This window comes from Hetaerina americana, unplaced genomic scaffold (genome assembly GCF_022747635.1).
Source record: "Hetaerina americana unplaced genomic scaffold, ioHetAmer1.1.p SCAF_4, whole genome shotgun sequence".
Classification (NCBI taxonomy): Eukaryota; Metazoa; Arthropoda; class Insecta; order Odonata; family Calopterygidae; genus Hetaerina; species Hetaerina americana.
In genome coordinates this window covers 40,285,985-40,430,163 of record NW_027286985.1, presented here as the reverse complement: position 1 = coordinate 40,430,163, position 144,179 = coordinate 40,285,985, and the positions used below count along the sequence as shown (strand labels likewise).

At 37.3% G+C, this 144,179-nt stretch overlaps 4 protein-coding genes across 6 annotated transcripts in view; 2 read left to right on the top strand and 2 right to left on the bottom strand.

Moving 5' to 3' along the window:
• The window catches only part of LOC139692169 (putative serine protease K12H4.7), a 21,125-nt gene extending 20,170 nt beyond the window's left edge, over window positions 1–955 (bottom strand). Inside the window, exon 1 of the mRNA XM_071590233.1 lies at window positions 868–955. Coding sequence (XP_071446334.1) covers window positions 868–955 — 88 coding nt within the window. The remainder of the gene's footprint in view (window positions 1–867) is intronic.
• A 565-nt stretch (window positions 956–1,520) lies between these two features.
• On the bottom strand, window positions 1,521–20,659 carry LOC139692424 (putative serine protease K12H4.7). The gene is made up of 10 exons (XM_071590605.1): window positions 20,617–20,659; window positions 20,272–20,407; window positions 19,913–20,137; window positions 19,654–19,835; window positions 15,603–15,835; window positions 12,110–12,245; window positions 11,703–12,019; window positions 2,292–2,424; window positions 2,052–2,221; window positions 1,521–1,969 (listed from the first exon to the last, which is right to left on the bottom strand). The coding sequence occupies exons 3-10, from the start codon at window positions 20,120–20,122 to the stop codon at window positions 1,863–1,865; spliced, it is 1,488 nt and encodes a 495-aa protein (XP_071446706.1). The 5' UTR covers window positions 20,123–20,137; window positions 20,272–20,407; window positions 20,617–20,659; the 3' UTR covers window positions 1,521–1,862.
• Window positions 20,660–20,741: 82 nt separating this feature from the next.
• LOC139692423 (DDB1- and CUL4-associated factor 11) lies at window positions 20,742–45,453 on the top strand. Of its 3 annotated transcripts, none has more exons than XM_071590602.1 (11): window positions 20,742–20,854; window positions 29,136–29,247; window positions 31,038–31,139; window positions 31,233–31,392; window positions 33,842–33,988; window positions 35,044–35,225; window positions 35,924–36,016; window positions 38,091–38,337; window positions 40,035–40,190; window positions 41,621–41,727; window positions 42,304–45,453. In XM_071590602.1, the coding sequence occupies exons 1-11, from the start codon at window positions 20,742–20,744 to the stop codon at window positions 42,499–42,501; spliced, it is 1,617 nt and encodes a 538-aa protein (XP_071446703.1). In that variant the 3' UTR covers window positions 42,502–45,453. The 3 variants fall into 3 exon arrangements, with proteins under 3 accessions (XP_071446703.1, XP_071446705.1, XP_071446704.1); XM_071590604.1 differs by having other exon boundaries at window positions 20,745–20,854; window positions 29,143–29,247; XM_071590603.1 differs by lacking the exon at window positions 20,742–20,854 and adding an exon at window positions 20,865–21,000.
• Window positions 45,454–62,430: 16,977 nt separating this feature from the next.
• t (C45 family peptidase tan) lies at window positions 62,431–127,390 on the top strand. Its single transcript, XM_071590816.1, has 7 exons — window positions 62,431–63,031; window positions 87,343–87,540; window positions 97,114–97,218; window positions 104,440–104,674; window positions 124,765–125,011; window positions 126,491–126,690; window positions 127,105–127,390. Exons 1-7 carry the CDS (start codon window positions 62,945–62,947, stop codon window positions 127,209–127,211), a joined length of 1,179 nt encoding a protein of 392 aa, XP_071446917.1. The 5' UTR covers window positions 62,431–62,944; the 3' UTR covers window positions 127,212–127,390.
• Window positions 127,391–144,179: the final 16,789 nt, after the last annotated feature.

The following is a 144,179-nucleotide window of genomic DNA, read 5'->3' as shown; positions in this document are numbered from 1 at the left end:
ATCATCGATTCCTCCTGCCCTACCTGAGGACGTTTTACACCCAAATAAATCAAAACACTTCCTTTGTAGGCAATGGTTTTGCATGGGGGACCAGGACCAGAAGACAGAATGGAACCGCTCCAACACTATCATCCATAGAAGGGTGATAGCTTTCAGGGAGAAATCCTGAGCAACCCCATACTCTATGCTTGAGAGAGAAGGAGGGGGCATTTTTGAAGAGGTTCTATGTCCTCTCAGGACAACCTAAAACTTCCTCTCATTCTCCGTTAGATCCACAGAGGAACCAGACCACAGGCACCAGAGAGACTGTGGAGGTCTTCCCACCACATCCTTGCTGACATCTACCACCCTAAGGAGGACCCAGCTTTTGATGAGTGAAATGTAGCTGCCTGCACACTCTAACTCCTCCCTTTACAGGAACCAACCAATCAAATCCCCCATTGATGACACTGATCTACCTACTTCTTCCGAGGATATGGCATATTGTTATGGAAGAACTCCTAACCAGGCAAAGATGGCATCACGGCAAAGTTCCTGTCCATAGTGCCAGCAACATACCCTTTACTCACAATATTCAACTTTCTCCTCTCCCTAGGATACTACGCCACCTGGAAGACCATGACTACTGTCATGCTTCCCAAACCTGGGAAGGACAAGTTCAAAGTCAGTAACTACCTACCTACCTATCTCACTAACCAGTGTCTTCAGGAAATGGTTCAAGAGGACCATTACCCAAACTTTTTACTTTTCTTTTTGCTGGCAATGGGGTTCTGCAACCCATCAATTTTGCTTCCTTCTGTACATATGCACTGCGGACACACGTCGCTGACCAACAATGCAGCAGAGACCATCAACAATAGGCACTACGTGCCTGCTGTTCCTTGATGTTGGCTGTGCCTTTGACAGGCTGTGGTAAGCTGGGCTGATTGGGAAACTCCCTCAACCCAGGAGTCATCCCCACTCTATAAGAATAATTTTCTCCTTTCTCTTTGGCAGAACTGCCAAGGTTAAATCGGTGAGCGCTTCTCTCTTTTTCCTCCCCGAGCAGGCATTCCCCAAGGAGCTTCTCTCTCCCTTCTCCTCCTCAAACTGCATTGTTAGGACATACCAACCAGCAAAAATTCCAGCACATGAGTAACTCTCGCTCAATATGCTGACGACACTACGATATGGATTTCAGTTCAACATGAGGAGATGGCCATTAAAACATCAATGACTGACAACTGACACTTAGCAGGGGCGGTACACCAAAGGTAGCACCTGCATCCTTATCCCCTTAAACCTTCATTCAAAGTGTTCACTAGCTCAAAACAATTGACTGGCTGGTTTAACTCCCCCATTCTCCACTTATGGGGCCTTCTCCACCCCTATGCCACCGTTTACCTTGGGGAAAAAATGACCTCTTAAATATTAAACAATATATCATCTTCACATACTATTAATAGGAATAACAGTCAATGTACTTACCCTAACTGTATTATGCAACTCAATCATGTCACAACACTCAAATATATAACAAGTAGGGCATACTCTTTATTTCTTCATTTACACAAGACATTGATGATTTCTCATAATGGTCACTCAGGAAAGGTGAACACTTGAAAATAAATGCTAAGATTTACAACAATGAAAATCAAGTTTCTCAACATTTTTACTCCTTCCTGGCAGCATCTTTCATGAGGGTAGCCTCAACACACACACGGCCAACTTTATGTCTTGTAAACCTTTGATAATTCAGAAAACCTGTTGCTCATATGCAACAGTTTTCTCATTCATATTATACCAAAAAAATAGTATCACAGGTGCTTCAAGCACTAAAATATGTGCTTTGAAGAATATCAAATTTAAAACAGAGAGCATTATTATTCCAGCCACTTGCCAATGAGGTTCTTGATTTTTTCACGTGCTTCAATGAGTTGAGGCATATCACGATCTGATCCAGGATACATGTCGGCACAGTGTGCTGTACCTAATGGAAAGAATTTAATTTATAATTCACTCTTCTTTAAAGAATGCAAAATATTGACACACTTCACCACAAACAACGTTACCATTAATGAGAATTGCTTGTGCATCCTCAGACAGAGACTGTGTAATCCCCAGGACATGCCAAGGATCAATAGACCCATGAACAAACACCACACGGCTTATCTCAATATCATATCCTCCATAAAACATATTTGTTCTCTGGATGGCTGCTTTCAAGAAACCAGCATCAAACCTAAGGATTGACTCACATTAGTAAAGACATGAATTTATAGACAACTTTTTTACCAAGAGTAACTTCTTACTTGGAGCCAAAAACATCAACACACTGCTGCTGAAAAAATTCTTCTGGAAAGTCATCTCCAAAAGGCTGATCAGGGGCAGTGGAGGTTTGGAAAAATCCAAACTCAGTGCAAGTTTGGTAAGTCCATAAGCGAGCTGAAATATAAGGCAAGAAAATTAGTTAGTGATACATAAAACACTAAAAGGAAAAGAGAATCTCAAGGTAGCAATTTCACGATCATGGGTATCTACTGTTATACAAGCCCACAGTGAAATGGTATGAATGCAATACATTATAGTTTGACCTTCCCTCACAGGTCACTGTCAATCAATTGGCTACTCAGGAGATGTCACCACTTTTCCATTACAAATGACATAAAACAATTTGTTATTGTTGTATTCTAAATGTACACAGGAATTTATTAGATTAAGAAATGAAAAAGAAACTGATGAACTAGTTTAGGAAATAGGCAAATCTTGTAATCACAAGTAAATAATTTTATTAAATTATTTTAATTCTGTAAAAATGAGAAATTAAGAGTTGATGAAGCTCTATGACTAATTTAAGATATGTGAACTATCTGAGACAGGACAGGAGAGCAAGACTCAAAAATCCCAAAACATGCATGACTATATAGATAAAGTTATGATTGTTCATGATTTTAACATCATTGGTAGATTTAAAGGTCAATGACCCCAAGTAAAAACATTTTACAAAGGTAGCATGGGCAGATATTTTAACAGTTTTATTCTGAAGTAGAAATGATCTACGTTGAGAGACGAACAGCTATGATGTGAACATCATTGGGTACAGTTATTAGTAAAATGACAACTAATAATACACCAATCTATCCTGCATATTCTAGCCTCTGTATAATAAGCACTTGTCAAACCGTTACTTTCAATTATGCACTCCTTTGTGAATATAATGTTTGTAATGAGTATATATTATTTTTTTCACATTTTAAGCCAGAGTACTACTTTTACCTGCCTTAATCATTCAGCAATACCAAGATTTGTAGATATGATTCACTGAACACCCCCTTAAAGATAGTGTTTCAAATTAATTTCAACCAAGTCTCCTTAAATTGATGGTGGTGGAAACAGAAAAAGGGACCACATTGTTTCAAAAAAGTTCAGTAGATGAAGGTATTAACATTATAAGAGTTACATGGTTTTCAGATTATTCAGAAATTTTCAGGAAGAATCAACCAAATAAGTCAGGGGTTTACATTAGTGCGGTTCCTTCAAGCATCCACTGGAGATATTAGTTCAAATTACAAACCCAATAATCCTAGAACACTAAAAAGTGTGCTGCTGAAAGTAATATATTTTTGCTATCCTTTACGTTATTTGCACTCTCCAAATAAAGTTAAGAACATAACAAAAACATCAAGAGACATGTGGAAAGAGGAGGAATAGATGTTTACCTTAGGTGAGATAGGGAGACACTGGAGATTACGAATATAATTTTTATTGTTGAAGGTTAACTGTGGAGTATACACAATACAGAATTGAAAATGAGTTATTGGATGCTGTTTACAGCACAATACTCCATTTCAAACATTTCAAGAAATCATTCTCATTCAGTGCCTGTAAAATGTGGAATTCAACACGGACATTATAAAAAATGCTAAAAATTTGAAAGTTTTTGACATCTCCATGATAAACAATATTGGTAAATGCTGATAAACCTTATGAAAAGTTTACACTTGAGGCCAAAAAATAACACTCTGTACTGAAAAATGTTTAAAATTAATTTAATTAAATACTTTATGGACTAGATTAGGGCCCCAGAGCAAGAATAAATATGTATTAAATTTCAAAATGCATTCCTTACAATCATTTACACTCTTAACTCATTTATTCCTCGCCATATCTCTCCAATTACATACACAAAAGACACTAAAAGTACCCTGTACCCACAGCTTTATCTTAACCTTTATGTTTCTCCTGCCATATCCACCTGCCAGTTTTACTTCTAAGCAATAATTTCAGCAGTAGTACACCTTTATTTCTGTTACTGTAGATGAATATTTATTTTTTATACACACTATAAACTTTCAACAACCTTGCTCTCAGCATTTACAAGCATTTAAATCCTTCATCTATCCAGCCTTCATTCAGACACACATGGTCAATCAATAATGACATTTCATGCTAAATAAATTAAATATACCCAAGCAACAAGCAGAAATTCCAAAATCTTTAGTGAAGCAACTACACTTGAAAAACCACCAATTATCTGAAGTAGCCCAGGCATGCCTGATTGAATATGGAATAAGGTTTTGAGATTATCAAATTTCATCACTACCAAGGTTTTGATTCATCTGATAGAGAATCCAGCTATATATAGTTCACTATGTCACCACTGGACATAGAACTGAGATAAGCCCCAAAAACCAAGACAAACAGGTAAAAAGGAAATCAAAAGATAAGTAAAAGATGTATCACGAATGAAAACACTTCTTGTGACATGAATTGATTTTATAAATACATGCACCTCATCACAATCTTCACTTTGCAATTCAATAATATTGTTTTTGTACACAAATTAGTACATTCCTACAAGTGAGGACAAGAATTTCCACTATGGGCTAATCTTATCTTGAAGCCTGCTTATTTTGAAACTGAAAAAGATTTGCATTATGTATATTTCAACAGTGTGATAAAACTAAAAAAATAAGTGCAGCAGAAATTTAATTAATAATAATACACACCACTGAATTGATGCAAAATATTAGAGTAGTGAATGCATTACTGAAATAAATTGAAAAACTGTGATGGCGATGAGTTAGCACAATTATTTTAAACCGAGAAGAGATACATTAGCAAACTTGCTGATTTATGGAATGATGCCATTTAGTTATCACATAGTTAAAATCCTCAATACTGCCAATTTATTATACTTAGAATGTACCTTTCCTCGCATATAACAAGGATAAAATAAAGCTTTACTATAAATCTGCTTCTTATAGAAACATTTAAAGTACTCAGCTAGTATTGCATACAGGGTCTGCCCCAAAAATACGAGGGTCATCCGGAAAGTAGTACCCGTTCGTGAAATGAAGACACAAAAGTAAATTTAAAACAAACATAAAAAATTTTATTTGAAAGAGGATACTTTAAACTACTTCTCAACATAATCTCCAAGCAAATTAAGGCATTTGTCATAACGTGTGACAAGTTTCTGTATTCCTGCTGCATAGTCCTTCGCCGCCAGCTCATTGAGATACGCGAGGGACCCATCTTGCACAAATTTTTGCATAATGCAGATGGTGTTTAACAATTTCATGAACAATTGTTCGAGAAACATTGGGAAAATGCTCACAGATGTCATCAATTGTGACGCGCCGATCGTTCCTCACGAATTCGTCAACTGAGCTCACCAGTTGGTCTGTAATGACAGACGGTCTCTCCGAACGCTCATCGTCGTGTGTGTTCCCCCTCCCCATGTTGAAGTTGCGACACCACCGCCGAACAGACGACTCGTCCATTACATTGTCTCCATACACCTCCTTTAATTGGCGATGAATATCACATGGGCGAACGTTTCTTGCATTGAGGAATTTAATCACTGCCCTCACTTCACAACTGGCGGCGTTCTCAATTTTTTTAAACATTGTAAACAATCACAGAAACAACACAGGCAATGCTAGCGTCACGCAACTTGGCTCAGAGAAGGCAGACAAGCCACTGAAGCTATCTGACCTCGTCCAGCGGCTACTCGCGTCGTCAGCACTTCATGCGGCACGAACGGGTACTACTTTCCGGATGACCCTCGAAAGTAGAATGACATTTTCCCGCCAACAAGGATGGCTGGCGTGGGGTGATTTGTGGCGGTACAGGTGGTGGGAGGTCTTGGGAATGTAATTCAATCTACATCAATTGTCTGAGAGCTGCTAGAGTGCCCAAATCACTGCTAAACTGGATTCCTGTTTGATGGTCATGCTACAAATTCATGATTCTACATTCCATTGAGCAATGATATGCAATAAAATTTATCCATAGGCTCAGAAAAGGTTCAGATATGTGTACCTGCAGAGATAGTCCCAAGGAATGGTTTTCTGCTGGCACGAGATCTTCCAGGAGAGAAGAGAAGAGATTGATGATGAGAATTGCCCAGGACATCCATCAATGACATAGTGCAACAAAAATGTGCAAAAAGTGAGTGAAACGCTTAATCACAATCGAGGCCCAAGTGTCAGCAGGTTAGCAAAAGAGTGCAATATTTCAAAAATCACAGAGCATCACATTCTTACAGAAGATTTAGCCACGAGAAAGGAGTATGCCAAGATGATTCCCAAGTTGCTGTCAAAATATCAGAAGGCTGCTCATGTGACAACTCTGCATGTTCTCTTGGATGCTGCCCCAGCCACCCTCCAGGACCCATATACCCCCATCAGACTTCTTTTTGTTCTCAAGAATAGAAAGGAGATTTAAAGGCAACCATTTTGGAATGCTGGATAAAGCCTATTGACTTGACTCAACAAGGATCCCATCAATGCCTTCCAGGAAGCATAACGTGACTGGCAAAGATGCAGGTATTAGTGTGTCAATGCACACGATAAATTTCAATAATTTCTACTGTAGTCAGCAATAACCTTTTATTCTGGTATATATTCTATTTGCATGATCGATTAGCATGGTTTCCCAGGAGTTGAAGGGGACTCTGACCACAAGTTAGTACTCATGAAGTGTAGCATCCGATTCAAAAAGATAAGGCAGGGCAGTAGGAAAGGAAATGGAATATAGAAGCATTAACTAAAATACCAAAGAAGGAGAATCAGTAGGCTGTATAGAAAATCATGAGTGAGGGAAAGGAGCTCAATACTATCGAGGAAAAATGGAAATATATCAAAAAAGAGATACTGAAAGGTGGGGATGAGATTATTAGATAGAGAGATGAGAGAAGGAAATGGAAGAATGCAAATACAAAGACAGAGCAAAAGAGGCATGGCGGAAAATGCAGTGCGAGTATATCGAAAGTTTGTAGAGGAAGAGTGAAATTGATGCACACACCAAGAAGGTTAAAACACAACCAGTAAGTGTAAGAAGGGAAAATCTGTGTTAACAGAGATGAGTTGGGAAGTAAAGAACTTAGGCCTGCCAGCTTACATATAGAAAGAGAAAATGACATACATATCTTAGGTCTAGGCATACTCTACGATGAGATGGAGAGGGCATTAAGGGAGATGAAATCAAATCTGGTCATGGGGGTAAAGGACATTCCTGCAGATCTACTTTTAAGTTTTTGAAAACATGGGAGGAAGAGTTTATCTGGATGTGTGCCATAAGGTTCATCATTATTATTATAATTATTACTGCTTTCCTACCAGTTAAGGTATCCCAAGAAACTGCGGGAGATGAGGGCTTTAAAGGAGCAAGATGATGTGATGAAATACCATACATACAATGTCACAGGCATTCGTAGTCGTGTACGATGCGCAACAGTCCAAAATTTTGGAGTGTACGAGGATGCCTCGATAGCTTACCTGGCTAAAGCATTCGGCCGGACATTGAGGGATCCAGGTTCGAATCACAGACAAGGCAAATGAATTTTATGCTCTGAAATTGCTGCAGCTTAAGTATGCTTGACTGAGCACAACAGTAAAAGAATACACTCCCCTGTGTCTCCAAAGAAAACACAACCTGATATCTGAAACTACATTAATCCCCTCTTCAATTCAACATACTTCCTTCCTCCTTTCATTCCGCACAAAATACCCATTCTTTTCCCACCCCTTACTAATATGCGTGACATTCTCTCCTTTATCACAATTTTCAACACCCCATTGCCACAGAAAATGCATAGCATCCATCTTTCCTTCCTCCTTTGGATTTCTCTCAACAATCTCTCTAGCTTTCTTAGGAATCTCTCCGTAGCTTTTCCCACAAACCGCATTCTTTCCTTAGACTTTTTCTAATTTATTGTTTTCTTTCTCCACCGTAATTAACTTTGTGTTTGTTTGCACAAGCAGGTGCATATTAATTTATTCATGTACTATATGTATGTACATATGGGCGTACATATTTGTTTATATGTGCAATTCAGTGCATAATGTATGTCCGTCTGTCTGTATGTATTTAAGTGTATACACGTGTATAGATATTGTGTATGTATACACTTTAGGGCCACTACTATATGTAAATGATGATGGGTTAAACAAAACAAGGGACCATTTGATCCCAATTTTGCCCAAATAAAGACCTATCTAACTAACAATGCTCTTGCCTCTCATACTTCCTCATTTGTTTTCCTTTCTGTTCATCTAAGTTTTCCATCCTTCTCCAAACCAACATTTAATATCCTCCAAACTACGCCTATCATCTTGCTTCAATTACCATTTTTCCATAGCATACAAAACCACATTCCAAACCAAAGTTTGTAAGAGGCATTTCTTAAAATCCTTGCCCAATTTCCCTCTCATCAATTCCCATCTCCTTGTGAAAACTTCTTTCCCTAACGCATTATTTTTCTTAAATAAAAGATCCACCTTTCACAGTTTCTGAACCCCTATTTTAATATTCCACTTAGCTTTTCTCTCCCTTAAAACCATGTAAACCTTTGCCTCATTCCATTCCTATTGCAATGAATTTCAAATGCACTCAGCAATGCTTGTATCCCCTAGGCTGCCTGATTACCTGAAGTTTGATCATCAGCCAACCTAACTGATTTAATGACTTGCCAACCAGCATTCATTCTAATATATGGTTTTTTCCATACCTCTTTTACAATTTCCTCAACTTATACAATGAAAATCAAGAATGATAATGATATCTCTGCCTTAATCTTCTTCCTAACATGTTCCATCCTAAATCTCCATCCGCCACTCAAACCCGAGCATTTTTCGACATGTTCAGATTGCAGATAAGTCACCTATCCCTCCATTTTACTCCTATTCTCTTCAGTACCTTTATTAATTCTAGCCACTAATCGAACACCTCAAATTTACAAAACAAGCAAATGTATCCTGATTGCATTCTATGTTCCTCACCAATAAAGGCCTCATTCCTGCTAGAGCATCGCATGTGCCCCTCCCCTTGGTGAAAGTAGTCACCAACCCTGCTATCTATCCTCTTATCGATGATCCTGAGAACCACTTCAGCTGTGCCCGAAATCAAACTTATTGTTCTATAGCTCTCGCATATGGCTGCCTTGCCCTTTTCTGAAACAGAAACTGACATTGATCTGACAAAATCTTCTTGCCAAATTCCTCCCTCATTAATACTAATAATTAATCCATAAAAACTCTTCCTCACCCATTTTCCCAAAACTGCAAATGATTCTGCAAGAATATTTCCTAATCCTACAACCTTATTGGACTGCAATTCCCTTAATGCCCTTTCTATCTCACCATCAAGTATTCCTGGACTGAAGCGCTTTCTTCTTTCTATGCCTCACCTCGCTGGTCTAATGCCGTTGCCATACATATAGTTAATCTAGGTACTCTTTCCATCTCTTTTGAATCTTCCATGGTTCAATTGATAAATTTCCTAACTTAACTTTGATTTTTTGCACATATTTTCTCTTCTTACTTCCTGATATATTATTCACCATTCTATATAACACACAGATTTCACCCTTCCTTAGTAAACATTCCATATCCTTGCACTGCACCTTCCACCAAGCTTCTTTAGCTAAATCCCTTTAATCATATCTTACTTTGATAAAGATTCAAATAATTGATGATAAAACGAAAATTAAGTACAAGTACATGATTTTCTTCTGGTCAAAATAATAATGTAGTGATTTTCTGTTGCCTTCCAAGTCCCAGTGTAGTGATGTTTTGAGACAATGCTCCCATGCATGCAGTGACATGCCCATTTCCATACTATCCTCTATGGTCTCCAACTTTGCTCATTCATTGAAAAACTCCCATCTTCTCCTTCGGGCATTGGTGACATTTTTATTGGCTACTACCAACTGCCAAGTCACTATATCTTTATAGGTTGCTTCCACCTTGGATACATCCAGGGTGTCAGGTACCATAGTCAAAGTGAAATACCCAACATTTTCCAGTTTTTACTTCCTAGTGTGCTTGAGCCCAGTTTTTCTGGGATGAGGTCAAGCCTTCTCCCCAAGAATGAAATGCATTATCGTGATTAATCATTTCACGATGCTTCAAAATTTCACAATGACCACCTAATACTAAGTGGAATGAGTGGCTCTAGTCACGAACTACTATTGCCTTCCAAGAGGGGAGAGCAACTATAACAGCACACAGTAAAGATGCACTTTCTTCAGTGGGGTAAGCATCTTGAACTGCAAATTGTGCGTTCTATAATATCTTGTATGCCAGACATCTACTAAAAACTTTGTGCTGAAGATTCTTGTAGTGAACCTATAGGATTGCCCGCTCAAAATATTTTTGTACACAATGTTGCATTTTTCTAATCCATACTTTGGTTCCCCATTTGCTAAAAGCCTGGAAACAATCTAGCCCCAACCAAGAGTCGCCATGGAATATTCTACACTTTTTTCTTTGACCTTAAATAAAAGTATACATAAAATACAAATTTCTTCAGATTTATAGATCAATTTCACACAAAATGTCTTGAATACATTGATTTTCAGCAACATAGTCAGCTCAAGATCAATGAAAAGGGGTCTCTTAGTGGAGTCTTTTCCCTCTCCTCCCCCAATAAGCAAACATTTATGCTATCCAAAACCAAAATAAAACCTTTTTTGAGTAAGTTCTATAAAACCTATTATTCCATAAAAGGTCATTAGTTTTACATTATTTAAAAGAACACAGGGCGAAGTGCTTAAATCCGGACAAAATTCAATTTGAATTTCCTGACATATCATAGTTCCACTGGAGGTCGCGATTGGCATTCTTGAAAGCTATAGGCATCTAGTAAAGTCATAGCCTCAAAATGGTCGAGACATGCAACTGCGGAGTTCAATCAAAGAGCCACTATTATCGAAAGTGTTTACGCTGAGAGTTATTTTCCAAAATAGTTTGATTTTTCTGGTATCCCAGATCAACTGTTTACTATATTGTGGCTAGGTATAATACTTCGGAGAAGTCTGGGGAAGGTTTTGCTGACCCAGCGAGGAAATCTCACTCGAGGAAACGCATGCGTGTCCGTATTTAAGTGCCAAACCCTGTACACTCTGTTTTTCCACAAAAATTATATATTTAGAAGACCTAGGTTTCAACTCGTATGGTCATCATCTGATTCACATACAAGAAATTCATTTTATATACCCTTGACAGAAAGGTAGGAAACTGTGGACAGTGATGGTTATTGGTGGGTGTCAGGAAGGGAGGGGGATGGACAATGGGATTCGGGTAGAAATACAGACTAATTATTGTGGAAATACAAAGTGTATTCTTTTGAATTATGGACAGTTCTCACAATGTAAATCTGGAAACTACGCCATAATTAAGTTTTATATGTAAAAAGGTTCTGTTAGTGATACTAACCTGCAGCTGAATCCTCATCTTTCCATGTTATATCCTTAAGGTTCTTCACCATTTTGCTATATTTGTAGTCTAAACACTTTTCCCCATAAGCATTCAGAAGCATTGCATTTAACTCTGCATATCTATGTATGGGATGTTTGCCACTTCCAGCAGTCATTAAGTCACATGCAACATCAATCGTTATGTTTGTAGCTTTTGCTCCTTCAAAATCACGGTTGTCTTTGTTGTACTGGACTATACCAGCCCAGTTACTAGCCAAACTTTCAAAAAAGTTTGAGATATCATTAGTATCGTTCGGCTCCAGTGGATCACATAGCCTAAAAATAATGCGGAAAAATATGAATTATTAAAGTCAAGAAAAATAATCTAAGAGTAATAATATCACATGAAAAGAAAATAAATTTTACTTAAAGATTTTGTTGAGATCTGCTTCCACTTCATCTTGCTCAATAACTGTCGTAATTTGTTTGATTGCCCTGTCTACTTGGCTAACACATTTTGCACTATGAGTTGCAAGTGAAGCTTGAACCACCTCCATGTATTCTGTTTTAATATAAGACATATAGACATATAATACATTCAGTCAAACCTTAAATTTCTAAGTCTATAAAAACTCGACTAAATGACATTACATGCATGGCAAAAGTGTTGCAGTTTAAAACAGTTGTATCCTGCCATTATTTGGTAAAATTTGGTAAGCATAAACTAAGTTTGTCATGCATAGTGCCAAAACAAGATGGTTTCTCTGAGTATTTATCAATTTATTGCATGCAATAACAATGTTTAAATTTAGAAAACTTGTACAGGAGAAACTCAACCAAATAAAATTAAAATAATACCATCTCAATTGCGTATTATGATTCAGATATGACAATACATACACAATTCAAGATAGAGAGAATCCAGTTTAAGGATGTTTTACCTAAGGTATGCAGACAATATGGCTGCATTTTTTTCTGAATTTTCTGATATTATGTTGTAGTTTTTAAAGAGCTTTCCAACAACTCATCAAAAGGTTCACTCTCATTTGCAAAACTTAATCATAGAATCTCCTAATGACTGAAGCTCGGTTTGACGAAATAATTCAAATTTGTTTTCATCACACGATTTACCATGAGAAAAAATAAAAGATTAATGCTATGCCATATGCAAAACTTAATTAAGCAGTGAAAAAGATAGCTTTTAACTTTTTTTAAAGATAAACTTGTAGGAATTTTAACTAAATTATTGATGATGTAGTGAATTTCAAGCATACTACCTTGATCAAAAAGTTCCCGGAATAACCACCGTGTGGCGCTCCCATCGTTCCGATTTGAGTTCTGTTTTTTTTGTTAAATTAGTACATCTGTTGTTGATATTCCCTTTAAATCTTAGTGTCATAACTTGACATTTGCAAAAGTTACGTAGCCAAGAGTACATCTATCTCTGTGTGTGTTGGCGATTTTTTACAATTGCAGAAATGGATTTAAATTTGCAACAACGAACTTGTATTAAATTTTGCGTAAAAAACGGATTTAGTGGCGCACGGACGTTGGAAATGTTGGAAAAGTGTTTCGGTACCGATTCTCTAAAAAAAACGGTCGTTTACCAGTGGCACGAGCGGTTCAGAAGTGGTCGTGAGTCAATCGAAGATGATGAACGCAGTGGCAGACCATCGACATCGAAAGTCGGTGAAAAAATTGATAAAGTAAAAGAAATGTTGGTCAATAACCGCAAATTAACCATCAGAGAAATAGCGGAGGACTTGAACATTGCCTATGGATCCGCCCAAGACATTGTGATTAATGATTTGGGTTTCCGTCGTGTAGCAGCAAAGTTGGTGCCAAAAGACCTCAATTTCATGCAAAAAAGAGACCGTGTTGACGTCGCAAAAGACATGATTTGCGAGGCTGAATCCGATCCCACATTCATCAAAAGGATCATTACTGGAGACGAGACGTGGGTTTATGAGTACGACACGCAATCCAGACATCAGGCAAGTGAATGGCGTTCACCAAATGAGCCGAGACCAAAAAAACCACGTCGTTTTCAGTCAAAAAAGAAGGCAATGCTGACGGTTTTCATGGATTACAACGGTGTAGTGCATCATGAATTTTTGCCAGAAGGCCAGACAGTAAACAAAGAGTATTATTTGGGCGTTATGAGACGTTTGCATGAAGCAATTCGCCGAAAGAGACCAGAAATGTGGGCAGAAAACTCGTGGATTTTGCACCATGATAACGCACCGTCGCACAGTGCTATCATTATTCGTAATTTTTTGACGAAAAATGCAACAAATACCATCCAACAGCCACCGAATTCACCTGATTTGGCTCCCTGTGACTTCTTTCTGTTCAATCGAGTTAAAAAACCATTACGGGGAACGCGTTTTAGCAGCCGAGAGGAAGTAATGGAAAAATCGCAGGAAGCACTGATGGACATACCGAAAACCGAATATAAAAAATGTTTCGAGGATTGGATCAAGCGCTGGCATAAGTGTGTTGCAGTCGATGGGGATTACTTTGAAGGGGACAATATAGATTTAGATGAATAAACTTGTATTTTTAATTTTCTGAATAAATTCCGGGAAATTTTTGATCAAGGTAGTATTTAAAGACTCACTTGATGTTCTCCCTATATTAAAAAGTCTATAAACTAATTAAATACTGAATACGAAAGTCCTCTCTCAATTTTTTGGAGTATCCACTCTCTGTGAATTGAGATGATCATTACCCATGCACATGTCAAAATATGAACCTGATTATTTTACAAAAGAACAGCTAATTTAAATGCAATTATTAAGTATCAGCCTAAATGCAAGCTCAAGTCTCCCAAATGAATTCAATTCTATCACTTATACTGCTAACATAGGAAATTAAAAAAATAACTTTTCAGCACTAAGTAAACTCTCAATTACTCATGGGCGGGTTATCCATTTTGTGTATTATGCGAGGTATTACCTTCCCAGAACCCCAAAACTTTAATTAAATTACAACAGTAAAGATAGTTATTTGCTTTGAAACTTCAATATATTGTAAGAAAAAAACAAATTTAAAAAAAAAGCTTTTTAATAGCTTTTAATTCCACAAAATAAAAATTTGTCAATAGTTATTAACTTTTAATCACCAATTTTTGTTATATCCATTCTTTTCCATTTTTCTCTCACTTTCATTAGCAGTGAGAATTCCATTCTCCTTATAAGCAAGCAAATACATGGTTTAAATAAACTAAAACTAGTCATTAACTATCTACAACACATTATTTTAATTGGTATCATAATATGTATCCACATTAGCAATTCCTTTCAAAATCCATCCTATCCATTGTTTTTTTTTCTTTTCCTGGCTTGTGATTGGTTCAACTTTCGGAGTTAAATACATTCTCCTATTCACTTTATGGTAGCTCTGTGATTTCGTGAAACTAAAATTCCACCTTTATTAAATGGCCGAAAAATGAAAAAATGTTCTTTCCATTGCTAAAAATCTGGAATTAATAACACAAAGATTTTCCATTTATATCAAACCCACATACTCCATGTATTTTGTTTATACATGTCTTTTGAACATCTGTGCGTCATCATGCATCCATTATCACGGATAATCAAGAGTTTACTGTATATTAAACTGATAATCACATGCAGAAAAAAATATTCACACAATTAAAAGTAAATCAATAATAAAAATGATCAAACATTAACTTTTCAGAATTTCTTAAAAGATTCATGTTTTCTGCAGTTTGATTCATAAAGTCAATCTTCCTGCAGCATATGCTAAATCACTGAAAATTGAGGAGAGAGACAAATAGAAAAAGTTTCCAACTTTTACAAAACTATAAATTACACTGGGTGGCAAACAAAACTGTAAAATTATTTAGGAAAAATTTTGCAATTGGTACACAAAAAAGAATGGAAAGTGTAAAAACCTTGAAAATCTGCCTTGGCAAGGAGTGGTCCACTACTTGATACTGCTCCATGAACAAGATGAGGATATTTGATCCTCATCCACGCCGCCAGAGATCCGGGATAAGATCCTCCAAATAATATCCACTTACTCCCAGTGAGATTCTTTGCCATATTCATAGAATCAATAAAATTAGCCAAATCTGCAAGGGCCTGCTCACTGCTCAGATAGATCAAATTCTTCACACTTGAGTCCCTGGAAATAAGTTAATATCATTTCACATTCAGTTGGTTCTAAAATGAATACAAATTCAAAAGCAGAAAATTAAGCATTTTCCAGAGCGAGTTATTACCACCCCACAAAGCATTTTAATGGTGCTACACAAATATCCCCAATGGTGTTCGCAAAAGTAGGGGAGTATCAAAGTGACAGTGGAAAATATTCCTATTCATCCAAGGAATTCAGCCATATTATACACCATTCAACTAAAAAAAGGACTTTCATTTCATGATGTTTTGTATATTGTACACATTGTGCTAACTTTATAATATTTGGGTACACTTTGAAATGGAGTAAAGTCTTACATGGCTAAGAAAATTGGTAGAGTCAAGAAGATAAGGATGTATTGGAGGCCTTTGATATGTGGGCGTAAAAAAGGATGGGGAAGATAAGAAGGACAGAGAGGAAAACAAATGGCCAAACTCTAGGCATGATGGAAGAGGAATGACTGTTGGGAGGAATAGATGTAGGAGATATGTCAAGGCTGGTGGAGGACATAAACAGCTATTTTGGATGGAATCAAGGAAGGTAGAAATTATGCAGAGTGAAAGAATGAGTAGTAGCTTTAGGGGAGGCAACTGACAGCTGAGGTCATTTGTACCATTAGGGATGGATGGGAAAGGAGGAAGGGTGGAGAGAAATGGTTTAGAACCACATTTTTTTATATATACACATAATGGTCTCTGTTAGCTGGCAAAGTTACTTTTGATGTGATTATGGAGAGACAAACATTTTAAAAAAATGTCAAGAGTTGATTATTAATGATTCATTTATGCTGTTAACAAAGAATTCAAACGACAAAGTCCAGAAAAATGATAAAACGACTGTGACCTCATGCACATGTCTATTCAATGAGGGAAAAAATTAGATTCTTCCAAATCAATTTGCTACCTCCTAGACTGCTTGGACTACCTAAACTACAGAAGGAAGTTGCTACCGTGCGGCCAGTGATTTCAGGTATTTGGTCACCTTCTCATATGTTAGCGGCTAAAGGAAACAACTTTCTCCTCCACTGTACCAATCTCTGTAAAATGTATTCATGGAAATTCGATCAAAATGACTCACAAACTTAGTGAATTTTCTCTACCTGGGAAGATAAAAATTGTTTCTTTTGAATGCCATTTTTTTTATTTAAGTCTACAACTTATCTAAGTCAAAGTATTATTTACCAACATCCATTCCCACTGAAAAACTCTTAAAGCACTGAGAAAATGCTTGCTGGAAGACTCCTCTGCAAACCCAGTGATAGCTGATGAATTACTGTTTCTCGTTGATTTATGCATGCAACAAATTATTTTTAATTTCATGGGTAGAACTAAAATCAGAAAGAAGGCTCGGCAATGGGATCTAGTCTTTCCCCAATATTCCTCAAAATCTTTATGAATCAATTAGAATTCCAATTATTCAAATCCTAACACTTACTTCTAAAAATTGTAACCTACTGTAAGAGGCACGTGGATGCCATTCTTTGCTGTTGTATGAGAAGCATGAGACAACTTATATCTTTTCTCAAGATCCTAGCAGTCATTTTAAGATGGAATAGAAGTTGATGGTGACCTTAATTTCCTGGACCTGTCTATATCAATATTGGACAACCAGCATTGTTTTGGTGTACAGGAAACCCTGGTACACTGATGCAGTCATTCCCTAAGACTCATACCATCTTACTGCACATAAATTAGCCACTTTGCATTCTATGCTTCATAAACTAGAGAATTTACCCTTGGAGACCACTAAGTTCACTAAAGCTCAACACTATTTCATGTAATGCATTATCCAATGGTTATAAAGCTGAGCTCATTTCTAAACTCACACATAAAAAACTAATTAACTCAGAGATTTCTAATACTTGTACTTCATCCCTGCCCCGACCATCCCAACTAAAATTGGGTAAATTATTATTTTTAGGACCTTTGTCCTATAGGTTAGCTAAGTATAAATAAGGACAAATATAGGATCTACTTTAATAACCGTGATTTCTCAGACAAAGTATTTTACAAAAATAAGGACAAGAGTGACCCAGTGTATCATTCAGGAGTTTATAAAATGCAGTGTGTGATTCTTGTGCTAAATGTTACATCGGTCAGATGAGAAGGAAATTCAGTACAAGAATCAAAAAACATTTTAAGCACCCAGAAACCAAAGACCCCTCTTCCCTTTTAGCAAAACACCACCTTGAGACTTCACATTGGTGCAACTTTCAAGCAGAGATTTTTCATTTTGAATGAAAAAGTCCCAGATTGGACAGTCTTGAACAATTTGCAATTGAACAGCATAGCTCACAACCTATATGTATAATGACCAAGTTTTTCTGAACCATTCTCTCCTTCTTGCCTTTCCTTTGCCGAAGGTCCAACTTCCCCCCTTTCTTTTCCTTCCCAGTCTGCCTCCTCTCTCCTTCCCACCTAGCTGCCCTTCCATTAACCCCCAGCAGTGGCACTTCTACCTGCAGTATCGTCCTCTCACCCCTCATACAGGCCTCTTTTGCTACGAACTTCCTCCTCCTCCCTCTCCTTATCTTTCAACACTTCCTTCCCTTTTTCTGCCCCAGCTTCTCACTTTGTGCTAAATATTCAGTAATTTTCTTGGATCTATGTCCTATACCTGAGAATGGCTCTGTGAGTCAAAATGCTAATTGCGCAATTGTGTTTTTATTTTGTGGAAAAGTGCCTCCTTTAGAATATATCCATACTTTATTACAAATCCAAAGAGTTTCAGCAAGTATCATTTCATGCAGTTAAAATTTCAAATGTTACTTAGCAGTAACAGCAGTGTAGCAGTCAAGTATTTATGTATTAAACAAATTTCCAAAAATAACCATGAAACTTTCTGGTTATACCAATACATTTATACCTTCAGTGTGATGATAGGTTAGAATAATATAAAGTCTGAAATTGCAGAGTTAGGCAAACCTACATGTAAGAGGTTGTTGATCATGAATTGGTACATCGGAGAGAGAATGAAAAAGCAAAAAGATAACAAGGGTTGTTCACTAGGAGAAAAGACAGCAGGAATAAATGGTTGGAATATAAAGCAAGGTGCAACATAGAACCTTTATGCATGCTAACACACGAGAGTAGTGAAGCTATTATGATGGTGCAATGGCCAAATTCCTTTCTGTCGACAAGATAAGTAATAAATCTGCTAACTCCAGATGCAGTAAAAATAACTTGCATATTAGCATTTTCTTTCTATTAACGCACAAAATGTTTTTGAAGTGTGTAATGAATCACGCATATGTATATTTACTTCTACATATGTTTTGCAAGAAAAAGAAGTCTTTCCCCTCCCTCGAGAGCAACAATGAAATAAGAAGTTTCTGAATTAAAGGAAACTACAAGGAATCCTATATCAGTAATATTAATTGGTGAGCACACAAATACAAGAATTTTACAGAGCAAAAATTATCGCAGCCAAGACGATTTATCTTTACATTGTAACATTCTCAATTCAGAGGTTTGTGGCATTTTATTTTATGGCTCAAGTAACACACATTTTTTTAAATAATAACTAAACGATTTGTAACAATGTCACCGGCATTGGCACATTCCGGCGATTTGGATACACGAAAAAAAGGTTACTGTAGACATGAAGCGCGGTTGTCACGCGTCTCCAAAGAGGATGCTTACGTGAAACATCATGGCAATTCACGACAAAGAGGACATTTTAAGGCTATCATAAACCACAAGCACTTGGGCGACTACGCCGGATATCCGCGCTGGGAAAACGAAAAAGAAGACTGCAAAATGACTTATTACGTCTACTGCATAAAATAGGTTGTTAACATGACTTACACAGTCGGATGACTTTTTCCATAGTACCGATGCTCCAGTTGAAAACACATAGCTCCGTAAATCATTGCTAATTCAATCCATTGGCCCGCCACCATCCATTTTGGGCTTGCTGTGCCTTCCCCACCAATCATTAAAAATATTGGCCCACCAGGATAGTAAAACGTATCATTGGTGAAATACCGCTTGAAAATAAATACAATTCCGTTATACAATTAGTTTTTAATGAACAGAACATTTTTATTTTCATTCTTGAAAGTACCTGAGACCAAGTCCTAACATCAGAAGGACTGAAGTGATCCAACTTTTGTTTAAACCACTGGTCAGGTGGAAATGAAAAATTCTGAGCCAAATGTGGCTCACCTAGTAATCCACCGTGGGATCTTACTTTCCTAGCAATTTTCCACCCATAGACGCTACATGAGATACACAAAAACGATATGAAAATACAGCAAATATGCCTCATCGTCATCGAAAATAGTATTTCCTGTGAAAACAAAGTCTACGTCAATTGAAATACATTCGATGATGACTTAATAAACTCAAACACAGGTTCACACAGCCATATCTGTAGTGTGTATTTAAGAATTAGAAGTATCGTAAGGAATGTCAAATACTCACAACGAAAAATAAGCCCAGCGACCGTTTCGTTTCGCTGATCTGATTAGAGTCCTCGTATATGAACTGCGAACACTAGGGCATGAGTATGACTGTTGATCTCAATGTTGCCGTCTCATCGGCCTCATGTCCATGACGTCTATACCATGGAATAAAATACAACCAACATACTAACCATCGAAACGCAATCCCACCGGCCTCTCCGATTGGGATATTTCTTTACGAGACGTGGTGGGGGGGACTCTGTTGATATGGGGGAGAAAGGGCTGGGAGACGAATGATCTTTCGCGATTGGGATCCAGATGCATTTCCTACTTCATTTGTTATTTGTATGATCATTTGGCTTACCACTACGCAGTGTTTTGGGATACAGATGGAGATGAGCTTCTCGTATGTGTGATCGTTTGCGAGTGAATGACTACAGCAACTAGTCTGAGTAATCTATTTTCGTGTTGTTACATAATTTCGGTTGTATGGGATCCTCTACGTCTACAAGAATGGACAGTAGTGACTCTCGGTCACGGTCGGAGGATAGTTTTGATGAAGGAACTGACTTGGCTACCATCTTGCAGATTCTAATTAGAAGGTCTGTTTACAACTCGAAGAAAATAAAGAAATAGGATTTAATTTAGTATTTGCCTGATATGTGGCTACTATGGCTAACATTTGAGCATCTCGTCGGTAGAAAGCAACACCTTGAGCAATGAAGATAAAGATCACCATTACTGCGAGGTAACTTGAAGCATTGATAGTGTCGAAGATAGGCGAACCCGGTTTTGAAACTAATCTGCTGCTTGCGCGTAACTTTCGAAGAAATACTTAAAGTTTCAATTGTTCTAGTAAAGAGTGTATTGATTGCATTCTGCAGAGGTTGAAAATTTGTACAACGACGACACCGTGTAAAATTAAACGTCTGGCGTTCTTATAGTCAAATAATTTTGTCCTCAGTCGTTGTAGTACCTTTATTAAACGAGCATTCCATTCTCTAGAGAGGATAATTCTAAACAATGCAGTGTTGTAGCTCTCCATTTATGTTTTTGGACTTCACATTATACCGAGTGCCTTCTAAACGTTATTTTTGCGACGCAAAATGTTCATCGAAGTGACAGTCCTGTATTTTATCTTTGTTAATGAGCAAGCGTACTACCGTTTTATATAAGCTAAGATATTGAAGAGAGTAACGTTTAAAAAGTTTATTCTGTGGTAGTTACTGACTTAACTATTGTCATATTTTACCGTTGTGCTAAAGAAAAAAGCTTTTTTTCAAATTTGGCTAATATTCTAAAGTTTCTGTTGAAAAATCCCCAAGTCGGGGACTAACAAATTAGAGGCCCGATATGAGTAATAGTCATTTACGGTTTCTTTATATTTCATATAAATAGCATTTGGTACTCACAAGATTAGCAGAACCACGTGTGTTGATGTTTGAATGGGTTCTTATTTTCACCCTGTGTAATCTTAATGGTAGTCTGGAATTCAATGCCGATTTCAAGTGGACCCGTGATTTAACTTGACTAATCAGTGGAAATTATGCGCGAGATATAGTCATATACACAGTATAGTCTTGATATCCCTATTACTTATTAGTCGGTGTGAAATTCCATATGTAAAGCCTTATATTACTTAAGAATGTACACGTATTATATCTTTTTGGCTTTTGAATTGCTGAAATGTTGAAAACGTTACACTTGATGCATCGTCTGCATTTGTTAATTACAGGTATTACCTGTTTTTCATGACTTTTATGCATACAAATATATTAAAAACCTGTTGTCGTAATATATACTGTTCAAATTTTTAACCATTCTCACCCTACATTTACCTCCAAAAAAGCTTCTAGAAAGCCATCACGATCCTACACAATTATACAGAAATTAGTATCAACAATATGAAATCGGTACCTACATTCACTCCAGAATGGAATGGGAATCAGCTGAAAAGTACATTACTACTAAGTCAGCCACAAGGTACTATGTAAATACCAAGTTTGGTAATAGACACGTATGACTATAGATTCTTCATGATTCATTGTATTTGTACCAATCTAATCAATGCACATTTCTTTTTTTAGTGAGTGTTTTTGTTACTTAAAGCGTGCTTCTTTAGTAAAATATGTGAACTAAAATTTCCTTGGTTTTGCTAGTAACAAGATTCACCTTGCATAAATTTTGTTCATTTTGATTCCTGTGGTGACTTCCTTCCATTAAATTAAGATGAATACGTGGATGCATCTTGAAAAATTTGATATCTTTAAATAGGTGGTTAATGAATTTAATGAAAATTCAAAACTTAATTCGGTAGGCCACACTGTTGAAACTATTTCAAGTATTCGGTATTGATTTGAGTGGTTTAATTAAGGATAATTGATTATATTTCAGTGAGTAAGTGCCAATATTTCTTATTGTGCCTTACAGTGAAATATTCATGATGATTCTCCTTACATTCCATCCAGCTGTCTTTTCTTTCCATTCCTTTAAAATAATTACCCAACATGCTTCCCTCTACCACAGTCTTCAACATTCCAGCCACTTAATATGCTATGGATCCATTTCCCTTTATTTCTCTTGGGAGGAATTCAAAGAAGGCAGTAGAAATGGATGCACAACATATAGACTGGTAATTGAATGTTGAATACGTTGATAGAGAAGAGAATGTTAGGTAAGTGAAGTTGAGGTAGGAAAAGAGTGGGCATTTAGGATGGAATTGAAAGAAGGAAGAATTATACATGTGGAGTTAAATAAATATTATCGCAATGCAGGGTTTTAAGAGTATTCAGTTCCAAGTTGGCTGGGTTTATAGGCAAGTAAAGCAGTGCTTATTTGTATGATCCATAAAAGTTTATATCTTGACCAATGTAGTACTCTTAATAATGATATTAAAGCAAAATTGTAAAAAATAGGATGGGAAACCCTGCAGTCTAAAACAAGGCAATCCCCTAGAATAGGAAAGCTAGGAGGTACTTATCTTTGCTAGGAGTGTTGAGCAATCTGACATTTTTAACAGTAGATTACACAGGTAAAACAATATACTGAAACTGATAGATTTAAGTGCTAACTTTTCCATTCATCCAAATCACTGCCATGACAAAGCAAGGCTAAAGGACCAACATTAAATAAATAGACTTCAATGTCATTTGCCTCTTCCTTTCACTGTTAAAATTAATTCATGACCACTGCACACAATTATTGTAGTCAATGCCAGGTGCATGTTCATGTGTTAGGAATTATTTAGGTTAAACAATGGATAGAAATGTAGTAATGTGCATCAAAGCTAAGTTTAAATATGTGTATTTTACATTAAGTTAATTTTTTAAGACCATGCATTAAGATAAAGTGTAAGGTCTGCAGAAGCGGGTGATATGAAAACAATTTGTAATCACTAGTGCTTAAAGCTACAATTTCCTTTTTCATGCCTTTATTTACTTTATTTTGATTACTAATAAATTGCTTGAAATTAGCAGAGCTAATTAATCATTTTATCTCTTAAATTTAAGTTAATTTTTAAAACCCTTCTATTTTTGATTCTACGCATGAGAAGGTTATTATGTAATAGAACTATAAGCACAAATCCTTTTTATAATGAGTTCCATGATTTCTAATTTTTTACCATCCAAATTCAAGTGTAATTCATCAAGTGTATTGTTCAATGTCCTCAGAGTTAAATTTAAAGCCTTTGTGCTGAATTTCATTCACTATTTCTAACTTTCCAACCAATGTAATTGATTTTTTCAGTAATTAACCAGTGCAGCAAAATTTTATTTTTTAATGAGAGATAAATATGTTTAGCAAAGCTAATTAAAGAAGCCCAAGGAATTAGAATGGAAGGAGTGATGGTGAATGAGGAAGAAGCTATGCTTCATTTCACTTTAAAGCAGAGAATTAACAAAACTTGCAAGTATTGTTGAATAATATCAACCAAGCACTCAAAGAATGAAAATCATTTGGAGGCATATTAATTCTATCAATGCATCAGAATGAATTTTAAGGCAGGTTTTGTACTTTGAGGATGTAACTTGGATCATGTGGTGTCTTTCAGCTACCCTTAAATTGGTGTAATATGAAATGAACAAAGTTTGACCGCATCAATTATAGATTGTCACAAACTAATGGGACATTCATGACAAACAGGCAGCAATTAGATGTGTTAAGTGTTCCTGAGAAGGGCTCTAAATATGAATAAGAGATGGTAATGAGTTGATAATAGTCATATAGACCCTGCCTGAACATTCCCTCTCCCCTGCCTGCCTTGTGTATATATACTGCTGTACCTTCTTGTAATATCCCTTGAAGATGTTGCTTTGACACAAAACCATGGTCGTAAACAATTAAGTTATGCATAGAATTTGATATTCCATCCAAAGTTCTCAATATGACAGATTTACAGCTGAGACTGTTTCTTGTATAGTTCACTTTGATTTGCAGAAGATCAATCAATAGTCGTACAGCTAAGGAATTACTATTGTGTTTTACGGGGCCACTGTAAAAAGTATGGAATGAATATTAACCTGAAAAAATTCAAGGTAATGAGATTCTCAAGAAGTAGGAAGCCTAAGTTAACATTGAAGTTGGAGGAAAATGGACGTAGTAGTAGGGAAATGAGAATAATAGCATAGGCAACAGAAGCATTTGCTAAAAGAGAATTGATGACTGATATGCTGAGTGAACACTTAAAAAAATTGGAAAATACTTAATAAGGAGCCTGGTATTTTATGAATCCAAAATTTGGTGTTTGAGGCAAAAGGATATGTGTAAATTATAAACTTTTGGTATTTGGTTGTAGGTAAAATAATTTGGGTGGAGAAGAATATGAACAATGAAAATAACAGTTTCATTGTTCATATTTATGGAATTCCTTCATTAACAGGTTAAAAAGAAACGGAAAGATGCTGTGCATCATCAAAACCATGGTCGTGAAATATTAAATCTTTATGGTGGAAATGTTAAGTTTCTTTTTAGCCTCGTAACGAATAATGAAGTTTTAAAATTTTTGGGAAAAGAAATTCCTTGTTGAAATTTGAAGAATTTAGAAACAGTCCAAGAGAGAGATATTGAGAGAGAGAGCAAGATGTTAAAGGCCACAAAAGAAAGGAGAATTTTAGGTAAATGGGAGGGAAGATGGAAGAGAATAGATATTTTGGACGACATGAAGGCAGGTCTAAGGGTCGAAGAATTGAAGGGAGTAAATAATGTATGGCAAGCAAGAGAAAACACCATGTACATTACTCTGTGCATAATAGCTTTTGGTGACCATATGTAATCTGCCTTTAATAGGTCAATTACTTTTGGATAAACTGCACTCAAAGAAGATATGATTTGAAATGAAGAATCTGCGAATCAAAACATTTTTGTTTGGTGTGAAAATCTCTGGAACAGAGACATGGAGCAATGGGTAGTCAAACCAAATAGAATTACTATCCTTGGAAATGTGGTGCTTAAAACAGATACTGAAGGTTCAAAGCCTATAAAGTGGGATACAAGAAACTGTAAAATTACATTCTATCTCAGGATACTTCTTGGGAAGTGATATACAGTATTTTTTATGAATAGTAGAAAGAAGGGTTTTATGAGGAAGGTCAAGAAGTAAAAATGGTGATCAAATGGCAAGGAATGTATAATGGAAAAACTATAATGATATAAGGGTATTGAATGGGAGAGAATGGAGGGAAGCAGTTAACTGCTATATAAATAAGAAGTATGCAATGATTATGTATATAATTAACATCATCTTCCCTCAATTTTTAATGATAATAGTTATGGTGCTGGCGTAGACTGTTGTCCAGAGTAAAGGAACCCAAGGCTTGATAAGCAAATTATGTATTGTAATATGCAATGGTGCATTGTATACATGAAATGCCAGTATTTTTATTGCCATAAATGGCAATCTCTTATTCCATTACCGTTATAATAATTGAATTTGTAACTTGGTAATGCTTCCATTTCTTTAGAAGAGAACAAAATGACCCTCAAAAATTTATTTAAGGCAATTGTGTCGCCATCATGAGGCTACAAATAATTTCCATGCTGTAACTATTTATCTTATCTTATCAAGCATTCCTCTTTTGAATGTTACAGAAACAAAGACTTTTGTGAGAAATTTGATGCATGTTGTGAAATGTTGTCATGGGGTCCAGAGAAAACACTTTCCTTGTAATGGAGAACCTGTGGAGGATATTCAAAAGCAACGCTAATGACAATAAGAGGGCTGTAATAATTTCATTGATATCACAAATAAATTTTGGTGTTCTCCACCTTCATAGAAGGTTTTATATTGCTGCTTTCTTCATAACTCAGACTATTGAAACTAATAACTTTGGTAAAGCTCCATTTTTTCCTTCAGTGTATAAAATAATTGACTTATGAGATTGTATGGAAAAATAATTAAATATTCTTATTCTGTTCACCATTTATCATATCACTCCTGAAATATTTACGAAGTATAATTCAAATGTGGATTTTAGTTAATAATTAGTTAAATAATAATAATGAGTTTAGTTAGTAATAATTAAATGTGGATTCTTCCTTTGGTTTATATGAACCATGGAAACTCCCCATGTCTGCAGTGGCTCATTCTCTGTAATCGCTTAACCCTAGGAGTGATAAGGGTAACAAAAGCGCAGAATTTCCAAAAAATAATTTTTTTGATACACAACACATCATGTGCAATAGGGTACATTTCAATGATTACCTTATATGTATGTTGACTGAGGGAGGGGAGGTAGGATGGCAACAATCTGCTGATGGGCTGGGATTTGTTTTGTGACCCACAATGGGCTAGGCAACATAATGAAGGGGTTCTCTCTACTCTTCTCCATCTGGAGTTAAACTAGGGTTACAGTAGGAGAAGAAGAATCTCTTGAAAAATTTGAGAGCAGGGAACAGGAAAGGTACACAACTTGATTTATGACCTCACATCTGCCAGGTTCCAAAAATTGCCAGATGTCTAACCCATCCAAAGCATTTAGCTTAATTTTCCAGGGGTAAATTATTTGGTGTGAAGTTTTAGCTATGTTTGTTGTTAAAGATGAGTCTAGGAAATTTATGTATATTTCTCTTTTTATTGAAACATAATTGATTGGTGTTCTGTTGTCCATATTTCTTGTATTTTCTGTGTCCTTCGTACAACAGTCTGCAAGCAGCAGCATTATTACTCCTGTAATTGAAATACATTAACATCAATTTGTAATGTCCTTATCTTTGATCATCAATAAGAAAGTTGTGTGGAAGAAGTTGTGCACATCATCTTTTTAAAATAAAATAAATAATTTTATTGACTGGCATAGCATGAATCTAGTACAATGCAAAAATAAATTTTAAAATATTTTTTAATAGAATCAACCTGCTTCTGAATTTTCCACCAAGTGGTGAAATTGCTTTGTAGAGAGTTTTGAAATGTGTCCCAGAGAATTTCTAATGTCATTTGAAAATCTGATGTAGTTGAACTGTGAATTGCAATTCTAGATCTTAATTTTGTCCCAGTCAGGTTTGTCCACCAATTGGGAAAATTCAGGGGATTTCACTCTTTGGAATAGCTTTGGAGATTAAGCTGATAACCTGGGAAAATTTTTCTATTGGGCACATTTTCTGTGGGAATGTTTCCCACTTTGAGATGTGTTCAAGAGAAGCTACTGATTCACGCTTCTGTATCACCATAGATTTTTGCAGCTTTCCTTTTACTTGTCCCTCCATTAAGAGGCTATGCATTGAGTTTGTATAAATCGAGGTATTAGTTCACGCTTTACATGAAAAAAGACCTTAACTCATTGGTATCTGGACATAGGTTTTGTTTAATTGTTATTGCAGTCCCTTAATGTTTGTGATTTTTGTTCTTATTATTGTTAAGGTAATTACTTAAGGTAGTTTTCGGATGGATGCATAGACTAATGACACACTTCATTTCTAAGCCTTGTCTAACACAACACAACCTGACGCCTCATTCTATAATAAACACTGCTTCAATTTCATATGCTCTCTGCCTCTCTTCATTCCATCCAACATGCCCATCATTTTTCTCCCCTTACTTTGCCTACCTAACATTCTTGCTTCTATATGACTTGTATTACTTGGGAATTTTCAATTTGTTCCTTAATCATGTAGTTGTCCCAAATTTATCTACTTATACATGTGACTAATTTTCTGACTTCCCATGATCAATGAGAATGGTACAGTTTTGGGACTGAAATGTTAATGATCATGAATGACACTATTGATGTTTTGTGCAGATGAGCCCATTTAGTGAAATAGTGCATCATTATTTTGTCAGAATTTTAGTGTCAATTCCCAGGATTCATGATCCTCTAAGGGACCTTCCAATTGGCTTAATTACAAATTCTCTTGTTATTGGAAGTTACTGACAATTACTAGTGAATTTGTAATCAGGATCGCATACCTATTCAATACTCTTCATGATTTTATTATAATCTGGCTTAAATCAGGATATTTTTATGTTATGTACCCAACATTATTATGAGGCTACAAACTGCTCTTTATTTTAACACTTAGTCGCCTCATTGCTAATATTTACCCAAAAATACACTTTTTACTGTTTAACTGAAAATAGCGGGTACAACCTGTGAGTAAAATAAACATCCCTAGTGTTCTGCTTTATTGAATTTTGAGGAAATATGTATTTCTGTGTTATGTTAAACAGAATTTAAGTTGAATGATCCTTTGCTAATTTAAAAATCGAAGGGGAACTAGGATAAGTAATTGGCCACATATCAAATAAAAACCATTTCAAATGAATCTCAAGTATTTTTACCTCTAAAATTTCCTATGCTGTGAATCAGTAGTTTTGGCATGCAACAGTTTAGCCATTTTTGTTAATTTTCCTTTTGTATCTGTATCTCTATTGATGCTCATTTCTATTAGTGGCCAGGTGCAAGTAGCCCCATCTGACCGTGAGGAGAGTGATGATGATGGTGGTGGTGGCCTGGATACTGCATCAAAACCTGAAATGCAGCCCAACACAGAAAGTTTGGATGTATGTACCAGTTAAATATGTCTAAAATCTCTAAAGCCTGTGGTAATGTGGGCCCATTTTTATGATTTTTTGTATCATTAAGGAATCACTCGCAAAATTTTTAGGAATAAGGTAACAATCTTTTCCATTTGATTTCCGAGGTTGACATTTTTTTCTTCTACAGGACTTAAATTAACTTTTCTATGGTTATTTGATTGATGGTGTTCCCCCAAATTTACAACTGATATTTATTCCAGGAATCAAATTAATCTCCCCAAGGTTATTTATTAAATGCATGCAGTCTGTGTGACATAGACTTAAAGGCTGAGAAGCCCAGTTGACCTTCACCCATGCTTGCCTAAATCAACCATGGTGACTGGGGCTACAACTTTGAGGCCCAGTTCTATAATGTCTCTTTAAAATTAAGCCTAACTTTAGACTCTGGTTAACGCTATAAATCAGATTTATAATAATTGCTAGTTAAATCTTTAATTATCCATTAAAGTGATCATTAGCCTGGAGTTGCTGTGGCTAGCATGGTAATCAGAGGATGATTGTCTGAATTGTTTATAAAAGTTGACCTTTTTGTAATCACCTCATTATGAAGTAGATTTCCTTGTGCATTATAAAGCCACCCTTAATGACATAATCACCCTGTCCAATTCATTCCCATTTATAGTTTTCATTTGGAAGCAGCAAAAGAGTTGCCAACAGCAGTTTCTGTTGACAATTATTTAGAATAAAAAATATAAGCTAGAATATTTCCATCCTGTGGAAGAAAAAACGTTGATCATTGCATGAATTGGTCATTTGCCAACAGCAGTTGCTATTGGCAAATGGCCAATCCATGTAATGGTCGATGTTTTTTCTTCCAGAGGATGGAAATATTCTAGCACCATCCCAAGTGATGCAATAAACTTGAGGGAAAGGAAAAATGCTGTTCACTATGGCACTATTTGGCGGAAGTGAGTGTCTGGTTATCCATGTTTTATGGAAAGTGTAATTAATCTTCATAAATCTTTGGTATTTCCTCTTCCCTTAATCTTATCTGAAATTGAAGATATTACGTTCCAACAGGCATAAGAATAGCTCAATGATATAAGTTATTACAATGTTTTATTTTTGTCCCATTTCTCACCTTTTGCTCTTTGAGAGTTTCTTATTTTCTTAAATTCCTGTGAGTAGGTAAAAAATACCAAAAACAGGGAAATGGCAATTTATTGAAAGCTCTTATTGTTATATTGCAATTGATAACTTATTACGAGAGCCAGCAAAGTCCTGCCATATGTCATAAATGCCCCTTTTTGCCAAATTTTGCCATTTTTATTAAGTTGGTTCTGCTATTTCTGCTTTATTCAGTGGATATAATGTTGTCCTATCGACTGTAGGGTCCAGGTTTGATTTCCAGTGATGTCTTTGGGCGCCCATGACTTAACCCTAGCCGAGTGACTTTTTTGCTTGCCAGATCTTCCATGGAAACCACAGGTGGAACTGGGAAAGGAATTGGCCTATGTAACCCGATGTGTGAATTTCACAAACCATTGGCCCTAGCATTTGGTGAACTCCACCCTCACCTATCAACCTAACTTTCGAGTTGATTACAATAGTCTAATTATGTACATTGGGACAGTTTAGAAAGATTATAGCACAGAATGACAATTAAATTTTTACTTTTTTCCGGGTTGAACCATGTCTTTTGGTGTACTCTTGCTGCTGACTTCTTTCCCCAAATTCTATCCATTCAATAGCAATTATAGATTCTTATTATTCCCTAATCAAACAATATTAATTTTCCACCCTTGACTTTCCAGAGAAGCCAGCTTAGTTTTTCTACCAAACAGTCTTGTGGTTTGATACATTCCAGTGGACACGCACGGCCAAATTCTGTTACTGAGATGGTCAAATTAAGAGAGGTAATGTTACTTCATCAGAGAATATGTACTGTGCATTTACAGATTATTATTTTGAATATTTTGAAGAATGTATAAATTTTCTTATTCTTTTAGAGAGGTATTCAAGGAACTAATGGATTTAGCCGAGGTGACTGTTGCAAAATATCCAATTGTTATCTTCCAAACAAGAAAGGAATAGTTGCTTCCTATCGTAGCAAGGCATTCTGTGGCACTTACTCCAAAGATGGCAATGTCTTCCTCAGTGCTTGCCAAGGCAAGTTAAATGTTCATCTTTTAAACACCTTTATTAAATATGAATTTTGTCCGGTTGGCTAATGTATCTAGTCTTTGTGTGTTAATATGTGTACATCATTAAGTTAATAGCAATTTATGTTAAGTTTTTGGTTAATCTAAAGGCAAGCCACATGAAGCAATGATGAAATGACAGAAGGGCTTGGAAATAAAATTGTAATTTGTAGTTAGTTGTATCTGAGAAGGGAAAAAAATTATAGTTACTTTAACCTCAATTCCTGGATTTATCTCAACTCCTGCCATGGTATTTGCTTGCTTGCATGTAATTTTGCTTGCAGTTTGGTATTTTCTTTTCTTTTAAATTTGAATTGAAGTACAGTTCAGAGAAATTTGGTGATTCCTTTACCTTCAGTAGCATGCAATTCATTTCAAAATCAAAGTAATCAGTGAATGTTTGTTGCTGTGATATTCTCTGGGGGGCAAGGATTGTCAGTTCAGTAAAGAGTGATCATAATTTTTTATTTGCATAATATTTTGTGTGAAAACGTCATGTTATATTAGCTTAAGGTGTATTGTTTATGTAGTACAGGTAATTGACTTGACTCCAGTATTGTATCAGCAGCAACCATTGTAGTTGAAACATGTTTAGTTCACCTGCATGTGTTTGAGTTGATGAAAAATACTTTCTATGGAGATGTTTCTTGGCATTTCGGAACAGGCAGAAGTTACATGAGACTAGGTCAGGATTATAGAGAGTATGAGAAGTACACTTAATGCTAATTTTTGAGAGATAATAACAATTTCATTATGGTTTTGTGGAACCCAAAGCCCATAAACAGATCTCATGTGACATTTCTTCAGAAAAATGAGGAAAAAGGCCAAAATGTTGGAAAAGTTTATGAGTTTGATATGTGAATCAAGAATATGATATGGAAATCTGGAATTCCCAAAGATAATTTTTCGATTGGTTAAGAGTTCAATGCAAGTTATCTTTAGATCACATCAAGTATGTAGGCTCTGGTAATACCAAAACTTCATATAGTCAGGCTGACTTCGGTGATACGGGTGGCAAGTGAGACATTAAATGTTGATCCAAACTGAAGTGATGATTTTCCAGAAACTGGGGAGAAAACCTAAGGAAATGGGCACCATGTTCATTGGTAAAATTATGAAAAAGTTAAAATAGGAATCCCTAATATAGATGGGCCAGCTGCATGGACTTTTCCTTAAAAAAGTCATATTCAGCCTCGCTGCTTGGTAGGACAGCACATTGCTGCTCCTTGGTTTACCAGCATATGGCTCTCCCTTATACCAAAATGGTGTAACCAGGTAACTGTTTTATATCCTTCATATTGCCTTCTTGGTAGAAATATGATGAACAATACTCAGGTGCAGAGCTATATCTTTAATGATAATAAATTTCTTTCCAAGTACCCTACTAATTTCATGCTCATTGGAATGACAATGCAAAGCATACAAATTTTATGCATCAATAATAAAATTAATTTGCTAAGGAAATAATGTAATAGGTACATAGAAATGGCCTGATTTAATTCTTTAAATTCACTCATGAAATTTTTGTCATCATGTTATGATTGTTCACATAGATGCCCTCCCATGTGACCATGTTTGGTGGTAAATTTACTAATTGGTGCTGAAGATTTATCTATGACACTTTTTAGACTAGTTACTTGGTTTTGTATACTTGAATTTAAAATATAACCTCTTTGATTAGACAGCCTGAAGAATTACACACCTGCCTGGTGATCAAACAAAAATAGCTTGTGGATAAACTGGGTATGATTTATATGAACGAGAAGAAATGCCATTGCTAACTGTAGCTTGGCTTCTTAATTTTGTCTTTGCTCAAATTTATACTGAGCCAGCCATGTATCTCCTGATTGTCGTATTTTAATGAAATTAATTGGCATGATAACCTTTCTTTTAATATGGTTTTATGAAATATTTTAATTGTGACGAAACCATAATTATTTCCCACCGGCTTGAGCTAATTTCTCATTGCAGTGTTATTCATTGGTCTTTCTGTAATAGCTTTAAAATTGCATTGCATTAGGAAACATTTAATTTGTGAAAAAATATTTGTTTGGCATGTAATTATAGAAGAGTATACTTGTTAACATTATAAGTTAGTGATATAACTAATTTTTATTGTGGCAATAATAAAGTTGGGCAATGTAAATAAATGCTCTACACACGTATAAGTTGTGGTGATTCTTAAAGGCATTAAGCTGACCTAATATAGTATTTTCGGTACCTTAGTTTTCAGTTAAAGGACTGAAGGATGAACTTTGAGTAAAATGTTCATTTGTGTTCTTAAGACAGGCAGTGAAACTATCTCAGCTTTCATACATAAGCCAAGATAAGGTTTTGCAATGTGAGAAAACCAGTTGTAGAAACTGCTGCTGAAGTTGACAAGAAAGACTAATGTACGTATATTTTATTTATTACAGATCGAAATCTACGATTGCACCATACTTGTGATGGAAAATTTGAACTGTTCAAGACTATTCAAGCAAGAGATGTTGGATGGAGTATACTTGATACTGCCTTTAGTCCTGATTGCAACCACATAGCATACTCCAGTTGGTCAGAATGCAGTTAGTTTCAATGTTTTCCTCACAGTTGATATAATTTATTAAGGCCTCCCTCTTGATTAAGGATCCGATTGTTTTTGTCTCTACATTTGTAAAGAACATATTAAACAGTCCTCAATTTGGTGAGGACTGGCACTTTCCCTCAAGATACTGTATGAATTCATTAGGATTTTAGGACTTGCATATTTAATGTAAAACGTGTACGCAATTTCTTTATACTGGCATTATTTCCATGGATATGAAATTGTGCTTTCAGTAGTAAAGATTTCAGGTGTAGGATGTCTAATTTTTTTGAATTTTTCCACTTGCACATCAGTCCCAGCTAAAGATTTTCTGTATATTTATCTATGCATTTTTAGGTATAAACACAGATTTGTCATGATTTCCATTTTACAGTTTAATTTTAACAAATTATGCTGGGTGAGGCTCTTATCGAAGAGAGTTGTAATTGCTTTAAATAGCTGCGGCCAATCCTCAGTCCTCTTGAGCAAATTATTTTATAACATCATTGCTGATCCAATCTACCCACCGATTTTAAATTAGCCACTAGGCTGTACTTACATTTTGGTTCACTATTTTTCATTTTAACAATCAGGTCATATTTTATTAACTTCTACATTGAAAAACAGGGTGAACACTTCTTTAAAAGTCAGTTACATGAAACTATTAGGAGAGTTCAGTATCTTTGATCAATCAATTATTCAAGGTATTCCACCAAATGAGGTTGGTATTTGGATTGTCCCGAACACCTATTATCATCCACAAATTGAGAGAACCTTTGACCATCCAAGGAAAAAATGTTAGCACATTTTGGTGCAAAATTGTGCCCCCCCCCCCCCATTATAACTATATATGTACACATATAGTTGTGAAAAACTGGCATTAAAACTAAAATAATGAATGGTTAATTGTTTTAACATTTTTTAAGAAAGACATTTCCTAGAATGTAAGTCATTTGACATATTTTATTACTACAGGTTGTTATGTATTTCTAAAGTTTCTCATGGAGTACTATACATGATGCAGTAAAAATTAAATCGTCTAATTTTTCCTTTCAGTTCATCTCTGCAGTATATATGGCGACTCGGATAACCAGGAAGCTCTGCCATTGCATCCTGATGAAAGGCGATTTTGCATATTTTCATTAGTGTTCTCATTAGATAATAAAGAAATCCTCGGTGGAGCCAACGATGGGCATCTATATGTATATGACCGTGGTTCTCAACAAAGGTGTCTCAGGGTAAGCATTTAATTGACTATTTTTAAGTGCTTATCAAATCATACAAAAAACAGTTATTCAGGAGTTGAATGAAAAAAAATTATGGACAGTGGGAGAATGTAATGAAATCAAATACCCAGGTAAAGATCATTTTTTGGTTTAGATAGGGAAGGGAAATACATGGTGCCATTGCAGTTTTGATATTATTATAAATAATAAAAAATAATTGGGATATTTTGTATACTTTGTGTATTAAGATAGGGTATTCAACAGACTAAGTTACTGCACTAAGACATGAAGTTACTTTTCCCACGATGATCAAGCTTAAGGAAGCTATCTACTTGGCTAGTGCTTTGAATCTCCCTTGTGTGGTGAGGAGATTTGGCAACAAACTATGTTCACGCTTTTAAGTTTGGTGATAATTTCAGAAAATCAATGAAAATCCGAACAATTAAGCTACCCAGGACTTAATGAAAAATATGAAAATTGAAAAATATTGTTTACGTAACTAAAATCACAATAATGAGAGAATGATAGCCTTAAAAATGTCCTCGGCTATTATTATTGTCTTGTATTTTTCAAACATGATGATTCAGTGAAATTCTTTGATTCAATGCACACCAATTTATTTTAGCATTTTTTTTCTTCGAACATTTTGAAATTAATTGGTAATTGATACTCGATTTGAATAATATGTGATTCTTTTGTTTCAATTGCAGATAAAAGGTCACAGTGACGATGTTAACACCGTGGCTTTTGCAGATGATACATCACAAATTCTTTTTAGTGGTGGTGATGATGGTCTATGTAAGGTATGTCAAAGTTATAAAGAAGTGTTGTGCATAAAATTATCTACAACAGGTAATATTTGGGAGCACTTTGTTTATCATTTGCATGTATTAGAGTGTAGTAATCTTTGGTTCGGAACTTTTGATCATTAGGAGAAAGCTGAACGCAGATTAACGGCTTTTGAGAAGTGATAGGATTTGAAATCCTCTTTAATTTTATGTGAATTAAAACATTTCCAAATACATAATTGATGAATAGATGAAAGCATGAACAGAATTAATAGAGTCATTCTATCCTGTGCAAATGAGTCATTTACCATTATCCTGTTTGTAATATGCGATGCCTGTCAAAATAGTGGAAGGCTGAATAGCATTTTTGGGTTTTTCCTCAAAATTAACTGTGTTCCCTTATGGATTTAGAGGTAAACATCCTCTTTCAGAGAGGTTACCACCCCAATAACTCTTTGAAAGATAAAAACAGAAGAGATAAATCATTAATATAATGTAAAATGTAAAGTTTGGTTTCATTCCTAACAAATAATGATTATGATGTAATATTTCTACTTCGTTGGGAACTTCAAAGTTAAGGTACCGGCAAAATGAATGTAGGTTGATGAGATGTAATAAAATGCCATAAAAATGAAATTTATTAGTTTCTTAGTCAAATTCGGAAGTAAAGGGATGATGGATGCCTAACTCACCATGGAAATTATCACTAACTGAGCTTCAAGAACATTTCTTGTTACAGATAAAATATTTTCAGGTGAGAAACACTAGGATGATCACTAAAATGAGAAAATGGAATTGTGGTATTTTTTCTAACTCAGCATGAATGAAAGATGTAAGATGATGTGAAAAAGCTGTGTAAAGAAATCTGCTGACATATAAAGATGAACAAACCTAGCCGTTCTGAGGTATACTTTGCTTTTTGAAGAGAAATAATGGTTTTGGATATTTTTAACGTTCGTGGATATAGAGTTCAAAGTCACAAGGCAGAAAAGAACATTCAAGATGTCTCAGAACTTAAATAAATTTAGCTCCAGAATGTACGCATAAAAAAAAAGAAATTGGAGGCTTTGTTCCATCTTTCTGACCTGAGTAATGCTAATTTATTGATGTGAAACTTACAACAAATTACATTTAAAAATGCACGTGTCCCAGATGTCAGTGGATTAGTATCATCATCAGGTAAGGCTGAGGAAACAGCAACTCTCTTATACTTAACAATAAGGAGAGGATGAGGAGGTAGGAGGAAAAGAGGAGGGGTTCTGTTATGTAAATACTTCAAGAACAGGAGAAAAGGTGGGGAACAAATTCATGATAGAGAGGTGAGAATCATTTTAGGGTCATCAAGTATTTTTTAAATTTCTTGATTTTCGAGATATTTAAGCTCTTATTATTTGCTTATCAAATGTTAACATTAAAATTAAACATTTCATTTGATTCTTGCGATCCACGGTCTTTACACTTGATCACCAGTCCTTATAGATTTAAGGGAGCCTTAAAGAATGCAAAGAGTTCCTCAATGGGGATTCTTGTGACAGTAAAATTGGTGACATTACCTTAAAAACAAGATTTGAGCACCATTTATGCTTTATTTTAGGCATATGATCGCTAGAATAAATAAGGTTAACTGTAGTTTTCCTTTCATTTATAGTCAGAAGTGAATCTATTAAACTAGCTAGATAGAGTGCCTTTATGGGAGGATACACTGGTCTAATCGGTGCACCTGTCTTGTGTATTTTAATAAGACCAAAGAGATGCAGAGGTATTAGATTAGATGCAAAATTCACATCTCTTATATTGTCCTGAAATCTATTTGATGTGTGTTTTTCTCCCTTCCTTGTTGACTATAAAAGAGTGTTGCTGTTGCCTTTTGTCTCACCACCAGGTGCCTTTGGAATTTAGAGGATAAGATAAAAAGGAGGGGTTATGCATTTAAACTTAATGCGTTAGAATGATTTTTGTGTGTTTTCAAACTGCTTTAGTATTTCGTGGAGCTAAGAACTGTTGACCGCATAAAGTAGTGGTCTTTCATGTGTAACTTGGTGCTCCATTTTCTCTCATATCCTTTATTTGTTCATGCATCGTGTTCCAGGTTTGGGACCGCCGGACACTGAGTGAGTTCAACCCTCGTCCAGTTGGTGTGCATGCCGGTCACATGGATGGAGTGACTTTTGTTGATCCACGTGGTGATGGGCGCCATCTTATCACTAACTCAAAAGACCAGTCGATAAAGCTTTGGGACATGCGTACATTTTCATCAAGCATTGGTGAGGACAACACCAGGAAAGCTGTGACAGATCAAACCTGGGACTACAGGTGGCAAAGAGTTCCTAAAAAATGTAAGTTAAGGTGGTTGATAAAAGTGTTTGGATATTGAATTCCATAGTTAATGTATTTGCCATTGTTAATTATTCACAGATAATATAAATTTTTGGGCCCATATTTATATCCTGTTAATCGAACATAAAAGTTGTCCACATTTTAGTCTTCATCAACCATTATTTCATATCTAGCCTACAAAATATGTGGTCCAGTTCACCAATTATTGTTCACTCCAGTGTTTTCTGTGATGGAATCACTATAAATTAACTTTGGTGAGAAAATTTAATTGTCAATTGTGGTTTATTGTTTTCTCCAGCCACTTCATTTCAGAAATTTTTTACTTGTAAACAACCATGCATGTGATGTAACAACTCCTTTCTCTCATGTCCTGTATAATCTATGACTCCTGGTTTAAAGAAACCATATTATCATCCTGCATATTTAACTTTACCATGTTAATGGTTTGACCTTTAACTACTCAGAGAAAGCAAAATGGCTTAATGACTCTGTGTATGATGTGTACTATTTTCAGAGTCATAACTATTGTATATAAAAATTCTTATTTAAATTACAATGCTCTGATATACTCTCAAAAGTATTGTCTTTCACTGACACTCAAACATAAATTAAAGGCAGCTGAGCTGTGTGTGGAAATCATGCTGAAAATAGTGAGGTGTTTTCACCAGATAAGGTATTGAACCAGCTGACTGCATAAATTGGAGTACCTACTGCTACTATTGCTATAATTCTACTAGGCCAGCAATCCTTGCATCAGGCAGGGCTGCAGGCATAATTGAGGGCGAAAGGGAGGTTCTTAGAAACAGGACATATTGTATGGAAACATATCACGTGGGAGTTTTCAAAAAGAAGTCAACATTATTCTCCACTTTTTCACGATCACTCTCTTCTTATTTCACTCTCCTGAGCTGCACTAATTATTTCTAAATTTGATGGGCCCTACTTTTCAGCAGCCAGTTATTTTGTCACTAATATCTGCATTTTCATAGCAATTTAACACCTACTTTGTATTGGGAAAGATGATGTAAGGCCTTGGATGAAAAGAGATTTAACAGCTTTGTCCCTTCTATCGATATGAAATAAGAAATTTATTCTTGAAATTTGTTCAAATCAATTTATCCTCGTTATTACATTATGTATGAGATCACATTATGAAAGATGAAAATCGTGAAGACTTACTGGTTAGTAATTACTCATAGTGATGATCAACTTTCAGTTGTGATTGAACAGCAAATGTATCTTGATTCAGGGGCAGATATGACCTCTGCTAATCACCTTTATCATGGTAACAACAACTGTGATAAATCAGATGCAGGCTTTGCATTGCTGTACTAAGTAGCTACTTAGCCTGCAGCATGGGAATGCAATAATTTCAGAGTTTTAAAATCATCCACCTTTCAATTATTGCATTGAAATGCATATTAGCGGATGACTCAGTTAAAAGTTGCTGTTGTGGCATCTCCCGCAGTTTCTTTGGAATTTGCAGTATGGGAGTTAAGTGTTATGAAAATGAGTCATCAGTTTTCAGATGTTAATAAATGTTCTCATAGCATTGTAATTGGATTCTTTTGATTAATGACTGGGAAAAATTTGATTGAATATTTTATTATTGATGCTCCATTACAGTTATACTGGCGGCTTCCCATGTTTGTTGTTATTGTAAATAGTAAGTAATATGTTCTATTTTTTATTTAAGTGAGTAATCCTAAAAAGCCCCTGGTCGGAGACACATCAGTGATGACATATCGAGGTCACACAGTTCTTCAAACATTAGTCCGCTGTCATTTCTCCCCTGAGTTCACTACAGGACAGAGGTATATCTACACTGGCTGTGCTGAAGGACGTGTTATTAGTAAGTGGTTTTTACATGTCATTGAATCAAAGAAAATTTGAATTTTGACCTTACAAATCTCTCACTTAAGGTCTTTATTTAATCTAAATGATAATATTTGTTTAGTTTGATAATGAATTACCCTCATACAACTCATGAAGTGTGAATTTATATATCTCATATGTATTCTCTTATTATATGTACATGGTAATGGTTATCATAAGTTTTCATAAATAGCATGACAGATGGTCAAAATGCTATCAGCATTCTTCACATTTTATCCAATGAAACTCAATATAATATAATTCTTGAAGTTAATGCAAATTACTGGAGATGGATCACAATATATAAAATGGCAAGTTGTGTATAGAACCCACTATTCGGTGCTACAGAGGAAAATCTCAAAAGAAGCAGGTGTGATAACTCAGTAAAAGATCTGAAATCAGACTCAAGTATAACAACCCAAGGATAATCTTAATAACTCTTTGTAACAATTCTGAATCAATGATTCCTAAGCTGTAATGCAGGTATCCTGAGAATAATACCCTTCAAGATTAATTATAAGATATACCGCACAAAATGGGTGCTTGCCTTATGCAAACATTTCAATATGCCATGTTTATATTAAAATTAGATAACAATATCTATTCATAATCAATGATCAGTGAACTGGTGCAGTGAACCCATTTTGCAAGTAAGATCCCAAGTTTCTGAAATATATGGAGGAGTAGCTGGTATCCTTGTTTGGATGACTTTCTATATAAAGAAGTTGCTGTAGCCAACTGAAAAGTTTTGCGTGGTTTCATGTGGGATATTTAGAGCTGACTATGTGAAGTTTCTCGCTGGTACCAGAATCCACAATAAGGGAATTAATTGCATTGGAGATACTTTAAGGGTTTCTCTATTCCAGTTCTTTTACAGGTCGCTTACCCATTTTTCCCTTAATATCCTCCCATCGACCACTTCCATGCCCACTTGCCCTACCATCCTTTACATGCCTTTGGTGCATTAGTGCTACAAGCTTTGGTTTCGTCTGACCCATGAAACGCTAAAATGCAGAGATCTTGAAATTTACTTATTTCTAGCCAGGCTAAATTTCTTTTCATTTGACAAATAAAAGTGAGACACGGATAAATAATTTAGCTATCAAGTTCATCTCACTGTTAAAGGTCAATTTCCAAGTGTATTTTCATTCCATTTCATTTCTATATTATGTTGGAAAAATTTTCTATCAATTCCAAATTACTCCAACTGCTACACTGTAGCCATCATTTCCACCCAAAAACAGAGTCACTGTTACAAAAATGTAATGATTGTTTTATGAAGCCTTGAATGAAAGCAGTCCAAGTTTGAAAAGAGGTTTTAGCACTTATTTTGTATTTTCACTTATGATTGATTAGTACTCACCAATCTTACAATCGTAACTAATATTGTATTTTTTTTGTTTCTAGTTTATGATGTGTTAACTGGAGAAATAGCAAGCATTCTACATGGACATGATGAATGTGTCCGTGATGTTTCATGGCATCCTTATAGGCAAGAACTCATTAGTACATCGGTAAGCATATTCCTTTCCCTTTGAAATTTCTTCTTTTTAAATATTTTCTTAATTTTCATTATTTTTATTTATATTATGCTCCCGCATTTTAGAGCCGAAGCAATCTTTTGAATCTACCTCTCATTATGCCCATATAAGCACTGGTCTCCAATGACCTTTGTTCCTACCTTCTCACAATTCAACCCACGGAGCAACATAATATCAAATAAGGTGTTGTAGTGAATAGAATACTGATAGGATTTAAATAAATACGTTGTCATGCAATGATAAATAATTCAACTTCTGAAGGAAAGTAATGATATAAAATTTTGTATATGAAAGTGAACTTTGGGAGGAAACAATGTAAGTAGCACCCAGCACAATCTTCTGAGCTCATTCCACATGCCTGAATTTTCCCCAACTTACGGTACATAATTTTCTTGTCTCCACTAGCCTCATCACTAGCTATAAGGAATTGATTCATTTTTGTAGGATTACTATATTTTGGTGTACTGTTCATGTGAATTATTCTCATAATTATTTTTCTTTCCTGTGCCTCATAACCATAAAAAAAATACATTGTGGTTGTGTGTTCAGTGGGATGGAACAATAGGGCAGTGGACTCATGTGGGGAAAATGATGGATGATGACGATGACAATATGGAGGGAGATGGTTGTGATATGAAATCTTTAGATATTGATGGTTGGGTACATGAGCCTAAAGTATTGAGGAGGAGCAAGAGAATAGCTCAGAAGAAGCAGGATGAGCAACAGAGGCAACAAAGGAATTGTTGACATCTGGATTTGGAAGACTGTTGGCCCTGGTGAAGACTTTTGCCATCATAGTTTCGTGACTCCGTGATAATAGAAGAGAGACTTGTTTTTTAAAATGATACCTATCATTCAGTGGCCCATGAATAGTAGTGTTTGTCAATAGGGGTGTACAGAGCAGGATAATTCCAGAATTCAATCATGAATCAAGTATTAGCATGAACTAGTGAGTAACAAATCGAATCAGGAGCAATATTTCTTTTTCTCTGTGAGTTTTAACAACATGACAGTGGGGGAAATGGTTTTAATAGCCTCAAGTTCAGATCAGTGGAATTAATGGCTTTCATTGCAAAATGTCGCAACACTATAACTGGCAGTCTTCTTATAGCATTTGATTCTAAACTAAAATTTTTACTCAATTGTTTATTTAAATATCCAGAAAATACTGACAGAAACTGTCGACAGCAGAAATTGTATGCTAATTGAAATTACATAAGATTAAAAATGTATGACATTTTAATATGTTATATCTATATATGTGCTTCTGCCAGGATGATATGTATGCAGGAGAATGCTAACTGATAATAGCTGTCGGGGAAAAAATATACAGCTAATTATGCATAGTCTAAAGGGATTCATTCAGTATGGAGTGTATTTTTAATTGGATATTTGCTCACACTGGTGTTTGCTTGTGGGAACCAACCATTAGGGAACTCAACAAAGGTATTATGCCATTAGTCACTAAACTTAATGAATGTCATCTCCATGTGAAAATGTTGATAATTTTGAAATGTGCATTTCCTGCCACCCAAATACAGTGAAAACAGACTGTGTCCTTATTTTTTTTGGTCACTTCATTTGCATGAATGAACAATCCTCACGCAACCACATATATATAATAGTTTCCGAAGAATTAATGCCGTCACTTGTATTTTTTTATCCACCTATCAACAATATGGTCCTAATTAGAACTCAGTCGCATTTTTTGATAATTCTACTCTGTAAATAGAATATACTATAAGTACTAATCATCACTTATCCTCTTTGAAATGTTTTCGGGTAACTGATTCGATTTGTTCAAATTTTGATTGATTCAATTCAAAAATCTTAACAGCAAAGGCTCACAAACACCCCTATTTGTCAATCTCTTGTGCTTTGCTCAAAATCCTGAATGGGAAGGCAAGAGTATTTATAATGAAGTACTCACGCTGGGAAATATACTGCTTGATGGAATCCAGTCCTGTAAATTGAAGCATACTTTTGCTGCTGCCCTTGAAATTGTGGAGAGTTGAATTCAAATTTGTATGGTGATGAAGTTTGTAAGCTGAGTGAGAGACTGTCTCTGGTTGTCAGATGAACGACTTTCACATTTATCTGAATGTACTTTAGTAACACATTTTGCATACACATTATCTTCATGAATGTAGCTTAAATGAAAAATTTCCTTTCCAGACAGCCTTTCAATTACTGTTGAAATAAGTTGATATGATATTATTGAACTGTGTCATGTTTGTACTATGAACAGTGGTGGATCTATTGAAATCCTTTGAGCCAAAAAAATATAACTTTTCCCCTATAAGCTTAAAACTGATGCTGAAAGGTACCTTCTGTTGGATGTTTGTTTCAGAATTTTTGGTGTAAATTTTGCATCCCCAATGTGTGATAGTGAATTGTACTCCTGGGAAAAATCCATGTAATACCAGTTTGTCATGTACTTTACTTCCAAATGTTTTAGTTATTCACAGGGTTTGGAGTTTAAAAGTGAGTACCAACTCATATTTCCATGAAGTAAGCCAAGAAAAATTAGTATGAATTACCGGGAAGTGTTTTAGATCTGCCATTGTTCTTTAAATGTCATTGGCGCGGTACCATAATTGCAGTGATCAGTTTTTATTTGTGATGCAAGGGTCCCATTAATCTTTTGAGTGTCATTAGACTCAAAATTTCCCTAGTTCTCTGTCCTCTTTTCAAAGAATTGTTGAATATGGCTGTGCTTTATACAGTCCAGAGAAGCATAAGCCTTTTGGGTTTCCTTAATTAGCTTCACATGGTACTGATAAGAATCTCATCAACAATAAAGGTGTAGGACTATTTCATGTTACATTCTCTTCAGCCGGAGGCAGACTTGGTTGTGCTCAACAATCATAATTTATTTCCTGTGAATATTTCCACTAGTTTTAAGGTTTTGTTGCATGTTAATAGAGTCTATAGCAGCCATTCTTATGGCAATGGAGATGGAAACTTTCCATTGCTTTTGTTTATTTAGGTTTACTGTTATGCCTATGTTAGCAGTCTATTCTAGATCTCTACTGCCTCTGATATGCATCTGTGAAACTTCTTCACTAGCATTGCATTGAAAAACATTTATAATTAAGAGTTTTAAAAAGGAGATATGTATTTTTTTCAATTCGAGGTAAATCAATTCATTGAAAATTCTGCTAGTATATTTTAATTTGACAAGAGTTTGGATACAATAGGAAACAGTTGTTGTATTACCTCCTGGAGATGTATTCCTTTATCACAATTCCTCCATCTTATAAGTTGTATGTAAATATTTCAGAAGATTGATACCTTTGAAAAGAAGGGATGACATGGAAGGGTATTTATTGTGACACCAAAGCAATTTGTGATTTCCCGCGAGTTTTTGCAATTTAAAGTATGTTTTCATGGTAGATATTTTTTGTGGGAAGTTTTTTTGTATGTACATATGAACCTATGAGATTTTATTTCATGCACATTTTGTATTAATGTGTTGGGCAAAAAATATTTGTGTAGGTGTGAGCATGATTAATTTTTTTCATGAGCATACACTGTTGCCATGTCTAACTGTGGTATTTATCAGTGTGTTTATCTTTTTTGTCATTCAGTATTTACCTCATTAACTTTTGCCATAAAACCAATGAAAAAAATGACCATGCCCTATAGGGCATTATTTTCTCCATTGAAAGTTACTGGAATTATATGGAATTGCAAATATTTGTGTACATTTTTCATTTTACCCTCGCTTGTGAGCATTGTCACACATTCTTTAATGCTGCGGTACAATTAGAGACAAATCTCTTGTCCTGCAAGTATCCTTTTTATGATTCTCCCTAGGTGATGTAATTTCTTACAAAACAGGTTGAATGCTTGTACAGTTCTTGCATTAAAGTGTTTGCATAGCCCAAGATTAATATTTGAAATGTCAAGTATTCAGGAATACTAAAATGTCACTCCCACTTATGAATTAAATCAGAATTAATAATAACTTTTAAAAATTTATAAATGAAAAGCTAAGACTTAATATAATTTTTCTTTAAAGATACTATTGTGCAAACATTTTGGGCATAACTATAAAAGAGTTTGATCAGAATACCTTGGAAATATGTATCTATGTCCTCAGGCATTCAGAAATGTATTTTTTTACTTAGTCCTTAACGTGAAAACACTTCAGATGTGAAGCTAGTGATTTCAACAATTATTTACCTGGTAAATCTACTCAGATTTTTTAATTACTTTGTAAATGAATTCCAATTATTTATTATCCAATGGATGTTTCAGCTTGCCATTAAATTTATAATTGAAATGGTTAACAAATGAGGATTGTTCAAAAAATATAAAAATATCCGTTGTTGTTGTGTTGTGCCTAGCACAATCATTTTGTTGACTGTATGAAATATGTAGAAAACTAATTACGAGCCATTTGTAAATGTAATAATGAATAGCCTTGAAATAAATTTTTGTAATGACTGCAAATCTTACTTTTTGAGCAACCCTCATGTTCTGAATATTTAGTAAATGGATATCCTTCTGCTAACTCTGAATAAATCATTGAACAAATTGCTGAGTGCACAGCAAAGATAGTTCACTCTATTCTAATGCCCTAAGTATTGATATTTTTATTATTTTTAGACTTCAATTTACATTCTTTATCCATTGTCTTGTTTGCACCATAAAGTAATGTATCTGCTACTTTCTTTTACTTATGCTGGAAATATTTTACTTATATTTATTCATTTAAAATATCTCCTTAAGGTTGCATTAATGCTGCATTGAACTATTTTTGAGATTTTAAATATAGTTAATTTTTTCCTATTTTATTGTCATTCCTTTTGAGGAAGACATGATGATAAAATAGGAGGAAATGCACTATATTGCTAAATCTTTACAATGGTTAAGTGCCACACTAATGAGGCCTCTATGAGTAAAAGTCCAGTAACAAGTGAACAGCATTACAATTAGTGCAATCTATACTGTAAAGAAAAATAGAAAATGATGGGAAACGCATCTTTTATCGCCATGCCTTTTAAGTAAGACATGATGATAAGATGTGTATTGCTTTTTTATATACCATCAGCTCCTTAACTCTTTGAGTGCCATTATATTTACTTGTGCAAAAATGTGCTGGCTCAATTAAGAGACATACAGAATTTACGAAAACTGTCTGTAAAAATATTATTATTGATAATAATTTGCTCAACGTTAACTTAAAGAATAAGGCACACAAAAGAGAATAAAGCATAAAAATAATAATTATTAAATTGTTGTTTAAATTTATAGCCATCAAGAAAAAAGTCTCCTAGAGCAACTGGCATTTTTGGGTATATTTATTGGTGTCACTCACGGCAACTTTGGCACTTAAAAGGGTTAGTCTCATTCCACTGTTCATTGTATTTTTGCATATTGTGTCGGTCATAATGTTTTTCATCAGGGGTGTGCTGAGAGCAGCAGTTATTTCATTTTGCATGGAGTAGTCTCTAAATTTTGTGTAAAATTTATTGTTACCCTCCAATTTAAAGAACTGCTGCAGATGCTACGACAGTTACTTTTAATGCACATTCAAACACAGAATATTCAAAGTGTAAAAAAGTAAGTATATGAAAAAAACAAACTGCAACTACGACCATATGAATATTATGGGAAGAATCAACCTCAGCCGTACTCTTACAGGATATGGGGAGGGAAATTAGAGAGGAAAAAATAAATAATTCAAAATAAAATGATATAGGGGGATTAGAATAGAAAAAAGGATTAAGCCAAAATATGATAACTAAAAATACTCTTTAAGGTGTACTAGATAGCATTGACCCTTGCCCTTATCATGCACTCACCCTGACAGGGCTTGCAAGAAAAGTCTCTCTGCGCCAGCGGCCCACCAATTACAAGTAATAAAATAAATGCAAATAAATCAGGTACACACTAGCTTGGATGTACTAAATAGCCTTGATCCTTGCTTGTTGCTGGAACTTACACCAGCAGGGCTTGCGAGAGGTTACCCTCTGCTCCAGTGGCCCATCAATCACTCACTTGGGTATAAGTAAATGCCTTAACCCTTGCAAAACTCACAAGAGTATGGCTGGGGTTGATTCTTCCCATAAGTCAGTGTACGTATTGTTACCCTTGCCATTCTTAAGAATTTCATCTGATTTATCAAGTTATCATTTGGAAAAATGATGCATAACTTGCAGAATTCCACATTAAGTATTCCTAGAAGGCCTTCTTACTCATCACATTTTTTCTTTAGTGTAATAGCTGACTTCATCATAAACATCTTATGTTTTATAGCCTATTTTTCCATGATGTGTATAAAACTTTTCCAATACATTTTTTAATTATTTCCCAGAAAAAATTCACAAGGGTTGAATGACCAGCCGTGCAATTGTGGCATTCTGTCTTCACATTTAGCCATTTTAATTCAGATAAAGTGAATATTATTTTAGGAGGCCTCCCCCATTTTCCTATGATCTTTCCTGATGCCTGTAGGAGGAACATTTGACTGATTCCTTTTAAAGAACTGCCTTTTGTTAATCTATTTTCAATATGTTGAGGATAGTTTTTCCTTAGTCATATGTAAAACAGGATTGGCAGATCCATATAAACAGGAATAATAGTTGATTCAGTCACATCTCTAGTAGAGCCTTATCTCATTGTATTACTTTGAATGTGCCTAATTGGAGCATAGGAGGTATATCCCCAGTATTTTTCTGAGTATTTCTCTGCAGTAGTGCATGAAGTCTCACAAAGGAAGCCAAAGAAATCCTGCTTCAGTACCCATCACATTTAAAAGGTTCTATTTGTATCGAGGTTATTACATTTCGAGACACATGAACAGTAAATATAAAGGTATACACTAAAAATGATTGCAATTTGAACACCTATGGTACTGACCATTTGGCATTCTCTGCTGGAAAGTACTGCTAGTTGAAGGATATCCATGACAGAAAGTGATGGGGTCAAGGAGGTTGCGTAAACATCAATGTTGGGTTAATGGAATACATTTAGTGGGGAAGTAATGGTTTTTTATGTGTGAAAATGCAGTACGCTTGCTGAATTCCAAAGAAACTGTGGGAGATGCCACAACAGTGACTTTTCATAGAGTCATCCGCTAATATGCATTTCAAAGCAACAATTTCAGAGTAAAAATCATTCGCCGTGACCGGGATTCAAACCCAAATACCTCAATGTCCGGTCGAGTGGTGCCTTGATAGCTTAACTGGCTAAAGCACTCGACCGAACATTGATGGATCTGGGTTCAAATCCCAGTCAAGGCAAATGATTTTTACACTCTGAAATTGTTGCATTGAAGTGTGCTTGCTGTGAAAGGAGGGACATAGGTGCAATGAAGCATTTCTTGGATAGCTTCCACTCTCATTTGGCCAAAATTAGAGATAATTTTAAGCATGTAAATTATGTATGCAAAGTCAGCAGATGGGAGGGTGTCATGGAAACTGTGTGAAAGGCTGAGGAAGGGGGAATTAGATTGCATAAAGGGATGTGCTTTGTAAGCAGAAGAGAGATGTGTATGAGGTGAGTGAAAAGATTTAGTATTTACTTTGATTTTTATATTATTCTAGTGTAACTTTTAAAGTAGCTTTTTAATGGGAAAAGACATCTCCTAGCTTCATCTAACAACACAAGCTGACATCCGATACTGCATTAAACTGTTCCTCAGTTTCATCTCCATTCTGTCCAAAATGCCTATCCTTTTGCTTCCTGTAATTATCTTGATAATGTCCTCCCATCTATCACAGTCTTCAGCATTCCATCACCAATTTAAATAATCTATCCATCTTCCCTGCTTTTCTTCTATTTCTCTCTTCAATATCAAACCCTCCCTTACCGACAATTAAAAAGCCCTCAAACTTTGCCTATCATCTTTCTTCATTGATCATGTTTTCTCATCATACCAAACCATGCTCCCTATCAAAATGTTAATAAGTCATTTCTGATAATCCTTACTGAACACCTGTCATCAATTCCCTTCTTCATGTGAAAGCTTCTTTGTTTAACGTAAATCTTCTTATGTTCTTACTATTTTGTTCCAAAACACTTCCGATAGGTTAAATGTTCCACCTGCTGTAGTTTAAGGAGTCCTTTATTTCTCGTGCTTTGCTATATTTCTCGAAAACTGCATAACCTTTGATTTCTTTAAAATTTATTCTTTTCTCACATACATCGCACTGAATTCCCTGTACACCCAGCCATGATTGCTACCCATTGGTTGACTGGCAAACTTAAGCTTGTTCATCTGCAAACGTAACTGAGTTTATGAATTCTCCAGCAACGTTCATCCATTTCTCCAGTTCTGTCCACGCCTTCATAACCAATACATTGAAAAGAGCTGGTGAAAATGGACATCCATGTCTTACTCCTCTACCTAGTTCAGCCCTTCCACCACTTGCATCTGAGCAATCTGAGACATGTACGGATGGTGTATCTGTAATGAATTAATTGTAATGCCTCTCTGGCTATCAGTAATTGCCTCTCTCCATTTCCTTTTTATTTTCTTACTGCCCAGTCCCTATTTTAACTGGTTCAGTCCTTTTCTGTGTCATTATTGTTGCTGTTGCAATAGATTCCTTTTTACAAGGATTTGGTGAGATGACAACTGGGGAAGCCTTGCATCTCCAGCTGCTAGGTATGATGCACTTAGGTAGGTAGGGAACTATGCTTTAGGAACAAGGAATTACCAAGGAAAGTTCCCAAGTAGACAGGGTTTAATGATACACGTGGACAAAGTCCCATCATTGGTAGGACTTATATTCATAATTTTGTCCATCATAAGGTCATGGGCCAAATGATTGAGGTGGTTTCCTGTTATTTTCCTGAAAAGTGTTTTTAACATGACACTATTAGTCAAAGATTTTTTTCAGCAACCTCACTGAGACTAGCTCCTGACATTTAACATGAGTGGCACAGGTGATTGTATCATGAGCAATAATCATTCTTACTGCCAGCACAGCTGCAGAGGTCATCAGAATGCAGAGGCCCTTCCACAAGGCCAAGGTCATAGTCCATTAGAAGGGTGTTTACTATTTTGAAATAAAAAATCATTTTTATTAGTTTCTACTATTGGAATTTTCATTATATTCCATTTTATTTTACTTAAATATCCCTTATGCTGATCCATATTATTAATTTACAATTTTGATTAAATTAGAAATTGTTTATGATTGGCTTTCTCAAAATCTTATATCTATTTCTAGAACTGAGAAATTTAACTGTTCGTAGGTTTACCCTTAGTCCATAAGATAGGCAATATAGCTCCCTTTGCTCCCTGGACTTAAAATAATGGTTGTTAATTCATCACAATTTTGGAAAATTTACATGGTTTTTACAAAAGAAAATGAGTACATGTACAGGAGGTGCTTAAATGCCCAAGCATTGTCATGAGAAGAGATAAAGTTAAGACCAATTTCATTCTCTCACATCCCGTTCATTTTTAGTTATGGATTAAACATCAATATATTAAACAACAAATTTTTCTGGTAACAACTCTTTAGCGTATTGTTTTGTTAACTTTTTAACATTAATTTATTTTTTTGTAAAAACTAAGTTTTATTTCAAAACTAAAGGAGATCCTCCTATGAATGATTTGAGGTCAATACCAACAAGCAAGGTGATGTTACAAGTTTCCAATGAGGTATTTGTTTGCCTCCTTTTGGAGAGGTATGTGATCTTCAACATTGTTTTGATTTTTCTTTCAGAAATGAACATTTTATGAGTTAATGCATGAGTAAAAATATTTTAACTGAATAATGTTTTAAAACTAATGATGATTTAACTCAACTGAAATTAATTGGGCTTTAACTAAACTCACTTAAAATGTATTACATACTTGTACAGTTCACTTTCACACATATGTTTGTTGTGGTACCAAAACAAGTGAAGGCTTGGAAAATAAAGGTGACAATTTATAAGATGGGAGACCTGGTGATGTATGCTGGACAAAATGTAGACAGCAGCGGTCACTGAATGAATGTATTTCTTGTACCCTCGTGTGCTTTTCTAATTTCATCCTCAATCAAAAAATTATTTAAATGGTATTCATAAATATACAGCTTCCAGAAATCAGTTGAATGTATGAAGAATTGTGATATTCTAACAAGGAATATTTTTTCTGGGGTATAGATTCTGGTATGATACTTAGGAAAGGAGGTCAAAATGATAATTTTGCCTTCCTTTGGGAGATAACCATAGGTGATGCTTACCCATATTATAAACCAAGTATCTGGCTTTGTAACCAAAGTATCTAGCTTTGTTTCCCTAAGTACTTCCATCGAAGGTAATCATCGTCTGGTCTACCAGTGTGGTAGCATAGCAGGTATGTTACAATATTTATCACAATGACACCATTATTATGCACCATACCCATGGACTAAGTGCTAATAATGTATCGCACCATAACCTCATGCCTTTGAAATTAAAAATAAACAACTTGGCTTTTCCACATAGAATATTTGTTATTTACGATGAAAAATTTTCTATGTGGAAAAGCCACATTGTTTATTTCCAATTTCAATATGAAGATTTTCCACCAAGTCACGCCAGAAACTTTTATTTTTCTTGCCATTGTTCTCCACCATTTCTTGAGAAACACTTTCTACTTTATTCTTTAGCCTAGGAAAATTAATAAAATGAGATGTCCTCAATTTTGATGCGGACAAGAAATTTTCACATTTTGGAGGAAAATGAAAGGATTTCCACAGTGCTTCTTAATTAACAAGTGACCACCCAGGTCTGGGATGATGGAGGATTCATTCAAGTGGGAGGAACTGAGCTACAATTATAAGTTCGAAGGCCAACTTTTAAATAAAATCAAAGGCATCACTGCCAAAATATTTATTTTGCTGGTAGGAAAAAAAAATGGTTGGAACATAAATGGTATGAAAAATTTCAGAAAACTAAGAATAATGGATCCCTGACATTCATTACCAGGTTTTTTGCCTACCTTGTTGGTTCTTCTGAAACTTAATAGACCTGATGGAGTGCTCCATGCTCTACCAATCAATAATTGTATCAGCCTTTTAACTAGAGCTTTTTTTTCTTTAAAAAATAATACATCTGGATTAAACTTTAAAACCATCTCATATGAATGAGAATGACATGTTTAAGGTTGCTAAAATGGTATTTTCTTAAAATCTTGTTTACAAGTTTCTTGAATAAAAAAGTTTTCATTTAGGCATGTATTTGGGTTGAAATTCATTTCAGACTGGACTAGGTTTGAAATCTGATGGTTTGATTTGGATAATTCCATAATCTGTTTCCCTTGTATAGATAGTTTCAACTGCCACTAACTTAAAGGTGATGCGCTTTCCATTTTCGAATTTAATGGTGTCTGGTTGTTTCTGTAGTATTTTCAACTGCCTACCATATTTTCTTTTCCAAATCAGTGGCGTTTTGAGATAATAGCCATAAAACAGATAGTGACTATCTTATCAAGTCTTTGTGGTGAATAAAAAATGGAGCAGTTGGTTCATGCCGCTTGGGTTTTCCAGTGCCCTAATTCCAGAATAAAAATGTGCACGTACAAGATCTGTCCCACTAGTAGTAGGGCTGAGTCAATTAAAAACGGTATCGCCAGAATTAATACATTCACCCAAAAGTTTTCAAAGTAGCACCCTTGTGTGTCCACATAACGCTGCCACCAGGTTTTTCAGGCCTCGTACACACACTCTGGAAGGCGGCTGATGCCAACCATGCTCCCGGAATGATGCAGGCTCCCTCGTCACGGTCTGTTGTAACGTTTCCACCGAGCCGTGATTACGTTCTTTCGGCACATATTTTAGGTTGGGGAAGAGGAAGAACTGTGGTTAGGCATTGTCAAAAAAAATTGGATCCACACTCACTGGGTCGAGAAGCTCCGCGAGAGATCCGCGTGCGAGTTTCTTCTTCTTCGTCCGAGAGCACTCGCGGCATCAACTTCGCACACACCGTTCTCATGCCCGTGTTTTCGGTCACATGTCGGTGCACTTCACTCACAGTGATGCCAAATTCATCATGAACCATGTGAACACTTAATCTGCGGTCCCTGTTCAACAAAGCCTTCACTCTTACAAGATTTTTGGTTACTTTTTGAGGTCGAAGGGCGTCCTGAACGTTCGCCGTCTTCAATATCGTCTCTACACTTCCGAAACAATTTTTGCCACTCAAAAACACCCGATCGACCCATGGCGTTATTCCCTTGAGCATGTCATGAGTCTTTTTCCCAGTTTTGCCCAGTTTCACCCAAAATTTGATGGTGGAGCGGTGTTACAATAACTGGTTGATGACGGAGCGCAACAAGGTCAAGTTATAGAGATTTCGCGAACGAACGATCCGCACTCCGCAAAGGCTGAGAGCCAACTACCACCGGCCTCCAGCCTTTCCTGAGACTCCCCTTCCTCGAGCCTAGCCAGAGAAACAGCCGCCCGTCCGTCCATCTATCCGGGAAAAAATAAGTCTTACTACTTTTGGGGCAGACCTTGTATACGAGTATAGTAGGCTAGCGTTCCACCCAGGTCTTGAATATACACAGACTACGTGTATATTGCTGAATCGCTAAGCTTCGCCTAACAAGACACGACTTCAAACCTAGACCGAAAACATGGGCATGAGAAAAGTGTGTACGAAGTAGTACTTTGAGTACTCTTCGAGTAACGAAGTAAGTAATAGACTACCTGGCCCGGTGCAATGAGGCAACCCTGCCTCAACCACCCGACAGACCTGGCGTTGCCCCGCCAGACTTCTTCCTCTTCCCCCGCCTCAAATGCATACTGAAAGGACGTCACCGCGGCTCGGTGAGAGCGTTACAACAGGCCGTGACGAGGGAGCTTATCAGCATTCCGGGCTCCGCCTTCCAGAAGGCGTACGAGGAGCGGAAAACCCGCTGGCAGCGGTGTGTGGACGCAGGGCGGTGCTACTTCGAAGAATTTTGAGTAAATATATCAATTCTGGCTATTTCGGCCCGATCCTACTACTTTTGGGGCAAATATGGTAGTGTCGCCCATTTTTCTTTTTCCGCCCCCTCCACTCTCTTTATCTAGCTTTTTCTCGGTAAAATACAAAAAAGGGTATGCAACACTCAAGATTTTGTTTTTGAATATATAGTAGTATTTCGAAGGTACGACCACCTTTTTCACCGGAAGGAAGAGCACACTTCTTCCTTCCGGTGAAAACGGAGACTCTACCACCGAAATATTAAAGAAAACGTGCACACACGTGTGTGAGGTTTTATGCACACACACACATATGTATATGTATATATATATATATATATATATATATATATATATATATATATATATATATATATATAGAGAGAGAGAGAGAGAGAGAGATAAGTGCAAAAAAGTAGTAATATTTGTGATTCAAAACGATATTGGTTGGTTTCGATTTTACGTCCGTCATTAAATAACTACCTATTTACTTACCTCACCAGCACAAAAACAGCCCTTTGGCCGAGTAGTAGGTCATGTAAAACACTTCCAGCCCCTCCTCCGATATGCCCCACTCAAGAAGTTCCCGGGAAAGAAGAGAGTACGTGGTTAATGCCAGTTCGCTTTGTTCAAGCCTTTCAGCACTGGAGATGCCGAACGTCGAAGAGACGGAAAAGGAAGGGTAAGGGAACACTCGAGTGATTCATGGTCAGAAACAAATACACTATTGGACGGCATACGTAAATGACTCACCGGCATATAAGATGCACCCTCATTTCAGGAGGGCAAACACAAGAAAAAAAGTCCGCGCGAAAGTCCGACAACCCACTAACTAAAGTTTAATTTCTTGGCTAGTTCCACGTTGTTTTTTATGAACAGGGGTGATAAATTTCAAGTCCTTTAGATAAATCGCTCGCACTTCTTTCGATATAGCAGAATCAAACAAAACGATATTCACGTCAAATTAAGCAATGAGCTAAATAGTAACAAGCCGGACATTCTCCAATTGAATATAACTATTACATGTAGCTGTGTAAATAAATATAATGGATTCTAAATAGGTAGTACGGACAAGCTGGGGTAGAAATAGCATTCAGTATTGAACACTAACCCATGCAATCCGTACCTTCACATATAAGACGAGGGTAATTTTTTAACCATAACTTGGAAAAACGTGCGCCTTATACGCCGTCAAATATAGACTGATCCTTCGTGGGGCAACGGGAGAGAGACGAAGTGAGGATAGAAGAAGATTTTTTTCTAAATTACGCCTTTATTTTTATACGACGAATATGCCTAAATACGTATTTTATCTCCAACCTTGTACAACATGGGAATGTCTCGATACCTCAAGCCATTTTCATCATTGTTGATCAAGGTCCAACCCTTCGCCAGTAAATGGAAAATAGAATCGGCAATGACGACATCCATTTCGCTCGCAAGATCTTTACATATGACCCCAGCCAACATCCCATTGACAGAATGAGAGGCTCGGGGATACGCCGCACGGCTCTTTGCGTCTTTCATATTTGGTATGAGCATGAGCCCTTTTTAGTTTTTGCCTGTTTCTGCGAGTGTACTCGAGAAAGCGGGTGGCACACCAATTCGTCGCAGCTAAGTAAACAAGAGACTCCGTGGTCAACAGAAGAGAATGTATTATTCACGACGCGTATGCTCTTGTACAGAGAGGCCGTGGTAGCCAAGGTTACCGCTTCAACCCCTTCTTTACGCCTGTTTCCAAACTCTTCAAATACCCTGGATGGAATATATGATGTCAATGCAATGGAAAATAAAGGAGACTAGGGCAGTGTAGTCTAAAAATAACTCCTATTTTCCTTTCCAAGAACAGAAATATATAGTTCCAAGCATTAAATACGTTCGTGCTATTGTGCATGCACCGTGCTTAAATGTATTTTCGCATAATTAATTAAATTCTAAATACGGTCAATTAAATATGGAATCTGTTACAAAATATTTTAAGCGATATTAATTTTACTGCAGGAGTTAAGTGTGCCTCCCTGTCTATTTTTCTGGCTGTGTGTAGATTCGATCCTTTCGAAGATTAATTTTATGTAACAATATTTTCATGGGTAATTTTTCTGACGTTCATTAATATTGCCGTTTGAAGAACGACTAGATCCCTGCGTTTTTCCAGAGTCAATAGAAATTCTCTTATGCTGCGGCAGATCCGCTTTACTCGTTGTATGTATTTTTCCCTTGATCTTTCTCGTGGAACCATCCCCTAAAAAGGAGAACCTCTCAAAAAAATACACTCATAAGGGCATACAAATTGTCCACCACTGAGATTGAAACATATACACATACCCCAAGCTTTTTCTATCAGTGAAAATACAAAGAAAGGCTTTACTTAAACGTTTTCTTTTTGATATTCTTATCGTTAAATTCTAGGGATGATAAATTTTAATTCCATGAGAAAAAATTCCTATATACATAGATGACTTAAACAACCCCATGGGATCGAAACATTTCCTACGGATTCGTATGCATCATTAATTTGAACGAAATGGCAAAATTTTGAAGGAGCATATATTATGTCGGGAACAAGTATATGAATTCCCCTAAAAACGAATAGTAATTAGTCCTAAGCGGTATTTATGTCCGTTATTTAGAGTGTGCGCTATTTCGAGGCCCCTCAGTTCCATAAATTTCCACACATTGCTGCGGTGGGGCTATAAACGGCCCTTTATTGCAAATTGTCAGTTAAAGGAGCTTTCACCGCATTTTGTCCCCAACAATTATATTGTACGCATCTCAAACCGGGTTCAATCCAACTGGATTTTCTCTTCTACAAAATATTCCTTATGTCTTCTCTAATACTAATTACCTTCGCCCTCTTCTTATACCCTTCTGTAGACTCCTAGTCTTCTACTTGCACGCTTCTCGCTCCACCGGTCCGTTTAAACAACAGCATCCGCCCCCGGAACTTTACTTCCGAGGCTTCTTACTCCTCTCTGGTCTGCTTTTCAAGTTAATGTGTCTTTGATGTGTCAAATGCCGTCGCCTTCTGCCTTCATCACGAAGGATTTTTTTTCTTCCCATTGAAGCTCATTTCATATCAGTGAAAAACTTGATTTAATAGGTTCAAGGATGCATGCTTGTCTCGATCTCTATGCATTAAAGACGATATAATTCGCGAACCGCAGAGCACTAACGTATTCCCCAGTCACCTCAATTTTTTTCGTGCTTCTTTTCCTACACAGGTTAAATATATATGCACATATTAAGTAGTGAGGGAGAGTTTTTATTCTTTCCTAATACGTTCATCTATTTCAAGTTTATTTTTCTTTGGTTTTCCATCTGAAGTGCGAAGGTATTTTATTGTTTTCGAGTTAATATACTTCGTATTATTCTTATGCCATCGAAATACATTCCAAGAAACTTGAACATTTCATTCCAGGACAACGATTCAACTCCATTAATATTTCATATGATATCTCAGTGAAGTGTATAATTTCTCTCTGTTCATCTCACTGCTCTTGAGTTCTTCGATAGTGTTATCACTGAACTATTCCTAAAGTTTCCCATAAATTTTCTTCTTTCTTAAACGTCTTTAATAAGCAGCGTATCGTTTGGTTCACCTCGATCTCCCAGAGAGAATTTTTTCGTTTAATTATTTGGATTTGGGATCATTGTTATTCTTAGGGATTTTCGATGCTCTCGTCAAATTCACGTCCTCATAAATATTGGAACCATAAGTCTTTTATCTTTCATGAACCTTCGCCAACATTTTTACCCTTGGATGAAGATCACCGATGTATTCTTTTCATTTACATTCAATGTCTACACTGCCTGATAACCCATATCCCATTCATCTCTTTTACTTCTCAAAAGTGATCCTTCACTGACTTTTCACTGCCTACTTTTCAGTCGGTATAAATGTAGCATTGATAACTCGGATTCTGCATTTAAATATGTGCTCAAAGAGAGGGGACATTTGAGGGTGGCTTGAGATGTTTTCCACGTTAACTTGGCGGGGATAGAATAAAGAATGAAGATAAGGGAAACATAACCTCTTTGCATCATTCTTCTTATTCTTTGCATTATTTGCATAATGTAGGTATTGAAAGTAACTGTCGGAGGCGGGAATCGTTCAGACACTAATCTGACAGCGTGTAAAAGGATATGAATGCAGCGGTGGATATACCTGCACAAAAGCCACAATTACATGTAGCTTTATAGCTTTGCCATGTTGGCGATACCTGTCCCGCCCTTATTTATACGCTCCTTAAGTAGCTCCCGATCCATGCGTTTATAATACTGAGTCAGATTTATGCCACTCATAAGATTTAATTTTTCCGCTTAAGAAATCACATAACTCACTGGTCTTGTTTGAGGGACCTATCAAAAAGTTTTCAATTATAAGAGGCTCGAGCTGAAAAATAATCAGTCAATAAAACACGATCAGTGCGCTGAACGAAAGGAAGATGTCGAAATGATTAGGAAATTATATCTCAAGACATACTTATATTTAATATTTCCACTTTCTTCATTTCTCATTTATCCTTTACTTTTTTTCTTCGCTCATTTCACCGATTGGATGGTATGGAGTACATGAAATGCCAATATAAACTCGTACAAATGAAGAAATACAAGGAACGGTGGGGATGGAGAGGATATTGTTGAGATAAATGTCAGTAAGGTAGGAAACATGGACGCTGAGTACTTTAATTGGCGATAGAATGCTAAAGACTCTGATAGAAGAGAGGACATTAGGCAAAAGAGGTAGGGGTGGGAGGACGAGCACGTTGGACGGAATGAAGGTAGTTAAGTGTGGTTTGGGATATCAGGTTGTGTCTAGTTAGGCAAGGCTAAATGATAAACAAGGTTTGCATAAAAAATATCGGTAACAATTTTTTCCCGACGTGTGCCTGAAGTGCTGAATTTAGATCGTCGGTTAAGCGTGCGCATGATCGCAGATCGTATTGGCATTGATGAGATGGCGGTGTGCATCATTATCCCTGAAAATTTGGCGATGCGAAAGCTCTGCGTCACACTCGTCCCGAAGGTTTTGACGGACGACCAAAAGCATATTCGAGTATCTGATAGCAAAGACCCCTGCAACGCATCACGACGATTCCCCAACCCCCTTATAGTCCCGACTTGGCACCAGCAGACTTTTTCCTATTCCCAAAAGTGAAATCCTCCCTCAAATGACACCAAATGACACACGCGTACCCTTGGAGATCTTCCGGAATCCTCTTAACAGGGAGTCTTCGAGTCGTAAAAAGCCGCTGGCAAAAGTGCGTCGACGGTCAAGGAATGTACTTCGAAGAACTTTGAGCCGTTGTAGCAATATCTAAAATTCATCTATTTTTGCGATACTTTTTATAAAAACTTTTTATCACCTTCTTGTTAGAAATATGCTAAACAATACTTAGGTGCAGAGTTATATCTTTAATGATAATAAATTTCTTTTCAAATACCCTGCTATTTAATTGCATGCACATTGGAATAAAAATTCAAAGCATGCAAAATTCATGGATCAATATCAAAAATAGTTTGCAAAGTACATAATGTTATACAAAATGTAGGTACATAAAAATGGCTTGAGTTAATTCTTTTAGTTCTTTAAGAATGTTTTCCATCCCTTGACAATATTTCACATACGAGAAATCAAAAAGTTAGTACACCGAAAAATATTAACCGTACGCTTGCTTAAAATAATTTTCCCGCAATATTATTCTAATTATCTCGCGTTAGAAATTTTTCTAAGAAGTCACAAAAACGAAATAATTTGAGTTTACACCAACGGAGATATGAGTCTCAGAATATTGCCAAGATTTCCTGACTCATCTAGTGCGAAGGTGCTTAGACACACTGGCACACAAGTAGTATGATGCTGTTGCCGGTTGCACGTGACAACAAGACGAATGTTACAGGCTAAGATTGCCTAAGGCCGGGAAGAAATATTTATGCCCTTCTATACTTTATCTTCCGATCTTGACGGCGTGCAGAAACCCATCGATTAACACAAAAGTCAATCTATAACTATTGAGATTCGAGCTTCACGAGGCGCAACTGCATGTGGAGACACGAATCTGTCTTTTTTCGCAAATCTAAGAGCATAGTTTATGGACAAATTAAACCATGATAATCAGCCCAAGAGTTTGTTTGATATGTGATGTAGTAGTTATAAGCCAAAATCTCTACACGCTGAACGACTGCGCTCAAGTGTTTTGCAAAATAAGCATTCTAATCACGTGTCCCAGCACCGCGTGGAACCCGTGTGGGACCTCAGCCAACCGGAAGACCCAGGAATGCTGTCTCCCCGGGAGGTGAAACAGTTTTATTCGCCTAAATGTCGGTGCAATTCGTCTGCATCTCACTCTGCAAGCCGCCACATGGGCGCGTGGCAAGGGGTGTCAGATAAACCAATTAGTGATCACGAGGTAACCAACAATTTTCAACATTAGTTAACATTTTATTGACAGGATTTCGAATTATCGTCCTTGATGTTATCTTCAGTTATCATCACGAATTATATCGTAGAAAAAATAAGGGTTTGTGAAATTGGAATCCTTAAATTACTACAATATCCCGTACTTAAAAGAGAGGTGTTCGTTAATAGCAGTGTACTGGCATAGATAAGTTTTGGCTCGACACGATGACTAGCCACTGTTACACTACTAGGCTTCACCTATCATGGCACCTTACGCCATAATAAATCCTCCAATTCTGTACACTTTCTGCCTGCCTGCATTCAATCTAGTATGCATGTCCTCTTCCTTCCCCTCGCTCGTTTGCCTAACATTTTCCCCCCCATCAGTCTTTAACTTTCCACCGGCAATTAAAATATCCTGCATTCACTTTTCCTGCCTCCTTTGAACTCTTCCAGACAATCCTCTCTCTTCCCCTACCATCCCTGGTGTGTCCTCGTTTGTTACAAATCTTAGCATCCGGGAATCAATTTAAAAGGAAAAAATAGTTGGCGTATCGAAGAAAATTATTTTCCATGACAAGCCTTATTTGAGGAGATAATCTGAAGATTTTATATTTTTGTGGCTCACTCATGATGATTATATTTTCTTGGAAAATTGGATTTAAAATATATTCAGTAATCCATTCGAGCGACGCAGGGAACACACTTCCCATTTTGCCTGAAATGGCAGAGGTCATCACTACAACAATCAGGATTGGCCACAACCACCTGGATTCCAGAACCCAGGTGGCTGTGGCCAAACCCTTGTCTCTACCATGATTGGCTCTAGGGAAGTAGCACAGGTCACTTTGTTCACATTTCCATTCTCCCACCTTCCCATCTCTCTCTTCCCCACGTCGACCTCAGCACACAATCCATTTTGTGTTTATATCATCGAAATCATTCCGCAAAAGGTCTCGCTTGTCACGGAAAGGGACTCGCGCACATAAATATTAAAAGGCAAAACGGGCGGCGAGGGAAGCCTTGAAAGGTAGATACCCGAAGGAGGGATTGGGGAGAAAGTCCGCGAGGGAGAGGTGGGGCGGAGTTTGGCGGTCGGGTCGGAGAGCGAATGGAGGAGTCCCGACTCGCTGGGAAAGGCACACGGCCTCCACCCCACCCTCACCCCCTCCTCCATCCGCAGCCCCACCCCACTTGTCGCGGCGCCCAAATGGGATTTGCGGAGCGAAGTGTCCCCCGCGACACGAATCCGGCGACGCACTACCGCGGCTTCCACACGAGACGGTCCTCGTGCTTCGGTCCGAGCAACCGCGCACCACTAACCCGCTCGGCTCGCCACCCCTCCACATTCTCTCCTCCTCCTGCACACGGAGAACAGCGCACCGCCATCCCGGACACCCCCTCCTCCTGCCCCCGCGGAACCTTGCCCTCCCTCCTCAATCCTTCCGCCGCTTCCAACACCACCGCACGCGGCGCGAGACTTTTGCCACCCCATACCCGTCCCCTCCACCTTTTTCACCCTCCCCTTCCTCCAATTCCTCCCAAGGCGCTGCCTCGTGCTGTTGACACGCGCCCCTCCGCGGCACCTCGAGGAGGCCTGCCTCATCCGGACGCCACAACCTCCGAAGACTCCGATCCGAATGCCGAACGCAACGAAGTGAGCAAGCGTCTGCCGTGAGGTATATCTTTTTCTCTCTTCCCCCCACGCGGTGGACGCCTCCCGCAGAGCCTAGCGCCCTCCCCGCGCGTCGTCTCCGTCGCCCTCGATCTCCCGTCTCCGGAAACACCGCCGACCCCGCGGTCGCTCCTTCGTCGTATCCCTGCATCTTCCGCCTTTTATTCTCTCTCCCTCCGACGCTCTTCGGGACTTAATCGGACGGACGTAGCGACGATGCCGACCCTCGAGGACATTGGGCGCCGGAACAGCATCCCCGTGCTGTACACCCGAGGGACACACTACGAGGTCGGATATGATGTGGTAAGTTTTGTCGCCTATCTCGTCAAGTGACGTCTCTTTTTTTTGACGAGCGTTATCTCACGAAATTCCTTTACTCCTGGGAGCCACAAGTCCTCTCGTCGTGATAGCGCCCGTTGAACAAACAGGCGTAAGCACTGAAATACATCGACCGGTGCCGAGCCGATACTGCACACTCGAGTAAAAAGAAACATGCGTATAGCCACGCCTGCACGCGACACTTCATCGTCAGATGATAAAATATGAAATGTCTCTGAAGTTGAAATAGTTGGCTGCATGGAGAAGAGAACAATATACATACTTAAGCGAGTGAAATATTCAGGTATCTACAGGAAGGGGATGGACATAAGTCGAGTTAGAACGACGTTTGTCGAGGATGACGTTAAAATCGATAGTGCAAAACTTTTTATTGTATGCATTGACGCGCGAATTTGCATTCCGATGCTTACCGAACCTAGGGATGGTTCCTCTTCAATAATATCCTCTCTTCTGTAGCGTTTTACTTATCCTTCCTCCCACCTAAACAGCCATTGCAGAATTAAATAAATCAGCATCAATTTCGTCTCAAAATGAATTGCAAAGTCTTTTGTATAAAGTGTTCTTAGGTGGGTATACGTGGTTGATGTTACAGTAAAGTGGACATGAAGACGTGACATAAGCTCTAACTAATATACGACATGACCGCTGGCGATGTTGATATGGGGGACGAATTTTTGTTCACTTTTTTACGCTTAAATATTAAGTTAATGCTCTAATATTTGAACAACACTCTTGGGCGCCGTCTCCGTTTACTTGTTTGGCCCAAGTTTCCCTATTTTGTTGGAACTTGACGGCTTTGGAGCTACCTTTTAGTAAACTTCACGTTGGTATGCGTTTCCATGCTGAAACAACTAAGTCGTTTTATGTTCAGAATTAATTTGGTATTTGATTGAATTAGATTGATTGAGGGTGAATTTCCCAGCAATTTGCGTCGATTATAGAACCCCTAGTGTTCCATGCCAATTATTTAGAATGAATGACAACTGCCTCTCTGTCACGAACAAAAGAGTTATGAGGTAAAAAGTTTAACTTTCTATTGATTTGATATTTCTATTATGCGCATCGGAAATCCACGTTAATACTTGTATTTGTTTACAATTTTCGTCCAGGGTATCTTACGTGAGGCATAGTAATGAAATCTATGACTAGAATAGGGAAATCATTTGGCCCAAGGACCACGGGAGCTCGTAGATTAATGCACTATCCGTTTACTTTGAGAAACTGGCAAATTATTTTACGCCAAATCGTCATTTTGTTGGTTACCTCGCCGACACGTAAAAGAACTCGGCGTGTCGCCGATTCCCTGCGCTTGGTTTCTGTGGTAGAGAGGCCTTGCCTCAACCTGTGGTATCATAGTCACCAAAATACGTTTTTTTATATTTTGAAAAACGATACGATAAAAATAGGACAAGAAATAAAAACGCTCTTAATATATGACAATTTTTCCCCTGCATTCCGCATCCTTAATAATCGATTAAATTGCCCTTATCATGAGGAAAAAACTCAATTTCCATATGCTTGAAGTTTTCCACCTTCGTGAAATTGTTTGATAACCGTTAAATTGAAGGTCTTTATTCATTCATTATTGTATTTCCAACTATAATAACACTCAGTGTGGGTCAAAACGGTCAATCCGCACCGAAAACGTATTGATATACTACGTCTTCACAGAATATTTTTCTAAATTAATTATTCTTTTTACATTGAGGCTCATTTAGTAAGGAAAAAGTTAGTATGCAATTTTCTGCAATGATTCCACAACATTGACAAGTATAGTAATTTTATGAATTATTTGCGTGAGGTGTATGATATTCCTTTCCCCCATATCTTCGGAGTTTACGAATGGCAAAAATATGGCGCATTAAATGGCATTCACTGGTTAATTCCTTGGCCATGAATCTCGAAAACTGATTGAAAAAATTAGGGTACCAACTTTAAATCATGCGTCGTCTATGTACGATTAGAGAAGTCGGTAATTTGATTTTATATTCAGGATGTATTATATATATATATATATATATATATATATATATATACACACACATACATATACAATAAATTGGACGGCAACAAACAATATAGAAACACATAAAAAGATCACTCACACGTTATTTCTTGATCATTTCGACAGAATTCTGCTCCGTCTTCATCGGAAGATACAGAAGTAATCCACTAGTAATCTAGTAAAGATTGACGGAGCAGAATTCCGTCGAAATGATCAAGAAATAACATGTGAGTGATCTTTTGATGTGTCTCTATATTGTTTGTTGCCGTCCAATTTATTATTCAACACTTCCGTGTTACGTCGACGAAATCATTTATGTGTGTGTGTGTGTGTGTATATATATATATATATATATATATATATATATATATATATATATATATATATATATATATATATATATATAATATTTACATTGATGGGATGTTATTAAGGTATTTTTTTCAAACTTTATCGTTTTTTCTCTCTTTTATAAGTAATAAGAAAGACGCATTAGAAAGTTTAGTTTAACTTAACTCTTGAGTCGTAGATATTATTTCATGAGCACTTGCAGCAGTTTTTTATTCTTTTTTAAATTTTGCTCTATTCAGCCTACGGATGAGAATATACTCCTGCCTCACCAGGAGGGTATTCATTTAATAAGTAACAGTGCGATAGATGTGAGAAAATATAAATTAGATATTTGTCCGCGTGAGTCAGTTGCTGGTGCATATAATTATTTGCCAGAATATATGCATATTCAAGCAACCCTAAGAAATGCTGGGATTTATTTTACTTAGTCGCAAGCGAAGCAATAAACATCAAAGTGGTGTTTTCATGGTGAAGAGCTCTTCAACGTGGAAAAGTATTTGTCAGTGTTCGTGGCAACACAACCATACGAGAACTGAAACAGTGTGGAAAAAGAAGTCGGGAAATCCGAGTCATTTTTTCATGTCTTTTGACATTCAACGTAATTGTAGGGTAAGAGTAGCTCGATTGATTTTTATTGCTAGAATTGAATATTTATTAAAATTTCTAAAGGCCTCTGAATCAGTTTTTCCTTACTATTCAGCTTACTGGTTTACGATCGACTTCAGAAAACCCTCTTGGCATATTTACGAGAGTAGGTTGAACAACTGCGTGGACTGCGCAAATTTGATGACATCCGTAAGAATAACTCGCATGGATAAATTATTTCGTTTCACCGAATGAAATTCACTCCAACGATTTTCACCACAAAAACATGCAACCAAAGACAGACTGATAAATTCTAGTCTCTCTATATTATCTCCGAGTTTAACTTAACTATAGCGGCTCCTCCCGGTACGTAAGATATACCCATAACTTGGTATATCGAAAAGTTTTTCCCAGGCAACGGGAAACCGGATGACCGGTCGAAGCTGGCTTGCCGAGACCCCATCAACTTCGTGATTCAATTGTGGATGACAAAAAAAGCAGGAAAAAAAATCACTTTTATTAGGCCGCAATGAACGCTTCGAAATTGCGTCATCCCCGCACAGAATCCTTTAATGCAATTTCATTCCGCGTCGTTCGATCAGAAATCCGACCTCGATCGACGTTAGAATCTTATCCCCCTCTCAGCTGTGTGTTAACGAGGCTAATTTTCTAGTTCGACGCTGCAAGGGGAACGCGTGGTGAGGATGGCCGTCGACTGTCCGGGAAGAAGCCGCTAGGGAGGAGAATTAGCGGCGACTCGATTTCACTGCACTCCCAATCTGGCTGGCTGGCAATCGTTCAAAAGAAATCAAATCACCGGTAGCGATTACATAGCGGTTTGCGAATTTCACTTGTGAACACTTACAATTTTCGAAAAATGTATTCATCCCTTGGACTCCACTTGTCGATCGCGATTCGAGATATCGTTCCATTCAAGCATGACGCTAATTTTAGGGAACATGTTCAATTTTTCAGCGTTATCGAGTGACCTCAGTGTATGTACTCTCATCCATTCGTTAATTCTTCCGAAATTGAACTCGTCCCTAACCCTAGAACAGTGAGCTTGTCCCAAACCCGATCTCGACTCGAACCTACGAACTAGAAATTCTGTTGAGAACTACGAAGGTAGTTCACGATTTGACTGAGCATCGACCAGTGCAGACGTTTCTTGACTTGAGTCCCTCTTACCCGCATGGTCAAACTCTTTATCAAATTTTTTCGGGGGAACTTGGATTTTAATAAAGTGACATTTGAGGGCGTGTGTGGATCAAATCGGCTCGACGAATATTGAGTTTCCTTCAAAAACCTCTTTCCCAATATAGCTAGAAAATTTTCCATCGCACAGCGTTTTATCTAAGTTGTGTTAAAGTATTCCTTTCTGAACGTATATTCCTGATAGAAGAAAAAATATAAGGGAATCATCAACTGCTCTTAATAATCCAATTTTTTTAAATCATCAGTTTTAACATAATTCTTTGATTAATACAGAAATGTAATATGATGTTCATTATATGCCATCACATATTAAACTACGTTGATTTTTCTATCATATTTGTAATACATTTTAGACGCTCTCTGGGGAATTTAACATTATAATGTTCATTATAAAATAAATAATAGCTATTGTGAAACAAAAGCAGGTTTCCCTACAAGCCTGCGAGTGGAACTTTCGAATAAGACCCGACCAGAGGGAAATATTAAGTTGTTTAAGTATAAAAAAGGAATTTATGACAAAAACCTAAAGAAACAATGCGCGATCATGTGATTAATGTACTGTCTCATATAATTAATGTAGTAGGACTCATGTAACAGCAAATTAAACTCATTGTAACAATTTCTTGGCAACTCTCCCCTTTCATTGTGTGCATTGTCAATATGGTTTCCAAGTGTTTACCAAGCTGAAATAGCTAATTAATAGTATTTCATTTGTGAATAAAAATATGTAATCAATTAGCAGGGATAGCGTTAGGGGGCCCACAGCATGACTCTCGTTAAACTCAGCAAATTGAGATCAAAGGATAAAAACATGAGTTAGAATGAGAATTAAGTGAGAATATTAAGATCGACCAAATTATTAGAATAAAATGGAAAATTAAATATGGAATCATTCCTAGAAATTTCCCGATATTTCTGTTTCTATCAGAAGGTTGTTTGATTACAGCTATCCATTCAATAAAAATCATTCAGTCCTCATTCTCTGACACCTTCCATCTCACATCCCTTCTCATTTAACCCCTGTTTTTCTGTTTTCATATATTCATGGAATCTTTAATTCCTGAAATTTTAAGAATATCAAATATTTCGGTATTTCATTCTGCAGGCCGTTTCAAAATTTAATAATTACCTAAATACTTCGACTATATTTTTAGAGAGTTCATATCACTTTAAATCGCCGTTAAAATTGACGTAATAGTTTAATTAAGGCCATTATTTGGCATAAATATAAGCATATAAGGTAGATAATGGAATCCATGTATTCAGTACGAAAACAGCTGACGTTTCAATTAAGTGCTTCTATAAAAAAATAAATGAGCAACTCCTTCCAATTAGAATATCCACAAATGGCTCCTCCCATGCCATGTACCAGTTTGTAGGTGGCGCAATGCTAATTCCCATTAACTCTCGTGTATCCCATGACCGCAAAGAATATATTACCTCACAAATGGGCAAGACGTAGAAGGACTCAATGACTGGATGCATGTCTTAACTTTCTGAGGAAAGTATAGAGTCGCAATCAGATATTGTGGTTAATCACTACGAAAGTCTCGAACATATCCTCTTTAAGTACTCCATCCAAATTCACACAAAAACTACAGTTTCTTAGTCAGTTGGTCCCTAATTACTTCCCACTTATTATTATGATTGCTATCCATGAATTTTTTGCGATTCTATCATCAATTTCTTCTTAATTATGGCTCTCGAGACCGAGAATAGTTTGAATTAAAGGTTAAAATTACTAGCTATCTATTGCCGACACAAAATATTTTAAGAGTGTCGGGACAGAGAACTTGAATGTGTGAAAATTATCGAGTTAAATGAACGCTAGGAACGCCTGAATGTTGAATTCTCCCGGAGTAAACAATTAATAGACGTGAATGATTGTCAAGATAATGTAAGAGACATGTGTCTTCTAAAGGAGAACAAACTATGGTGAATTGAAGACAGCTTAACTTGTATGCATGGGCACCATTGATATATTTCTGCTACAAGAAAATTTTCCCATGGATATTCTCTCATAACTACTGTTTATCATGACAATAAATAATAGTAATGTGATTAATAAATACAGCAAACTAAGAGTATCATGAGCGATATTAATTATGTGAGAATACAACTGACGAAAACAGTGAGATGACTATAATGTTTTCGCTCAAGCGTTGTTTCCTTGCTCCAAAGAAATGTCTATGGAGCTATGTTTCGCATTTGAAACTATTTCCGCGATAATGGATTATTAATGGAAGTTATGTGACGAGTTCTAAGAATATTCAATATTCTAGCATGAGAATAAGAGATAATTGACACATAACGACTATTTATTTCGCATAGGGGAGCTCTGGCCTGTTTCTCGACACTTAAAGTCAATTAACATGCGCCGGTATTTTTCACATTCGTGGTCTTTCAATTACAATAAATCAGTTACAACACTTATCACTGTTCTCTTCGAGCTTGATCGAGTTTGGGGTCATTCAATGTCACAATGCAGACGACTTTTGGAGGTGAATAATCTGACAATTTTAGAGAAAGGAAGAGATGGTGATGAGGGGGGGATTACGGTTGGGGTAAATGGAATGACCGCGGGGAGAAAGCAATTGAGTTCTGTAGGAGACAGGGGTAAATCATCACCAAAAGAGGCGTAGGCATACATGGTAAATTCCAAGTGACTCAGAAATATATCAGTTAAATTATATTATTGCTATACACATATTTAGGAACAGCGTGATCATTCCGAAGTTTCCCGGGAGTGAATGCGGACTCTGATTACAATTTAGAACTCATTAAGTGTAGCGTCCGATTCAAAAAGATAAGGGCGGGTTAATAAATAGTATGTAAAAGCATTAACTGGAATGACAAGGAAAGAGTATCAGCTGGCTGTAGTGAAAATCATGAGTGAGGAAAAGGAGCTGAGTCCCATCGAGGAAAAATGGAAATCTATCAAAAAATGGATATCGAAAGCTGCAAAAGAAACTATAGGAACTGTTAATAGGAAATGGGTAAGGAAACGATGGATCACAGATGATGTGACTAGAAATATAGATTAGGGAAGAATAAGGAAGAATTTAAATACAGAGCTAGGTAAAAGGTAGTACAAGGAGTTAAATAATACATTGAGACGGTAAAAAATAGAGCAAAAAAAGCGTGATGGAAGACGCAGAGTGAGGATATGGAAAGTTTACAGAGGAGGAGTGGAATTGGTGCGCTATAGAAAAACGCTTAAAACACTATCAGGAAGTAAGAAGGGAAAATTTGTGTTAACAGTTAAAGATAATTCGGGTAAAATAATAGTTGAAACAGAGAAGATCCTAGAGAGATGAAAGGAATATATAAAGGAACTGTTAAAGAACTTATGTCTGCAAGCTTAAACACAGAAAGAGAAGATTACGTAGATGAAGATAGCATATATAAGGTCCAGCCATACTCGACGATGAGATAGAAAGGGCGTTAAAGGCATAAATCAAACCAGGTCTTGGGGCTAGATAATATTCCTGTGGAACTACTTTACTATTAGATTAAGAAATATTGACTAATTCGTAGCATCTATGAGGAATGTATCAGGTCGGAAGAGATTGTCAAATCAGTGTTAGTTCCTATTCCAAAAAATCTAAAGGCCACCTCATGTGAGAACTAAAGAACAATAAGTTTGATTTCGAATGCAGCTTAAGTGGTTCTCAGGATCATCAATCATAAGGAGAACTAATTTTAGGGAACTTGTTTAATCTTTCAGCGTTATCAAGTGACCCCAAAATGTACTCCTATCTAACTCCTAGTTAATTCTTCCGAAAGTGAACTCGTCCCTAACCCTAGGTCAGTGAACTCCCAATAGGTCAAATCATTACTCGTAGAATGATCAGTTTAGTTTTAGGAAGAGGAGAAAGGCATGCGTGATGCCACTGCAGTAATAGATCACTAATCGATAGGAATATGAAATACAATCAGGACGTAGTTACCTGTTTCTTAGATTTCGAAAAGGCGTTTCATTGGGTGAATTGGATAAACTTATGATTATATTGAAGAAAATTGGAATAGATTGGAGGAATAGAAGGCTAATTCGCAAGCTCAACAAGTCTCAGACTGCTCGGGTGTTAGGGGGGGTTGAAAAGTCCGGATGGGCTGCGTTAGGAAGAGCAGTAAGGCAGGGTTAAGGAAAAATGGGGTATGGGACTGAAATGACGCCACCAAAATATTTCTTGCGTACCATATCTTTTTATTTCTATCTCATTTATAACAAAATTGAAGAGTCGTAATTTGTTAAATTTATTATCACTGGTGCTGTTCAACGTGTACGTGGAGGAAATGATTAAAGAGGCATGGGAAGAACTATAGATAAGAATGAAAGTCGGCAGGGTATACATTAAATCAGGTAGGTTTACTGATGACCAAACTGTATTTTGTCAGTCAGCGAAGGGATTTCAATCATTGCAAGTGTATTGTAAATTCATTGCTATGGATAAAATTAGTTTTCAGTGATTATAAAATCAGGGACAAAGAATTCAGAGCTAAACGTGGAATAATATGTAGATTTAAAATATACTTTCGATTAAGTGCCGCAAAAAATCATACGAAAATTGCCGTCACCAAATTAACACTGCGATAGTTCATCTTGTTTAATGATTTCTATCCGCTACTGGACAAAAAGCTAACTGACGAAGAATTTTCCCCATTGTAAAACTTTTTTAAGTAGCCTCCCGTACTGTATGACGGAACATCTTTCATTACTCATTTATATCTTATAAATTCGGAAATAACTAGCAACCGGTTTGGCCTAAGCCACTATAATTTATAGAAAAATAACTAATCATTGAGATTGTACGGTTTCCTCAAGCGATTTCCACAAAGTCGTTATGCGGTGCAATGCGTGGGATTGGCACATCTATCTTCATCAAAGAACGGTCATTTTCTTAGTGGAAAAAATTTGCAACTCACCTTCGTCTATAATTTCGGACGAAGTGAGACATGAAGACGCTATAGCCTGTAAACTCGCTTCGCATAATCACAGAATATCATTCAATAAGGGTGAAATTTTCAATGCAATCTTATGTTTGCGATCCGATGGCAATAAAGTAGGAGTTATTTATTAAGCTGGATGTAAATGGAGATAGTAGAAGCGAGCTACCCATAAAAAGCAAATTTTCGCGTCAAAAGACCTTCTAAGAGAAGTGAGAACACCAATAATGTTCTCAAACGAGGATTTCAGCCGTGATATCAGTAAACAAATGGGCGTAGTTAGGCATGGAGGGATGTACAAACACTATGTTTATCTCGCCCAAGAAGCGTCACGTTTGCCTCCTCGTCCTACGCTCCAGAGGTGAGAGCGGTTGCCTTCAGCGTATGCGCAATTACGAGATTTAAAACTTTACCACACTAATATTTTGCAAATATTTCTTGCGGTTCATATCTTTTTATTTCTATTTCATTTAAATATCTAAGTTTTGGTAATGTCATGAAATGGAGTTAAACCGTGGTTTAGACTTTATTTAATTTATACATTTTCTCAGTTGAAATGGCCTAAATCACCTGAGCAGTCTGAGATATGTACAGGTTGCGGATTAGCCTCATTTCCCTCCAATCTATTCCTATTCTCTGCAATATATAGTTTTTTCCCAATTCACTCTATCAAACGCTTTTCAAAATCTACAAAACAGGCAAATACCTCCTGGTTGTGTTCTGTATTCCTCTCGATTAATAACCTTATTATTGTAATGGCATCACGCGTACCTCTCCCCTTCCTAAACCCAAACTGATCATCCCCCAAGTAATCATTTGCCCTACTCTCTATCCTTTGTTTATGATCCTGAGAACAACTTTAGCTGCGTGGGATATCAAACATTGTCCTATAGTCCTCACATGATGTAGCCTTTACCTTTTTCGGAATAAAAGTCGGTCTCCGGAAAATTCAAGCTACAATGGGCTCCGTGGTAGTGACAAATTTCGACGGAGTTAGTTCGAGAAATCCTACGTGGAAGGAAATAATATATAAGTGTTTAAGTGCCTGATGGGCAATAACGGTCCCCGGCTCCGTTTTCTTGAGCGTGAATGTAAACATTTTTGCCTCCAAAAAGAAATCGGAGGAACTCACCTCGGCTCTAAGCTGGCTCACAGTTCATCCGGACGACCAGACTCGAAGACATTAGTTCTAATTTGATGTATGTATGTGTGTGTATATATATGTATATATATATATATATATATATATATATATATATATATTCATATACATATACATATATATACATATACATACATGCATACATAAATATATACATATATATATACTATATCTCTTTGACATTTTCATCGCTTTTACCCAGTACCCTTCTAATAAATCCTATTTTTTTGTTTTCTTGTACACATATTCCCCGAATGAGTTTCCCTTAGGAGAGATCGTGAGTGAGGGTAACGCCAAGGTATTTAATTGAGTCAACACATTCCATTGCGGTATTACCGATGGAGTAGGCCTTCGGGAGGGAATACCTCTTTTTCTAAACATTCCACCCTACGCTTTTTTTTAAGTTTAGGTCTAATTGCAAAGTGTCGCACCAGAGCTGTATAGCATTAAGGTCATCTGATAAGGCTGCTGTGTCCTCAGGATCACGGATATCACAAAAAACCAGTGCATCATCGGCAAATAAACGTATCTTACGTACTGGTGACTATGGAGTCAATGTCGTTAACGTAAAGTAGGAATAAAAGAGGTCCGATAACGCTTCCCTGGGGAACGCGTTAAGTAACTTGTACTGTATACGAACTCACTCCATCTATGGCTACTCTTTGTACTCGACCATTCCAAAAGTCTTTAATCTAGCCCCGGATATTTTTATTTATGCCATATGCTTCTAGCTTTGCGAGGTGTTTCCTGTGAGGTACTTTGCCGAAGGCTTTCTTAAAATCTAGAAAAATGTCGTCCAGAAAAGTTCCAGAGGACGCAAGTTTTCTAGAAATATTATGGGTCGGCTGACCCCCTATTTCTCTCGGCTCAGGCTCGGAGAAGTGTAAACTTTTATCTTTGTAATCAGGCTAAGAACTTGTATGCAGGAATTCAAAAATGAACACCTTGCATTGAACAAAGATCTCTTCACGCTTGGAGGATTAAGGACAAAGAACCAAGTCAACAAACGAAATAAGTTGACTCGCACAAGTTTATTAAATCTGCTGTTGGCTTAATCTCAAATCCTATATTGTTACTTTTTACAAATTAATTTACTCAATGGCCGAATGTTATTGCCTTAAAGAGGTTCGTTGAGTTTATAATCCGGTAATTCATCTAGCTGCACTTCAGAGTACACTACATAATTTAATGGGGTTTCTACATACGATGAAATGAGATCTGATTATAGGCGGAAAGGTGTCACATAATAACGACACTGAGAGTGTGAAAAATGCAATAATCAGAAATAAATGTTTGCATAAATAAGATTAGGTTGGGTTGAAGAAGAAATTATTTGCCCTGCCCATCTTCTCTGAGCTACGGAGTTAAAGATGGGAATGCGTGTTGCATTTATTTTAGTTGTAATTCAGATTCAATTATTGTGCGTGGAAAGTATACTTGAAGCCGGAAAATTTAAATGATATATGGTGCCGCAAGAATGATTTTAAGTTAGGGTGGGGTGAGGTTAAATGCTTGTAGGAAACTCCGGGAATGCAAACACTGCAGTGTACGAGTAGTAAACGCGAAAGCAAGTTGATTTTTTTTGCCGCCCGCTAATATGGATTTGAGAGGGATTGCCTAAGGTGTGTCACCATGCTGGATTCAGCGGCTACAATGTAATAGTGTAACATTGGTTGGCTCCTACGGCTCTAATTTAGTAGCTTTAGGTTCAACAATTTCAGAGTGTAAAAATCATTCGCCTTGACTGGGATTCGAACCCAGATCCCTCAATATCCGGTCGAGTGCTTTAGCCACTTAAGCTACCGAGGCGTCCTCTTAAACTCTGAAATTTTGGGGCTTTTAAAGGAACAAGATGTTGTGACGAAATACCGTACATACAATGTCACAGGCATTCGTAGTCGTGCGCGAGGCGCCACAGTCCACGAGGTTAAAGCCAACTTTAAACACTTATGGTGTTTTCACTTTGACAAATTCCAAAGAAACTGCGGGAGATGCCGCAACAGTAACTTTTAACGGAGTCATCCGCTAATGTGCATTTTCATATCCTATATTGAGGGATCTGGGTTCGAATCCCAGTCAAGGCGAATGATTTTTACACTCTGAAATTGTTGCATTGAAATGCACATTAGCGAATGACTCCGTTAAAAGTTACTGTTGCGGCATCTCCCGCAGTTTCTTTGGAATTTAGCTTTAGGTTGTTTAAATTTTGAGTTTCCTGAGTGAGTTCGAGTATGTTAACGGTCACTCGGTCATAGCGAGTTTGAAAGCCTATTCGGGCATTTGTACTGCATATCAGTATTAGTATTGTGGTTAATTACCGTATAGTACCTGTATACCTTAGTATACCATAAACAAACTAATCTACCCGAAGGTCGGTTTGGTAGGTGATGGTGGAGTTCACCCAGTACTAAGCCCGACGGCGTGTGAAATTCACACATCAGGGTAGGGGGGCCAGTTCCTTTCCCTGTGCCGGTTATGGTTTCCCAGGAAGATCTGGTACCTGGAAAATCGCAGAACTTGGGTGGAGCTGCAGGTAACCAGAGAGGCTTGCCCGGGAATCGAACTTGGGCCCTCAGTCAGTAATCCAATAAATATATATACAGGTATAAATATATACCTGTATATATACACACACACACATTCAAACACGAAATCCCGCCAAACGGTGAACAAATACTCATATATATATATATATATATATATATATATATATATATATATATATATATATATATATATATATATATATATATATATATATATATATATATATATTCAAACACGAAATCCCGCCAAACGGCGAATAAATACTCATATATACAGAAACATATATAAGGAAAAGGGATAGGAACACGTATAAAGGACGAACACAATAGAGGTGGGGAAGGCGGAATCGAACGGATCACAAGAGTAAAAATATTTCCTCAACCGGGACTCGAACACCGGATCTTTCCACTTGCCGGGCGGATGCTCTTAACCACTTGAGCTATCGAGGATATGTAATTTACCCTGAGATCCGTGGGTCTTATACTATATGTCGCCAAGCGCCCCGATTCTTTTAGCCAAGAGATGGCGTCAGGGGGCTGTTTCACCCACCAAAGGAGAAATAGACAATACACAAGAGGAAAGGACAGTGGTTAGAATTCATACAACATCATACAGGAAAAGAACAGTGCGTTTCGTGGCACGCATAGCCAGAAGAAAGAGATGAGCCACATTGGCCAAATACACATTCAAACACGAAATCCCGCCAAACGGCGAATAAATACTCATATATACAGAAACATATATAAGGAAAAGGGATAGGAACACGTATAAAGGACGAACACAATAGAGGTGGGGAAGGCGGAATCGAACGGATCACAAGAGTAAAAATATTTCCTCAACCGGGACTCGAACACCGGATCTTTCCACTTGCCGGGCGGATGCTCTTAACCACTTGAGCTATCGAGGATATGTAATTTATATATATATATATATATATATATATATATATATATATATATATATATATATATATATATACACACACACACATACATATATATACATATACGGAGAGACACTAGATAGTTTAAAAACAGTTTTAAAAATTAAGCAAAGGAAAATCAGATGAGATAATTACGTGTTTGTACGAACGAATAAAGAGATAAGAAAACTTCACGGAAAAAAATTATACATCCGACAGTGACGGCACTAAATATGAGGTTACAGGGCGATTCACATATATATTATTCACATGAAGAGACAAGTTTTTTAAACGTTTCGACGCTCATGTTGCTCTCATCAGACGAAGAGAGGGCCTGCGAAGACGAAGTAAGACCCGCGATGCACTTTCTTCAAGGTGGGGTCAACGGTGAAGGTGGGATAGGGTTAGAGGATGAGCGAGGAAGGGGTTGAAGGCAGGGAGAAAGAGGAGTAAAGTTGCATGCGAGAGGAGGTAACTAATGGCACTTCTGTTGTTTAGTGAGTTATATTCAGGCCGGACAATTTGAACGTGCTGATTACCGGGGAAGTGAAACCGGGGCCCCCGGTCAGTATTCCAACGCTTTACCCCCGGGAATTCCTCCTCTCTCCCTTTCACATGTGTTATTCTTATTTAAATCGTTTAGCATTGCTATATTTAGCATACATGTATATACACCCCCGATTTCCCGGTTTGGCAAACACTGTTTTGTCCTCCGTTTTACACTTGTCTCGCAGGTCTCCTTCTGACACACATTAGTTCAAGGTATGGGAAATTCAAGCGGAAGGTAAAATATGTGAACACGCGCAGAAGACGAGAATGATATCCCTTGGCAATTTGCCCAGGATTAATCCGGTGGGCAACAAAGTGAATCGCGAAAACAAACCTCACCTTTTGCAGGAGTGTTGTGCGGGTGGTTTAATGGTATTTGTTGGATTGAGTACACCATGAAAAGATGCCAGGTGATATTTCACCGACAATCCAATTACGGGAACAACTGGTATTCCTAAGGCTCGAAGTCCGTTGCACGTGCTGGCTGCTGGAAAGTGCAAAGCGATGCAAATCTTAATGAAAAAATAGTACTTCCTGCACATCGGGACTCTCAGCCGTTTACCTGATGCCTATCTTTCCCGCATTTCCACTGGTTGTAATTATAATATTCACCCTGAAGGTGACACAATCAACCATACTCAGTGGAATGGTATGCTTCCATGCCAACACGCACTATTCCACGGGGACGAAGGCCGGTTGCCTGCCGGCGGGACGGTGAAGTTGTACCATAAACTCGCGTCTTTTCTTAATCGTATCCCTATACCTGTGACAAAATGCTGTAGGTGAATTTGGAATTTTCTAAAGATTTCGCGTACTCAGGTGAAATACGCATTTTTTTATGAAACAAAAGCGTGTCCCTTTTAAAAACTTCACGTCGGAATGGAATACGCGTGGCTCCTTTTTTATGTTCCATAATGCACTCTTTTAAATCCCCTTTTTATCATGTTTCTTATCATATCTTACTAGCAGAAGCGCGTATCGTAGGACTTCAGGTGCGCTTTGGGTGAGTACCCGCGGATATCAGCCTTTAACGTCACCCAAAAACTACATCTTAACTGGAAACTAGGAATGAGAATTTCATTCGATGGTGTTACCGCTTACCCCGTGATCGCGTCGGATGGTTGCTAGCCTACGCTATTTTTTCTACCGGCATTTTTTGGCGGTCTTCGGATTTTCTCACCGAGGGCATCACCGATTATTTCTCATATATATTACAATATTCCTCGAACCTTGTTTTGATTTATTACAAACATTTTCAAAAATCTTGCAAAAATATTTGATATTTTTTTATGTTTTTAAGGTTTCCTTCGGATAGTATATACATTATCTAACTTTTACGAATGTACTCTACAATATTCATCATCTTTAATATATTTGTAACAATATATTGTTCATTTATAGTTTTTCTCTTGCTCACGCTCATGAGCTTTAACTTAGCTAAAAAAATTCTAATAATCGGTAATTGTTAAATTAAGATAGAAGTACTGATAAGGAATTTTCGCAAAATATATCCAAGTGGGCATTCTACGTCAAAATTCATCTAGTACAGTAACGCTTTTTCCCATGGCATCATCAAAATAAAGTTAAAATGGCTCTTAGAATTCCTTTCAGTGGCGGAATGCAACAGAAATCCCTGCTATGAAATCGAATATACCGTATTAGTGGCAACTTCATAAAATGCGAATGTTGAATTTCTCCTTTCACTGAGAAATGATAATTTTTCATGAAAAAGCAAAATTCCTATGCATAAAACACTATCACTGTTGCTTTTTTATATTAAAAATGCATTCACGTAAATATGGGATATCAATAGCTTTTCGCGAAAACAAAAATACTGGATCTGAAAATGGTCACCTGCATATTTCAGAGATACCATACCTCCCCAACAAAAGATGCGTCAGGGTAACGAACGAATTCAAAACTATGGCAGGGTTCGTGCTTGACCAACTGGCTAGGGATCAGCCAAGGTTGCGGTTTCGTCACCTAATGAATTTTCGGTTACATGAGGTGTCGGTCATTGGAGATCCTAATATCGTAACGAAAACACGGCGGGAGAGCAAAAAAAGGGCAGCTAATTTCGCAGGACGAAATAGTTGGAGTGGGTCTCGTAAGAAGTCCCGATGGAACTAATTCGAACACTTCAGGCGTGGAATTTCCGGGTTGTGAGGCGACAAGCAACTGCCTAATAACAGAATATGACTAATTTGAGGAAAGAATCTCCCCGCTTGTCCAGGTGGGGCGAAAATTGAAGAAAGCGCTCGACTTATTACCCGTGCGGGGTTCTGTGAGTTATTAGCAACCAATCCGTAAGATAGCATTTGCATACGATAGCGAAACAAATAATACTATATGACCACGATAAATACCAGTCCGAGTTATCTTAATTGATGACAATGTGACAGTTTCTTCACAAATAATCTAATTTTTATCGCGACAAAGGCAAATAACGCGAGTCCGTACATTTCTCCAACTGAAACAACGTTAAACTATAAAAAGATTATGGACGGCTTAGCGCGGGATGGAATTGGAGAATTAGGAATTGTAAAAATACGTATGTCGAAAGTTGGGTTTCTAGAGACACCCTACAGACTTTCGGGCGGATAGAAAGCTAGACATTTCTCTTTCCTGCGTTCCTCAGCTATTATGTTACTGGATATTTCAAGGTGATCTGATAGAAAATATCATCATGAATCATAGTGAATCAGCGGATTATGCCAAAATATTTTATGCAAACAACACCAAAGTTCACCTATTCCATATTGCCAAATTCTCTCTTGACTCACCTAGAGGTAGACTCTCCGTTAATTCCATCGAAATGACTCATGTGGGGGGGGGGCGGATTCGTTAGTGTTCGCGAATACTAGAGTATTCGAGAACAGTATTGAGTGCAATTTTATTGATTTAGAACTATAATACAATGTAATCATTGAATATACCTTTGTGATTATTTGGGAATTGTGTGCCACCTGACACTGTCTATCAGCACATATGGATTTTAATGATAATAATCGAAGTGTTAATTTCATGTCATGTTCTTCTCTTCCATCATATAAATCCATCCGTAAACAGAAATAAAATAACTGAGTAAAAATTTCGCAATTTATTCATGGCACGTGTTTCTATTTCATCTTCCAGTATGCTGTATTTCCAAACTACAGCCTATATATATATACAAAAATAGTTATGAAAGCCAAGGGTGGGAGGATGAAGAGGTGAAGTCAGTGTGGCTGAGAGGCAAAAGCTACTAGGTGAAATTTTTGTTCGGAAATTTTATTTCTGTCGGAATAAATATGAACTTTCACTGAGTTCAGGTTTCTACGATAGATGATTTCACCATAAAATCTTCGTAATTTCATGATGAAGATAAAAAATTGTATCTACGAGTTTAAAGGTTTTTCAACAATGGGCACTGAATTTCATTAAAATAAACATTTTTAAGTGAGTGCGAAGATAACTTTAACGAAATAGAAACCGTGCTTTATGGCACCAGTAAAATTTCCTTAACAGACGCTAGACCCAAATGCAGTGAATATTACCCATCCCTGTTAGACCAACGCGTACAAGAGGAAGTCTTCTTGTGGAGGAAAGATTGCTTAATGCAGTGGGGTCTCCACTATTCAGAGCACGCTTTGATGGAAACCTGATAGCGACGGTAAAGCCTTGCGAGGTATATTATGGCTTCCAGGTGAGATCTTTTATCAGTTATTTGCACGATCATCATAAACTAACTTTTATATTCACTTTAAAACATTTAAAAAAATTGATTTCAAATAGGGCAGGCGCAGAGATGGAAATAACGATGATGGCGCAATATTTAATATACCTGTACTGTACATATATCGCCGCGTCATGTGAAGAGAGAGGGTGAAATATTTTTGTCTTTCAATAATCCAGACGATAGTGGAGCCGAGTTACGAGGCGAAATCAGGCGTATATTTTCGAATGCTGGCCGTTTGTGAATCAAAAGTAACGTAAAAATACATTCGGCCCCCAACCAACTTCACACGGCTCTATGCTTGAGCTGTGCAATCCAATTTTCCAATCTCGACCGAACATTAAAAAATTAATATCGAGAACATGATTATGGTTATGTCTACCAATAGAGACAATGTGATTTATAGTATGACCAACTATAATAAGCATTATTAACAATATCTTTCATCTCTTTAACATCGAACACATTATGTATCAATTTTATCAACTATGTATATTACACATATCACCCTTCGAAAATATCTTCCACGTAGTCTATCGGCCACATTTTCATGTACTACTGGGATGCAGTATCTTATATGTATTTACCTACAAAATAATACCCTAATGTTTTTGTATAATTCATATAACCAGCAAAGCCAAAATCAACCATATAGTGTTTCGAATATAGTATATCGTCCCAATCGTAATATACGTAGATCCCGTGCTAGTCAGAAGCATCACCTAAATTAAGTTTTGGGGTCCACTGTTGTCAGTATTTGATTGCTCTACCCACTAGGCTGTTATGCTGCCGCGGTTATGAAATATCGTTGCAGGATATATGGCTGCGTAGATTTTCGCGGCGGTGGCTTGAAGAATTCTGCATGTCCGGGTTTTCACCGCGTTGTTGTTTGAAGCCGACAACAGTTTCGCCGAAGTTTCATCCGGCGTCTTCAGGTCGAAGACCTGAAGACGCCGGATGAAACTTCGGCGAAACTGTTGTCGGCTTCAAACAACAACGCGGTGAAAACCCGGACATGCAGAATTCTTCATCGTTGCAGGATGTTGTTTGAAAACTATTGACTAGAAATGGAAATGTACTGCGTTTTGTAGTTCAATAACGTTAGTATTTAGTTACCAGCACCCAAAGCGAGCTTAATTTTTGGCCTGATCAGCATTGAATTTGGTCTGTGAATATACTCCAGTTGTAGTTGTTGCTTGCTCTGAATCGTCATCTCAGTTCCGCGTACTTCTAAAGTAGAAACAGAACCATTCAATTTCTTGGGTTCGATATATTTAGAGGCACAGGTAATTTTGAAGATTAAAGGGAGAAAAATATTGCAAAAGAGAATGAGAAGGAGAAAAGTTTGGCTAGGCATCAAGGGAGGTAAAATGTGTTGGAGTTGTAATGATTTGTGGCAATGCAAACTATTAGAACATATATACTGTGCAATAGCTTTCTTGATGATGGCGATAATACTCAATATATAATTGCGCACACACCAAAATATCATTTAAATGCCGGCAGTGAATAAAATCAGCTTCAATAGTGCGAGTGTAATCCAACGATGCCATTGATTTTACATCAGACCGAGATCATGAGAAAGACCTGAGAAGGTTATAGTAAAAAAATGATGATTGGCCATTTTACACACATTTATTACATCACTACCGGTTTCAGCAGTTGAATGTCAGTATGGAATTGCTGACGAGTTATCGAGCCATTCAAGCATTATTTCCATAATATAGAAAGATTCACAAATCCTGGTACAATTAATTACAGACCCTGGGACGATTACAGGACGTTTTCAACAAAACTCGCAGTGAGTCAGTACGAAACTCTTTGCCAATTGTGGTTGAAAGTGGTGATGTAAACATCCAAGGATAATATATAATGCTAATTCAACAGTTTTGTTCATCGACTTTCAGATACACCTGAATCTGTTTCCCATTTACTCCTCCAAGAACTCCCATTTACATGAGAGTGCATTGAGATACCAAACTTCAGAGGAAAAAATGCGCGAAAATTACCTTTGTGCAAATAAATTACCTGCTCAATAACCACCGATGCCCTTTCGAAAGCGGTTGCGGTGAATTATAGGTACACGCTTTGAGCGACGCGGTGAACAGATAATTGACGGCCGTTGTAAAAAATGGTAAGTTAATGGCAGTGTTGAGTATGCCGTCTCAAGGGGTTACCCACCATTAAAGAATAAGATATAAAGATAGATCACTTACAGATTTTGAGGGAAGTTGATAAGGTCAAGTTTCGAAACTTTAGGTGGAATGGAAGATCTCTCTCAGTGGAAATCCCGAGACCAATTCATCTAGAAGGTACTACGGGAATGGATCACATTGATTTATCAATCTGATAAAATTTTTTCCGAGAATGGGACTTTTTTTATATGCCACCGTTTGAATTTCCATGTATGTAGTAACAGAAAACGATCACCAACAAAACACAGAAATTTATTAAGCGTATTTGAGAGAAAATTTCCGATCCAAATAAACCTACCTACTACGGTCGTGAAGAATCAAAATAACTATTACCTCACTTGATGAATGAAACAGTTTCTGGCGTCACTTGGTGGAAATTCTTCATATTTAAAATACTTCGCCTTTCCACATAAACCACTTTTATTACGACCTAGGTTTCGTTATGGTATAACATCATCAGGTCCTAGGTCGTAATAAAAGTGGTTTATGTGGAAAGGCGAAGTATTTTAAATTTATTTTCAATATTACCTCACTTCTAATATATCTGCATCACACGGAGTTTGACCGTTGCTCCTTTAAAGAACGGCGGCTTTTGAATACCGACTGGTATTATTTCTATCAGGACGTCAGCTAACAAGTGCTACCACTTTCATAAGCGTAAATCCTCACCGTTCACCTAAGGCGGCGGAATACGAGAGTCAGACACCCTAGAAACGCTTCCGAAACATGATTCTCCACAGCGGCGATATGCCAGCGATCATAAATTGCACGCCTCTAAACACAAAATCTAATCCCAATCACGTTTAATGATCAGCTATTTTCTCGACCGATTACATGAATGCGACGCAAACAACTTATTTGCACACTATGAACTTCATGAATTCGCAATTAATGTTCCATTTTTATGCGATGGAAATGTGTGCTACTTTTGAATAAGCACTAGTGTCAGCGTAAAGTCAGCATGGAAGTGTTGAAACTACAAAAAAAAAAGAATAGAAAGAAAAGATTTTCGTTGAAAGCTTTCTTCTAATCGATTGAATTATTTTTTTTTTTTTTCCATAGTAGTGGCTGGCACGGAAAGCATGGTCGAAGTGGCACTTACCTATATATCCACTGTTTCCTTGAAAATAAGAGACCTATGCACGATGGTGTACACCGTTCATTGGGGCACCGCAAATATAATAACAGTGTCGCCATGCGTGGAATTTACGTCACACTGAGTTTTCAACTTGGGATAGGTAAGTATATAAGATGTGAAAACAGCAACGCTCAGAAACGCCGATGAATGAAAGTCATTCTCAAGGTCACATCGATCACCTAAACACGAATTTCCACATTTCGCTCGAATACGGAAGAGAATAATATGGAAGCGGAAAACTCGGAAATATTCAAGCTCTTCAAACTCCCAATGCACCACAGTTTTCTATATTTAATACAACGCACGACGTCGGCCGGGGTAGTCAGGTTACTAAACGCGCTCGCCTAACTCAAAGGTCGCGTGTTCGAGTCCCAACTTTAGGTATTGTGTCGACTCCATGGTTCGGCCCAAATGAAATCCGATGACAACCCAAAGGTTAAACGATATTCAAAGGGGCGCATGGACCACCAGAGGCATCTGGAGGGTAAGAAAGTAATCTCACATTATTTTCTTCAAAAACATTTTTATTGTAACTCCATAACCCTAAGGGTTGAAAAAAATTTCACTTAAGCAAAAACACATCATTATTGACTGCCGTTATTACTGACTGGTTGCTGCCATGGCTCACATTATAAAAAAATTAAGCTGATTGCTACAACAAATTTAATTAAGTAAAATCATAAGGAATTCGTGGTGATGAGGGGTATTTACACTTTAAGGATTCCAGTTAGATTAGCTCTATATGCATATATGTATAAAACGATCACATGTAAATCTGAAGGTTGTATATCGTATACTTAACGTATTATTTTCCTCCAAACCTAAAAAATTAAAGTTACGTTAGTGAAATACAGAATGCCAATCACGTCACATAGATATTTGTGCATAAATAAACAAAACAAGACATTTAAATTTTTCTAAAAATTTTTATCGTCATCATATTACGTACGGCCTACCCAGTAAATGGAAGAAAAATTGACCGATTATCGGTATCAAACTTTTAAAAATATAGATTTTATTCGCCAATTTAGCGTTGTCTTCATAAACCTGCACCAAATCCGAGATAAGGGTTTTCAATATCATGAATTACCGATCCTAGGACTGGCTTGGGAGGCCCCGCAAACATATATTCATTCCTCTACAGTAAGATTTATAAAAGTCCCTTAAATTTTGTTTAAAGTGTGGGACAAAAACTGCCAAATGGTTTTTTCCACTTTTTATTGGTTTTCTTTTGTTCAGCGCATCTTACTTTTCTTTGGGTCTAACGTTAATTAGGATAATATCGTACATCTATTGATGAAAAATCTGAACTAGTTCGTATTATTATTGTAAGTAAGATTACATAAGTGCGCACCCGCTTTTGTCTAAGTATCTAATTTTATCTCTGGCCATTGTTTTGGTCGGTTGTGTGAAGACTTATGTTGCCGACGAAGCCTCGTATACGTACACACTAGAAACAATTATGGTGAGCGGAGACATTACAGAATGTGTAACATGCACCTAATTAAAATCAGAATGCACGTAAAAAGAAGACTGGTGTATTTAAACGTTTCGGTGGCACAATATACTCGTATGAGATAAATATACTCGTACATCTACTGAAAATGAAAACAGGGAAAAGGACAAAAATTTAAACGTCTCAGCGGTCCCTTCGCCTTCATCAATGGAAGTAAAAATCGGAAACACACGCCCACCGTCTTCAGAGAAGAATATTTACATAAACACATATACTATATATAAATATATATTATATATATATATATATATATATATATATATATATATATATATATATATAATATTTCATTATATATATATATATAATATTTGGACGGTACAATAGAACACAAATAACATAGTACCACTTAAAAGGTCTTACTTGAACAAGGCCTCGGAGAAGGCCGAAAGCTTAAAAAATCTACAATGTGAGTGTCCATTTAAGTGTTAATATATTATTTGAAGTTCTATTGTGCCGTCCAAATATTATACTGCTCGTGTGAGTGTTTCTACACCATCTATATAAATACAAACCATAAACACAGTAATCAACCCGAAGGTCGGTTTAGTAGGTGATGGTAGAGTTCACCCAGTACTAAGCCCGACGGCGTGTGAAATTCACACATCAGGGTAGGGGGGCCAGTTCCTTTCCCTGTGCCGGTTATGGTTTCCCAGGAAGACCTGGTACCCGAAAAATCACATAGCTTGGGTGGAGCTGCAGGTGTTCAGAGTGCCTTGCCCGGGAATCGAACCCGGGGCGTTGCAACATGCCGTGACAAGGGGATTTAGCTGCATTCCGAGCTCCGCCTTCCAGAAGGCGTACGAGGCGTGTTAATAAACCCTGTGGCGGCGAGGCGTGGGCGCACAAGGGTGCTACTTCGAAGACTTCTGAGAGAACGTATCTATTCCGGCGACATATTTTTTCAAATCGACTGAGTCCTACAACATTTAGGACAGACCTCTAGTATGGGTGTATTTATAAATAAATAAATATATATATAAATATATATATATATACATATATATATATATATATATATATATATATACATATATATATATATATATATATAAACCCACATATATACATATATATACGATACATGTGTGAATATATATAATAATAATAATAATAATTATATGTATATACTTTTTTATTTAGCCTTCTCCTTCCTTCTATTAAAGAAGGTGATTGTACCACCGAAATTTTAATCAACCCTCGTGCGAATCTTTTTTGTGTGCTCTATGTTTTCATTTGCTTGCATCATCTTAGTGTTGATAAATAAATATATATATATATATATATATATATATATATATTATATATATGTATATACCCATGAATATTATAATTAGATACATGTATATGACACATTATATTTCACATAAACTCATTTCCTTGCCACCAATTTTTCTCAATTTTTTTCCACTCACCCAATGCCTTCAGGGTCGGACGTTCCGCGGCCTCATCCAGAGCTTCCTCTCCATCTCCGTCCCCCTCAACAAGATCTATCTACCACTGTACGAAACAGACGAAGGACTACATGCTTACGAGACAACCCTTGCCACTGTCAAGGAGAACTTCCCGCAGTATGTGAGAGAGCTGCAGGGCGTAGCCGAGGGTGCCCAGGTCCCATTCCACAAGGTAAGAGAGTTGAACGGTTCGAGCAAGCAAAATAGTGTGGGTACGGGTTGGGAAAAAATAAACCATCGATCGCGATTCGCACCATCTTGCAAGCTATAAAACAGCCTATCACCCTCTTGAGAGGCTCATGTGGTCCACGCTGGATGTAAGCACGTGGAGTATATATATATATATATATATATATATATATATATATATATATATATATATATATATATATATATATATATATATATATATATATATATACACTCATTCACAGAGAAATATATATATATATAAGGAAAAGGGATAGGAACACATATAAAGGACGAACACAGTAGAGGTGGGGAAGGCGGAATCAGGCAAATCACGAGTGTAAAAATATTTCATAGACTGGGACTTGAACTCCGGATCTTTCCACTTGCCGGGCGGATGCTCTCAACCACTTGTAGTATATATATATATATATATATATATATATATATATATATATATATATATATATATATTTATATTTATATATATATATATATATACATATATATCGGTATGCGGTGTATATATATATAATAATTATTATAAGGCAATCCGCCGGTTAAGGTAGGTTTTTGGATGGACACAGCTATTAAATAAAACATTTTGTGACTCCTAACAAAACACAAAATCCATCATCCTACTCTATATCAGGCCCCTCTTCATCTCCGAGTACTTTCTTCCTCCCTTCATCCCGTCCAACATCCCTATCCTGTTCCTTCCCTTTCCTCGTTTGCCTAACATTCTCCCCTCAATTACAGTCTTCAACATCCCACTGCCGGTCAATACCCCCTTCATCCACTTTTCCTGCCTCCATAGGATTTCTCCCAGCAAACCACTTTCTTCGCCTACCATACCAAGTACTTCCTCATTTGTTTTCTTCACTGTCCATTTCACCCTCTCCATTCTTCTCCACACCCACATTTCAAAAGCCTCCAGTCTACGTCTATCCTCCTTCTTCAATGACCACGTTTCCGCGCCGTTCATAGCTACGCTCCATATCAAAGTTTTTACGAGTCTTTTCTTAACATCCTTACTCAAAGTCCCCGTCATCAACTCCCTCCTCCTTGTGAAAGCCTCTTTGCCTAGCGCAATTCTTCTCCTTACGTCCCTACTACTTTGACCGTGTTGGTCCAAAACACTACCGAGATACGTAAACTGTTCTACCTGCTCTAGTTTTTGCCCTTCTATTTTAATGTTAAGCTTGGCCTTTTTCTTTCTAGAAAATCGCATAACCTTTGTTTTATTAATATTGATTCTCATCCCATACCTGTCGCACTGAATTTCCAATTCACTCAGCAATGCTTGCAGCCCCTTGGCTGACTGACAAACTAAAGCTTGGTCATCAGCAATCCTAACTGATTTTACGAATCCCCCGCCCACTTTCATTCCTACCTCGAGTTCTTCCCATGCCTCTTTGATCATTTCCTCTGCATACAGGTTGAACAGCAACGGTGATAATGGGCAACCCTGCCTTACACCCCTTCCTAACACTGCCCATCCTGACTCCCCGTTTCCCACCCGCACCTGAGCAGTCTGAGACATGTACAAGTTGCGGATTAGCCTCCTTTCCCTCCAATCTATTCCTATTTTCTGCAATATACTCATTAGTTTTTCCCAAATCACTCTATCAAACGCTTTTTCGAAATCTACGAAACAGGCAATTACCTCCTGGTTGTGTTCTATATTCCTCTCGAGTAATAATCTCATTACTGCAATGGCATCACGCGTACCTCTCCCCTTCCTAAACCCAAACTGATCATCCCCTAAGTAATCATTTGCCCTACTCTCTATCCTTTTGTTTATGATCCTATATATATATATATATATATATATATATATATATATATATATATATATATTTATATTTATACACCCCTCCATAAAGGTTACACTTACACGTGTGGACTCGAGTGGGTAGTAGGAGAAGAGGTATGTTGAACGGAATTAAGGAAGGTATAAATTGCGCAGAGCTGAAGAAGAGTTTATCGCACACGAAGATTAGGGTATTTGCTTGTGTCTTGTTAGGTAAGGCTACGAAATTTAGAGCTAGTTAGTCAGTATCCATCCCGAAATTACCTTTCAAAAAATATTCTATGCTATCTGGAACGTTTTTGACCTCTCTCCACGGAAAAAATGATGAAAGAAAGCTAAATACAGCCGAATCACTGCCCCGAACCGTCGCGTGTACGTAAATTACGCCTGGATACCGGAACTAACGACGAAGCAGATCTAATAAGAGACATATCATGCTTAGTTTCCCTAGATGCAAGGGCAGAATGCAACAAATCTAAGCATCTTTCCGCCAGATTACATTCAACGCTGCGTTTTAATTGTAAGGCCAATTTTCTCTGCTGTTGAACGATATAGTCATAGTTAAAGGCCTATTAATTCAAGAATACAGTAAATATTCCCGCGACATTAACAAACCTCCATTGACTTGCGCAAAAACTCCGACTTTTGGTCACAGTTCACGAAAGTTATATTTTTATAATGAATGCCATGATAATGAAAGTAATCAACCCGTTGGGTATGATTGGCAAAAGTGCAAAGCTAAAGTCCTACGGCGCGTGAAATATATGTATCCAGGGTTGGGGACCAGCTGCTTCCCCTGCGCCATCTTATCATCAAAAACTATGAATTTTACTTTTTATTTCCTAATTGATAGAAAATCCTGATTTAGACTTATTGAACCTCGCTAGGAAAAATTTTCAACTCATCATCAGTAAAAATGAGTCTTTGAAGTGCAAAAGGTCATATCAATAAAATGGATTTCCCAGCTGGAATCAGAATTTAAGTAAGCGGTGAAGGCATTTGAGATATTTATGGATAAAAATTACAGCCTCAGCGCACTTGAACTGATAAACTATTGACGTATTTTTTATAGAGATCACGCAAGATTTTTTTTTTAATTTCGATTTCATTCCTAGAAAGGTGTGATTTGAAGACACTCCTATTTAAACCGCAGCTGTTCTCTCAGCGTGTGGTCGCTGATATCATTCGAATGCTTACCGATATTTCATAACCGACAAGGTCACATAACGATGCGAAGTTATCCTTGAGTTAGACTTGAATGTATTACTCTTTCTCAGGCCTAAGGTATCAAGTTATGACGACAAGGTCACGGACAGATGTCTCAATAAACTAAAAGTAGTCCGTGTTCAGTAAGTTGAGGCTTTTTTCGTCAACAAAAGTGAGAATGTTACAGTGATCGAATTCATTTCTTACATTTTTGCATTATTTTTCATCTATTCAGTTTTTATTTAGGTAAAAAAGAAAAATAATTGCGAGAAAAGGAGTCGATGAAGATCTGCTATGTTCAACCGACCGAGCGAAATGATGAGTGAGTGCAATTCAACATTTTTCAATTACGCTTAATTCCCTGTCAGTTGTAAGTAAAGCAGAGAGAAATTAAATCTACCATCTAAACCTATGTACCTGCCAGGAGTGAACAGCATTTGATCACTCTATATTGGTTAAAATTAGTTCAAACTAAATTGGCTTTGATTAGTTTATTGTCATATAAAAATATTCTTCATGCTTCGCTTATGCATTTCTTTGCTGCCCCATGACTTTCGCACTTCATTAGTAGGGCGACAATACACAATGCCGAGGTACAGAAGAATGACTATTCTGCATAGAATTCAGTGGTCAATTCACATTTCAGCACGTGTCGTGAGAGCCTCATTGCCTCTTTCTTAGTTGCCATGACCCGATCTACAATCAAATCCGCCATAAAGAGGAACCTTGAAGAATGGCTATAGTGAGTCCCTTTATTAGGCCATTTGCATGGCCTTCTCGAAGATAAAAACTTTTGGGATGGAACAAATTCCTTTCTATAGGGGGGATCGAGATGGTGCTGCGGCTACCGTACTGGCTTCCCACGCAGAAGGCCTGGGTTCAAATTCCGGCGGTGTCGAATATTTTTCAGAGGTGTCTCGATCCCTGGGGTGTTTTGAGGTGGGTACTTTGAGTGAGTACGCCGTCCGTCGGATGGGACGTTAAGCTGCGGACCCCTTGGCACCTTTCGTTAATAGTAGGCTAATGCCGACGCCGGGTTTCTCTCCACCCTTCATCCTTTCCTGTCCATCTCTAATGGCGCAAATGACCTCAGCTGTCGGTCGCCTCCCCTATATACTACTACTACTCCTTTCTATAATATGACTCGATGATCGTAAAGTCACAGCCTATTTAGACGAGCGACAAGGACATTTTCATCCTACTAGAGGACTAAGTTCGACCCCTCGTTTGGAGCCGGGTTTTCTCACGATTCCCCCTCTCTCTATCTCTCTCTCTCTTGGACGGCGCAAGGACTGAAAATCTTACTTATCGTAAAACTAATCTGTTTTTCATATGGTGCTTAATCACGACATCAGGAGGCGCTTCCTCCGCGCACAAGTTTGAATGTTGAAGACGATTTCCAGCATTCTGAGGACGCATGCTAAAACATACTGAACCCATGCACGTGGGTTATCAACGGATCTCTTTTGAAAGAAGATACGAAAACGAAGCACTTTCGGCAAAGATTTGCGAAACTCCCGAAATGCGGTCACCTGCGTGAGACGCTGCATCTTATCCTTGATTTCATGCGTCATTGAGCATGATTATTACAAAAAGGTCACCTTGGTATCAAGATACGTACAGTTTTCGAGTCGGTGTTATCAAGTGTTATACTCTGAGCACCAGAAAATCTTAAATGAGCGGACTAGGATGGAGGATGAAGTGGGCGGGGGGGATGCGAGGAATATCCACATGGGCACAAGATGAGAGTATATTTCTGGAAGGAGACTTAATCCTTCTGCTAAAATGATTATAATTTTTTTCATTTCCCGAAGATCATGCGTACGAATTCATCTCTCTACCAACCTCTACCTGGCCAACATGAATCCACTCAAACGAGATTTAGAAGACGAGAGAGAGTTTTTTTCCATTTGAAAAGGCGTAGGCACACCAGCGGCAGGAATAACAAAAGTAGAGATAACATCATTTGCAGAATATCTTGTCCATTAATTTGAAAACTTGTTTGGTGCCCGACATAGGTATTTATTTTTGTCGATATTTTGGTTGGCTCGAAAAATATATTTTTAAGGCGCACGGTTGGCCTACGAAGTCTTTGATCATTGTGCGGTGCGAAAGTGGAAGAACCTAAACACGGGTACCTACAATGTTCTGTCGTTTTTGTAATTAAACAATTGTTGAAATCATTTAAAATTCGTACTATTAGCGATTTACTCGGAATTTTTTTTCGAAACCACTTCATTTCCATAATTTTAGAGAACAAAAAACCATGGCGTCATCAAGATAACGGGAAGGTCAAATCAGTCAAGAGCACAATTCCAGATCATTCCAAAGTTAGTTTGTTCCGCTGCGTTTACAGATAAGGTAAGCACAGATGTCACCTCAGCCAAGCTACGAGCACGTTCATCATATGAAATGTGTGGTAGCATTCACCTGCCGATGTTGAACGTGAATGAAGCGGCGTGATGCATATATACCGCGACCCACATATTGGAAAGAACGTTTGTAACAGCTATTAATGCGATCATATGACGATTAATTGTTCAAAGTTGCGTAAAAGGATCTTCCCACGATATAAACTGGCGTGGCCTAATTGATTGAACGCACCCAGACCGAAGATAGAATGTTCTCCGATCAATTGATTTCCGTTTCGTTCGCAATGCAAGCACTCTTCGTTTGTGGATGCGGTAAAATCCATAATTCTTCTTTTGGGGCCGAACGAAAAAGATACCCGCAGGTTTTAGTCCTCTTTCTGACACACTCTCGTCCGACTATCCCGAATCCATCAAAAGGAACTACGCCAAAATTTTAAGTCATGGAAATTATGAAATCTGATCATAATTTTTCATCGCTGAAAGAAAATAATGTTCGGTTGTTCTCTACCTGTTTCTACTAAGCATCAGACCGTAATGTGCAATACGTTGCATTCGGCGTGAACAAAAGCGCCCACTTATAATACCGGTCCTGGTTTCATTTCGATATTTTGAAAAGTTTCCTTCAAAATTCCACGAGCGAATTCCAAGGAAAATATTCCCAGATTTATTCATTCTTATTAAAAATATTTCCGCTGTTTCTATTTTCTTCTGAATGTCTTAGAGGCACCTATTTAACATTTGGCGGTCTTAAGAGGGACGACTCTTCCCCATGACGTGAGGGTGTACATTCACGGGTGCCCCCTCCAAGCCTACTTAATAAATTAATTTAAGCCCACCAATGCCAAATTTCAAGAATGGACGAAAATTTTGAGAAATTGACTTACTTCGACGAACGATTCTTTGATTGCGACAGGAGCACATAATTCCATTGCATATTAAAAATTAATAACAACTTCTATCATGTTAGTTTTCGCTGCAGTCTCTCTAGTGGCATTGTATTCTGAATTTCAGGCATGAGTCACGACGGGAGAATACTTATATCATTCCGTTTAAAGTGTGAACGAGCAGCCATGAAAGCAGAGCGATGACAGTAACGAATTAGATAAACCCTTCTTATGTTCATCGCTCCCATCTCGCTGGAGGTCTCCGCGAAAGGCATCAGACGCCCGGGAGGGGAAGGGCATTCACTCCAGGTGAGAGAGGGGAGGGGTGTTGAAATACACCGCACGCCCTTTATTTCCTCCTTGCGTGGGCATTTTGAGACAGAAAGTTGATTCCTCACAATCCCGTACCTACGCTCCACAGCAGAGCGCTTGAAGTGTTTTATGTCTGACTTCGTTTGGACCAATACTGGTTTTGAACCTGCTCGCAGTACATTTTGCGGCACACAAGGTAATTAATTGACTTGAATTGACATATTTTCCTCGATAATCCGCGTGCTTATGGCGATGAAAGTGGGTTGAACGACATTTAAAGAATGAATCTTTGAATAAAAAACAGCGAAAATATTTACCCTCAATTAATTAGAATATGCTGCTTTCCCGCAATAATTTAATCCATCCTGGTTTTAAATTTAATTTAAAACCTGGATTTTGCAGAGTTGCGATGTGTTATGTACTGACCCGGAACCCAGGTCGTATGCCTACGATGCAATTTCTTACAACGGATCGATTCCACCAACGACGTCTGAGGTCATTAAGTTTTTTAATTAATTTCATGACGTTACAGAAAGATGCGACGAATGATAGAAATAATTAGAAATGCCATTTTAAAAATTCACAGCAACTTACGGCACATTCCAGAAGGTTTAGTAAAAAAATTGCAAAGGGAGAGGAGGAATTTTACAGAATCCGAATGATAATCGATATTAATTGCCAATTAAGAAATTTCGATTGAAATTGTCTCTCAAACCATGGTATTGCATTAATTAGAGCAATGTAAGATATAACCTTATGCTCCCGTATGGTATCATATTAAAATGACTTTTGAGAATATAAATTTCAGACGCTGGTAAAAAATATATTGCCTCTATGGATTGAAAAGTACTTCATTCTTATATTATCCCATTCAAACACATGATCCGAAATGATAGGAGAAGGCGTACATATATAAAACATAAGTTTCAAGTAAAGTCGCTGAATGGTATCGATTGATCAAGTAATTCGCAGAAAAACTCGTTCATTCGACATACTTAAAAGTGAAGAAATATAGACGAAGCCTTAGGGACTGGAAAATGTAAAAGTTTTAACTGCAACTAATTTAAATAAGTTTATCAAACCCTTGACCATTTCACTCTCACGCCATCGAGGCTATATTTCTTGCGCATAGTATCGTCAAGCGTCCGTCTAGAGTTTTCCGATTTACCATTGTTTTCTCTCCAGTTCTTTCGTCCGTAAAAATGTATCCATGTTACGTAATCAAATCACCACATTTACCAATTGTAGATTTCCATTTCTGTAGCATACTCCGATTTTTACTCTAAATACGAAATATGCCGTATTTCGAATTTATAGTTAATATGACTCCGTTTTCTACGGACTTTTAAGGACATTTGGTAGCTAAAAGTAAAATTGACGGTGAGCAGAAGTCCACTGATTCCTAAAAATAATGTCGAACCTCATAAGCAGTGATTTGATTCCAGAATCCGCAGATTCTCCATTATGTCGAATCTTAGATAGCGTATGAAGTTGCGAAACACGGAAAAACCGTTGGAATGAAATCCGTCATTTCAAAAAAATCTATTGCATTTCCAAATTACGAGGGCTGTCAAGACAGTAACTTGGGTTTCGGCCTAGCGTGGCGGTAAGTATAGCTAAAAGCCACCACCTAGGTGTCTAACTGTCCCTACACTCAGTACGCATCCTGCTGTGGTATTATGCAGACCGTGGTTCTTCTACTTTAAAAAATGTAACTTACACGGGCAAGAAGGGTAATTAACAGTATCATAAAGTTAAATGACGGAAAAATAATATATTTTACCATGCTATAATTAAACAATGCCATCCACCTAATAATCTCCATGACATTTATCGGATAAAAATGTGCGGATTGCTAGAACAAGGAATATTCGCGTCATGATTATTTGAAAAGGCAATCTTTTTAAATCAAAGTTAAAATCATACGTTAATAGAGTTTCCTTTGTGTCGATAGAATGTTTCACCATTAACCTAAGCAGAGAGTCAACATTCAACAAAGAGAGATTATACTTTAAGAGAAAAACAAAAAATGTCAATGAATCAGAAAGTATATCTGCTTATCAGCATTATTTTCATACTTCAGCACCCTGTAAGTCACCACCAGGGCGTGTGGTAGGGGGTGAATACACACCAGACTAATTTTGACCCGAATATGACCCCACCGCGGTCGGAAAATATTACTCTGATTCCTTATCGTTCGTGGAAAAAATGAAATCTTAAATCGAACATTACGTGCATTAATATTACATTCATTTGAGGTTCACGAGCTCAGCTGTCAGATTATCTTGGCATTGGTATGGATATTCTAGTCCCAGGCATTGTCCTTTTTAGTAGTGCTCCTTGTGGATCTCCATCTGTCAGTATTAGACCCACCATCCTCAGCAATATCGGAAATGTCCGTGCGACAAGGGAAACTGAAGAACGGTACTGAGGAATCATCAGTATGAGAAAGAATGGTAATATATACCACCTAACGAAAGAACCACCCAGAAACCAACAAAATTAAATACCAATTAAAACTATGCACGTTCAATTTGGAATCATTAACAAAAGTATGCTCATGGCGTATTTCTGCCATAGCTAAAGATTACCATAACAGTTATTATTATTTCATATCCTGAATATCAGTCCCACCAAATATTGATTTCACATTTTAATAACCCACCAGTAATTTCAATTGAAAATTTTATAAATTCACACCTTTATGTGAAAATATATGTCAAATAAGGTAAAAAAAATACCAATACTAAATACTAACTAAAAATGAATGAATTTATTTCTCCATAATGGTACGTTGCAATAGTATCATGAAACCAAAGAGTCTTATAATCAGAGACATATGAAATTACATTGGTAAGTTTACTTTTCACCGTTTTCGCAACATTTAAAAATTTCTCTCACTTCGCTCCAGCTCTCCCATTCACGCTCAAATTTTTCTCATAAACATCGTCGTTTTCATCTTTTCCCAGCTATTTCTGCTCCACATGGATGACATTCTACCCAACTCCTTGGGGAAGAAGTGTAACGAGGACACCTCTGGCTGCTCGACCGTCTGCGTCAACCAACCTGGAAAGGTAATTACTCACACCCATGCTTTTCCATACATATCTATTCCGTCAATTATCCCATTAATTACGGTGAACACCTGCTCCTCTTTTTTTAACTAGATCAAGGTATCGACTAGTAACTGTTAAAGGCAGGTTTACAAAAATCTCATTAATCGCACGAGGCAACTTCACACTTCAAAGCTGCAGTTTCCTAATACGCGACACTCGATAGCGTACCCCATTTGAAGCCAACGAAACACCCAAAACCCGCCGAACTCGGTCGAATAACGAGGCGTCTTGTAAATGCCAAGCTCATGGCCCTCAAAGCGGGGGGACGAACTTATATAATCCACGTGCCCCAAAATTTGGCGATTTCCGAACTCCTACCCAAACGCTAAGGTGACAAGAGGGAAGGTTGCCTCCTCTCCCCATCCCACTCACACACACGTGACGCCCGCGTACTTGGCGGCTTTCGTTTCTTTGACGCTCGGCCATAAAAAAAGAGAAAAGCCAGAGTGCTCGTTGTTTTGAATCCAAAGGGAATAGGCAGGCAACAAAAACGCGACGCCCCCACCCCCCTGTCTCCAATAACACATGTGAATATTATCTTGATATTTCATTCAAGTACAATTACTTAACACATCATGCCGTTTCTTCAGAAGAGTCGACATTTCTCCATTACCTCACCCGGACAATAAATATTCATAGATGATTTAAAACAGAGGTCTACATGATACGAGGTGCGTTCATGATCTAAGATTTTCCTAATTTTTTTCTCCTGTTAAACTACTTCGACCAGAATGTTGAAACTTCTGTTACCTCTCAACATAATCATCCTGTACACGTATGCATAGTCACAGCATTGGCGTCATGATTCCATGGTCGCCGAGAACGCTTCTGTAAAATGGGTTCCTTTCGCCCGCTGGATAAACCGGGCCGAGGGCTTCTTGGGTTCGTTTTCGCAGGACGCTCGGCCTTCTTCGAACTGTCGCACCCATTAACGTACATTTCATTCACGTCCATAAGACCATAATTGCATGTCTCATTCAATTAAAAATGAAATCCGATAAGTTTTAATTCAATGAAATAGAGAAAATGGATGATCGCGCTGTTCTTGTACACTAAACGAAGCCATTTAGGTATAGAAAACGCTTTTCACCCTACGAGGCACGCAGTTGTACAAACTATAGTATGTGAACTTAATGAATGAATGTTGCAGCTATCTATACCTTCTATTCATAAAAAAGTGCCCGCGAACTTCAAAACACACATACAAATAAAAACGCGGGACGTGCGATGGGCAAGGAGGAAAGTTGCCGATTCCAATCAGAAAAACATTTGACCCGGAAAATAGTTGCACATATTTTAAAATTAGTTTCCCGGTAGTAAATAGATGGGCGACGGACGATATCCAGACAGTGATAACATAACATTTATTCTCATCCCATAAGTATCGCATTGATTTTCCAATGCGCCCAGCTTTGCTGAGCGCTGAGCTTATATAGACTTTTGCTACTTGAGCCACAGCAATGCTGAGCGCATTGGAAAGACAAAAAGTCTAAAACCCCTTGGCTGACTGACAAACTAAAGCTACTCGTGGCGACCATTCGCAAGCCTAACTTAAAACAGTGACTTCTCCCCAGACTTCTATTGTTATCTCCATTTCTTTCCATGCCTCTTCAACTAATTCCTCCTCATATACCTTGAAAAGCACCCGTGGTAATGGACACCAATGTCTTACCCCTCTTCGGGATTAGGTGGATGAGGGGACTTCCTAGTCTCAATCTCGCCCCAATAAAAATGTTTTATTATTATTATTCCTAACACTGCCCATCCGGACTCTCCATTCGCCACTCGCACCTGGAAGTCTTAAATATATATAGTATATATATATATATACTATATATATATATATATATATATATATATATATATATATATATTTAACACAGTAATCAACCCGAAGGTCGGTTTGGTAGGTGATGGTAGAGATCACCCAGCACTAAGCCCTATACGGCGTGTGAAAATTCACACATCAGGGTAGGGGGGCCAGTTCCTTTCCCTGTGCCGGTTATGGTTTCCCAGGAAGACCTGGTACCCGAAAAATCACTTTAGCTTGGGTGGAGCTGAAGGTGCCCATAGTGCCTTGCCCAAGAATCGAACCCGGGACCCTCTGGTCAGCAGTCCAACGCTCTACCCACTGGACTACCGCGACCCATATATATATATATATATATATATATATATATATATATACATTCAAACACGAAATCCCGCCAAACGGCGAATAAATACTCATATATACAGAAACAGATATAAGGAAAAGGGATAGGAACACATATAAAGGACGAACACAATAGAGGTGGGGAAGGCGGAATCGAACGGATCACAAGAGTAAAAATATTTCCTCAACCGGGACTCGAACACCGGATCTTTCCACTTGCCGGGCGGATGCTCTTAACCACTTGAGCTATCGAGGATAGTCAATTTACCCTGAGATCCGTGGGTCTAATATGTCGCCATATTAGACCCACGGATCTCAGGGTAAATTGACTATCCTCGATAGCTCAAGTGGTTAAGAGCATCCGCCCGGCAAGTGGAAAGATCCGGTGTTCGAGTCCCGGTTGAGGAAATATTTTTACTCTTGTGATCCGTTCGATTCCGCCTTCCCCACCTCTATTGTGTTCGTCCTTTATATGTGTTCCTATCCCTTTTCCTTATATCTGTTTCTGTATATATGAGTATATATATATATATATATATATATATATATATATATATAAACACGGATGTAGATTTGCAGAATATAGAGACAGAATCATTCTATGTATATATATATATATATGTACATGTTGCGGACGAGTCGTCTATCCTATATTCCGCAATACATTCATTATTATACCAAATTTACTCAATGAACGCATTCTCGAAGTTTATGAAACAAACAAATATATTCAGATGGTTTGGAACTGTCCCAACACCATCCAATTAGATTTGCATTAGCTACAATTATCAACTAATAATAACCAATTTTAACACACTCCTTCAAAATAAGTTCACTTCTCTTCTGTGGGCAATGCGAGCCGCTTATCGTTTTATTGTAGTATTGTTTGCAGTCACTCATTTTTATCAACTTCCTACATGAAAAATATCCAATTCATGACATAACATTTATTCCACTCTGAATTAGTGCGAATGGATGCACTGTTTGTTCGTTAACGTACAGTTATCTCTCTTTAGGGATGTCATGATCGCAAAAAAATGCTATGGGGAAATAATTAATTGAACAGGCATGCCGCAAGAACTTTTCCCTCTCATGTACGTAAATGGAAAACTCGTTAATGATGATTGCGCGCACTGCCCTACATACTCAAATAATAGATTCATATCGCGCACGAAACTATCTGCCAGCATCCGTAACTTCGTATCGTACGAAAGGACACATGGCCGAGAATGCTTTCAAAGACATGAATGGGCAGTCACGATAACAACTGAGGAATATCGTGAAAGTAGGACTAAAACGATGAGAGAAGGAGTCAAGAGGCAGTTTTAATTGCTTTTCCCGCATCTTCCATATTATTTTAATACCTCTTCAGTTGACATTTTGCGTGGATCCCTATGAACCTAATGTAAGCGCAGATCCTTAGACGTTGTCGTTATTTTTTACTTCATCATTTTTTACTTCAGAAATAATGTTATACTTCTTTCAAATTTTGGTCAAAAACTACTAGATATTTCAAACAGATATGAAAATAGGTATCCTACACGGTGATGGTACTCAATTATATTGGGATAATCTCACATCCAAGGAAGATATTAAAGAATAAGCAAATGGCACATACACACACACATATATACAAACACACACACACATACATACATATATACATATACATACAGGTATATCTATACACGCACACATGCAAGTATATAACAATTTGATTAAAAAATTTAAACACAGAGAAAGGACTCTCGAATTTTTATTTTTGGCCGTTCGACGTCACGGCCGTCATCATCAGAATGTCGTTCTCGGGGCAAGAGTGGATAGGATATGTGAGGGAGGGTGGGGGGAGTGAGGTAAGGGACAAATACAAAATGGACAAGGGGCTGAGAGGGGATGTTTAGGCGGTTATTGGATGGGTTCAGTGGGCTGAGTTCAGTCCGAGAGGTTTAAATTCCTGGACCACCCAAATATGCGCCATCTCGCGGGTTCTCACCTCTACACTGCTTGCGGGTTCATGATGGATACCAATCAACAAAACAGAAAAGTGGTCATCAAAAGATTGGTCGCGGGAAGCAGTGTGGGTTGGGATGGGATAATTAAGGAAGATGGGAGATTTAGTTGAGTAGCGGTGGTTATTCATGCGGACGGAAAGGGTGGATATGCATTCACCCACGTAGAAAGCAGGACAGAAGTTACAGGATTGGCAGAATACAATGGTTTTTTTTAAGTGTATGGAGCTAAGGAATAACTCTTGGGTTGGAATTTGGTAGCCAGGGTGGTGGCGGGTCGAAGAATATGGTAGCCTTTGCAGCGTGGGTGGTTGGGTGGCGTGGGTGGTGCCTAGAGGGGCAGAGAAGAGACGGAGGGGGGGGGGGGGTAGGTGGTCTTGTGGTCTTGAAGATGTCTTATATATTCGACGGATGTTAAAACGAAACGGAGGGACAATGTGGGAATAAAAGTGATAAGGTCTCACCACTATGAATAATTTGGAAGAGTTCAGGGATTATACATTTAATTTTGTGGGTTCCAGGGAAGAAAGTGGTGATTAGGTTAGGGCATTTTGGCAATTTGATTTGGGGAGAGAATTGTATTGGGTTGAACGCTTGAGGATTTTAATTGTTCAATAGTTGTTCCGGGTACTCTTGTTTTTTGAGAGAGTCCTGTAGCTAGTCCATGTATTTCTGTAGGGAGGGGGTGTTGTTGCAAAGACGGAGGCCACAGCAGCTCTTGATATGAAGGTATTGTTGGTCGATATAATGTAGACTGAGGTGTTAAACATATTGTTCTGGAGGTGAATGTCGATATCGGGGAAATTAATGTTTCAATCAGAAATAGATGAAGTGAAAGATACCGAGAAGGAGGAGTTGAGAGAGGAAATGGAGGATACAGTTTCAAGTCCTTGAGACCAAAGGAGGAATATGTGGTCAATATGGCTCCAATGGCGTTAAATAAATATTTTTCAATAATCCTTCTTGGAAATACAAATCAATGAAATAATTAACAATTCCGTATCATTTAAGAAACATTGAGTTATGTGCCATGAATGTACCACGAGCTCACTAATGAGAATTATTTTGAGACAAAACTCGATTAATATCTTTAAATACGCTCAACGTATAATGAAACACGTACCTGTTAAGATATTATCAGGCTGAGAAAAGTCATGGAGGAAGAAATTGAAGGAGAGGAAAAAGAAGAAGGATTGGAATGCTTGATGAGATAAGAAAGGCCAGAAGCTACACGCAATTGAAAGATATTCAGGAGAGAGAGCGATGGAGGGCATTCGGTTGAAATCTATCGGAAAGACTGTTCCACTTGAGAAAGAAATTCCTGTTGCATGATGGATATTCAGAGAGTAAGTTCCGTTCAACTATCATGAAAGAAAAAACAAGAATTTACTCACATACCATTTTTTTACTAATTAATATGCATACCTTACACATCCTATGGACATAGTGTCCACCATTGTTGAAGCCCTTGTCCAGAGCGGGGTCCTTTGTTTCCCTTCATTGTAGAAAATGCCGACAGCGACGCAAGCCACATGTTAAATTGTTTGTCTTCATTGTCTCAATAGAATCGCCAGCCTACAAAGAAGAATATCAGATGAGGAAAGATATGAAAATTGCTAGGCGTGAGGTCTGAGTTGTGGAGAGGATGGTCATATTGCTCCCAGTGGAAGGTCATCAGGCGATGTTCCCTTGCACCGTATCCGTCATTCATCAAAGACTGCCGCTTCGTCCGCCATCATGCATTATTTTCGCGTTCTTCATTGAACATTCGGACCCGTCCCCGTACCACTGATTCACTCATGGCATGAATTCTATAAACGTCACTATTTCGACGGTGAACTTCGTTCGGTTTGCCGTTCCTCTCATTGAAGGAATGGATCATAAACCACGTTTCACATGTCACGAGAATCTCGAGCTCCTTAAGCATCATTAAACGCACGCCGCAAAGCGTATCCGCTCTTGTCTTAAAATGGTGTCATTGATGTGCCGATGAATCCACCAACTTGTACACACACACTCTAGCGAGGTCGCATTGCGGCAGCGGCACTATTTGAAAAACGGAACTTACTGTCTAAATACCCTATGAATGTCGAATTACACAAGAAAAGCAGGCCAAATTAAAATATATAGAAAGAAGAATATGATTTATAGTACCAAGCGGATGTATACGTTGAAAGTGATAAAATATTAAAGAACATATGTATTGTATAAGTAGTCCTCATAATTGCACGTGTGCATTTGGCATTGAAAATCGCGGGGTAATGGAAAAAAACACATGGGCAGATTAGTATTTAAACTGATATTATGTCAATAAATTATTCCCTATAGTTGATGATATCAAGTTTATCTAATAAAATCTGCCTAAGGGGTAATCTGCATAAAACGGAAATCTTCCATATTTGGCGATACAAATATAAATTGTGTCCAATAAGATGTTTTATTCCTAAATTAGCGTAGCTCATTTTCAGATCAAATCAGTTGGATTTCGAAATAAAATGTCAAGAAAAAATTTTTCGGTGTGTGATTCAACAATTCAATTGAGATCTCAGTGCCCTTTTCTTTTTGAAATTACTTTTTCTCTGAACTGCTTCGTTTCAAACCGTAAATTAATAAATTAAAACAGATTTGGCCATGCCTTTGATATTTTTAATTTCCCCAAGGACGCCCACATCATGGCTTCAACTGGCTGTCTAAGTTGTAAAATCTGCACATCTCGCAAAAAATCATATTTTACCAAGATCACGCTCTCAGCAGGTTTTACCACATTGATAACTGCCAGAAATAACTTTTTTGCAATTTCCATCGCTGAAAGACAGGGATGGGTATGCTGTCGTTACCGCTTCGGAATCGACCGCTCCCAGCGGAAGATGATCTCACGAGCTTATTTATTTCCCCTCAATAGGTCCTTGTGTCTCTCGAGAAATAAAATTGTGAGCCACCATGATTATTCATGATCGATTGGGGTACGTTTGCGGATGAGTGACTTAAGCGTCTCCTTCCTCTTTTGCTCCACAGGAATTCCTGGGCCACACGGAGGACGCCCTTCCCGAGGTACTCAACCACATATACTTCGTCTCCGCCCACATCATCTCCGACGAACCGGAAGGGCGCTGGAAAGTCTCCGAAGAGAAGTTCACGTCCCTCTGCTACGCGGGTCACCTGCCCGGATTCACTATGAATTACAACCACCACGGGCTCGTCTTCTCTGTGAACATTATCAGCGCGAAGAAACTGATCAGCGGGAAAACTCGTGCGTATATCAAAATCACCATATTTGGCGTAGTTACGTTAAATTTAAACGCGTTAATTTAGCAGAAGTTTATTTTACGAATAAATCTCGATTTAACTCCATAATTTATCTTTCTGTTTACTTTTAAACCCTACGCGTTTATTTTGTCGGATCAAGACGAAAGTATTAATTGACGCATCAACAGTTAATTCCTCAGACGAAAAGGGACCATCATTAGCATTTTTTTAAGTTGGTGCTTATTCGAGGAAAAATGAGAGAGTAATTCTAATGAGAGAATAGAGAGAAGAGAGAAAATGAGAGAATAATTCTACTTAAAAAACTGACGCGTACATCGTATTCAGAGAAATGTGGCATTTCGTCTCGCTGATACATTTTTTTCCTTTTAAAAATGGAAAACTTTTCAAATCGAGTTCTCACGGGAATAAAAATAGTTTAAAAAATAAAACGTGAGGAGTAATTTTAAAAGTTAATTCTAATTTTAATTGGGCAAAATTAAATTGATTTCATCAACCTTTAATTTTCATTCCTTTCCTTCCTTTACCTCGCGTTCCCAGCATTCCCCCTCTCTCCATCTACCTCGCGTTCCCAGAGTGATAGATGGTAGAGTTCAAGAGCTAAATAATAAGTTACTGCAATTCGTAAGGGGCATAAGGGTATTGATTCTTGTTAAACAGAGCTTAGGAGTAGATTACAGTGTAGTTTCAGGGTTTATCAAAACCTACCCCAACCCAGTAGACTATTTCTCATAATTTAACATTTAACAAAAATTTTAAAAATTCATATAAATTTACCTTGAGTTTGTTCAATTTTACAGTTGACTTCCCAAAGTATGAATACAATATCAAACTGTGGGCTCTCTTCTCACGGGCATAATGAGAAAAAAACGACTGCAAGGTGCAATTGTACTATATCTGATGTTATAAGCCACAAAACACGAGTTGCCTCAGCAGCGTAGGAGCAGGATTTGTGGAAGTGTGAGGTTGGTATAAAAGAAATCGTACTCTTCCACAGATGTTATCAACCACCGACCTCGGTTGTCCTGAAGAAATGCCTTTAGAATGATGTTAAAAACGTGGGAACCGGTTTTGATACTTGAAAATATCTGTGAAAAATGTAATAGTTTTCATACCAAGTTTGACTTATAATCGAGTTTCAAATAATATAATTAAGGGAATTTTTAAGAATCCAAATCATATCGACATATTTTCAAAGGTCAATAAATGCAGAAGTCTTCTCAAATCATCTTTGAGCATTAGATAAATGGTTGATAATTAAATAAATCAACAGTATGTGCAATGCTCGAGGCAAATGACAAACCAAAATAGTAGTACTAATTAGTTGGAATCAGACTCGACTAGGATGCCGACTAGTTTGTCAGCTATTTCATCAAAATATCGAACACAGTCGTGGTCTATTATGGACTCATGTATGAGCGGGTGTTATACAAATACATATAAAACTTAACCTTCCATGTAAACTATATGAATCAACTCCTGTGTATATTCGCTGCTTCAACGCCAAATCGCTAAACCAATGTGATGTATCCCATTAATGCGTTACTTAAATGCTATAAATCTTATTTGGGCATTAATTAATTCCCGTCATCGAGCGTCAAGAGTAATTTCAGCGCATTTTGCGAAGTTGGTTTGCGGTGTCGTCCATTTAAAGCACGCCGTCGATAAATCCACTCTCAAGCGATATTTATATTTGCATTGCACTACAATTTTCACATTGCAATATTTCAAAGCCCTAGCACCATGATCCCCAGACATTAAATTTGATTGGTAACTATGAAAACAATTTAAAGAGAAGCTGAAAGCCAAAATTCGGTTTGAAACTCTATGATGAGGATGCTATACGAATTGGGAACTGTTTTTGTACATTTTTCATTGTATCTCGATCCAGACTGGCATGCGTAAACTGCGACTAAGTCAATTCGGGCTGAGGCTTAGAGTTCCAACTCGTACAGACTATAACTGAACTCTATTACTCCCGAGCAATACAGTTCAAATACTTTCCGCAAGGCACCTACGCTAAGCCTGGCGCCTCGCTGTAAAATCCTGCTCTATCCTCGAATTCAACTCGACGTTTGCCGAAAACTTTTCCACAACCAACCACGCAGAAACGCCGTCGCATTAATTCGATCTTTATACGCGAGAACCAGGGTTAGCGGGCGGGGTCTCTCATGCGGAATTCTCCCCGAGTGGAAGGAGGCCCGAGGTGTAGACAGAAAAAATAAAGAGCGCCAGGAAACAAACAGGGAGACCTCGAGGACTCGCAGAATTGTTCCCTCACAGGCATTCATCAAGCGTTAACGAGATGCTACAGGTGATTTCGGGGTCCGTTAAACTCCCATACCACAGTCGCCTCGGGGCCTGAGGTCTATGACGGTTCCACCGCGCGTCAAGGGCGGGTGGCCGGGAGGGAGTGGGTCCGTTGTCGGCTCGTGTTTCTGTTTTCGTATCAACTTATCGTGCTCCTCGGCCGCCTTTGCTATCTTTTCCACACCCTTCGTCACCAAGGCCAGTTACTCTTTCTTTCTCTTGGCAAGCATCTTGAACTTATTCGTGAAACGTACACTCTCCTTAAAGGACAATTCCTTTCTAAAATTTTGCACATCATGGTGGTAAGCATCATGAAGAGCAAAAACACAAGTTGTTGGTCGAGTCGACATGTTAATTACACAGGAAGTACTGTGAGTTCATGGTAATCAAGGTTGTTTTGTGCCACGCTTATTTCAACACTCGAATCAGTTTTCACCCTTAATTTGTGCCAACAGTTTACTAAAATCAGTTTGCGGTGACTCTTGACCGATCAATCTCCTGACTAATACCAGGCGTCTCACATGCACCATGTTATTTTCAAATATTAAGCATGTAGTTTAACAATTTGTTTAACGATTAACGATTTTTCAAGGTCAATTCCAAAAACCATTATCATTTTTAGTGTTTCACTACACTATTACCATTTATAATTTTCGACACAGATTTAAACGGGAATAGGATTTAGTTCAGAAATGTGATCGCGCAATTCCAATGAAGCTGTAGTGTAAATATTGGCAACATGACAAAACCTCTGGTAATGAAATTTTCCTGAGTTTGTGCCACTGTATAGGAAAAGTTCGCTCATTGATGCAAATAGCAAGTTATAACCAACTGGTGCGTGGGTTTCCTATACTCATAATATAATAGTCCGGCTAAAGTTTGGCGAGTTAGATGATTAAGTTGGGTTTGCAGATGATCGAGCAATAGTAAATCCGACGGCCAACGGATGGCAGCTTTTATAGAATGCTTCGCAGAAAAAATGTTAGATGTATGGTATGAATATTTATGATAGGTAAACGAGAGTAATATAATAAGATAATCGACAAGCTGGAAAGCTAAGTCAAATAATAAAATAGGACAGAATAAATTAAAACTTATGGAGCAGTTCATGTGGGTAGTATTTTTGAGAAAAAGTTGCATGGTAGTGGGGACAATATGAGAATAAACGCGTTAGAAAAAGATAAATTTGCAAGATGAAGAGGATTAGTGATGGTTTCATTGAATTAAGGTGTGAAAAAAGATTAGTTTAAGTTTTTATATGGAGCGTAGTGCTTTAAGAGTGTGAAACCTGTACTTTGAGGCAAGAGGATGAGTTTAGATCTGAGGTTTTTGAAATGCGAGTGTGGCGGAGAATGGAAAAATTAAGTTGGATAGAGATTAAGACAAACCCTGAAGTTTTATTTAGTGATATAGGCTATACCCACCATCTTTGATTGGGCGAAGAAGGGAAGCTACTGGGAAATCTCCGAAAAAGGCAGAACAAGTGGCTGAAGGAAATATTCAAATGTTGCGAGATACTGAAGGCCATGTTAGAAGGGAGAATGATAGGTAAGCTGAGCGGAGGAAGGTGGGTAGTCAGCTTTTTAGACAGCATGAGGGCTGGAGAAGTGACGAAGATATGAAACATGAAATAATGTTGGGCAACGAAAGAGAAAGTTCACCCGACACTTAGAAGTAAAGTTGGAGTTGGGGAGCGTCCAAACCGTACCTTTAAGTTGATGAACTACCTTGAGTGAACAGTAAAAACAAAAAAAATGCGTTATACAGGCGCGTTACTTGATTCGTTACCAGTATATCTCTGTTTCAATTCAGATTTACTATTTCAAAAACTAAATCGTCGATTCAGATTATTTCCTGTTGGTTAATACAATTTTTTTATCTTCATTTTTGTAAACCTATCATTCCCAAATTTGGAAGTTTAACAACAAGTAGAATACGTTTTTTACACTAAAATAGGGGTTTTCTGAAGTTTCTCGACCTCCAAATAAGTCTTGAACACCGATCGTAAGTTTAATTTATATATTCATAGTTAATCCTGCCTCTCCAGAAAATATAGTCAAACCATTATAATTAATGTAATATAAAAAACTCTTTATAAAACTTTTAAATCCAAGATTCTTTTAGATGCTTTGGTGCACGCCGTAAGGGGTGTATCGAGACCTAAGTTTACGACATGCTGGGCCTATCCTGTTAACACCCAGGGAAGCTATTGTCAGCCGTTTTGCATTGCATTAGTAAACTGGGCAAGATGACTGATGTACACTCATAGGATACAACAGGGTTTGAACATCGTGAAATTCACTGAATATAATGCAAGTTTCACGGCCAAGGTGAACTAGACGTAATTCAAAGCCGTTGCGGCCCTATTTGGAATGGATAGGCTGGCTATGCCACAGCTCGTCGGATCAATGAGGTCGCAGTAATACCTAAAATTTGTCAAGAAATAAAACATTCGTGCCATGTGAAAATAATCTGTGATCAAACTCCGATGGCTAAACAAATAATTTACAATTCTTTAAGGCACGTGAGGACTGCATCTATAATGAGTGAATGAATGAATCGATAATTTTTCTAGGACAAGGGGTCAGAGAAATGACAATGAGATCAATGGAACCACATTTATTCTACTAACAGCACCTTGGTTCAACATATCTACATAGCTATATTGAAGCAAGAATGCTATCGTCTATGTACCACGAGAGGTTCCTTATTTTTGCTCGGTATTATTTCCTTCCTCATTTCGTTCTAACTGCTGTCCACGTTCGTGCTTGTTTACAAATTCTGTTCTCTTTTCCACCCACTCAACATTCTCCCTTCCATCACGGCCTTTAACATTCCAGTACGTTTTAATATTACCTTCACCAACTTTTCTCAGTTATTTATGGTGATCATTTTAAAATCAATAAAATTTCAATTAATAGAAGTTTTTCAAATAAACTTCGAAAGGAATTCACTCAACTTTCCTCCGGTAATATTGAGAAGACTCATAAGAGAATTGCGTAAAGGTGTCCATTTATCAACGCATTTACCTACGGGATTAGAATAATAAGGTAACTAAGGAATCACATCGAGTCAAACATTATTTGAAGACAAACCAGATGTCGAATTTTATCCATGAGCACTCAGAATAACCCCTTAATACACACACAGGTACAGATTTAGAATGCAACTTTGCGACGACTGGTATGTATATGTTTTACTTCAACCATGAGACTTGAACCTCAGAAGTGGTAGGTAAATAGAAGATCGGAACCAATGAAAATGTTATGACACAGAAGAATATTGAAAATAGTATGGATGGACAAAGTAGCAATACAAGAAGCACTTCGAAGGGTGGGTGATAAGAGGCTTATGGAAATTCTAAAAAGAAGAAGAGGGAAACTACTCGTGATTGGACATACCCGGCAGCACCATGGTTCAATCGAAACGATTATTGAAGGAAAATTTGAGGGGGGTCACATAGGAAGTCCAAGGTTCCGTGAGGGATCTCTGAATAAATGAAATTATTGGGAGGAAGCAGGATATTTAGGATAGCTACTAGTACCATCCTTGTATTGATAACTCTTAACTATGATGGTGGCGAAGGGCTGGCTTTAAAGTATGTTAATTAAACGATGGAGAAAACATAGAAAAGTGTCGTGGAAAATAGAGAACAGCTTCATCTATGATATTTTATCAAAAAGAGGTGGAAAGGTTCACATGTCCTCAGTGTAGGAAAACTCTTAACATATAAATATTTAAGATGTAAAATGATGCATAGCTGATGTAATTTCACGTCATAAAAGGAATGACGAATAGTTTTAATCAAACGATCCGGCAGATGAGAGAGAACACTTCAAAATTCATATAAAATATGCACGATAGTATTTTAAAATAATATTTCTTTAAAATACCTCGATTGTTTAAAAAATTTGCATTCCCTAGGAATATATTATTGCAAGGTAAACAGGAATTCTGAACTTGAGAATTTCTAAATGAGTTCAAACTTGCACGTAATTACATAGAATAAATAATCGATATCTCTATTGGAATTAAATTTGAAACACTTCGCTTTTCCCCATAAAACACTTTTACTCACGACCTAGGTTTCGTTATGGTATAACATCATCAGGTCTTGGGTTCATCACGACCTAGGTTTCTGTACGTTTACTTTTAATGTTTGCATCACATTCAGATTTTACAACAATATACTCGGACTTTACACAAAATTACTCGTATATCTCTCAGCCAACACTAATACGTGCAGCTTATCTTTCATTTGCAATGAATAAACGTACAACCAAGATATAAGAAGCACTGTGCGACGAAAAGCTACTCTTTTATTATATGCATTAAGTGAGGTATTCTCTCCTTATCAATCCACTTCGACTCTTCTCTAAAACACTTAAATCCCCCTGCTCTTCTTAGAGAAGTTCTGGTGTGATTTGTAAAATGAAAAAGTCTTTGAAAAAAAGGAAAATAAAAGCGATACGTCCATCGGTCATATTTAGCGCCATAATGACCAGGCATAAGGCAGGCGAAGACAGTGAATCAAAGGCTAATGATAGATCATGTATTTCGGGAACGAAGAGCTCCAAAGACAAATAGGCCCTTAATAGAGGATAGTCGATCGAAATAAATGAACTGAGGACTGAGGATGGATTTTGATGACTTTTACTTATTTTACAAATGAAAGTTACAAAATCTGAGCGAACGCAATAGAAAACTGAAACTCATAACAATGCTTTGTGGTACATTATTTTTAAAAAGGAGACTGTTCAGAGATATCCACATCTTCAGCAAGTGTAGAGGCAAAACATGCGTATATGTTTAACGCCCAGTTGATCGCCATAGTTTTAGAGCCTATAATATCTCCTCGTAGAACCTCAGTCCTATGGCTAATGGGAATGAGATTCATTGCAGGTGCTGTCAACAGCCATCAATGGTGAAGTAGGGAGAGATGACAGGAATGGTATGACGGTGAAAAATAGAAGGTCAAAAAGGAAATAGTAACACAATCGGACTCAGTAGCACCCTGGAGTACTTGCAGAGGATATGCGTATGACGATATTTAACCAATCGGGCTGATGATCAGTTGCGCTATTGATGGTAAATACCATCATATTTCCAAAGAATCATATTCGTCGAAACGGGTGACCATCCGTTATCTCGTGCCGCTCTAGATAAATGAAAGTGTATCAACATCAAGAATGCAGGCACCTAGTACAAACTGTAAGCGCCACTATAATGCTATCGTATCCACGTTGGGAAACATTAAAAAGGGAGGATTTAACTCTAGAATAATACTTTTCTCTAAAGTGTATGCATTAATATCTGAGGTGCAACAATCAATCCGAATTCTTTCATTACTAAATTTACCAAGCATGCCAAATTAATCTATATTAAACCAAATGGTTTCGATCTTCATTTCGTTAAAGTTTAGTGCATTCAAAAAAAATCTGAAAGAACATCTTTTTTCCAAATTTGTTAATGTGTTAAACACATGTTATCGCCTATATTTCCCCACGATAATTATTTTTAAAATGTTTGCATGCCCTAGTTTATGATTTCATAATTTTCATCAGTAGATAAATATATTTTTAAAACTTAGTAAAACATATTAAATCATGTAAAATCCTTGTACAGCCTGACGAGCACAATACTTATCAACGGCAGGATAGGTGAAGGAGCGAGAAACGAATGTATTTTTGAGGAGCTCCTGACAACTTGGCAGTCCTTACGTTAATAAGGATTCACTCGCGGCTCAAGCTCTTTCTTCCACCCATTCCTCTCCTGCGAGGGTATTCTCAGGTCCAACGGATTCTCACCCACCCGGAGCCCTCAAGGACACCCATAACTCAACCTGAGTTTCGTAATCAACCCCCCTGACTTCCGACAACGTGTGCCCGCGAGGCTCCAAATAAGGGGATGACCTTGCAGTGAATCGATTTACGGCCAAGGTTTGAACTCTTGCCGGGCAATCCATTCACCCTCGTGACTTGGACCACTTTTGACGTGAGAGAGAGAGAGAGAAAGGAAGAAAGAGAATATATATAAACGCATGCGTCAATCTCAAGGACAATCGAAATTTCAGCACTTAACCTGCCCACGACGGAGCAGCCCCATTGGTGCATGAGAATGATGGGTTATAAGTCCGCGGGGGTTTAAGGGTGAGAGGGGGGTAATTGGATATAGGGTACAACTACATTACTTCAAGCTTCTCTGGGCACTGTGAATTTAGGCCGAAACGTGATCGGTTTGAAGCGGTGCTTGGGGTACTGGCTTCTAACAGCGAGGGACCGGGTTCGAACCATGGTGTTGGCAAAATTTTTTATAGTTATCCTAGACCCCTACATGGAGTACCATGTGGAGAGTACCTCAGGTGCAGTACAGCGTCCGTCACATGATACATTAAATTGTGTGAAACCCTGAAGTATTTCCTTAAGAGTGTGCTATTTCAGTCACTCTTCTCTCCCATTCCCTCTAAATCCTACCGCAACCAAATTTCCCACCATATCTCTCTCTAATGGTGCAGTTGACCTCCACTGCCACCCACCTACCGTAATAATCATTATTAGGGTGAAAACTGCCACTTCACTCTCCTATGAGAGATTTATATGCAATAGTAATTGTGGGGTTTATTAGAGAAGATGCATGAAATGCTGAGCACAAGTTAAAACGACTGAATCAATACACTAGACATATTGGGATTTCAGTTTTTACGATAAACTTCATTCTCATAAATGACAGTAATTACGAAGTAAATGTTTTCGAATTCTTCCTTTATTACCAAGGAAATAGCTTTTAACTGCCTCCATTACCGAGAATATTGGTTTCATCGGCAACTAAACTAACTACATTGTAAAATTGTAATTTTTAACAAAATGATTTTTTTGCTCTCAGACCATTTAAAAATAGTGGCATTTATAATCCCTCTCAATAATCTCTTAAATAGCTCTTTCATCACCAATGTAATCCATATTATTCATTAACTGAATACTGAAAAAAATGAACAACGTATAAAAAATACCTGTTACATCAAACATGAATCAATTAACAGTATGACACGGTGCATTGTAAAATCAATATAATCTGGGTGAACAAGGGCGGAACAATAATGCTTTTGAGCAAAGTGTTGGCTCTTCAGGTGATGCCAAGTTTTGTCTACACTGTCGGTTGTTCAAAATTTAAGAAATGATTTATCTTTTTTGAGTTGCCAAGCAACCATGTTCTAAGTTTTTTAGTATGCTAGAGCTGTAAATTTCACTTGATACTTAAAGGTAGCTCATTGAAACCTATATTTGCTGGCATTTACCTCCTAACATTGTTATCTAAATAGGGAGACACTTCAATTTTTTCTCTAAGATTCACACAATGTGAAAATTTTTCACTATTTTTTCTTGGGAAGATAATTATCAGTAACTATCATATATTTATCAGACACCATATCCCCCGGAGATCATTCAAAAATTGAAGCAAGGAGGGAAAATTCTCAAGAAAATATACAGCCCCACATGAGTAAATGGAATTTGGATCATGAGGTGAACTGCAGGCCTCTACACATAACAGACAGGCTCATTAATCCCATTCGTGAGAGGCACTTGAAATACAATGGATCCATGTACAGAATGGAAAATTGCAGAATCACTAAAAGACTGTGAAATATTATAAAAACAGAGAAGGCTAAGATTATCTGGCTAAAAGATATTAAAGAGTACCTACAAGAATTGAATACCATAGAGAAAACCACAATGAATCATGGAGTCTATGGAACCATTGTAACTAAACACAAATTTATAGAAAAACTAGATAGGAAATAGCCAGAAAATCACAAGAAACAACACAGAAAATTCATGAAATGATATTGGGAGGATGAGAAGGTGAAAACTTTTATGTCCACTGACAAAATTAAGGATGCTCTGTGAATGTGCACAATGAAAAGAAGACAAAAAAGAAGTGAATGCTTATATGATTTTTTTTAATTAAGCCACATTTAGAATTGATAATTACTTGGAAATGTCCAAATCAGTAAATTTGTCAACTACGGCTGCATACTTGAGAATCCTATTCAGCAATGCAATCACAGCTTTTATGTTATTTGTATGAGCACTCCTCCAGGCTGCCAGGCCTTATAGAATAATAGATTCCACAACGGTAATATTAACTTAATCTTCTTAATCTCCAGGTAAAAACCTCTTTCAAAAAGTGAATTTGAGAGGAGACCATTTTTTTAATTTGCTACTTACATACTTTGAGTCTGCATAAAAATAGTATTCTCATCAATTACCAAACCCAATTAGTTATGTTTGCAAACATATTCATGAACATGGTGTAAGAACATTTCATGTATGCAGATATTCTAGATGTGATATTCTATGGTCACAGATATTCATTTTGAAGTAACATTAGAAGTTTCCTATTACATACTAGAATTTAGAATGATAATAGCATTTAAAATCATTCATAACAATTGTAAATAATGAACTTCTCGGACCATATTCCTTTGAAACCCTTGAATTGCTACTAGCAACTGTACTTGTGTATTCAGTTAACTTTATTATCAGTTTTCTATTTGTTGAATCACTAGTATATTGAAATACTTTTACTCCAAAATTATATGACATATCCAATATGATTTACGCAAGTTACATTCAATTTTTTTATAACCAATAAGAGCAATAATTGTACGAAGACATTTTTATGTTATAGTTTATCATATCAATTTTGTCTTCTTTGAAGTTTTGGACCCTATTCCTATTTGAAAACCACACTAAGATTCAAAGACAAAATTATGTTTCACTAAAATTGATTAAAGAATTGGCATAATATTTTTCAAAAACTTTTTTCACTGTTGATAATATTGAAATTGGCTGATAGCAATTAGAACAAGATAAATGTCTACTTATTTGGATTTGCTTCACAAGAGTCAGAAGAGAAGTTTAGATTAATAAAATATAAAATAGTTTAAATGCAATTAATAAACAGCAACCCCACCTTTTAAGTTAGTTTTTAGTTTTAGGTACTATTTTAAATGCACTGTACTGTTTGCATCCACTTCGAGACTGTTTGTACGCCTGTAGGTTACCTAACATTGGCCAATACAAAATCAAGAACATTTTTTCTTTTCTAACAAGGTACACATGTACACATTGACATCATTGTACTGTTTTTAAAGTGATCTAATATTTAAACTGAAAATGAGATCTTTATTATAGACATTGACTTTTAAAATGAGAAGTCTGCATAAATTGAACATTGATTTTTTCAATATCTACTTTGTTGAAGTACGCCATTGGTTATTGAAAATTTTACATAAGCTGATAAATTATAAATAGTTTGACAATTTATCTAATTTTTTCTTCGCCGTATTCCTGCCAAAATTCATAATTTTAGCAAGTCCAACTTCCTTGACAGCAATTTTCCAATTTTATGAAACAGCATGTGTAGTTTAATCCTTGCTCTATGGCATAGTTACAATAGATGCAAGTAGTGAAGGCTTAGTTAAGTTTTCATTTACCAAATGTGGAGGAAAAATGAGGTACTAGTGACAATGATAATGATATTTACTATCAAACGAGTGATATCCATCCTCATCATACGTACCACAAACCTAATCTGGACATGCCATCTTGCAAATTACAAATATTAATAAATATCCATTATGTGGATGGAAAAAATATTACAATAAATGATAAAATAATACACATAAGGCAATGTCAACATTTAAATCATTTCTCGATTCATGGTGGGTCAAAAACCCCTTTTCTGTGCAGAAGTTTCTCCAGGTGAAAACTTCACATTGATGTCTATACTATGCATTTCATCTACATGAACTGATGAGGTCTATGGCTGTAGGAGGGCTCTTTTTGAAAGGTAGAAATATTATTATTAGTAATTTTTCTTTCAAATAAACATTTGCATGCTTGAAAACTATCTTTCGCTATTTTACTTTCGAACGTTTTATATCTTACGTTAAGTTCGGGTAAGATTCAACAACTGAAACAATACATATTCCCCCTTCCACTTTCATACTGTGTGTATTATTGTAGTTATATATTATGATAACGCACTTGAACCTACAGGAACCTTGTATTTATGAAGTGGAAAGTGTCCTACGTACCTCCGACCTAATTGGAAGGTGTCAACAGTTTTCCAGAAATTGTCAACCGTTTTCATTAATTTATAATTTTAATTTTCATGCACAGTTAGAGTTAGCTTTTCTTAAAGATACGATTATGGATGAGAGTCTTTTTCGATTTTATTCTTATCAAGTGTTTGAAACAATGTACGGCATTAAAAGGAACAATTGAGCCTCTTTTTAGACTGACTATATTACATAATATTTTCTTAAGCGGTTTTTTACACCACAGTAAAAGCAAAAAAGGAGGGAAAAATTGAGATTGGTGTGGAATATACGGGGAAAGTCAATCCCTCGTCAGTGATCAGACAATTAAAATATTAGGACGTTCATATTTACACGCGGGGTATTTTCCGAATAGGTTTACGAGGAGCAAGTCGCTGACGAGGGAAAAACTTTCCCGTTAGCTGCTGTGCGTGTATTTGTAAGTTCTCAAATCGTTTCCTGTAAATAATTCTCTTGTAAATCTATTCGGAAAATACCTACCAGTATAATGTGAACGTCCTAATATTTTGAATGTGGATCAGATCACTGGTGAGGGATTAACTTTCCCCGTAAATCACTCCACCAATCTCAAATTTCCTTTTTTTACTTTTACAATGGTATGAAAAACCCTTTACGGCTTAAAGAAATATTATTCAATATAGCCATTCTAATGAACGGCATCTCTCCTGCCCAAATTGGAAGAGATTCCGCAGTGTTTTACGAGAGAATACTGCACCCAAATATTAGCTTTATGGAGGGCTTTTTAGGAGTAAGCGGTCTCATTATTTGAGCTAGAAATTCCAGTTATTAATTTTGTTCAAACCAGGAAGAAAGAGAGGGAGTGTGTCCGGGGGAGGAGGGTACCTTATTGTTCAAACTCGAACACCATTCCCCTCCCATTAAGTCCTCACCCCATTCCCTCTCAGTGCCTACAGTGGGTTCGAACGACAAGAGGGAAGGTAAGACTTCAACATATCCAGTAATATCCAACCACGACCAATAATCTGTGGATTCAGAATTTTTTCGAAGGAGCTGATCGCACGTTCAAGGAAACCTTAAATGTGCTCTTCGCCTGAAAAGAAAATTGGATGTTTTTCGTTGCATGAATTTCATGAAAAATTCTCAGAAAATATCGTGAGCGTGTTTTTCTAAATGAAAATTTAGCTAATGTTTAAGAGTGTGTTAACCCCCACCACTTACCCTATTTTACCCAATCTCACGGTGTCTGTCCATCAACCCTCCTGCAGCCGATCTCGTATCCCCCAGGGGAGATGCTACATACTCTATCCAAGAGAACCCATACTCTCTATAGTTAATTTCACAGTTGCAGTAATCGTTGCAGCGCAAGATTTTTTAGGCAAGGTCCAAAAGGTGTAACAAAAAAGTAGAATCTGAATATTATTCCAATAATATTTGCATTGGTAGGTAAAGGTTTTCGAAAAGTGCGGCGGTAACCCTCACGGGTTTACCTTATAGGATTTCAAGGGAACAAGTTGAGAAGCCTTTCAGTTTCACTTTTTTCTCTGATGTGATGAATGAATCTTTAGTGTTTTCAGCCAATAACTCACTATTTTTGAGAATAGTTATTTCTAGGTAATTTTTCAATTTTTTACGCTCCAAGAAATCGACTTTTATTTTTTTTATTCGCAAAAAAACCGAATTTTGCCAGAGCACAGACGCCCAAACATTCGGTTTAGCTCAAAACCCAAAAAGTAATGCAATTTAAATGCATGCATTAATGCAAGAATATTCTTCTAAGTCCTTCAAACATGGGCACAGAATATGCATAATGAATGAAAAGAAATGAGGTAGAAAGTATGCGAAATTGAAGAAGGATTTATTGTAATAAAGGGTATTAGCTTGAGTCTTGTTAGACTGGGTTTAGAAATGTAGCGGCGTTTGCTCTGCGTCCCACCAAAATATATCTTCAACGATAGACAACCAAGTAAAGTACAATTAAAGAATCCACTAGAATTTTCCGAGCCAAATAAGGATGACGTTGCGTATGATAACTCGAAAAATCGATGGTTTTATGCATAATCTCACTTTCTTTTATTGGTGCCGAGGTTGAATCATGACTCTTACCGCTCTTTTCGGAACGCACGTGTCGCGTGTAGAAATATTTAAATAATGCTCATAACTAAGCACAAGTGTTCGCGCATATTGATTTTTAAGCCCTTTTTTTAACTCCGCATAATTAGGTCTCCATGCGTGCGTACAATTAAGGAAATAAAATTACTAAAAGCATGAGGAGAGTCAACCCGACGAAAACAATAGGGTAAATCAATCATGGGTGAAAACACCTGGGTAAATTTTATGTTTTTATATGTCTTACCTCTTGATCAAGTCTCTGGGTAATACTCGACGAAACGTGCATTTGAGCGAAATTAGGGTACATTCAGTCATTCATATTGCTGCCGGTGGGCGGGAACCTATCATTCCAACTTGTGCAATAGGGATGTAGTGATTGGTTTTATTTAGTATCAAAATAAAAATGCGTCGCTTCGCAAAATCATTAAGTGTTGACTCAAACATACGTGTGTAAGTGATGTTACTACTTTCGAGGTTTACGCGGCGTTGATTCGATGGTCTCTGCATTCTTCTCGGGGTTTCACCACAATTGTAGGTTTGGCTAGACAACGGTTCCGCCGACGTTTCATAATGTGTCCCCAGATCACCTTCGAAGATTTGGTCCCCTGAATACGCTAAATATGACTTTGGAAAAACTACCTACCGTCCACGTTTAACAGGCTTTTGACGTTTGGAGGCCAGAAAGAGAGTCGGCAGGGAAGTGCGGAGTGAAGTAGTAGAATGTTTCTGAATGACTCTCCCGGAAGTACCGACATTTTTACGCTCCAAACATACAATTTTGGCACCGACATGACCTTTACATTTTAATAAGGTTTTGTGAGGTGATCTCTTTAAATTGCAAAATTAGATTGATAATAGCTCAGCCATAGATGGCCTTGTTGTCTCCCTTTATGGGTCGCTCTCGAATTTGAAGAAGCCATAAAATTTAAATTAAAAACGTACCACAGTAAAAAGATAGGAATTTTATGGGTTTTTAAATTATATGCAACAACTTCAAATGTCATGGCTTTCGGAAACTTTCCCCGGCAAATCATTTGCTAACTGCCGTTATGCTCACAGCTCTAAATGCATTAACGATTTCTACTTTCTTAAAAGCTCCACCATTCGCGGGTCTTAATAAAAATTAGCAATTAATAACTTCGCAAAGCCTACTCTTTAACTATGCCAATGGGCCATAAACCCAAGGTAGCATTACTTTCTTCAGTCCATTTCATGTCAAATAAAACGCCTTTTAATAGTCGAGTGTTTTTGTAGCGCATTGGATGATATTGCCAAAGCAAACATTTCATTTAACAATAGTGTTCATTTTTCAATTCCTAGTTACGCTTAGAATCACGGCGGCAGTTCGCTCGCCTTGGTGGCCGAGAGGTTACCAAAACGATAGGGTTCTTTTCAATTTGAAATACAAGTAAAATATAGCGTAAAGTTAAAATTTTTGAAGAAAAAAGATAAAAGGTAAACTTAACAAAATCCAATCACAATATATTACTTAATTACCATTTTTTTAAACAATAATGAATTGAATGAATGAAAAAGGGATAGCCGAGACCGTAAAATTGATTGGCACTAGGTTGTAAAGGGGGGAAAGAAAACAAAGTTACAAGTAAGGGAAAAGATAGGTAGCACACACCAGGTCACTTATGTGTGTTTGGAAAACAGTGACCTGTGTATACCTCAATCACACACAAAAAGGCAAAATTAATTTAAAAAATAAAACAAACTTACAACCACTCGATCACTAGGGTGTGTTTAGGTATAACAGTCACTCTCGTGAGTCGTATTCACACACACACACACTCAGGGTTTACAAGGATTCCTCCTATGCCAGTGACCCGTCAATCACAGAAGATGAATGCTAAATTATAAAACGGATGTAACGAAACAGAATGGACTTACGTAGACACGCAACTGCTCAACCACTCGGGTTGTGTTAGACCATTGTGAACCGAACTCACTCACTCTTTCAGGGTTTACAAGAATTTCTGTTATGCCAGTGACCCGTTAATCACACAGATGAATACAAAATTATAAAACGGATGTACGCACGCTTTCGCTTTTTCACTAAATCACTCAGGTGTGTTCGAAAATAGGGTCCTTGGCGATTCACAAGTCCTCACTCGTTCAGGGTTTACAAGGATTCCTCCTGTGGCAGGGACCCGTCAATCACACAGAAATAACAAAATGAAATAGAAAGTGCTTACGTCAACCCGTAATCACTCAATCACTCGGGTGTATTAGAACTTTTTGAATCTCACACACTCAATCATTCAGGTTTTGTAAGGATTCCTCCCGGGACCCGTCAATCACACAAACACAAATAAAAAAACAAGGAAATAAGTATCGGGGGTAGTTAAGTGCCTAGAGAAAACATGACACCAGGTTTTTCGCCTGCCAGGCAGGCCTCTCCAGAGAAGAATGAAAAATCTGCTTGGGAGGCTTGAAAGAATGGGTCATTGGGAGGGGGAGGGGAGGTCTAATTGGTGGGGGAGGGGAATAATGACTTCTTAATTCCACATTTGACTCACTGCTATTAATGTATAAATCATACCATAGGCATAGTAGCCAACACGACGGCCGGTTAGGTAGACGATGGCAGAGTTCACCCAGCAATAAGGTCCGACGACGTATGAAATCCGCACATAAGGGTGGGGGGCAGTTCCTTTCACTGTACCAGCTATGGTTTCAAAGGAAGATCTGGTACCCATAAATCTCACTGCTTGGGTGGAGCTGAAGGTGCCCAGAGTGCCTGGCCCGGGAATCGAACCCGGGCCCTCTTGTCAGTAATCCAATGCTCTACCTATGGATTAACGCGACCCTCCATAAATGTATGTTTCACTAGATTCGACGGAGAGTTCACTGCAAAAGCTTATGCACCGTTTAATCCAACTTTGACGGGTTTCCCACATTGCCATGCATGATTTAACGATAAATACAGGGGATTTATATTAAAAGACTATTACTTATGAATATGAATACTCAAGTCCGATTTTTTATTTAGAAAATTGGAAAAAAGTACTCAAGGCCGTCTTTTTTTGATTATGGACAACTTGCCGACGACCGTGCCAAAAAATTCTTCCAACAAGACTGAAAGTGCTTTTTTACTTTATCTTTGTCCAAAAAGAGCCGTTTTGATATGGATATGAGTAATAATCGATCATGACGCAGAGCGAGACCGATCGATAACTTCTTAAGACAAATTAAGAGTGCAAAAAGAAGCGGAAAATAAAATAAAGCAATCTAAGTACCTGCGATACCATTCTGTTTGACAGATGTCCTTCATTAAATAAATCACTATTTCCTGTAATACCCCCCGCTTAGTACTAGTGACGTCCTAATCGAAAAACGTATAATAAACGAACATTTGTATTATTCCTATTAGTGATTTTGATTGTCTATCAGTATTTTTGCACTTGATTAGAGTTCAAATTTTCGAAATTACTTTATCCAAAATATGATGATTTAGAGCCAAACATTTAGTGAAAATAGCAGTGTGAACGATCACTCAATATAAACGATGAAGTGTCACTGGGACGGCTTCATTCAAGAAAACAATTGTGATAATTCTCAATTAATTGACTCAAAGACTGAAGAAAAAGAAATTATTCGGAAATGTCACTTGAGAATATAATAATATTCATCGTAGCTAATTCCGCGAGCATAAATCTCAGTTGGTGCTTCTTTGGTGGCACAAGTCAGAAAGAAGTCGAAAATAAAGTAAATATAAACAATAAGGACCTAAGAAAGGATAACTCGCCACGAGAGAAATGGAGCACTCCGGAAGAGGTACGAATATAATAGCCTTCACTTGAATTAAGACTTGCCACAATAGATACCACAATCCGTCCATTCATTTTTGCATGAGACGGTAATAAACAAATAGCTGATGACTTCGAACGCTTGCTAAGTTCAAGAAAGGCATGGAGAACGTTGAAAAATAACACCGCTGCGCCTGTAGAGTATACATTCTCTTCGAATCAGTCCTTGAAAGTAGGCATCCATCACTACTTCTTCTTTTTATCGTCGTAGGTAAGAGGGACAAAAATATAGCGGAGATCGTAGAACATAAACTGAGCACTTATAAACCAAGAAGTATTTTTTCAACCTGATAGTGATGTTAATGGCTGCATTATCTCATAGCTGTTTAGGTACAAATAAACTATCTTAAGGGGGTCGACACTTACTTCCACCCCAAGAACATTAAACAGAGATTGAAGATGAACCTCCGAGAACATTGTGAGTGAAAACGAGATAGCCGAGACCGTAAACTTGATCGGCACTAGGTTTTATATGGGGGGAAAAATAAAACAAAGGTACAAGTAAGGGGAAAGATAGGGAATACACACTACGTCACTGGAGTGTGTTTGGGAAACAGTAACCCACGTATACCTCAATTACACACAAAAGGCAAAATTAATAATACAATTGCCTTTTGTGTGTGATTGAGGTATAAGTGGGTCACAGTTTCCCAAACACATCCAAGTGACCTAGTGTGTATTCCCACTCTTTCCCCTTACTTTTCATTTGTTTTATTTTCCTCCCCTAACAACCTAGTGCCAATCAAGTTTACGGTCGTGGCTATCTTCTTTCCATTGCTTCACGACCGTAGGTGCGTTCCATCTATATTTACACTGATATTGTGAGACCTAATATTTTTCGTCACGTGAGTTTTACCACGACTGCCTCCGTATACTCTTTCCTCTCGAGCAATTTATCTTCTGTCAAATATCTGTTCGGTAATTCGGCTCTCATCCATTCCCTCAACAAGAGCCAACCAGCAGAGTAAACTTCTTTCAAAGTATCACACTAATGGTGCATCCAATCCAAATTCTAAAAAAAGATCGACTCATTTGCCATCCATTCGCTCATATTTTTTCAAAAACACTACTAGCCCAATTTAACGACATTCAGTCGAAATTTGTTCGAATTCAAAAATTCAAGTGTTGTTTCCATTACTACATGTGGTGAGGAATACCAACACTGTCAGCCACTGCCATTTTTTTCTGGCTTAGTGCCCATTCGCATATGCCTTTAAGTTTGCAACTTTAGTCCTGGGAGTTGTGTACAAACAGTAATAGTCCAAGTACTACCGTTTCTTCTGAGGAAGACGGAGCTAAATTCCGTCGAAATTATTAAGAAATAACGTGCGAGTGTTCTTTTTATGTTTTCTTATATTGTTTGTTGCTGTCCAAGTTTTTTTATTCAACTCTTCCGCATTACTTCTACGAAATCATATATATACATACATATATATATATATATATATATATATATATATATATATATATATATATATATATATATATATATACACATATATATTTATAAGTCAGTAGTCCAATGCTCTACCCCGGAATACCATGCCTCTCTCACTCACACACACACACATGCACACACACACACACACACACACACACACACATATATATATATATATATATATATATATATATATATATATATATATATATATATATATATATATATATATATATATATATATATATGAGAACATGTAAACTGTTACATAAATTATAACTTGAAACTAGGGTAACTTTGTAATATTCTACCTGCAGCTAGACATTTCCTCATGCGCGCACTCCTGGCAGCAGAAAACATGTCCCAGGCACAGCAGATTTTGAGAGATGAAGGAGTTGGAGCTGGAGATGCTGTCAGTGTCAACATGACATTTCTTAATCAAGATGGAGATCGCTTGTTCCACAATGCAGAGGTTGGACCTGCTATAATTGGTGAGAGCCCACCACGATCCCAGCTCAACATTCTAACTGCAAGTCCAGGGGAAAGATTTTTTCATTGCAACAAGTAAGTAAGGGCCTGTTTCTTTGACGAATACCTAAAATCTTGAGGAGATTAAATGAGAAATCAATCAAGTCATTATGGTGAAATTGCTCGTATTTGTGGTAACAGATGACATGACTGCATGATAATATTTTATTTCATACCATTCTAAACACAGACTTGGTGTCATATTGGTAAATGAAAAGTTTTAATAACACTCAGACCTTTATTTTTATTCTTTCATTATTTCCTTTGAGGAAAAAATTGTTGACATATTAACAATTAACTGGGACTCTTGAATTTACCATCAAAGAATTGTCCACTTTACTGTCAAAATTCTATTAAATTTACTCTCAACAAACAACATTAAACTGTTGACTTGCAACACATTACTTTGGAGTTTCTATAGGAAATTCTCAACAGTTATTGCTAAATTTCAACAATAACCATTGAATTTCAACGCCTTTTTTGCTAAAATCCAACAGTTTTTTGAAAAGGATTTAACAAATCAATACCAATGTGAAGTGATACAGAAAAATCTAGTGGATAAAGTCAATCACCAGAGAACCTAAACCAACATTTCATTGCGTAAATCCCTCTTTGAAGCTGAGAAGTCCTCCATGTTAAACTGGGGATTAATACCAATAGAAAAACTATTCCAGCAAAATCAAAAACTTATTTCAAAATGTATACATGATAAATCCTCATAAGGATGTGAACATTAGACATTAAATGTGTTGTTGGTTATTGTTAATGTAAGGGAGTCGATTATGGTACCATGTCTAAACAGATGTATGTAATAAATTTAAAAAATATGAAATTGTCACTTCACTGACTATGCAGAGGAATAGGGGTTGACAGCATGTGAGTTTTTAACCATTTAGTGTGAAAGAAAAAATAAAATACAATAGAACATAATGATGAATGATGAATTAACAGCATCGATAGTGGCCTACATATTTCACACCACTCTCAGTCAGTGAAGCATCACCACAAAAATGTAGGCACATTTCATATGACAGCCAAGTAACAAGTTATGGTTAATTTATAGATCATAGTTACATTTTTATGGTACATATTTTAGTTTTCTACTAGGTGATATTAGAACCAAATCTAATTATCAAATCATTAATGCCATTCAAATAATTGAAATAAGCATGAAGTGCATGCTCATATCACAAAAAAGGATATCAAGATCTCTATACAATGATAGGTATATCAATGACTCACTCAACTTATCCAGAGAAATATTAGCATAAGGTATTCCTTCAGCATAAGGCATATCATATACTGCCAAAAGTTATAATCTAATAAAACTCAAATCAGATCTATAGTTTAAAATTTACTCTCTAATTTAGGTAACACTTTACCCATCAATTTTGTATCAAGCCTTCACCTTCAGGATTTGTCATTAATTACATATGAATATAAAAGCTAAGTCCTAAAAGAATAATAAAAATATGTCACTTTGATTAATATTTAATTTTATGATTGTATTTGTAGGTTTCTCAGACTGCAAATTCCTGAAGTGAACACCATGATAATATGTAGCAGTGACCGTCGCCATGCAGTGGTGGATGCCCTTTCCCCTCCACCAGAGACAAAGAAAGATGTAATCAACATCTTGGGGGACCAATCTGATGGGGAATACTGTATATTCCGAGAAGGAAAAACAGATGATTTTGTGAAAACAGTAGCTGTGGGTAAGTCTATTTATTTAGAAAATTCTACTAGCTCATGCCCATTTACAAACTCAGACAATTGCACCAAAATTTGGTGATGTGTACAATTGAGAAGTAATCCATAGCATTTTAATAAATATCCATACATCCAGTTCAGTAATACAATGAATAAGCATACTAGTCATGAATGAACATATCTACAAGTAATATACAACTCGCAAGGTTAAAATATGTAAACCAACATTGGATAAGTATTTGAATATAATAATAAAGATCAAATTATCACTGGATAATATAATCATGTGTATCTGTTTATTTTAATAATTGTCATATTAAGTGAGAATTTATAATGCTGCTTGCATTGACTTTTAAAACTTACTTAATTAATATGAAGCAAATGTAAAGAAATGAAATTAAATGGCCATTTTTTTACAGGAATATTTGACTGTGTGCAGAAGACCTGGAGTATATACATCTCAAATCCTAAAGAAAATGATCCAGTTGTTGTGTTTCCACTGCTTTTGAAATCCAAGGAAGAATAATTTGTAAATTACTCAATACATGTGTATATATATTTTTACAAAACATGTGAAATTATGTTTGTATTTATAATTATTTCCATTGAAACTAATTAGCATGTTCAGCTTTTAAAATGGCATGTAAGTTTCAATTAAATTCCTGACTAATATCAGAATATACTATGGTTATTAAATATTATCAATTACGTGTTTGAATTTCACAAAAAGGGGTTCAAAAAGCAATGATGCTTATCTGCCAATATTAAAGTTACATTTTTTTATTCCAATGAAAAAGTTTGGTAGATGGGTCATGGAAACTGGCTTAAGAGCAAAATGATATTAAAGGAGGAATTTTGTGAGTGAGATGTCACTGAACTGTGAACTTTATTCAAAATTATATAACTCAGGCCCTAAGTTTACACATGAACCTTTGCTCAACACTTACTTAAAAACATCTCCACGCACCATATGCCAGATGTGAACACTTACTGGAGAAATATGCTCGTAGATAATAATAATAAATTTTATTTGTCCAGCGATCAAGTAGCTACAAATGTTACACTTGATATAAGACACGTCAGGGGAAAGCGACAAAATACATTTGTGGATACAAGACATATCAGGCATTATCCAGAAATTCAGCAATTGAATAAAACATTTTTAATTTTAAGAACCTAAGTAGATTGACTTTAAATACAGCCACACTTTTATGGGCCTTAATCTCACCATAAAATATGAGCCAGCACCTGCATTTTTGTACGCACATATAAAATGTGCAGCTGCTCATTCTGCCTTGTAGAATATTTGTGGATATCACAATTTTTCACATACTCAGATAGATTTCTTTTTGTATGTAGTACTACATGAAAAATATAAATGCATGGCACTGGAAATACATCCAATTTTTTGAACAGGGGACGGCAAGGGGCATTGTGTTTCGCAAAACTCATTAGCCGAATGGCTCTTTTTCAGACCCTGATAATAGCCAAGGCCTTAGATGATGAACCCCAGTAAAGGATACTATAGGCTATGTGAGAATAAAATTCACCATAGTATAATGCACAGAGAACAGCTACTGAAACTGTGGATCTAATGGACCTCGAGCTTAACTTACTGGTTAAAGTATGTTAAGCTCGGCCTGTGAGTTCAAACACTTATGTGTTCATTCCAAGAGATTTGAGAATTGATGTGGAAACCCAAAAATTTGGTAATTTGTACCTGTGGGATCACCTTCCCATCAACTTCAATAGAAAGTACTTTGCTTATTTTATTTTTATTTGCAAAATACAGGTACCTGTATATTAGGTGAGACTTCTCTATATTCTAATCTAGGAAATTATTATGACACCAAGAGAGTAAGGTGTGGCTAACCTGTTTACACTTAACTATCAATTCATCAAAAGTAGGCGATACAAGAAGAATGTTGGTGTCATCAGCATATAACAAGGGGGTAGCACCGTTTATATGTTGAAAACTATCAACAAGGTCATTTATATAAGAAATAAACAAGACAGGCCCAAGAGCAGAGCCTTGAGGAACACCTCGATTAAGGACTTTACTAGGGGATACAAAAGATGTACCATTTTTATAAACAACCACATGTTGTATTATATTAAATAGGTAGGATTTAATCCAAGCATTAGGAGTTAATCCCATCCTTTGGAGTTTCTTGAGAAGTAATTGGTGGTCAACACAATCGAAAGCTTTCAAGAAATCGAAAACATTGCAGCAACTTCCATTTTTTTATCTAGAGCATTTAAAGTCTGGGTTACTAACTGATAGTTGGCAGAAGATGTAGATTTATGCTCTCTAAAACCATGCTAGTAAAGTTTAGTTCATAATTCTTCTGAGGGAAAACAAAATGGAATGAGTAGTGAATACATTCTCTTTATGTGAATGTAATTGAATGCTGATTTGGAAAACTCATAGGTATGAAGCTTAGAAAAATGTGAAGAAACATTTCTCAGAGAAATCAATACATTCGATCAGTTATTAAATCTCAATGAGAAAAAGGTGGTAAAAGGTATGTGGAACTCATATGGAAATTCAAGTGGAACTTTATAAACTCCATTGATTTTGGTCATGAGAATCCACTAATATCCACATGATAGTCAACTTATTTTTTCCTGACCACGTTATTTATATCTGAAGTACGCATTATTTCAGCACGAAATCCTCCATATTGCCACATAAAATCCACCTCATTCATACATAAGTATTTCTTGGAGACTGTCTAAATTAAAAACCTAATTCTTAAGGATTTAATATCAAATATTCCCCCTGATTATTAAATTATTTATGTATTCCCACTTTCACTCTACCTTATTTCAAACACTGATGATTGATGGAAAGAAAAACCTCTAACAATTACCAACATCCTCTGGTGTATTTCATACAGAAACTATAGGATTTGCAAAATTGCTCTCACTGGAACAGATATGAAATTGAGAATAGATAGTTCATGATAGCTCAGGAAATTACACGTTAATAGTTTTCTCATATGAAATTAGATGGCACAAGATAACTGAACTGAATGACACTTAAGGAAAGACAAAATGCTCTTGTCACCTCATTAAACTATTATTGGTGGCAGGGCAAAGGATGAAGAGCTATAGATAGCAGCACACAATATGTATGCGCTATCATCTATATATGTTTTTTCAAAATATCTATGTTCCTGAGGGTGAAGGGAAATCAATTCATGAAACAGAAATGAAAGAATAATTATAAAGGGCCGACTCCTTGAATTGAAAAAAATTGAAAAATCATTCACTGAATCCCACAAACCTTTATGTTTTTCATCCCAGCAATGCGACCAAAACTTCAGTTCCCCTGATACATTTGAGTGCTGTTCTGCTGGGTGCTGGGTAGGTAAGGGTAAGTGAAAGAGTTGATGACTTTTGCACAACATAAATGAGGCAATGTTGATGCTTGGTTGTACTCTATAAGAAGACTACACGATCACAGTTGATTGCATCTTTCTAATGAAATAGAACTTGAAGTGACACCTTCACAGATTCATGAGACGGTAATACATTTATTTTTATTAACAGCCAACAGGACATCTACCATCCTGCATCAAAGACTATGCTCCCGTGCCTTACAAAACTATGCTCAAAATTAAAGTTGATGATTCGAAGCTTAATCTTCTTACTCAAAGTACCTGTCATCAATTCTCTCCTCCTTGTGAAAGCTTCTTTGCCTTATGCTCTTCTTCTCCTTATGTCTCTACTACTTCGACCATTTGGTATAAAACAATTCTGAAATACATAAATTGTTTCACCTGCTCTAATTGTTGCCCTTCTATTATAATATTCAACATAACCGGTCGCTTTATGGAAAACTTCATAACCTTTGTTTTATTTGTACTTATTCTCATCCCATATTTATTGCCCTGATTCTCCAATGCACTATTACATTTATTTATTTATCACAACCAATATAGATACCAAGAAAAAAAAAGTTTGAATATGTAAAATCTCAAAATGAGATCTATCACTTGACCCACCACCCTAAAAGACATGTCAATTGTTCCCACCCCAAGCCATATGACAGTTGAATAGTTTCCACGAGCTTCTCCTTAATTTCATTCATTCTACTTTTTTAATACATTTAATATTTTTTAATATTCCCTTCATATAAGCATACCCATATAAAGTAGACTCGCTCTGTGGCCAACAGATTAACAGCAAAATGATCATCAGAGGCCTCATCGCAGTCTCTTTTCTCTTATTAAGCGACCGTTGGGAAGACTGGGTTTTTCAATCAGGCAAGGTGAATTCTGCCCTCACCTACCAAAACGGCCTTCGGGTTGATTACTGTGTTTATACATACATTATATATATATATATCACATATCTCTATATTATATATATATATATATATATATATATATATATAATGATTGTACGGAAAAACTCACACGAGCGGCACAATAATGGGCTGACACAATATAACACAAATAGAATAGAATAGCAATATTTAAAAGGACACTCACACGGTAAATTGTTCGAGCTTTCGGCCCTCTCAGAGGCCTTCTTCAAGAGAGACTGCTTGAGAGCAGTCTCTCTTGAAGAAGGCCTCTGTGAGTGTCCTTTTAAATGTTGCTATTCTATTCTATTTGTGTTATTGTGTCAGCCCATTATTATATATATATATATATATATATAGTATATATATATATATATATAGTATATATATATATATATATATATATATATATATATATATATATATATATATATATAAAATCTTCGAAATGGAACGCTCTTCGGCGACGCACAAATACTAAATACTACTTAAATACTAGTATATAAAAACACAGATGTAGATTTTTAGAATATAGAGACACAAAGAAAGGACACTCACAATTTGTTATTTGACGTTTCGACAGCACGGCTGTCGTCTTCAGAATGGAGTTCTCGGGGAAGATCGGAGAGGATGTGCGGGGGAGAGGTGGGGGAAGGAGAGGTAAAGGGACCAATAGGAAATGAACAAGGGGGTGGGGGGGATATGTAGGGAGCCATATGATGCATTCAGTGGGCTTGGTTCAGCCCGGGCGGTTTGAATGATTGGGCCACCCAGATATGCGCCATCTCGCGGGTTCTCACCTCTATTATACTCGCAGATTTGGGAAGGATTTCAATCACCGAAACGGAGAAACAGTCGTCAAAAGATTGATTGCGGGAAGCGGTGTGAGCAGGGATGGGATAATTAAGAAAGGTGGGAGATTTGATGGAATATCGGTGGTTATTCATGCGGAGGGAAAGTGCGGTCGTGCATTCGCCCACGTAGAAGGCAGGGCAGAAGTTACAGGAGAGGCGATATATAATATTTTTTGAGGTACAGGTGGCGAGTGGTTGGGAGTTGGTACTGAGTGAGGGGGAGGGTCTTAAAAGATGACAGCATTTGCAGCGTGGGCGGTTGCATGGTGCGGATAGGGGCGGGGGAGAGACGGGGGTGCTTGAAGTTGGATTTGTGGACTTGAAGATGTCTCGCAAGTTCGACGGGCGTTTAAACGAAACAGAGGGACAGTGTGGGAATAAAAGTGATGTGGACTGAGTGTTATTGATAATTGGGAAGAGGTCACGGATTAGATGTTTAATTTTGTGTGTTCCGGGGAAGAAAGTTGTGATAAGATTAGGGCATTTTGGGCGGTTTGGTTTGGGGAGGGGAGTGTATTGGGTTGATGGTTTGAGGATTTTACTATTTAGTAGTTTTTCAGGGTACCCACATTTTCTGAGAGATTCATGCAGCTGGTCCAAGTATTTCTGTTGGGAGGGGGTGTTGTTGCAGAGACGGAAGCCACGGATAGAGAGTGAGAATGGGATGGAGCGCTTTGTGTGAGGTGGATGGCAGCTGTCGAAATGAAGATATTGTTGCTTATTGGTTGGTTTAATGTGGACTGAGTACTAGGTACTGGGTTAATGAGGACAGCCAGTACTAGGTTAATGAAGACTGAGCACACCTCACACCTTGGTATGGTGGGCGAAGAGAGGGGTTTGTTGGGAGCAATCCTATGGAGGCAGGAAAATTGGATGAAGGGGGTATTGACCGGCAGTGGGATGTTGAAGACGGTAATAGAGGGGAGAATGTTAGGCAAATGAGGAAAGGGAAGGAACAGGATAGGCATGTTGGACGGGATGAAGGGAGGAAGAAAGTACTCAGAGATGAAGATAGACCTGATGTAGAGTAGGATACTGAATTTTTGTGCTTTGTTAGGAGTCACAAAATATTTATTTAGTAGCTGTGTCCATCCAAAAACCTACCTTAACTGGTAGATTACCTAAAAAAAATACATATATATTTATATATATATATATATATATATATATATAAACAATAATCAACCCGAAGGCCGGTTTGGTAGGTAATGGTAGAGTTCACCCGGTACTAACCCCCACGGCGTGTGAAATTCACACATCAGGGTAGGGGGGCCAGTTCCTTTCCGGTCATGGTTTCCCAAGAAGATCTGGTACCGGAAAAATCACAGAGCTTAGGTAGAGCTGCAGGTGCCCAGGGACTTGCCCGGGAATCAAACCCGGGCCCCTACGGTCAGTAGTCCAACGCTCCACCCCTGGACTACCGCGACCCACATACTAGTATGCGTGGTGATCTGAAAAATTTTCGACCTCAGAAAATTCAGAAAATTTCAGAAAAAATATCTTGTATCTTTGTTATCTTGTACCCTCGTATATATATTGTATACACACACTCACACAATTACAGATACATATGAGGTGTGCCCGGATAGGATACAGCCATTCTAAATGAAGACATTCTCGGATTTTGAGAAAAATAGCCTAGCTAGATAGACTAGGCTTTTGATCCAGGGTCATAGTCGTGAACCCATGGCTCATCTCCAGTTACGACCTTTTTTTTTAGAAAACCTGGGTCATCGTTTGCTGCTTGAAGCAAGTTGCCTGCAACAAAACCACGAAATTCTAGACGTTAACGAGATAAAAGAGACTGCGACGAGATAGCTGAAGACCATTCCGATAGGAAGGACTGTGCCGTTATTTTGAAAAGTCAAAGAGACGCTGGGATAAGCATGTGAGGTCCCAAGGGGTGTACTTCAAAAGGGACTAAGGATTCATTTGTATAGGTAGGCTATTTTTCTCAAAATTATGCATGGCTGGATCCTCTCAGGACAGGCCTCATATTCATTTAAACTGGTATAGGAATGTTTTTGAATTTCGCACTAATCCGAAAACACCTTCATTTTTCAGCCTTTACACAGGATATCCAACAAGAATATATAAAATTAAATACAATGGCAAAAATCCAAGTACTATATGGAGGAATACCCACCCAGGCGGGAATCGAACCCGTGACTTCTGGGTAGGCAGGCAACGGTATTTACTCAACGCCTACGGTGCCGGAAAACGAATAACGAAAAAAATAAGGAATGACACGAAACTTTCAGCACATATTTCCGAATCATTCCACTTAAGTCATTAACTATGACATATTACAGCCAAGGATTAATTAACTATCTTTCCTCTGTTGAACCGGGTACGTTTATAGGCTAATTAGATGAAAATGGAGTCACAAGCTACCCACTATCCTTGTATTTATGCAACCAGTTGGATCATGTGAGTGGTTTTCGGTGGCATGAGCAACAATTTCAAGAATTCCACTATAGCTGTGGTTTATAGTTGCCCAACTGAATAGGCCTAAATCTGGGATCATTCGGCGAGCTGACGAACGTGTTTGGCTATACCGCCACCATTGAAGAAGCCGGAAAGGGAAACCACAGGGCAGCAATTCGGTAATCTCTATTTCCTCTTCTCATCGTGAATCATCCTGTTTAGAGGAACTAAAACTCTACCATTTGAATACACGGAAAATTAACCCCATCTCCAACAACAGGTCGACGGGAAAGCCATGGAATAACCCGACAACTATCATAACAGTAACAAATATCGTATGATGTGAAATGTAAAAGGCTTGTGTGATAAAATTTACTTATGTGAGAAGGTAATTCAAGAGTAACAGTGGGATACTTTTACTCTGTCTCGTTAGTTTCGAAAAATGGGCCATTCTATGAGTTTCACATACACCCGTTTTTCAAAGATACAGGATAGTTTATAAGAATTCTAAGGTTACATTTAAATAGCCATCTTACTGAAGTAAATGTTATCACAAAAGGCTTTAAAATTTCACGTATATTTTAGCTACAATTATGACCATTCTGTGGAACTTTCCAGTTTGCTTATAGCTTTCAAAATTCGATCCTAAAAGGTTATGGCCAACAGGCAGAACACAGATCTAGTTTCATATTTCTCGACACAAACTTGAATTCGGGTAGTTTTTATTCCAACGTCCTCATACATATGTATATATATATATAATAATTATTATAACGCAATCCGCCGGTTAAGGTAGGTTTTTGGATGGACACAGCTATTAAATAAAACATTTTGTGACTCCTAACAAAACACAAAATCCAGCATCCTACTCTGTATCAGGTCCCTCTTCATCTCTGAGCACTTTCTTCCTCCCTTCATCCCATCCAACATCCCTATCCTGTTCCTTCCCTTTCCTCGTTTGCCTAACATTCTCCCCTCAATTACAGTCTTCAACATCCCACTGCCGGTCAATACCCCCTTCATCCACTTTTCCTGTCTCCATAGGATTGCTCCCAACAAACCCCTTTCTTCGCCTACCATACCAAGTACTTCCTCATTTGTTTTCTTCTCTGTCCATTTCACCTTATCCATTCTTCTCCACACCCACATTTCAAAAGCCTCCAGTCTACATCTAAAGACTCTTTGCCTAGCGCAATTCTTCTCCTTACATCCCTAATACTTTGACCGTGTTGGTCCAAAACACTTCCGAGATACGTAAACTGTTCTACCTGCTCTAGTTTTTGCCCTCCTATTTTAATGTTAAGCTTAGCCTTTTTCTTTTTGGGAAATCGCATAACCTTTGTTTTATTAATATTGATTCCCATTCCATACCTGCCGCACTGAATTTTCAATTCACTCAGCAATGCTTGCAACCCCTTGGCTGACTGACAAACTAAAGCTTGGTTATCAGCAAACCTAACTGATTTGACCAATTCTCCGCCCACGTTCATTCCTACCTTCAGTTCTTCCCATGCCTCTTTAATCATTTACTCTACACACAGGTTGAAAAGCAACGGTGATAATGGGCACCCCTGCCTTACACCTCTTCCTAACACTGCCCATCCGGACTCCCCGCTCCCGACTCACACCTGAGCAGTCTAAGACATGTACAGGTTGCGGATTAGCCTCCTGTTCCTCCAATCTATTCCTATTTTATTCAATATAATCATTAGTTTTTCCCAAATCACTCTATCAAACGCTTTTTCGAAATCTACGGAACAGGCAAATACCTCCTGATTGTATTTTATATTCCACTGGGCAGCCGAGACATCGAAACGTCAAAACAACATATTTTGAGTGTCCTTTCTTTGTGTCTATATGGTTTAAAAATCTACAACTTTGTTTTTATATATTTGTGCGTCGCCGAAAAGCATTCCATTTCGAAGATATATTTTTATATGTATATATACTATATATATATATATATATATATATATATATATATATATATATATATATATATATATATATATATATATATATATATATAGACGTCTTTACAGGATAACTGAGTTATCCGCCACTATCGATACATATTATACGGTGACCAAACATGGTCGAATGGTAGGTAGACTAACTATGGCGTGGGTATACGATATATGCTGGAAAAAAAGAATTGAAAGACGCATGGAATCACAAGTAAATCACCCCAAATTGGAACGAACTGGTGCAACAATGGGCAAGCAAATTGGTGACTGATGGGTAAGCAAACTTCAACGGGGAAAATTTTGGATCTTAGACCTTGAGTAATAGGAGTTATGAGGAAACCGACTTGGAAGAAAAGGAGTCTGCATAAGAAATGAGCCCGGTCGTTGGCTTTGAATTCGTACTGCATATGGGCAAGAATGGGTAAGTGGCTTCAATCGCAGCTACCTCTGACTCGCATTAAATGTCTGTCCATGGGATCTCTTGTTTTGCTCGGGGTCCCATTGGTTAAAAACTAAAGACGGGAGAAGGTTGTAACACTCAGTTGATTGAGAATGGTATTATATTAGTGCACCGATTCACTTCTTCCTCTTCATAACGAAGAAAATTCCTCTACTCTGTGACGAATACAACTCCTAATTGCAACTCCCAGTAAAATGCCATCCGATAAGTCGTTGAACTTTAGAAAAATAAGAGAAAAATATCTTACAACAATCCCATGTGATAATAACCTAACTACGTATCACTGAGTAATGCTTTGAAGTTTTTTGCGCAAAGCAGAATTGGATCGTTTTTCATAATAATGATTTCTTAGTGTATCACTCCTTAGCATTTCTATTACTTTACTTTTATAGCATTCACTGGACTCCTGTCTCAAAATGTACTTGGATTGTAGTCTTCATTATTTTAACAAGCTGTCTAAGATTTTTAATTTTAACCTCATGAAAATATTAAGGTAATATTTTTATCAATGTATTCAAATTATAAATCATAATATGCACGTGCAAAATGATCCTCGTCGTCGACAAGCCTACAAATCTTAAATACACTACCACAACTAAATTTGAAAGATAACTCAAAAGATACCAACAAAATTTTATTTAAGTGCCACGGGGCGTGGAAGGGTTGATGGCTGACTCTATGGTTGGCAACTGACACGATTGGCATGACGAGTATCTCGTCATTCATCTCAATAGGCATAGAGGTAAAAATGATACAGGAATATAGGCAAATGTGACGTTATATTTGGCCTGAGAATGAGAAATGAAATCTCGAAAAAAGTGACAGGGGTGCATATTTTCATGAATAATTCTAAAAGTTTTGGAATGATATGTGCAAAGTCCATTTTTTGGGATGGCTCACACCATTGCTGGTAATCAGCATGAATGAAACTATTCTGCTCCATCCTGCTACACTACCATGCACTTAATGATTATTCTGCAAGAAATCAGATCATGTTTCTCACCCGCCATCACTTCGGCCTGTTCAAAAAAAAAAACCTCAGTCAAATTCTCTGTAAAAATCGACCAATAGTATTACGATTCACACAATCGAAAATTCTATTGAGCACAATCGCATAAACTTCTTCGCAATGAGAACGCCTAAGCCGTATTGGAAGCAAACTCCGGATGAATTCACGCTTAAATCATATCACATGTCGACCTACGAATCGCGGTAATGTACTTTGTGTCAAAGGTAGCCTGTTGTGTAACCACCTGCAGTCGCGCACCCAAGCGGTGGCTTGCATGGTGCACTCTAGGAAAAAGTGTGGAACAGGACGCAGCGCGAGGATATGGAGAGTTTACAGAGGAAAAGTGAAATGGGTGTGCTGCACAGGAAGGTGAAAGCACTATCGAGAAGTAAGAGGGGACAATACGTGCAAGTCATCAAAGATAAGGCAGGAGCATTATTAATTGACCCAGGATAGATTAAAAATAGATGAAAATCATACATAGAAGATCTCTATGTTAAGGATATTATACCAGCAAGTTTATGCATAGAAAGAGAATACGACTTAAATGAAATTAGCTCAGGTACAGCCATACTTGATTGCGAGATGGAAAGGACATTAAGGAAATTGAAACCAAATCAGGCTGCGGGGAGAGAAAACATTCCTTTGGAACTTATTAAGGACATTGAAAAAAGTGGACGCAATACTTTTTATGGGCTAATTCTTAGCACTTGTAAGAGAAGAATTTGACCGGAAGATTTATGTCAGTGTTCGTTCTCATCCAAAAAAATAAAAGAGAACCATGTGTGAAGACAAGAGAGCAATACGCTTGATTTCGCACGCAGCTAAGGCCGTACTCAGGATCATTAGTCATAAAATGGTGGGAGGAGAAAGGATTACCTGGGGAATGATCACTTTGGGTTCACGAAGGGGAAAGGTTAGCATGATGCCAATGCAGTCGTGAAGTCAATAATAGAAAGGAACGTCAAGTACAATCAGTGTGATCGTATTTGTTTCTTTCGTCGATTCTAAGAAGGCTTTTTAATACATTGAGTGAATTCGGAGGATTGAATGAAATAATTTCATAGAATAGGAGAAGATTGGAAGGAGAGGCAAATTATCCGCAACCTCTAAATGCCTCAGACTGCTCAGGTGCGAGTGGCGGACTGAGAGCCTGGATGGGCAAAGTTAAGTAGAATATTAAGACAGGGGTGCCCATTAACACCGTACTTTTCAACGTGTCCGTGGAGGAAGTGGTTAGAGAGCAATTAGAAGATTTTGTAATTTGATGGAAAATTCATGAAATCAGTTAGGCTTGGGAATGATCAAGCTTTAGTTGGCCCGTCAGCCAAGGGTTTGCAAGCATTGCTGAGTGTATGAGAAAGAGAGTGTGATATGCAGGGGATGAAGATTAAAATTCAAATAAAATCACGAGGCTTTCGAAAAGGAGAAAGGCTCAGTTTAACGTTAACATTGGAAACTAAAAACAACATTGACTGCATATGCAAACTGTTATACCTTGAGTAGGCGCGAGGAGTTTACTTATCTTGGAAATAGTTTTGGACAAATATGGTCCAAGTGGTTGCGGCCTCAGAAGATGACGGGTGGAAAATTTACAATGGACAGAATGGCAAACTAGCAAAGAGGTACTACGTTTCTTGCGGAAGGAGACAATTCAAAGAAATTCAAACAAGGCAGGAAAGAAGTGCATGAAGAGCATTTAAATAGGCAAATGAATGTTGAAGGGAGGGGATGCTGATAGAGAGGATAGTATATGCAAGCAAGGGAGAGGGAAGAAAAGAATAAACCAGTTGGACGGAATGAAGGGAGATAGAATGAATGCGGCATTGAAGGAGGTCTTATTTTAGTGTGTGGTCAGGTGGTGTCTTGGACGAGGCTTAGAATTATAGGGGTGTTGAGTTTGCGTCCATCCAAAACCTACCTTAAACGGTAGACTACCAAACAATTGCAATAATTTGTATATGAGAGGCATCTCTTCTAACTCTTGAAAACGATGATATTTCAGAACTCGAAATAAAATTCAGAAGGAAAGTTCAAGCGGTGTTAAGTTGAACTGGATCGTCAACTTCCATTGAAATGTCCGAGGAATATATGCTTGAGGGAAAATAAATGATTAACTGTCTGACACTATGACTTGATAGAAGGGAGAAGGTTAAGCAAGCGAGGTAAGGAATGTAGGAAAAGGATCCTGATATTGGACGGAAGGACGGGAGAATGTATGAGGAAATGATGAACAGTTTTTTATACTGGTAATGTGGAATGTCAGCTTTTGCCTTGTTATGCAAGTCCAAGAAATGCAGCAATTTTTAGTGAGTATCCATCTAAAACCTACATTATATAATTGACTACCCAACTATCATACTTTAAAATTATGTGATAACATTATTTATGTGACCTCGTCAGTGATCCCGATCGATAAAGATGCCTCGCTCCTTCCTACAGCATCCTTGGCAATGGACTGCTTCGAGTGACGGGGGCGTGAAAATATGGCCAAGGGCAGCTCCTCCTGGATTCCTACGTATTTCCCAGAGGACAAACATTTCCGTCCTTCGATAGGAATCCCAGACCCCTCCCACTTCCTCGATGAGGTCACCTGCACGACTCCGCTCCCTTTATTAGTTCGAGCACTGCCCGCCTCCTTACATCCAAGCGGTCTCCCGAGAGTTGAAACTTCCTCGGGCTTATATTCCAAGTGAGAGAGGGAGTGAGCGGTGGGTACCTTCACCGGGAGTTTTTGTGCATCACGAGTTAGCGACCAAGCAGTAGTGATGCGTGCCTGGTGGCTTCTCGTGCTTATCATCGCCCTCTGCGATGTCACCGCGTGCGTTGGAACCGCGGGATCGCTGGGGTCCATTAATCCTCTACCGCAAACAACCTTATCACCAATCATCGACTGGGTGACGAGAGCAGCGAGGGAAAAGCGAGACTTCAAAGCTGTCACCGTAGTCGGTGGCAGGGGCACCACCCCAAAACCCATGAAGTGCATTAAGGACAAGCGAGGACGAGTGAGGTGCCTGGTAGGCTAAGTTACCTACCAAAACATTTCCTGTGGCAATGTTTCAGTGTAGGAAACGGTCACTTCAAGTAGTAAATAACGTAAAGTAACTATTTTAAGGTATCAGCACAGCAGTGACTACCAGAGTGTTATCATAACATGACGAAATTATCAAAAATATTTTTCTTAGAGAAGATCCAGCAACCCCAACGACAGTGTTTCCACCAGTTGAACAATTCCACCCACAACCTTCATCTGGAAAGATACTGCTTCACGCAAATACAGAAAACGTCATGCATAATGACACTCTGGTAGTATGTAATAGTATGCAGTATCATTATGCATTAGTATATATTCAGTAATACCTGTCATAATATGATGACGCTTTGGCAATATTATTTATTTGACATCAATATTTAAGAATTATACCCATCTCGGGCGTAAATTATTTAATTTATTATTGTTGAGTGCACATTATATAAATTTTACATATGTTTAACATGTTATATTTTTTACGACTTAAATGAGGTGCATTAAAATATCAAAATTTTGACCACTTTGTTGCTTTCTTTCCCACATTCCCCAAACCTCGGAATTATACGTGTACATGAGAAGACAACGAGAACAGCGGGCGGTATTGAATATTTGCAGTGGAAAATACAACAGCATCTACAGGAACTTGTGCACGCCCTTTATGTAACTATGGTGGAGTATCATACAATGTAATTTATTTCTAGTACGAAACTATGAGTGAGAGCACTTCATCTATTATTTTAGGTACTTTACTTGTGTCAGTGCTCTTCTATATACTTATTTCAAAGTTTTTAAATGTGACACCATTCAGCAGTGCATGAAAATTCCGAAAAAAAACTTGGAAGATATTCAAAGAAAAATCTACTGCAACATATTTAAAGAACAGATCTTGTACTCATGAGAAGTAACCCAAGTCTTTAGAGGAAAAATGGAATTTCATCTCTCGTAATCTTTTAGAATATGCTGATATACGTAGTTTATGGGACCCTGATGAAATTGAATCGATTGCCGAATTAGATTGCGTGCAGTGTAAAGGAGCTAAATTGTGACACTATGCTATGATAGCTGAATAGCGTATCAAAATTATTAAAGAAACTAGGTAGGGAATCACTGACGGAGGGAAGGTTAAATTACAGATTAAATCTCTAGCATAAGTTGAAAGGCGGTCACTTTAGCAATGACGTTAAAAAATTATTCATCGTACCACAGTGATCATATGAATAAATTATAGAGATCAATTGCATTACAAAAAGATTTTAGATTTAATTTTTCCAATGAACGATGAGGGATCAGAATTATACTATCAGACTGTGCTAGGGGGAAAAGTAATTTTCTTTTTTCATTCTAAGTAGCCTAATATGTTGTCTTTATCTCATCTAGCTTAATAATTGTCTTTCTTGTCACCTGACTCCTCTAATACGCGTAGAGAAGTTTAGCTCATTTAGATACCGTAGTGTATGTACCTATAGAGATCACTATAAACATTGTTTGGTTAATTTAAATGTATAAAGTCAGAGAATAAGGAAAGTATTAATTTCATACAAATAATCAACACCTGCCAGTCACTACCGGAGCTTGGTTTGCAGAGCATTATGTATACAATACCCATTCATCTACCCATCCATCTATAGACATGTATAGTATATAGATGAATGGGATATTAAGGAAACCGTTTGGCGTATTATTAGGAATGATCAGTGAATTGCATGAAAACGGTGGTGGCATACGAAAGCAGATCAGCACAGCGTACTAAGAATAAAAGCATCACCATATGACAAGAAAAAAAAATTGGGGATCGAGATGGTGCGGGGGCTAACGTACTGGCTTCCCACCCTGAGGGCCCGGGTTCAAATCCCGGCGGTGTTGAATATTTTTAAGAGGTATCTCGATCCCTACTTGAGGTGCTTTGTGGAGGGCACTTTGAGTGAGTACGCCGTCCGTCGGATGGGACGTTAAACTGCGGACCTCTTGGCGCCTTTCGTAAAGAGCAGGCTAATGCCGACGCCGGGTTTCTCTCCACCCTTCATCCTTTCCTGTCCATCCCCTATGGCGCAAATGACCTTAGCTGTCGGTCGCCTCCCCTTAAAACTACTACGACAAGAAAATTACGGGGGCAGCCACAGTGGAGGCTATTTAGGACTGTATTCCCATAGCCACTCCCCTCATATTTCCAACGCCTTGTCCTCGACCATTCAATATTACTTTATATTACATCTAGCCAATGGCCGAGGAAGGCAATAATAAAAAAATAAAATTTACGACTTTAAATTGCCTCACCAATTTTGTTATCCACACAATTCTCCCGGCTTAAACATTTGCCATCGCCGATGGTGGCACCTAAATTCCTGGATAACAAGCGCTAACACATACAAGAAGCTATCGCAATGCGTCTATTGGTATATTTTCAATAACTAGGGTCTGACTTTAAATGAGAACAATGAAAGCAAATATTTTTTTTCTCTTTCCCTCTATATCTCTATCTAACCCACTCAATCGGACATTGCTCGACGACGGGCTTTTTAAAAGAAATGACTAAAAAATGCCAGCTTCGAAAAAGAACATATTTTTTAAATGTATCTATCTGTGGAATATATGTGCATGGAATCCATCTACGTGGACAAATCTTAAAATCCTGACTAGAGCAGCAGATTACATTCTCATCTTGCTCTTAAAACGTGCACAAATTAAGGGTGTAATTATTTACAGGGGCAAGAGAATTCACTACTCGGAAGAATAAAATTTACAGCCAAGGAACAGAAATAAAGAATAAACGATATTTATCTTCATAGAAACTTTTATAACTTCTTATTTTTGTGCAAGCTAACTCGGTCGAGTGAATTGAAATGCGTACCGTATCATTCTTCCTGCTTTATTGGTATACATGTATTCCACCATGAAAACAGTAGAAATAATTGCATCAACTATGAGAACAGAATAATAATCTTGTCTTATTTTCTGTGGCAGGAAACATAGGAATTTTTCCAATTTCCTTTGAAAATTAAAACATTTCAGACGACAGCCGTAAATGCCGATTCTGAATATCTATTCAAATCTAAGTTTTTCTACAAGCAATTTTAATGGCAAAGAATAATACTGGAAAATTGCAAAAATAATAACTATTAATCAAATTTTTTTAAATCCTTCTAAGATTTACTCTATTCAGCCAAAGCAATAGAATAGATTACATCACATTTTAATTTTATGGCATGTTATTTTTCATTGGAGACATTGAACGTATAATTTGAAATCTGGTAGAGATCTACAGTGATCTCTTTCATTCGCAAGAAATGTAAACCTTTAAAGCATTACCTCAAGAGTTGGAAAGAAATAGTCCTGTTTTTCTATCCGATTTTGAGGGTTTCTTTTAGTGGACCCACCCACAAAAACATGTTTATGAAGTGGGGTGGGTTTTTGTTTCCAAATATTAAGAACAAAAC

What these genes read in the sequence shown, in the direction of transcription:
- LOC139692424 (XM_071590605.1), bottom strand. Translation starts at nt 20,122, where the DNA reads ATGACGATGAGGCATATTTGCTGTATTTTCATATCGTTTTTGTGTATC. An exon ending in TGCCAAGGCAGATTTTCAAG is followed by an intron (nt 12,246 to 15,602) that starts GTTTTTACACTT and finishes ATATTAAAACAG; the next exon opens with AATACATGGAGGTGGTTCAA. An exon ending in GTTGATGTTTTTGGCTCCAA is followed by an intron (nt 2,222 to 2,291) that starts GTAAGAAGTTAC and finishes GTCAATCCTTAG; the next exon opens with GTTTGATGCTGGTTTCTTGA.
- LOC139692423 (XM_071590602.1), top strand. Translation starts at nt 20,742, where the DNA reads ATGGGATCCTCTACGTCTACAAGAATGGACAGTAGTGACTCTCGGTCA. An exon ending in CTCCAGTTGGTCAGAATGCA is followed by an intron (nt 33,989 to 35,043) that starts GTTAGTTTCAAT and finishes TTTTCCTTTCAG; the next exon opens with TTCATCTCTGCAGTATATAT. An exon ending in GCAAAGAGTTCCTAAAAAAT is followed by an intron (nt 38,338 to 40,034) that starts GTAAGTTAAGGT and finishes TTTTTATTTAAG; the next exon opens with TGAGTAATCCTAAAAAGCCC.
- t (XM_071590816.1), top strand. Translation starts at nt 62,945, where the DNA reads ATGCCGACCCTCGAGGACATTGGGCGCCGGAACAGCATCCCCGTGCTG. An exon ending in GCGTCAACCAACCTGGAAAG is followed by an intron (nt 97,219 to 104,439) that starts GTAATTACTCAC and finishes TTTGCTCCACAG; the next exon opens with GAATTCCTGGGCCACACGGA. An exon ending in TGTGAAAACAGTAGCTGTGG is followed by an intron (nt 126,691 to 127,104) that starts GTAAGTCTATTT and finishes ATTTTTTTACAG; the next exon opens with GAATATTTGACTGTGTGCAG.